At 46.0% G+C, this 119,535-nt stretch overlaps 2 protein-coding genes, 1 long non-coding RNA gene and 1 pseudogene across 5 annotated transcripts; 3 read left to right on the forward strand and 1 right to left on the reverse strand.

Annotated features, from left to right (window-relative positions):
* The first annotated feature begins 7,987 nt into the window (after positions 1-7,987).
* On the forward strand, positions 7,988-24,635 carry LOC115502448 (annotated as a pseudogene).
* Positions 24,636-33,174: 8,539 nt separating this feature from the next.
* Positions 33,175-79,518, forward strand: LOC115502218 (zinc finger protein 470). Of its 3 annotated transcripts, XM_032591512.1 has the most exons (10): positions 33,175-33,251; positions 33,332-33,385; positions 42,580-42,706; positions 42,890-42,985; positions 44,779-44,942; positions 45,555-45,669; positions 46,463-46,558; positions 53,670-55,077; positions 77,627-77,870; positions 78,210-79,518. In XM_032591512.1, exons 3-10 carry the CDS (start codon positions 42,673-42,675, stop codon positions 79,068-79,070), a joined length of 3,018 nt encoding a protein of 1,005 aa, XP_032447403.1. In that variant the 5' UTR covers positions 33,175-33,251; positions 33,332-33,385; positions 42,580-42,672; the 3' UTR covers positions 79,071-79,518. The 3 variants fall into 3 exon arrangements, with proteins under 3 accessions (XP_032447403.1, XP_032447402.1, XP_030153649.1); XM_032591511.1 differs by lacking the exons at positions 33,175-33,251; positions 33,332-33,385; positions 77,627-77,870; positions 78,210-79,518 and adding an exon at positions 34,545-35,052 and having other exon boundaries at positions 53,670-56,101; XM_030297789.2 differs by lacking the exons at positions 33,175-33,251; positions 33,332-33,385; positions 42,580-42,706; ... (3 more) ...; positions 46,463-46,558; positions 53,670-55,077 and adding exons at positions 65,613-66,058; positions 66,819-66,952; positions 67,965-68,058; positions 74,455-74,581; positions 74,759-74,854 and having other exon boundaries at positions 77,197-79,518.
* On the reverse strand, positions 61,819-65,470 carry LOC115502451. The gene is made up of 3 exons (XR_003965095.1): positions 65,425-65,470; positions 64,529-64,608; positions 61,819-62,070 (listed from the first exon to the last, which is right to left on the reverse strand). It is a non-coding gene; the product is annotated as an uncharacterized LOC115502451 (long non-coding RNA).
* Positions 79,519-90,205: 10,687 nt separating the features above from the next.
* On the forward strand, positions 90,206-110,746 carry LOC115502436 (endothelial zinc finger protein induced by tumor necrosis factor alpha). Its single transcript, XM_032591513.1, is given in 8 exon segments — positions 90,206-90,310; positions 94,337-94,403; positions 103,039-103,165; positions 109,222-110,282; positions 110,284-110,334; positions 110,336-110,525; positions 110,528-110,592; positions 110,594-110,746. Coding segments are annotated over 7 exon segments (1,617 nt in total). The 5' UTR covers positions 90,206-90,310; positions 94,337-94,370; the 3' UTR covers positions 110,684-110,746.
* The last annotated feature ends 8,789 nt before the right edge of the window (positions 110,747-119,535 follow it).

The following is a 119,535-nucleotide window of genomic DNA, read 5'->3' on the forward strand; positions in this document are numbered from 1 at the left end:
GAATGGAGTGAAGCCCTTTGGATGCCCTGCATGTGGGAAGGCCTTTAATACTTCTTCATATCTTTGTCAGGCATAAGAGGATTCATACTGGTGAAAAACCCTTTGATTGCCATGAATGTGGGAAGACCTTTAGATGCAAGTCATAGTTTACTCAACATCGGCGGGTTCATGTTGAGGAATATTAACAAAAGCTAATTGGACTTGGAAATGTTAACATTCTAGTTATTTGACAGTCCGTCAAGATCTTGGTAACAAGTGGCATCAATGACACTGATCCTCTTAAGAAGCAGTTTATTCACAGTGTCTCAAGTTCTTGGTTGATGGAGGTAATAGTAATGAACCCCCTTCTGAAAATGGAGAGGAACCAAAGTAAATCTGGTTCAAGAGCAGAAAGTGAAGCCATTACCCCGTGATCTGGGCAGCTCTGGCCTCTTGCTCCCACACAAGGCCTACACTGTGCCATCAGTAATGAGCAATAGTGCTTTACAAGTGAAACTTTACTGGTCCTCGGTCTGTGTCACTTCACGTTAGGTATCTTGAAACCAAGATCACAGTGCTTCTGTCCTAACTGCCAGAGAATAGGCAAGAGATCATCTCTTGGCTTTTGCTTTTGTTTTAACGGGAAGACATTTATCCTACCAAGTTCGGACACAATGGAGAGCTCCCCTCAAATGGGAAAATGTTAAACATTATACAACACAAAAGAACAAGAAGTTACTTCTTGATGGTTCTGCATCCTAAAATGGCGCCCAAACATAGTGCCAGAGAGAGAGGGAGAGAGATGGAGGGAATCCAAAGCAGGCTCTGTACTATCAGCACAGAGCCTGATGCAGGGTTCGAACTCACACACTGTGAGATCATGACCTGAGCCAGGATCAGGAGTCAGATGCTTAATCAGCTGAGACATCCAGGTGTCCCTAAACCAGGTTTTTTAAAAATAATAATAATAATTGATTTTAAAAATAATTTAACATTTGGAAAAATGTGAAAATGTGTATTTCTGCCACCATGGGGCACTTGATGTTCATTGGGTTGACACGGCAGAAGAAAGTGTTTTGGGTGTGTGTGGTGGGGGGGGGGGTTGCTAAACTTTTACAGTGGAAGTAGATGAGGTGATATAGCACCCTTCTGTGGTCTCCTGAGTCACGTTGCTGGATTATTTATTGCTTCTTAAAAGTCCACCCCAAATCATTGGAGCCAGAGCAAGGACCATTTTTTGTTTCTTTTATACATTTCTCCTGATTCTGTGTGTGAAGCATTCATATTGTATCTGGGGGATAGGTGTCTGATCTCCCATCTATGTGATCCCTGCCAGGACCGAACATCCAGGATGGCTTCTTCTTTAACACGTCTGACACAAAGCTGGAGTGGCTGGGACCGTGACTATGGAGCCTCTGTTTCCATTGTCCGCTGCTGCTGCCGCTCTCAGCCATGCAGCCCCAGAACCCCTGCCCCTGACTTCCCCCCCGCCCCTTGTGGTCTGGACAGATAGCTGGACTTCTCACGGGCACATCAGAGCACCCAAGAGTGCAAGACAGAAGTTGCTAGACTTTTCATTCTCTAAATGCTGTTTTGTAGTTTTCAGTTAATAGATCTGGCATTATTCCATACATATATTCCCTACATTATTCCCTACATACTTCCCTACATTATTCCCTACATATTTCATATTTATTATTCTATTTGCCTTAAAATGTCAGCTTCTGACCATTGCTGGTATATAGAAATACAGTGGATGTTTGTGTAGCCATCTGGTATCTTGCAACCATACTAAACTTGGTTGTTCTCGTTGGGTTTGTGTTGTTTTGGTACATTAGCTTGTTCAACCTACGGTGATCTGCTCTTCTTCAAATAAAGGCAATTTTACTCTTTTCTTTCCCATCTGGATGTCTTATTTATTTTTCCTACTGTACTGGATGAAGCCTCTACTACAGTAGTAAGTAGAAGTGAGAGAGGACATCTTTGCTCCTGATTTGGGGGGGAAAGCATCCAGTTTTTTTTATCATTATATATTAAATTAGCTTGTTTTGAAAATTGTTTTTTTTTTTTTAAATCAGGTTGTTTAAGTTCCCTTCTTTCTTAGTTTCCTCACAGTTTTTATTTGGGTTGGATGTTACATTTTGTAAAAAGCTTTTCTGCATCTATTGAAATTATCATCTGGTTTTTAATTTTTTGAGTTGTTTAATGTGAATTATGTTTGCTTGATTTTCAGGTATCCAAACCACTTTGCATTCCTTGGAGACACCCTCACTTGGTTGTGCTGCTTGTGCATGTGCTTAAGCTACTGATGTGCTTGCACACCTAAAAATGGCGAATGTGGTAAATTTCATGTAATTTTACCACAATTAAAAAAAATGGGGCGCCAGGGTTGGCTCAGTCGCTTAAGCATCGATTTTGGCTCAGGTCATGATCTAATGGTTTGTGGGTTCAAGTCCCACATCAGGCTCTGCCCTGACAGTGAGGAGCCTGCTTCGGATTCTCTATCTTCCTCTCTCTGCCCCTCCCCTTCTCGTGTTCTCTCTCTCTCAAAAATAAATATTTTTTAAAACCATTAAAAAAACCTCTTAAGTCCCCCTGCCCCCAAACAAGAGAAGAAAAATCACACCTTCTGCATTTGCCTACCTCAGCAAGCCAAACCTTCCTTGGAAAATCTTCAGATGCAGCTGTGAAGGGGAAAGAGCATGTGTTCCTCTACGTTATGGGAGCCAGGTCACCAATGAGTGGGCACTCTACACCAGGTAGCCTAGTTCTGAACATTCTCCTGGGAACTGTCACCTTTTATTTTCTTGCGTGCAAGTGTTGACCATGAGATTGGTTTTAGATTGTGAACTTGATGGTGTATGGTGGAACTGAATGTAGACAAATCATGCCAGTCTTCCCTGGACACAAAGGGCAGAGGGTGCCAGGAAATGAGCTGGCTGTCTGGCTGACTTACCTGCCTCTTCCCCCAGCTCCATCCTGCCACCAGGACAATGCAGAAGTCATCGGGTCTGTGCCCCATTCAGAAGCCTTTGGTGGCTCCCGTCAACCACAGGAGAGGCTTCAAGTCTCTGACATGGCTGCAAGGGCCTCAATTTGGTATCTGTCCTCCTGTAAATATCTCCACCCCTTTTCTCACTATTTTATTTATTTGTTCATTCATTCATTGATTTGTTCGTTCATTCATTCTTTGAATGTGTATTTTTGAGAGAGAGCATGAGTGGGGAGGTGCAGAGACAGACAGACAGACAGACAAAATCTGGAGCAGGCTCCAGGCTCTGAGCTGTCAGCAAGGAGCCTGGACCTGGGGCTGAACTCATAAACCGCGAGATCATGACCTGAGCCAAAGTCAGCCGCTTAATCGGCTGAGCCACCCAGGCACCCCTCAACTGCTGTGATTTTTAAATTCTGTAAAATTACCAGTAGAACTAGTTGCCCTTCCTTTTATATCCTGCCTGGGTAGTAAGTAGGTCACTGCTCCTCCAGATTCTTAATGTTTTGTGAGGTCTAGTCCTTAGAGTTTTGTCCGAGGCAGGCTGATGGCTTTCCTCCGGGCCTGTTCTATCACCTGACCCTACTGCAGAGGTTTGGGTAGATGCCACCACTGACAGATACCATACACTTTCACCTAGCTGGACCATCAATGAATTGCACCCAGGCACTTCGCGTGGCGGGAGGGCGGGGGGACCTCTGCGATTCAAAACCCCACTGAGCTACTGGATCTTTAGGGAGAAGGATAAAGCTTCCCTGAAAGGGTGTCTGCCACTCCTTCCCGTAAAACTGAGACAACGCTAGGGCCAGGTTGGCTCCACTCCTGAATGGACTATTTTCCTCTGGCCGGCAAAGCCTGTTGCGTCCCTCGCTTGCTAACCATTCAGTCTAAGTGGCCTTGGAATGGGGATAGGGCGTGGGGTGGGGGGGAATCCCCAGGCCGCCTTGCGCGAAAGCTCAGCTCGCAGGAGATGGAGCTGTTGTATTTGGCGCCTTGTCCGGCAGGTGGCGCTGCTGTACTGTGAAACTCACTCAGCACATTCTCTTTTCTAATGCGTCGGTTTTTTTCTTTCATCCAGGGATTTCATTTTGTTTTCTTTAGCTCACCTGGGAGGGGACAGGAGTCATCTCTACATGGGGTGATCTCCGCATCGGACAAGCTCTTTTGGTTCTTTGTGGGCATTTAGAATACACATAGAACACATCAATTTTTATTTTATTATTTTTTAAAGTTTTTATTTAAATTATAGTTAGTGAACATATAGTGTAATACTGGTTTCGGGAGTAGAATTTAGTGATTCATCACTTAAATGTAACACCCAGTGCTCATCTCAAGTAATACCCATTACCTATTTAGCCCATCCCCCACCCACTTCCCCTCTAGCAACCCTGTTTGTTCTCCTATAGTTAAGAATCTGTTTTATGGTTTGACCCTTCTCTCCTTTTATTTTCCCGTGTTTTTGTTTCTTAAATTCCACATATGAGTGAAATCATATGGTATTTGTCTTTCTTTCTTTTTTTTAATGTTTATTCATTTTGAGAGACAGAGACAAAGCATGAGCGGGGAAGGGGCAGAGAGAGAGGGAGACACAGAATCGGAAGCAGGCTCCAGGCTCCGAGCTGTCAGCACAGAGCCCGATGCGGGGCTCGAACTCACGAACTGCAAGATCATGACCTGAGCTGAAGTTGGACCCTCAACCGACTAAGCCACCCAGGCGCCCCTGGTATTTGTCTTTCTATCACTGACTTATTTCGCTTAGCATAATACACTCTAGCTCTTGCAAATGGCAAGATTTCATTCTTTTAGATGGTTGAGTGACAGTCCATTGTATACATACACCACATCTTTTTTATCCCTTCGTGAATCGATGGACATTTGGGCTCTCTCCATAGTTTGGCTATTGTTGATAGTGCTGCTATACATAACAGTGCATGCGTCTCTTCAAATCAGTATTTTGGATCCTTCACTGGGCTGTAGGGTAATTGTATTTTTTACTTTTGAGGAACCTCCATACTGTTTTCCAGAGTGGCTGCACCAGTTTGCATTCCCCCAACAGTGAGTGTTAGAGGGTTCCCTTCTCACATCCTTGCCAACATCTTTTGTTTCCTGTGTTACGTCAGTTTAAAAAATTCATCCTATTTTATTTATTGAGTACCACTTTATGCTAGGAAGTGTTCTAAACAGAAGTAAAACAAACAGAACTATCTTCGTAGAACACACACACTAGGAAGAGAGACAATAAACAGATAAATGAGTAAATATATAAACTAACAAGTACAATAGCAATCACAAAGCATGACGAAAGGACATTAGATGGCTAGATGTTGCTATTTTCTCATTATACGCTAGATCAAGATCACTTTAGCTTTAATCCCCCTTGCAAACATTGCTTACATCCTATCAGTTGAATTTGGGCACTTTATTTTTCCTATGGAAATGCAGAAGCTGCCAGGAGATTAGCTGTTCTTTGATGGGAGCTTGAAGAAGGGCAAAGAGTAAGGGAAGGAGAGGGTAGTCTGGATGGAGGACTCAATGAGGACACTTCCCCCCCCCCCCCCCCATTTTCAGCACCCAGCACTGCCTCCTGCCATGGGGCTACATGCGAGGGCTTCTGAATCCAACTGTAAAAGTTTTGAGTCCCCTCTGCCCAGGATTGCCCAGCACACTCAACTTTTTGAATCTGCTGTTTTATGCTTTCATCAAATTGAGAAAATTGTGGTCATTATGTTTTCAATTGTTGCCTCCTTTGGAAACTCTCTGGTGCTTTCAGGTAACTGTTTTTCCTATCTTGTGCAGAGTTTATTTTTTTTTCTGCAGAATTGGCCCAGATAGTTGGATGCCAGAATCTCTGGAGGGTAGACCAAGATGTGGGTAGTAGAATATATTGTTTTCTCATCCTAATGCTTTCTGTAGTTCCCCAGTAACAAATAACAGTATGCAATTCTCTGTGGTTCATATATCCTCACAAATATGAGCATCTATGACCCCAGAAATGAATGACACTTACTCATCAAGCATCCACGCTACACCGACAGGAGGGTCAGTTGGCCAAGACTTGAGCTAGAAGTATACTAAGAATTTGCTTAGTATTCAAGATTTTGAGCACTTTTCTCATATTATTTGTGGCAATCAATAATTTTAACATTGCAATTATTTTACTTATTTTTTAATGTTTATTTTTGAGAGAGAGAGAGAGAGAGAGAGAGAGAGAGAGAGAGAGAGAGAGTGAATCCAAAGCAGGCTCCAGGCTCTGAGCTGTCAGCACACAGCCTGATCCAGTGTTCGAACCTTCGAACCACACGATCATGACCTGAGCCAAAGTCAGATGCCTAACCGACTGAGCCACCCAGGCACCTCTAACATTGCAATTATTAAAAATTGAACTGGGGCGCCTGGGTGGCGCAGTCGGTTAAGCGTCCGACTTCAGCCAGGTCACGATCTCGCGGTCCGTGAGTTCGAGCCCCGCGTCGGGCTCTGGGCTGATGGCTCGGAGCCTGGAGCCTGTTTCCGATTCTGTGTCTCCCTCTCTCTCTGCCCCTCCCCCGTTCATGCTCTGCCTCTCTCTGTCCCAAAAATAAATAAACGTTGAAAAAAAAAATTAAAAAAAAATTGAACTAAAAAAATGGACTAAAGAAGAATGCTTTGTGATATAGAAAGGTGTTCACCATATAATGGAGAAAAATGTTACCGGAATTATGTACCATTATGGTCCCATTTTTCTAAATTGTTTATTTACGTATAGAGATCTCAACCAGGTTGTGAAAGGAAAATAGTGTTTAAGCTACAAGCTACAAATGTTAATTGTGTTCGCAGTAGTTCTGAGTTGTGAGATTATGGATGATACCTTCCCTCCTTTTTCACTCCTCTTTTTCTCCACAGTAAACAGTCTAATTTCCTACACTCTCTATCCCCCTGCCCTGCTGTTTCTCCATAGCCTTTCCCACCATTCGATATACTATTTATTTTACTAATTCATTTGCATATACCATTTACTTTGCTCATTCACTTAAAAGTCAGATCTTACTTAAGAGGCAGGGAATTTTGCCTGTTTTTTCCCCTGCTGTGGTCCCCCTGCATGACTTCTCCTATAGTTTTTTTAGTCTCCCCCCCACTGCAGGGGCCGCTTCCACTGTCAGGGGCAGTCTGGCTGCAGAGACTGCTTCCGAACAGTAAGAATACTGACTGACACGCCTGGCAGGAGAGACATTTGCTAATTTGTCGTCGTCGTCACACTGGTGATAGGACACAGCCGGAGTTCCCGGACGCTGTTCTTCCCGTGGCAAAACTTAGCACAGGAAGAAAACCACGCCCCCACGAGCCAGGCTCGCGGGCCAAGCCCGGAGCCACCCCGCGCTCACACGGACAAGGCGCCGCATAGCAAAGCTGCCCTGAACGCGCCAGGGAGCCGGCTGCCACGCGGTAAGATAGCACGTGTGACCAGGTAACTAGGGACGCTTCCGGTCTCCAAGCCAGGGGAGGGGGAAACACGCGTGCCACGCGCCTGCGCACTCTCCCGCCCAACTCCGCCGCGGCCCTGACCCCCGGGCCACGCCCTCCGAGCACGGAGGCGCTGGAAGGAGGCGTGTACGCTCGGCGCTCTGCTTCCTCCCCGAGTAGAAGGACAACGCCCCTCCGCCAAGCCCCGCCCCTCCCCCGCTGCTCGGGCTCCGCCCCCCTCGCTCCGCCGCCTCGAGAGTTCAGCCGCCTGCGCGCTCGGAGCCCGGGCGTTTGCCACTGAGGCGCCTCGGCTGAGAGCCGTGGTTTCCGGGCGGAGGACCGGTGGGCTGTTCCGGCGGGTCAGGAGTAGGAGGCCGGGGGCCGGGCAGGTGGGGCGGGCCGCCCTGACCGCGACGGCGGAGCCTGAGTCCGGACGCCGCTGCGGAGCATCCCCTCTGCCGACTACATTTCCAGAGGCCCGCGAGGCGGGTGCGCGGAGGCCGAGGCTGCGGGGCGGGGGCGTGTGCGGGACGCAGAGAGGGCCGGGGGGCGGGGTGTGCGCGCGCGTGGGGGCCGAACGGGCCCCGCCAGGCCGGCGCGACAGGGTATGCTGGCGGGTGTGTGAGAGACAAGTGAGGTGCGAGCGTGTGGAAAGTGAGCTCTCGTGCGAGCCTCGAGGAGAGACTGAGTGGGATGAGTGTGAGCTGCCAGAGACGGTGGGAGGTGTGTGTGTGTGAGTGTGAGCTGCCCGAGATGGTGGAAAGTGTGAGTGTGAGCTGCCCGAGATGGTGGGAGGTGTGTGTGTGAGAGAAAGCGTGAGGTGCCAAGAGCACGTTGGTGTGAGTGTGTGAGACTGGCAGTATGTGTGTTTGGCCTATGAGGTACGAGTGTGTGTGTGTGTGTGAGTGTGAGAGCGGGCATTCCGTATTTAGTGTGTGTGAGATGCGGGGGGAGGGGGCGCGTGACAACTGGAGAGAGCAGGGTGTGTTTGTGTCGTGTTAAAAAGAAAGCCCGGGGCCCAAGTTGGCACCACTTAGGCCGAGTCCCCAGATGGGCAGTTAATACCCAACCTAATTGCAGGTTCAGCCTACCCGAAATGGAGTTTTTACCTGGCCAGTCAAGAATTTTCTGGATGGTACCAATGAGGCAGCCTGTCGCAGGGCCCTCTCCCTCCCACAGAGGAAGAAGAGGTCATCTGTGTGAGACCCCCGGCCATTCCCCCTACGCCTGAAACAGTCCTTTCCCTTTTTTTTCTGATAAAGTCCGCCCCACCTCCTTCCCATTGAAAACACCGGTTTGTACAACTGGTCGGAGCTCCCCTCCACTTGCAGGATGCGATGTAGCCTGTTCTGGAATTGATAAATGGAGCCAATTAGAAATTTACACTTTACCCAGTTGAATTTTGTTCTTGAAACAGTACCTGCCTGTGACAGGAGCCCAGGAGTCTTTGAAGGAGTCCACTGAGAGAGTGTGTGTGTGTGTGTGTGCATGTGCGCACGTGCGCGAGCGAGCCTCGAGTGGGAGAGACCATCATGTTTGTGTGTGAGAGGAAACCTAGTGGTGTGGTTGTGTGTGAGACCAAAGCGAGCAGGGGGGAGACCACGTGAAGCGTCGATTGTCCCCTGAAGGCTTGCAGGGCCTCTCTGGGACCGTGGTGTATGTGACCGCATTTGAGGTGCCTTCCTCGGGATGTGGGTTCTTGGGATTCTGTCCTCTGTGGTCAGGAAGTGGGTGAGATCCCGTGTCCGTGTTGGCGCGTCACCCTGTGTGCTCAGAGCTGGCCCCGAGTGACTGACGTGTAGGGGGACACTACTGGGAAGGTGGATAGCACGACCTTCTTGATGTGTGTTGGGATTTGGTATTGTGTGTTGCTCAGGTGACACTCCTAGACCAGAATTCCCTGCTCCCCGTTCAAGAATTCCAGTAAAAAGCAATAGGTGGGGTGACTGACCGGAGAAGGAGACACCCTCAGTTCTGGGTGCCAAAAAGGGGGGCACACGAAGGGACCGAAGGCGGAGGTGAGAGTGAAGCTGGCAGAATGGGACGCTAAAGGGACCATTGTCCCATGGAGGGAGGCAGGCGAAGCCTGTGGGGGTTTGGGTGGAGGGCCTCCGGTGCATTTAGGAGTCAGATTTTCAGACTGTAGACCATGTCAAAGCATGAAGCAGAGATACAACAAGGGAAAGGTCTGCCTCTACCTGTAAAAATAAGGCCAAAAAGATAGGAAGGGAACTTTTAGGAAACACATTAAATTTAGGGCCTTGAGCATAAGAGAGACATTTGTAAGTTACGGTCCTCTGTGGCCGCAGGGTGCCTGGAATGTCCGGGTTATTTGGGCGGAGGAATCACGGAGAGCAGGAGGAAGAAGAGGAAGACAATTTTCAGGCTTACGATTCTGAGAGTGCAGAGCAGGCCTCACCTTCTCACTCCCCTTTCTGTCCCTCCAGCCCTGTCCTCTGGGACACTGCCGTTCTCCAAGAGAGAAGCCAGGAAGGGAAGGCAGAGATGACTGTTGAACTAGTGAAAGCCATATCCCAGGTTAGTTACTTCCTTTCTCATCCGAGGAAGGCAGTCTTATTCTTTAGGATTTAATAACGCCTCTTTTCTTTAGAAAATTCCCTGATTCACAGCGGCCTTGAAGGGCCTGGTTCCCAGTTTTCCCAGAGGGCACTAACTCAGCGTGCCTCTTCAACTCTTCAATCTCCTGTTAATCCATCTTCGAATCTAAGCTTCCATTATTGCATTTTTAGTTTTAGAATGTCTATTTGATTGTTTAATGTAATTCCCCATTTTCTGCCCAAGTTCAACATCTTTTGTATTAATTCCTTAGAAATATTAATTCTTTTGCCATACTTGTCAGATAATTCTGTCATTTGGATCTCCTGTGAGTTTCTTTCTGTTTTCATATTTTTTTGACGTTTATGTATTTTTGAGACAGAGAGAGACAGAGCATGAACAGGGGAGGGTCAGAGAGAGGGAGACACAGAATCTGAAACAGGCTCCAGGCTCTGAGCTGTCAGCACAGAGCCCGACGCGGGGCTTGAACTCACGGACCGCGAGATCATGACCTGAGCTGAAGTCGGCCGCCTAACTGACTGAGCCACCCAGGCGCCCCCTGTTTTCATATTTTTTTCCTCTTGATTTTGTCTCCTGTGTGTCATTATTTTGGGTTAAGTGCTAGACTTTGTGTATTAAAAAATCTTAGAGATAATTTGAAGCTTTGATATCTTCCTCTTGATAGTTTTCACTTTTTGGAAGTAGATTTTAAAAGTAAACTTTATTTTTATAACAGAAAAAATGCGAAGACAGTACTAGGAGTATCCAAACACCACAGTCAGCTTCCCCTGTTATTAGCGTCTTACATTAGTTAGTATGGTACATTTGTTACAGTTAATGAACCAATATTGGTATGTTGTTATTAACTAAACTTCATGCTTCGTTCAGATTTTCTGTTTTTATTTAATGTATTTTTTTTCTGTTCCAGGATGCTACCCAGGAGACCACATTACATTAGTAGTTCTATCTCCTAAAGCTGTGATAGTTTCTCATACTTTCCTTCTTTTCATTGACCTTGTCAGTTTTGAGGGGTACTCAGGTATTTTGTAGAATGTCTCTCATATCTGCTGTTTTTCGCATGATTAGACTGTAGTAATATTTTTTGAAGGAAGATCACAGAGGTAAAGTTCCATTTTCATCATATAGCAAAGGTTTATGCCATCAATGTGATGAATTACTGTCCCTGATTACTTGGTGGAGGTAGTGTTTGTCAGGTTTCCCCAATGTAAGGTTACTCTTTGTTCCACTTTTTCATACTGTACTCTTCAGAAGGAAGTCACTGTGCGCATCCCACAGCTAAGGAGTGGGAAGTTATGGGGCTCCTGGGAGGCTCAGTCGGTTAAATGTCCAGCTGTTGACTTTGGCTCTTGACTTCGGCTGAGGTCATGATCTTGTGGTCTGTGAGTTTGAGCTCCACATCAGGCTCTGTGCTAACAGCTCAGAGCCTGGAGCCTGCTTCGGATTCTGTGCCTCCCTCTCTCTCTGCCCTACCCCCGCTCATGCTGTGTGTCTCTCTCTCTGTCTCTCTCTCTCTCTCAAAACTAAATAAACTTAAAAAAAAAAAAAAAGAAGCAGGAAGTTGTGTTCTCTCTCGAGAGTGGAGCATCTGAGTAAATGATTTGGAACCCTTCTGTATCGGACATTTGTCTGTTCTCCTCTACTTATTTATGCAGTCGCTTATTTGTATCAGCGTAGATTCATGCATATTTATTTTGTATCATAGGTTGTAATCCAATACTACTTTATTTTGTTGTTCACATCATTCTAGCTTTGGCATTAGGAGCTCTTTTAGCGACTCTTGTGTCCTGGTGACACACCCTGTCGTTGCGGGGTATTTTTTGTGTGCTGAACACTGACTTGGATGCCGCCTATCTAGGTTATCCTGTATCCTTCCACATGAGTCCTACAGTGAGCCACTTCTCCGTGGGGGGATGGTTCACTTTTGCTTCAGGCACACAGCTCTGCTAAGCACAACTCAGTCTAGGCATGAGCTGAAATGCTGAGAGGCAGGGGCTCAGTCCTTCTGAAAGCTGCATTATTTCTGGCTCACCATCCATTCTGGGGTGTAGTCCTTCCTTTGGGCTCTCAACCAAAAGCGTGGGATGTTTACCAGAACCTATGCTTGCAGATTATAGTAACCTGTGAGCAGTCTAGATTAGCATTTATTGTTGTTTCTCCTCACATGTCAGTCTTGAGTCCTTAACTTGTCAGCTGTGAGCATTTTATCAAGCTACTTCTGCTTGGGAAGTCTGAATAAAATCTCACTGGGTATCCTAATATTGGAGATTGTGGAAATAATTTATGGTATAAAGCATGTTTGGGAAATCTTTGCCTTGTCTCTGGGCATTTATGGTATTTTATAATGTGGAAGGGCAAATCCTCTTCCCATTACTCCTCTTCTCCAGAATTCTCTTGACTGTTATTTATTTTTAAGTTTATTCATTTATTTGAGGGTGAGGGAGAGAATCCCAAGAAGGCTCCGTGCTGTCAGCACAGAACCTGACACAGGGCTCAAGCTCACAAACCGTAAGATCATGACCTAAGCTGAAATCAAGAGTCGCACACTTAAATGACTGAGCCACCAGGTGTGCCTCTTGACTGTTCTTAGAAGTTTATTTTTCTAGCAAATATTAGAATCATGCAGTTTTTTTAAAACTGGTTACTTTAGGGGCGCCTGGGTGGCGCAGTTGGTTAAGCGTCCGACTTCAGCCAGGTCACGATCTCGCGGTCCGTGAGTTCGAGCCCCGCGTCGGGCTCTGGGCTGATGGCTCAGAGCCTGGAGCCTGTTTCCGATTCTGTGTCTCCCTCTCTCTCTGCCCCTCGCCCGTTCATGCTCTGTCTCTCTCTGTCCCAAAAATAAATAAACGTTGAAAAAAAAAATTAAAAAAAAATAAAAAAAAATAAAACTGGTTACTTTAGAGTTATTTAGCAAATACTTAAAAAATTTTTTTTTAATGTTTATTCATTTTTGAGAGACGAGAGAGACAGAGCCTGAGTGGGGAAGGGGAAGAGAGAGAGGGAGACGCAGAATCCGAAGCAGGCTCCAGGCTCCGAGCTGCCAGCACAGAGCCCGACGTGGGGCTCGAACCCACGAACTGGGAGATCATCATCTGAGCCGAAGTTGGACGCTCAACTGACTGAGCCACCCAGGCAGCCCCGCAAATACTTTTGACCTTGTCCATGTGAGATAGTCTTTCAGATTCTGGCAGTGCAGCAAGAAAACAAAGACTGGGGGCGCCTGGGTGGCGCAGTCGGTTAAGCGTCCGACTTCAGCCAGGTCACGATCTCGCGGTCCGGGAGTTCGAGCCCCGCGTCGGGCTCTGGGCTGATGGCTCAGAGCCTGGAGCCTGTTTCCGATTCTGTGTCTCCCTCTCTCTCTGCCCCTCCCCCGTTCATGCTCTGTCTCTCTCTGTCCCAAAAAAAATAAATAAATAAACGTTGGAAAACAAAAAAAAAAAAGAAAAGAACAACAAAGACTGTGTCCCTGTGGAACCTCCATTCTAGAAGGGGAAAAAGAATTTGTATACATTAACTAGTGAAACGTGCAGGTCTTTATTTGGACATAGGTTTTCGTTTTTCATGGGCAGATTAATCTGGGAGTACAATTTCTGGGTCATACGGTAAATGCATATTTGAATTCTTAAAACAAATGCTAAACTTTTTCAAAGTGGCCGTGCCACTCTGCAGCCTCAGCAGCAGTGTGTGAGGGCTCCCAGTGTTCTGTGTCCTCTCTAATGTTTGTTACCTGTTTTAGTAGCTTAATTTTATTACCATCTGTTGGTTACTTGTAGATTTTCAAGTAGATAAGGTTTTAAACTCATCTTTTCGTAGTTTTGAAGTGCTCTGAATCCTGACCAGAGAATAGCCTGAAAATTTTGGCGTTTCAAATTTGTGAAGGCTTTTGTTGGCCTAGTATATGGCCAATTTTTCTTTACTGTATATTGGGGTATACCAGAAAGCTAAAAACTGCATTACCCAGGCTTCTTTGCAAATACTGTTCTATATGTGACTTATATATGCCAGGCAGAGGCTTCCAGTGTGATATGGAAGGCAGAAGCCAGCAACAGGAAGCAGTGGTTAAGTTCAGGGAAATAGGATTTTATAGCCAACATGTTGGCACGTATTGGCAGATATGGCCGGTATTGGCAGGGGATTTGGTTGTTCTGGGGCAGCACTGGCTGAAGTTCCTGCTGGTCTAATCCTAGCATGTTATATGCTTAGCTGTGGGTGACACTGGAGAATGGGATTTTGGAAAAATACCATCTTGGTCTAATTGGGCTTTTCTCCTTCTTTGTAGCAGGCAAACCTCATTCTTTAGTCCTTCTGGAAATCCCATATATTATTGGATACCTTGCAATAAATGTGTTTCTTCTTAAAAAAAAATTACAGGCTCTTCAAATGCTGTAAATTAGAATTTCATTGAATATAAGATAATCAGTAAAAAATTAAGTGCTGGACATATGTATATGTAAAGATATCCATATAAACATTGGGAAAATAATTAACCAGGAGTACCAGGATCACAGCAATCCAATTTATTCTTCTGGGGAATAACCAAAATACCCATTTCCTTTCTAGTGACCAAATTGTACCAAATATTGGAAAAAATGTGACCACTTTTTGCTTGCATTGATAAATTCATGTGAGTGAATTTGATTTATAGAAACATGTGAAATGATAGGTATCAGCCAAAATGGTAGCCTCAGCTAGAACTAGAAGGTGCAAACCAGAATTCAGGAAAACCATTAGCTCATGGTGAATCTTAAATTGTTAATACTGGAGCACCTGGCTGGCTCAGTTGGAAGAGCATGTGACTCTTGATCTCTGGGTCATGAATTCGAGTCCCAGATTGGGTATAGAGATTACTTGAAAATAAAATACAACAACAACAACATGTTAATACCTTTATGTGAAAATATATGGAACATTTTCTCAACTGTGTGTGTATCTTCTGAAGTCCCATACATTGAATATCTTTGTATCATACCTTTCTTTAAGTGTTTACTGTGAAAAAGCTAATTAAAATGTTCTGTGCATAGCTCTGTATATAGTCAGTTACCAGTGTCTTTGGTAACTTTGCAAATCAGTCATTGAACATGAAGATTTTTATTTCCTTTCTAAATTTTTTTTTAACGTTTATTCATCTTTGAGAGACAGAGAGAGATAGAGCATGAGCGGGGAAGGGGCAGAGAGAGGGAGACACAGAATCCGAAGCAGGCTCTAGGGTCTGAGCTGTCAAGCACAGAGCCCGATGAGGGGCTTGAACTCATGAACTTAAGATCATGACCTGAGCCAAAGTCGTACACTCAACTGACTGAGCCACCAGGCGCCCCAAAGATTTTTATTTTCAATGGAAATAAAGTTGAAGATGAAAAATGCCCGTAATATTTTTAAAAATTCCTTAGAGCCTGCTGGTGATTGTAACTGGACGTTAATTTTTTCTCAACGCATTTTACTCTTTAAGAAACGAAAAATTATATTTATCTGATTTCGTTTGGATATTGGCTAAGTATACAGGTTTATTGTACTCAGACTCAGTGTACAAATTGGATGTGTTGTAGTCTTATGTTGGGCGATCTCATATTACTACCCAATTTACTCTGGTATGGCATGTCATGCTAGTTCTTAATGACATAGCATGAGAAAATTGCATTCTTGATTATATTCATTATTTTTATTGCATAAGAAAAAATAAAATCAGGCCTTGAATTTCAGTTCAATGCCCCTTCCCTTCTGAAACATTAGGGTCCCATTGAGTACCATTTGTAAAATATCAACTTAGATATTCCTTTTTTGTTGTCTTTAAAGGTTCAACCACAAATGTAGTCATTCCTTGAGGCTCTTATTTAGTGCCCTATGGCCACTTATCCGTATTTCGCCATGCCGAGAAATGGGTTAGCATCCTTTTATACGGTGCAATTTATCACTTCAGTAACTACTATTTTAGGTTGGAGCTTCATGTTATGATGGTTTAATTTTTCTTTCTCCCCCAAGGGCCATTGCTCACATAAAATAGGAACAATTTAAAACTTCAACTTGTATTTATGCATGAAATGAGCATCAGTTAATCAAGAATGTATTTGTATCAGGATGCCTGGGTGGTCCAGTCGCTTAAGCATCTGACTCTTGATTTTGGCTCAGGTCATGATCTCGGGGTGGTGAGATCAAACCCCGCATCAATAGTGCAGAGCCTGCTTGGGGTTCTTTCTCTCTCTGTCTTTGCCCCTCCCCCTCCTTTCAAAATAAATAAACATTAAAAAATTGTATTTGTGTTATTTCAGGACTTGGTGACATTCAAGGATGTAGCAATAGACTTTTCTCAGGAGGAATGGGAATGGCTGAACCCTGCTCAGAGAAGTTTGTACAAGAATATGATGTTGGAGAACTATCGGAACCTGGTATCACTGGGTAAGAGTATTTTTCCTTCTTCATAATTTAGAATTACATTAGGGACTCTTTACATTTGTATTTATTATTAAAAAAATTTTTTAACTGTGTGTAGGTGTATGAAATCTAAGAAACAGAGGACATTCAGGGATTAATGAAAATTTCAGATTAAGTCAGTGGATTTGATATGTATCACATAGTCCATGAGTGTGCCCTTTAGTCATTTGGAAACACAGGGCACGATGTGACTTTTCACTGGTCTCCTGTGCTGCCTTATTTCTTCTCTCCTACTGTACTGTTGTTATTCCCACTTGAGAGTAATGAGGTTCACCAAGAATGTAGCTAATTATTATAAATTTAGAATATGGATTTTTAAAAACTATGTTTTTATAAACTGGCAATAAGTCAAACTGGTGAGACACAAACTATGAAAGTGGCTTCAGATATTCTTAGGGAAACTTACTTGAATCCTTCCCAGCTCTGGGGCCACCTCATTGTCTAGACTAGCTTTCTCTCTCTCTCTCTCTCTCTCTCTCTTTTTTTTTTAATTTAAGTTTTTAATGCTTATTTACTTTTGAGAGAGAGACAGAGACAAAGCACAAGCGAGGGAGGGGCAGAGAGAGAGAGGGAGACACAGAATCCGAAGCAGGCTCCAGGCTCTGAGCTGTCAGCCAGAGCCCGACGCGGGGCTTGAACTCATGGACCATGAGATCATGACCTGAGCCGAAGTCGGAACGCTTAGCCAACTGAGCCACCCAGGCGCCCCTAGACTAGCTTTGTTGTTCTCTAAAAGGCCTCCTTAATCCTGGCTTGTGGTTCATCAAGCTTCTTGAAACCAAATGTATGTCTTTTAGCAAATTTGAGTAATTGTTGACTTGCTTTCTTCTTCAAATAATTTTTTTCTGTTCTCGTCTGGTATTTGAATTACAAATATGTTAGAACCTTTTATATTATGCCCTAGTGACTGAAGATCTGTTCATTATTTGAAGCTTTTCTTGTTTGTATGTCAGATTAGATTAGATAATTTATATTGACTTCAAGTTTATTGACTCTTTGTGTAGCGTCGTCAATGTCTTGTTAAGCCAATGTAATGGATTGGTTAAATTTCAGATAGCTATGTTTCAATTCTCAACTTTCCACTAGGTACTTTTTTTTATAATTTCTATTCTCCTGCTGAGAAATTCTGAGCATATTTTCCTTTACATTTTTGGGTATAGATAAAACAGTGGTTTTTAAATCCTGGTCTGCTAATTTCAACATCTGTGTTATACACTGCTAGGTCTTCATTAATTGCTTATTTTTCTGAGTGTGATTCACTGTGTCCTCTTTCTACTTACGTCTAGTAATTATGGATTTATCTCAAACGCTATAAATAACACATTATAGAGACTGTAGGTTCTGTTATATTCTTCTGAAGAGTTTGTGTTGTTTTTTAAAAGCAGTTAACTTGACTCAGACTCCAAACTCTGTCTCTAGAGGCTCTTTATAGTACATCACTTATTGGGTGTCTGATGATCCTGTGAAAATGCTGGTAGCATTTCTGCCCCCAGCCCCTTAAAATTGTTTAACTTTTATAGAGTTGACCATTGGCAGTCCCACTAGACTATGCCAGAAGCTTTATGTATTCTGTCCTTTAAAATGTGTTTTACTCCTTCATCTAGTCATTTGTGCTGTCTTCTTCCATCAGTATTAAGAAACTGGCTTATAGTTCTGAATACCCAAATCATGGCCAGTTTTCATGTCTTCTTTGTTCTGTATGCAGGACTTTGCCTCTCTAAGCCATATGTGATCTCCTCATTGGAGCAAGGGGGAGAGCCTTGGGAGATAAGAATGAATAGACAGAAAGCCCAGGTGAGTGTGGGAGAACCCGGTAGGGGTATCTTTTCTAGGTAATGGCTCAGCTGTTTTCCAAGGTGGTACTTTTTCTTTCATATGCTTCTTAGAAATTCTTCTCAGCCTTCCAAGCCTGAGGAGAAAACGGAAACTTCACTATGTGGCCTGGGCTCCCCAAACATCTTCTCTTCCACTTGGAGGTATCTCTTCTCTCTAATAAGCTAACTCATTTTTGCAGAAATCTCTCCCCAGCTCTTTCGCATCCCCTCCTTCCTTTTGCCATGTGACTTATACAAGCTTCTCTTTTCTTAAACCTTACTTACCTCCCAAATTAGTCTGCTTAAAAATCAGAACATATGCTACTCCTTTCAATCTTTCTTTGCCTTCTTGTCGCAAATGGGAAAGACTAGCCCCTACCAGCCCTTGTGTAACCAGCTCCATCCTACTTCTCTGACTTATCCTCTAACACTTTTTAGCTTTTTCACTGTACATTAGTGCAAAGCTTCCTAAATGAGGTGAGGTGCCCAGATGTCTTCAAGTGCATTAAAGGTATGCCAGCATACCGAATCTCTAAGCCTTGAGAGACAGGTGAGGCAGAGGACAGTCCTGAGTTCCAAGTTTGCTTGCTTCTGGGTCACAGGCAGTATCATCCTTTGGCCTCTGTGTGTCTTACAAATGTCAATAAGTGCCTGACGGTACAGTTGAGAAGCACTGTTCTTACCCATTAGCACCTTTTCAGAACTTTCCACGCTCTTTACTGATTCAGACTTTGGATTTCCTGTTTTCTCTGCCTAGAATGCTCTGCTCTTGGCTCTCTGTCCATGCTTGACTATCAGACCAGAGCTCAAAAACCATCTCATCAGGGGCCTTCCCTAACCACCTTATATAATGAACATTCCTTATTCCAGCCCAATTACTTTCTACCAAGGTATGTTTGTTTTCTTTGTAACACTCAGGAGAGCCTGTAATTAACCTGTTTATGGTTTACACACCTATTTTCTGCCTCCCCCTCTGAACTGACAGTTCACAACGACAAGGGAATGTTCAGATCATACACGGAAGTTAACACCTTTATGAGATTCTCCCTTCACTTCTTTAACAGTATTTGATCTTCATGTCTTGCGACGATTTGGATCCTAGACTTCCAGGTCCTCCAAATACCCAAATATTGGAAGAGAAATTAGCCCTGCTCAGACACACTTTATACTTTGGTTGTGTGGGAACCTACTATCAGCTTTAAAATAGGGAAATAGAGGAACTTTCTGGATAAGAGGTAATAATTGGCCTTGTGAAGAATAGATGAAGAAGGCGGGGAGGGAGGGGCGGCCTGGGCGCCTGGGTGGCTCAGTAGGTTAAGTGTCCAGCTCTTGATTTTGGCTCAAGTCATGATCTCAGGGTTTATGAGACTGAGCCCTGCACCAGGCTGTGTGCTGACAGTGCAGAGTCTGCTTGGGACTCTGTCTCTCGTGCTGTTCTCTCTCTCTCTCTTTTTTCTCTCAAAATAAATACATATTTTTTTAAAAAAGAAGAAAGAAGGAAGGGGATGAATCCTATAAATTTGGTGGGATTTGAGTCATGGTATAGATTTAAGTATTATTAAGTGAACAAGATACCTCAGCATCTGTGTTGAGAAAGGCCAAAAAGATAAGGGACAGCCATGGCTCCCCATGGGAGGTGGTGTTGAAGACTACCTTCCTGGGAAGAATCAGTGATGTCTCCAGTTTTCTGCTTCTCTGTCCACTGTTGCTCCCCTCATTGTTTATGGAGGAAAAACCATAGATGATTGGTTCATTGAACCTTCAGGTGTCAATTCTAGAATTACCAAAGCCTGAGTATTCCTGATATCAGTAGTGACCTGGGATAGGAAGCTGTTATACCGTAAAGGTCCTTCTTAACTGAGTTAGCAGATTTGATCTCTCCTGTCTCTGAACTCTTATACCAGTTTTGCTTTTTATCACTATGGCTCTGATATTCATATTGATATGTCATATTTTCTTCTCAAGTTACTTTCTTTATTGGTCTTGCCTTTCTTTCTTTTTTTTTTTTTAAGTTTATTTTTTGACAGAGAGAGAGAGAGAGAGAGAGACTGAGTGCAAGGAAGGGCAGAAGAGGGAGACAGAATTCGAAGCAGGCTCCAGGCTCTGAGCTGTCAGCACAGAGCCCAATGCACAGTTCAAACTCAGTCAACCACAAAATCATGACCTGAGCTGAAGTCAGATGCTTAACTGACTGAGCCACCCAGGTGTCCCTGGTCTGGTCTTTCTCATCACTTTCTATACTACTCAAGTATTGTCTTATTATGTTCATGTCCCTAATGCTTGACACATAGAAAATTGCTTCAGGGAGCGTAGGATTAGTCAGTCATTTGCTATGGATAAGTTACAAAAGGAAAGCACTTTCTCTTTTGCCCTTTCCTGAGTATCAACCTTTCCCCTGAAGTTTTCTCTTAGTTATCATCTCTTCAATACAAATTTCTTCTTCGTATATTTATTGAGAACTTCTATATGCCTGAGTTTCTGTGACAGATGTTAAGCGGCTTAGTAGCAGTATTTAAAGCATATGTATTCCTTCCCTGAAGCTTATATTCTAGCTTGCAAAGCAGAAACTTATTTTAAGTGGCAGTAAAAAGAATTAATAATAGTAATACCCATGGGGCGTCTGGGTGGCTGAGTCGGTTAAGCATCTGACTTCAGCCTAAGTCATGATCTCGCGATTGTGGAGTTCAAACCCCACATTGGGCTCTGTCCTGACAGTTCAGAGCCTGGAGGCCTGCTTTGGTTTCGGTGTCTCCCTCTCTCTCTGCCCCTCCCCTGCTCACTCTTTGTCTCTCTCAAAATGAACAGATGTAAGTAATAGCAATACCCACCTACATGTCCATGGTGGGGCACCTGGGTGCCTCAGTTGGTTAAGCATCCACTCCTTATCTCTGCTCCAGTCTTGATCTCAGGGTCGTGAGTTCAAACCTTGCATTGGGCCTCTGCACTGGGCATGAAACCTACTTTAAAAAAAAAAAAAAGACTTAACCCCATTAAGATGTGGCCTGAGAAGTGAGAATGAGTAGATGAATGGAAAAATGCCTTAATATGGAGTCTCAAGTGCAGGCTCTCTGAGAAATGCAGAGTTCACTATTGAACCATGTAGCAATGGTACACACAAACACTATTTTCCGGTTATGAAAGATTAGGAATTTCCTTAAACCCCAAGGGAAGTCATGAAGCATGAGGTATTTGTGGTCAGTCGCTGGGAATCTATAGAGATTTTGATCAGCAGTACTTATGTGATGATACCGGTATTAAACAAAATTAACCTACGTGTATATGCAAGTCAACTAGAAGTGGGGAAGAATACAGGAATGGTATTTAATTTACAGTAGTCATGTTAATGCAGAATAAAATATTGTCATTGTAGCCTACTTCTCCAGGACTCCATTACCTTCATTTAATTTTCTTAATCACCTTTTCTGTGTTTCCCTGAGCTCTTGAGATCTGCTTGCATATTTTTCAGTTGATGTTCCTGTGCATAGCACATTTTGTGGGGTTCACTGTTTTGGAATCACCTTGTCTCATTAAATGTTTCCTTTGTATATCCCATGAATAAGGAAACACTTGCTTATTTGGTATCTTTCAGATTTGGAATCTATGTATGAGACATACGAATTATCTCTGAAGCACTTCGTGTATGATGATGTGCTAATGGAGAGAATTACAGGCAATGGACTGAGCATTCCACTTTCAGCGAAAACTGGAAATGTGAAGATCTTTTTGAGAGGCAGTTGGTAAGTCAAGAGACATTTATCAGGCAAGAAGTAATCACTCATAACAAAATCCTCACTGAGGAAAATAGATCACAAATGTAACAAATCCAACAAATTTGTCCATCTAGACAATGTAGAGGAAAATGTTATAACCATAAATCAGATAAAAAAAAGCTTTTCTCAAAGTTCCATGGTAGTAAAACCCAAGAAGCATATTCAGGAAAAGAAACTTTTAAATGTAATGAATGTGAGAAAACCTTTACCCACAGCTCCTCCCTTACCGTTCATCAGAGAATTCATACTGGTGAAAAACCATATGAATGTAAAGAGTGTGGGAAAGCCTTCAACCAGAGTCAGCACCTTGTTCAACATCATAGGATACATACTGGAGAGAAACTCTTTGAATGTAAAGAGTGTAGGAAAGCCTTCAGCCAAAACGTGCACCTTATTCAGCATCAAAGAATTCACACGGGAGAAAAACCGTATAAATGTACGGAATGTAGAAAAGCCTTCAGCCAACCTGCACACCTTGCTCAACACCAGAGAATTCATACTGGGGAGAAGCCATATGAATGTAAGGAATGTGGGAAAGCCTTCAGTGACGGCTCATCCTTTGCCCGGCATCAGAGATGTCACACCGGCAAAAGACCTTATTGAATGTATTGAATGGTGAGAAGGCCTTCCGGCAGAACACGTCCTTATTCGTCACTGGAGGTACTACCACACTGGGGAGAAGCCTTTTGATTGCATTGATTGTGGGAAGGCTTTCAGTGATCACATAGGCCTTATTCAGCATAGGAGAATTCATACTGGAGAAGCCCTACAAATGTAAGTGTGTGGAAAAACCTTCAGTTATGGCTCATCCCTTACCGTCCATCAGAGAATTCACACAGGAGAGAAACCTTATGAATGTGTCATCTGTGGAAAGCCTTCAGCCATCATGCCTCACTCACACAACACCAAAGAGTGCATTCTGGAGAGAAACCTTATAAATGCAAGGAATGTGGGAAAGCTTTAGACAGAGTATACACCTTGCTAGTCACTTGAGAATTCATACTGGTGAAAAACCTTATGAATGTAAAGAATGTGGAAAAGCTTCAGCATTAGTTCACAGCTGGCTACTCATCTGAGAATTCATACTGGAGAGAAAACCTTATGAATGTAAGGAATGTGGCAAAGCTTTCAACAGAGGGCACACCTTGCCCAACATCATAAAATTCACACAGGAGAGAAACCTTATGAGTGTAAGGAATTGGCAAAGCCTTCAGCCAGACTACCCGCCTTATTCAACATCAGAGAGTTCATACTGGAGAGAAACCCTATATATGTAGTGAATGTGGAAAGGCTTTTAGTGACAGCTCATCCCGTTCTCAGCATCGGAGACTCCATACGGGCCAAAGGCCCTATGAATGTGTTGAATGTGAGAAGGCATTTAGAACAAAATCCTCCCTTATTTGTCATCAAGATGTCATACTGGGGAGAAACCTTATGAATGTAGTGTATGTGGTAAAGCCTTCAGCCATCGCCAATCTCTTACCGTTCATCAGAGAATCCATTCTGGAGAAAAACCGTATGAATGTCAGGAATGTGGGAAAACCTTCAGCCAGATTGGACACCTTAATCTACACAGAAGAATCCATACTGGAGAGAGGTCTTATGAATGTAAGGAATGTGGGAAGGTCTTCAGACAAAGTGCACACCTTACTCATCATCAGAAAGTTCATGCTGCAGAGTCCTCTCAGCCATGCAGCTCTTCCCCACCCCAGATCTCACCAAGCCCTGTGGATATATCTGCTAGATATTTTTGGAATTCATCCACTTTCAGTTCTCATTGCCCTAGTCCAAAACACAGTCATTTCACGTGGACTATTCCGGTGTAAAAACTAGTCTTCCATTCTGTTTATTCCCTTCAAGTTCATCCTTCACAATATTGCCATGGTGGTCTTTTAAAATGTAAGTGTAATTAAACGACCCTCCTCTTAAAACCCTGGTTATGAAAATGTAAACTATTCGATGCGTATAAAGTGCTTAGCATAGTGCCTGACCCAGAGCAAGTAGTACTTGGTAAATGTTAAGGCGGTATCATTAAGAGTCTGCTTAAAATTATTTTTAAACAGTGAACTCTGGAAAGCAGTATATCAGTACTAGGAGATTATGATAATTTTGGAACTGAAACTATATCTTAAGGTGGATAATGAGGATTAGCACGTAGTGTTTTTAAAGTTCGATGTCCTAACAGAATAGCATAGTGGATTTCTTGTGCCTCCGAATCTGTATTCTTTGTTGCTGCAGAAATCAGTGTGACCTGATACATAGAATATGTTTTAGGAAGTGTCTAGAGCTCTGGCTAATACTGAAACAAAAGAATTAGAATTCCCTGGTAAGAAGTATGACTGTGTTTAATCAAGGCAAAAAATAAAAATTCCTTAATACTGAAACTTAAACAATAGAGACCTTGAATAATCTAGCCTATTTTAAGATACCTGGGTTCACAGATTAATTCCAAACTTTCAAGGAATCACTAATTAAACTGTTGTAGAGTATAGAAAAAATATTTAAAATGCAATACTTTGAAGTGTTTGGAATCCTTCTTTCATGAGGCTAGTTCAATTCTGATATCAGCTCCCCCCAAAAATGAAATGATAGATTAATTTACTTATGGTTCTGTATAGAAAAGAAATTATTTTTTTATTTTGTAAAAAAAAATTTTAATGTTTATTTTTGAGAGAGAGAGAGAAAGAGCAGGGGAGGAGCAGAGAGTGAGGGAGACCCAGAACCCGAAGCAGGCTCCAGGCTCTGAGCTGTCAGCACAGAGCCCTATGTGGGGCTTGAACTCACGAGCTGTGAGATCATGACCTGAGCCATGAAGTTGGATGCTTCACTGACTGTGCCACCCAGGCACCCCTAGAAAGGAAATTATTAATTTCAACTGAAGGAGACCGGAGGTGGTGAATAAATGGAGATCCATACATGTTTCTAGATGGAAGTTTCAATATTGTAAAGATGTCTACATTCACTCAATTCCAGTCATGATTACTAGGATATTTTTTACATTGACAGTTTTGTTCCGAAAATCATGCACAGTGGTAAATAGGCTAGCATTACAGGAAACTTTTGGAAAAGATCATATACCCATGAATTCAGTTTGTTGCAAAAGTAGTATTGTTTTAAGTTTCTGTTTATTTTTAAGTGATCTCTACACCCAGTGTGGGGGACCCCGAGATCAAGAGTCACATGCTCCTCCAAAGGAGGCAGCCAGGCGCCCTGCAAAAGCAATATTTTTGATACATCGCTGGGGGAGATGGATTATTATAGATGGTGTTTGGCAGTTAGTTATCCAACTGGAAGTAAAGTCAAATCCACATTTTACTCCTTACAGAGAAGTTCACTGAATATGGATTAAAGATGTAATAGGAAACACAATATTAAGATTTTAGAAGGGACTATAGAATATTCGTAACCCTTTGAGTTCAGGGAGACTTGGTAAGGTGGATACAGAGTCCAGAAGTCATGAAAAGAGGGTGACAGAAAGGAGCACATAAAAGACTTAGAGCTTTTCCATGGTACAAGACACTATGCTAAGTTAAAAGGAACATGACGGGTTGGGAGATCTTTAAACAGATACATATTATGAAGGCCATAGCCCTTCTAAAAAGTGCTGTTGAGAAGCAGCAAGGATAAGAAACAGTCTGACAAAGCACATCAACAAGCGACTCACAGATGGTGAAAATGAAATCGTCAAATAAAATCGTGGAAGTTCCTAACTGCAACAATGATCACATAAATTGAAATTTCAAAAAGCCCTTGACACCAACATAACCAGCCCTGATTTTATGGATAAAATCCAGTACTGTTGCAGATGTGAAGAATATATTTTTATATATTGGGAAATTAATTGATTAAAAGCCATCTTCAGAGCTAATTTGTTACCCGTCAGCATTTTAAATGTTGACTAATCCCTGCTGCATTTCTAAATCTAGGAACTTATTTTCTTGAAAAGCACAAGTGCAGAAATACAGATGCATATGCACATTAATTATAGAATTGCAAGAAATTTGGAGCAGCTTAAATGTCCAGCACTAGTAAACTAGTTACCTAATCAGTTAATTTATAGAAAATTCAGTAGGTTATATAGTTACTGAAAAGAATGGGGTAGATTTTCATACAGAAAGACCTCTTATAATTTACTAATTGAGGGTGTGATTTTCATAACTATAATATAATTGCATGGTTACAAATACCTAAAATTTATAAAGTTAAAATCATGAAAAACATACATATCAGATACTTTTGTCTGCAATACAAATTGAAGCCACACCCACAGAAATACACGTAGATTTTTCCTCTGATGTCATTAAGTGAGGTTTCGTTTGTGTTGCCATTGTACCTAGTTTTTAATCCAATCAGAAACTCGCTTTGGGACCCAGGACACAGTGGAAAATGAGTCATCCTTTGGCCACAACTTGTGTTCCTGCCTCTCTGATGACTAGAGCAGGACGTGCTTCGTGTTCTTTCCACATTGTTTGCCACTAGTAATCTTGCTTTCACTTTAAAATTATATTCAGTTCTTTTGCTGTCAACCAAAGAGACCTAACCAATACAGAAGTTGGTGTCCTTGAGTGGGTTTCAGGCAAAACATCCTCAGCAAATGTGGGTTATTCTGAAAGTTTGGTTATCGGATGAAATGGAGCGAAGGATTAGAAGGCCCCTATTCGTATTTTGTGCTATGCAAGAAGCATGCCTTGACAGCAACAGTGAGACAGCTCGTCAGCTGTGTCTAGATTATTTTTAGACCAATCAAAAGGACAAAGAGTGCCAGTTGAAGGGTTTTGGATGAGGTTCATGCATAATGGAATTGGAGAAGATAAAGCAAAAGAAATAACGACTTAAAATTTTTGCTTTACGGCATGGACTAGAACACCAGCCATTTTGCAATAGACTTGAAAGCCTTCCTTGTAGCACTCTGGCTGTGATTGCTAAATATCAAAGAATGAGCTGTAACGCCAAGTGAATTCACAATTTTGTCAGATTTCCAAAGGAAAATGTTTGGCATTCATGAGGGACAGTTGGTATACTGGTTATTAGAATGATGATTTGTGGGAGAATTTGGGGATTTTAAAACTCTTAAGCCCCTAAGAAACCTTAAGGAACCATACCAACTCATTACCCTTTGCCTGAGATCACTGTGGATGAAGCCTGACCTGTTTCCCTTTTAGCTCACCAACACTGTGGCTTCATTGATTTTAAAAAGAAACAAACAAACAAAAAAATCTGATTTCAAAGTGGCCTAGAGATATACAGAAGAAAAGAGGTTAGAGAAGGGTTGAAAGACTCCTGAAAGGGGCGCCTGGGTGGCGCAGTCGGTTGGGCGTCCGACTTCAGCCAGGTCACGATCTCGCGGTCCGTGAGTTCGAGCCCCGCGTCAGGCTCTGGGCTGACGGCTCGGAGCCTGGAGCCTGTTTCTGATTCTGTGTCTCCCTCTCTCTCTGCCCCTCCCCCCGTTCATGCTCTGTCTCTCTCTGTCTCAAAAATAAATAAACGTTAAAAAAAAAAAATTAAAAAAAAAAAAAAAAAGACTCCTGAAAGTATCAACGTTTATTATCAGAATCTACAAGATGTTTGCAAAAATGGGTTTTCATAGTACTTGACCTCAGACGTTGGAACAAAATTTTGAACTGGTTGTATTTATGGGTAGGTACGTTGGGTATTGCATATTTGATGTCCTAATTTGTGCAGTTTAGTGTTTTTCTCTTAATTTTCTGTGTACATAAATACAAATCTATTAAATCCTGACCAAAACTACATGACATTTAAAGCCAAGAAATGATCTTGCCTGATAGACAGGAAGGAACTGGAAAATTTGGGATGCTGAATTTGCTTTCTCATGTCTGAGTTTCTCACTTACCTTGTCATTGGGCTCCCTGAGACAGGGCCAAAATGCCTTTGCTTGAATCTGTGCCAGGAGGAAAGCATCACTATTTCTTTACTCACTGTCCTTAAGATGTCTGGCATCCTGGGAAGGGGGGATGCTTTTAGAAAGGGATTTCTTTTTTTTTTTTTAATGTTTGTTTATTTTTGAGGGGGGCGGTCAGAGAGAGAGAGGGAGACACAGAATCTGAAGCAAGTTCCAGGCTCTAATTTGTCAGCACAGAGCCTGACATGGGGCTTGAACCCACGAACTGCGAGATCATGACCTGAGCTGAAGTCGGATGCTTAACCGACTGAGCCACCCAGGTGTCCCGAGGGATTTCTCATCTCTAGCAAGTGGAGCAGCCCGGGGGTCCTGAGCCCCGGCAGCAACTCACCAGAGGCAAAGTGGTTGATTCGGTGGTGTGCTTGGACAGGCTCATTCTGGCTTGCAAGAGTTAATTGTTATATGTTTAGACATTTTGTGAACTGGTTGTTAAAAGGTGTATATGTTTGTGTGTTTATATGTGTGGGTGTGTAGAAATATATACACATAAATACACGTTTGTATTAGGTAATATATAACATGTATATATTGTGTATGTATGTTTATGGGTTATAGTATAAATTTATACTATAATGGACAGATTATAATAAAAACGCAATAGTTTGCAAATATTTTTGAGCATTTATTTACATATTTTATTTATGACTCACGTTTGTAGGGGGGACACACCATATAATAGTTGCTGCTGTGCCTCTCTCTCCAACTCTGCATTCAGTGACAACATGCTGGTAACTTTAACTCAAGTATGATGGGAGTACTTAATAGCATACACTATAAATCCATGCTTGTCAACTTTAAAAGGTAATAGAAAATGTTAGTCACTCAGGTTAAACATAAAAATGTTTTGGGGCGCCTCGGTGGCTCGGTTGAGTGTCTGACTCTTGATTTCGGCTCAGGTCATGATGCAAGGGTCACAGGATCAAGCCCTGAGTCTGGCTCTGTGCTGAGCATGGAGTTTGCTTAAGATTCCGTCTCTCTCTCTCTCTCTCTCTCTCTCTCTCTCTCTCTCTCTCTCTCTCTGTCTCTCTCTCTCTGTCTCTCTCTCTCTGTCTCTCTCTCTCTCTGTCTCTCTGTCTCTCTCAGATTTCTGGATTCTAGTGTTAGGGAGGTTTGTTTTAGCACCAAGTAGAGGAATCCTTCTGTTAGGGGAGGTAATAATGGTATCATTAAACGAGAAGCTGAATGCCACCTGGTCACTTAAAGCTTCTGCTGCCATTAGGAGAGACTTAAAAAAAAAAAAAAAAGCAAGCAAGAAAGGAAAAATATAATGGTTTTATAAAGTTAAAAAGGGATGGGGTGCCTGGGTGGCTCCGTCAGTTAAGCATCCGACTCTTGCTTTCAGCTGAGGTCATGATCTCAAGTTTTGTGAGTTTGAGCCCCGCTTAGGGCTCTCTGCTGACAGCATGGAGCCTGCTTGGGATTCTCCCAGTCTCTCTCTCTCCCCCCCCATCTCTTCCCCTCCCCTGCTCTCCCTCTCTCTCTCAGATAAACATTAAAACTTTTTATTAAAAAGGGGGAAGGTTTTACAGTAGTTATTGGAAAGACATTATGGTTAGGGCATTTCCTTGTACTATCTGGCACGTCTGGGTATAATGTCCCATGTTCAGAATTGTTAGTTTCTCAATTCTGACTTATGCTTGTGTAAAGGTTTTAATCCTGGAGGAAGTCTTCCAATCAGGAATAACAATGGGTGCAGTGAAGGTCGAATGCTCTCTGTTCCGTATGTCCCATGCCACTGGAGGGATAAAAAAGCCACAGTAGCTGATCCTGACAGACAAGAATAGAGTTGATGCTGAATAATGGGGCTTGGGAGGGTTATGGACAGTCCACACCCTTGAGTTGTCATGCACAATGGTAAATGGTAAACAGAAACCGAAGACACCTGTAATACCACCCAGGCCATTGATTGTTTGGGTCACACTATCCCCGGACCCAGGCAAAGAACCCTGACTGAGATGTAGGTCAAGCTTAGGAGAAACATGCAGTACATAAAGAAGTCCTAGACACCAATAATTACCCCAAGGCCAGTTCCAGAAAGAAGGACAGGTTATATTCTCTACCCATGGTTTTCTATTTGCTGGTTCATAATTAAGCTCCCTCCCCAGCCAGTGCCATTTTATCAATTCAAAGAAAGTGTTTTAATTAAAGTGGTTTAGGAGCCTGGGTGGCTCAGTTAAGTGCCTGACTTCCGCTCAGGTCATGATCTCTCCGTCTGTGAGTTCAAGCCCCACGTCAGGCTTTGTGCTGACAGCTGGGAGCCTGGAGCCTGCTTCGGATTCTGTGTCTCCTTCTCTCTCTGCTATCCCCCTGCTCATGTTCTCTCTCTGTCTCTCAAAAATAAATAAACGTTAAAAAAAATTAAAGTGGTTTTAAACTCAGTTCCATTATGTCAATGAGGGCTTTACAACTTTATTTTTAATGACGAAACATTTACACACAGATGTTATGTGTAAAATTTCATGAGTCCTTAAAAGCTGGTACAGTAAAACATACTTTAGGCCTAGAATTCTAGTTTTGCCAAATCCATACAATTGTGTAACTGATGTGGTTTGAAGTGTTGGGGTTGGGAGCCGACGGCTCAGAATTCTTGAGGGACGCCTGGGTGGCTTAGTCAGTCAAGTGTCTGACTTTGGCTCAGGTCATGATCTCATAGTTCGTGAGTTTGAGCCCCGCGTTGGGCTCTGTGCTGACAGCTAACAGCCTGGAGCTTGTCTTGGGATTCTGTGTTTCCCTCTCTCTCTGCCCCTACCCTGCTCATGCTTCTCTCTCTCTCTCTCTCAAAAAAAAAAAAAAAAAAGAATTCTCGAGACATCTTTGGTCCAAAAAGGTGCTTTTTATTAAGGTGCAGGGACAGGACCCACGGGAAGAAAGAGCTGCACTGGGGTTGTGACGGATGACTGATTATATACCTTCAGGTTGGGAGAGGGTTAGGGATAGCGTAAGTCTCTAAGGAATTTTGGAAGCAAGGTTTCTAGGATCATGAGGGGGCTAGCTGCTGTTAGGAAAAGGTCATTTACTACTGTTTAGTAAAACCTCAGTCATGAGACTCTTCAGATGTATATCAGGGGGCCATAAGCTTGGAGGATGATTGCCAACATATATCTTGAGGGGGGGAGATAAAGGAAGTTTCAAAAGGAATTTTTATATGTTAAAGTAGACTCACAGGATCCTGGAGGGTCGGGATAACCTTAAGCTAAGATTGCCCTTTGCCCCTAGCAAAGTGTCATCATCAAGGCAGCTGAGCTCTTAGAGGAAGGTCAGTCCACTTGTTTCAAGGACTTGCCAATGGGCTGTAGACGGTAAGGACATTTAATTTTTTCTTTTGCCTTTTGTTTCCCATATCGTAACTACTACCACCAAGATACAGAAGACCCACAAGTTCCCTGTGCCTTTTGTAGTGAGTCTCCTCCTTCTCCTGCCCCCAGCACCCACTGCTCTCTCTTCTGTCTTAAGTGACATCACAAAATGTCACATAAATGTAACCACATGCAGCCTCGATTCTGCGATGGTGGGTGTAGTAACGGCATTATGCCTGCACTGTTGTTAAGTGAGGTTATTCACCAAGCGGAACAAGGCGCTCAGCTCCAGGGATCCAGAAAGCTCCGGACTGGCCCTAAACAGCAAATGAATAAAAACACCAGTTAACTCAGATAATCATGAAGGTCACCAGGTGGGTAGCGTCTGTGACTGCGAGTCTGGGCAGCCCTCTAAGAGAGGGACAGAAGGGAACCAGCCCAGACGAGAGTTTGGGGGAAGACCATTCAGGTGCAGGACCCACCAATGCAGGCACGTAGCACCTGGAGGACGGGGTGGGGGCCGGGCCGACCCGAGTGTCCAGGGACAAGGGGACCCATCTGAGGTCGAAGGTGCGAAGTGAATCGGACGCGAGGGCACGCGGCACTCACACGCCCCCACCAGGATCACACTCTGGACACCGGCAAAGCCCAGCGCTGCCCTTGGCCGCATCTCGTCGGCGGGGACACCGTCGGAACGGCCACCCGCGGACCTCGCCACCTGCCCCGCCCTAGCGTCACCCTGCGGCCCCGCCCCTCGCCTTCAGCCCCGCCCCCGCCCGGGAACTGCGCCTGCGCGCTCCGAACCCGGCGCTATCTCCCAGAAGCCCGTCGGGCGCTGTCAGTCCCCCGGGAGGCCTGCACTTCCGGCCAGGCCCGGGTCGGGCATCCATAACCACCGGGGGGGGGGGGGGGGGGCCGCAATCCGGAAAAGCCGGAAGCGGCCGGCCCGGAGAAGGGATGACGGACGCTGCGTAGGCCCAGGGAGGGCCCGAGCCTTGCAGCCTGCGCTCCGCTCAGTCCCTGCGCTGGCCGGGACTACACTTCCCAGGACGCTTTGCGGTGGCCGCACACGCCCACTTCCGGCAGCGGCCCGCGGCCCGGGTTGGTGCGGCCCGGCGGTGTCGGGGTCTCGGCGGCCGGGGTGGGCGCGGGGCGGGGCGGGGCCGGCTGGACGCCGGGCGTGCCCGGGGCGGGAGGGGGAGCGAGCGCGCGCGCCGCGCAGACATGCAGGGGGAGGCGGGCACGGGTAGGAGCGTGGGGTCCCGCGGGCAGGAGTCCCCGCCGCGGCGAGGCGCCCCCAGCACAAAGCCCGGGGCGGGCCGGGGCCGGACTGCGGGGACCCCGACTGCCTTCGTCCGTCCCGCCCGGGGAAGGCCGCGCGGGAGGAATGGGCTCCCGTCCAAGGGCCAGCGAGGAGCGGTGACGACGGGGCCTGAGAACCGAGGTGAGGGTGACAGGTGGTCGGGCCTGATGGACGGGGACTAGCGGTCCCCCTCAGAGGGCGGGGAGGGCGAGGTCGTGGGGCCAGGGGCTTTTGGGGCCCGAATGCGGGTGAGTGGTTGTCCCTAGGCTCTAGGCTGGTAGGTCGGAGGAACCCACCGGGTTGGAAGTTTACCCTGAGTCCGAGCATCAAGCAGCGGTGCAGGGAAGGACCTTGACTCGCCCCGGGTCAGCCTAGCCGGACACTTCCGCAGTTCATGCTCCCAGAGAGGGGAGCCCCTCTCCGCTCCGTGGCAGCCCCCGGGGAGAGTAGTAGTGGTAGGCAGATCACCCCCTTCCACATTAGTGCTGTCCTGTTCGTGCCCGAGCGTTCGATTCTGCACTTGTTGAAGCCCTTTCCGATTGATTGATGGCTGTGGTTTAAGACTCAGCAGGAAGGGACCGATTCCACGCCGGTGGTCAGGGGCGCGGTGTAGACTCGGCCTCTGGCTACTCCCTTCTGTTCCCGCAGCTCTGCCTTCCAGAGGCCCTGCGCTTCTCCAGGACAGGAGGCAGAAGCAGGAGGCCGCGGGGACAGGACCTGAACTGAAAGCCTTGTCTCGGGTGAGTTGGCATTTCCTCCCTCCTCTCGAAAATGCAGTCCTGCTTTTCAGGACTTAATAACGTTTATTTTCTTTTACAAGTTTTCAGTTTAAGATGCCTGTCCTGGGAGCTGGTTCCCATTTCCTCACATTCTGGTGAGTGGTGGGCTGCAGGGGTGGCCCAGGGCCTCCCTCCCTGCTTTCTCTGCATCCCGTTTAGTGTTCATTCTTCACTGGTCAAGTGACTCAGCCCCTCGCTGGGCCGCTTCTCTCCGAGGGACCCTGATGGAGCCCAGAGGTGCTCCTTGGGGCAAGCACGACAGTAGCTTGTGCCGAACCTGGTTTGTTTGGTATCAGCTCTGTGCCAGTCCCTGGAGAAACAGATGGCTAAGCCCCAGTCCCTGCTCTCCAAGAGCTTACAACCTGTGGAAAGTCCTGGAAGCAAACAAGGTCCTCAAATGCAGGTGAGAGGTGAGAGCCGAGTGCAGGTGAGAGCCGCCTGGAGGAGCTCTTGGCTCCTACCTGCCCAAGGGGAGGGTGGGGGGTCGGGAAAGGAGGTGATTTTTTGAGCCAGAGTTTGAAGGGAGAGGGAAGGGCAGCACGGGTGCAGTATGGAAGGCTGTCTTTTTCTCACTTGATTGTGTGGCTTCTTAAAGTGCTAACAGATAGTTTTGTTTGTGTCTGTCAGCTGTGTCTCACAAATAGGAGAGCCAGCTCATACATACATGCACTGGGTTCCAATTGTCCCGCCCAAGTTGCTTCTAAGCAAGTTACCAGTGATCTCCATATTACCAAATGCAGTGCCCAGTTACCATCTTTTTAAAAAAATTTTTTTAAATGTTTGTTTTTTATTTTTATTTTTTTCAATATATGAAATTTATTGTCAAATTGGTTTCCATACAACACCCAGTGCTCATCCCAAAAGGTGCCCTCCTCAATACCCATCACCCACCCTCCCCTATGTTTGTTTGTTTTTTTTTTTTTAATTTTTTTTTTTAACGTTTATTTATTTTTGAGACAGAGACAGAGCATGAACAGGGGAGGGGCAGAGAGAGAGGGAGACACAGAATCGGAAGCAGGCTCCAGGCTCTGAGCCATCAGCCCAGAGCCCGACGCAGGGCTCGAACTCACGGACCGCGAGATCGTGACCTGAGCCGAAGTCGGACGCTCAACCGACTGAGCCACCCAGGCGCCCCAACCTAATGTTTGTTTTTTAGAGAGAGACAGAGCGTGAGCAGGGGAGGGGCAGAGAGAATGGGAGAGAGAATTCCAAGCAGGCTCTGCACCGTTGCAGGGCTTCATCCCACGAACTGTGAGATCATGACCTGAACCGAAATCAAGAGTCAGACGCTCAACCCACTGACACCCAGGTGCCCCCGTCCTCAGTCTTTTTTGATTATCATTGGCTTTTGAAGTAGCTTAGCAATTGGCAAACTTTCAGTGTAAAAGGCTAGGTAGTAAATATTTTAGGTTTTATGGTACCTGCTGTAGCTGTTCCTCTCTGCCTTCTAGAGCTCCGCTCCTTCTAGAGCTGAGGCAGCCACAGATGAGATACTAATTAATGGGCCGGGTTGCGTTCCAATAAAACTTTATTTACAAAAGCAGTTGGCTGCCAACCCGTGAAATAGCTCATCCCTTGCTCTCTGGTGGGACCCGTTTTTCCCTTGGCTTGTAGGGCACAACGTCTGGCTTTCCTCCCGCCTCCCTGACCGCTCTGTTCTCAATGCCGGTTCCTCCCCATCTCCCTGACCTACACCTGTCGGCATGCCTCGGGACTGTGTTCTTGGCTCTCCTAGTCCACCTGCACACCTTCCACTGAGGAGGTCAGTTCTCATCTGTAAACACCAGCCACGTGCAGGCTTTTCTCCCATATTTGCTTTTCCAGCTCCAGCCTCTCCTCTGAGCTCCAGGCCTGTGTATCCAACCTGACTCCTCCTCTTGAATGTCCAACGGAAAACTCAGACCCAAGACATTCAGACCCGAATTCTGAGATTTCCCCCAACCTGGCTGCTCCCACTGTTGTCTCCGTCTCAGACTAGGGGCAGTTTCATGCTCCCAGTTACTCAGCAGTGATTCTTATCTCCTCTCTTTCTCTGCCTCCCATGTTTGGCTTGTGGCAAACCCTGTCAGTGCAGTTTTCACATTCACATTGTATTCGAACCTGAGGTTTTCACATTGTGTTCAGAATCTGATGATTATCATTATGCCCACTGCCCCCATCGCAGCCTCAGTGGTTATTTTACTGTTGGCCCCTTGACTCCGCTTCTGTGACATCTCCCACGTGTGTTCCTGCAGTCGTATCCCAGTGTAGCAACCAGGGTGTGTGTGTGTGTGTGTGTGTGTGTGTGTGTGTGTGTGTGTGTGTGTCTGTTCCAACTGCTGTGTCACTCCATGCTCAGAACCCTCCGGTGGCTTCCCTGAATGAAGGCCAGATCCTTAATGTACTGACGGGGCCCTGCATGACTTTGCCTCTGGACTTTTGGACCTCTGACTTTTTTTTTGTTTTTTTTTTTTTAAATATTTATTTTTGAGAGAGAGCGGTCAGGGGAGGGGCAGAGAGGGAGACACAGAATCTGAAGCAGGCTCCAGGCTCTGAGCTGTCAGCACAGAGCCCGACGTGGGGCTCGAACTCATGACCTGTGAGATCATGACCTGAGCCGAAGTCAGATGTTTAACTGACTGAGCCACCAGGCACCCCTGGACCTCTGACATTTACTGTCCTTCATCACACTTTGCTTCCTCAAAAATTGCCTTCTCATTTTCCTGATCCCTCTGTCGACAGTTCCAGAGCTTCCCACCCAAATTCCTCACACCTTCTTCGCTTTACTCTTTTTTTTTTAATTTTTTTTTAATGTTTTTATTTATTTTTGAGACAGAGAGAGACAGAGCATGAAGAGGGGAAGGGCAGAGAGAGAGGGAGACACAGAATCCGAAGCAGACTCCAGGCTCTAAGCTGTCAGCACAGAGCCCGACGCGGGGCTCAAACTCACGAACCGTGAGATCATGACCTGAGCCGAAGTCGGACGCTTAACCGACTGAGCCACCCAGGCGCTCCCCCACCCACTGCTTTACTCTTTTTATTTTTTTAATTCTTAGCACATTTGAACGCACTATATATTTACTTAATATATCTGGTTTTCTGCTCTGAGTACACATGACACAGGCAGCCATTGTGGGCAGTTTCACCCCAGTGCTGGATTCAGAAAATATTTGGTGGGGGAGTGTGTGAATAAGTCTTAAATTTCTCTTGTAGCTGATGTTTTGCTGTTTAATGTAGCATGATAATAACTTTTATACCTGAGAATGCCCTTCATCCCTGGGTATTTCCTATGAATACATTCCTAAAACCTTTTCTTACTTTGTGGATTAAAGTTTGTTACACTTACACGAAATTGGAATACTTCAGCAGCTGTATTTGGATGGAACAGCAACAGAGCATAAAAAAGTAGAATTTCTGTTATGGTATGGGGGGGGGGGGGAGTAGACTTCACCACTCCCCCCCAAAACGACCAGTTTTTCATTCATGTACCTTAAAAATTAATTGAATTGTACCAAAAAAAACCCCTCTTTAATGCATTTTTCTTATAGAATATTTATGTTCATTTTTTCTATAGCATATTAATACAAAGTATTTTTGTGTAAGGATAGCATCGCTTTTGTTTTCTGTTTGTTTCTGTCCCGTCTTTATTAAGAGTCAGACCACCGGATGCGATTCTTGTATCAGGTGTGTCTTGGTGTTTTCTCTATGGTGTGGTGTGACATGTCAAAACCCTTTTGGAAGTCTGCACACTAACAACGGGAGTAAGAACATGATCCCCACACTTGAGAGAGTGCTGTGTCCCCTTGAATGAAGTGGGTTGACCCGGACACGAGTTGAAGAAAATTTGTTTTATCTGAGAGCCGTGTTGCCTTGTGGATCCTGTTTCGCTGTCATCAGCGTTATGGCTGGTGTCACCGTGGAACCTTTTACTAGAGGCGTGATAGTGTGGTGTGGACCGTGGAGCCAGGCTGCCTGGGTTCGGAAGCCAGCTCTAACACTGGATCGCTGTGTGACCTTAAGGCACCTTAATCGACCACGTTTTCTTCGTCTGTAAGAAAAGGGAATGATCATGGCGCCAGCCTAGTATGGTTCTTGTAAGGGTTAACTAAGTTAGTATAGACACAGTGCCTGGAACAGAGTAAAGGTGCCTGGCACTTGGCAAGATCTCAGGAAGTGTTAGCTCTCAGCACCCTCGTGTCATGGTGGTTTAGAAACGTACACACCAGAGCCTTAGATGATGTGCGTTAATGTAACCATTGGATGGGAGTTGGCAAACCGGCCTAATCCGGCCCGCCACCTCTTTTTGTATAGCTTGTGAGCTACAAATGGTCTTCCCATTTTGCAGTGATTGAAAAAAAAATGACAAAAAGTATGTCATAACACGTGGAAATTATAGAAGTTTAGTTCTGGTGCCCATCAACGAAACCTCCTTGCAGCATAGCACTGTGGTTTAGGTATCGTCTGTGGCACCTTTCACGCTGCAAGAGCAGAGGTGAGTCGTGGCAGAAGCCGTCTGGCCTAAGACGTTTGCTCTCTGGCCCTTTACAGAAAGCCTTTACTGATCCCTGATGTCGAGGTTAAGGGTGTGCAGACTGCTGGGTTCCAGATCTCGGCTCTGCGGGGTTGACTCCACGATCTTGGGCAAGTTAGAGCTCTCTGTTCCTCATCTGTAAAAGGGGAATGGTGATAGTACCAACCCTCAGGGTTGTGGGGGTTGAGTAAGTGCAGAGTTGTGTCTGGACTATTACAAGTGTTGCTGTTTACAGTAAAAGACCTTTGTTAGCTCTCTTACTCTGGGCTGCGCTCACAGGTCACCACAGAGCGGGCGGCTTCCACACAGCACACATTCATTTCTCACGTTCTGGAGGCTGGGAAGAGCCAAGACGACGCTGTTGGCAGATTGTAGGTGGTGCCTGATGTGGACCCGCTTCCTGTTCTGTTGCTGGCGCCTTCTCTCTGTGTCCTCACACGGGGGGCTCTGGAGCCCTCTAGGGTCTCTTTTATAAGGACACGCAGCCCATTTGAGAGGGTTCACCCTCATGACCAAAGCACCCCCAAAAGGCCCCACCTCCAGATGCCATCACACTGGGTGTTAGGATTCCAGGGTATGGATTCCGGGGGGACACAAACATTCAGACCACAGCACTAACTGAAGCCATTGATTCTGTACATAAAGGGCAGTCTGTATAAACTGAGAAAATGTCTTACTTGGAAGGTTATACTGTTAATGTTAGGTCTCTCTGGAACATAGGAGTAGAGAGGTGGATAAGGGGACATTTCTCAACGTTTATTTATTTTTGGGACAGAGACAGAGCATGAACGGGCGAGGGGCAGAGAGAGAGGGAGACACAGAATCGGAAACAGGCTCCGGGCTCTGAGCCATCAGCCCAGAGCCCGACGCGGGGCTCGAACTCACGGACCGCGAGATCGTGACCTGGCTGAAGTCGGACGCTTAACCGACTGCGCCACCCAGGCACCAAGGGGACATTTCTTACTAAGAAAAATCAAACCCCAAAAAACCCAGTTGGCAAATATGAGAAAATACTAGAACTTACACTCTTCTTTGTAGGAGCTCCCAATTCCGGTTTTATTACCGATGACCAAGTAGTAACAAAGGCTAGAAAAATGGGCACCAATTTCTCTTGTACCAACAGACTTATGAAGTTATTGTAAAGATACTATAGATTTTAAAAAGGTGTTGTAATTTGTGTATGATTCATATACTCTATTCTATGTAATTCGTTTCATTTAATAAAAGATATCTGAAAGATTTTTGAAATATTTGAATGTCCAGAAAATAAAGAAGCGCAAGGAGGGAGCGTGTAGTTAGAACTGTAAGGCTGGAATCCGTGAGAACCCGTCTTCTAGAATCAGGTCAGAAGAAAAGCAGAGCAGTAGCATATGTCCGAGCACCTGTATCTTTGAACACAGTTTAAAATATTTGTATGGAAAGGGTTTTTTGTTTGTGTTTAAGCCACTTTGTTGAGGTATGATTGCCATGTAGGAAGCTGCACATTTTTAATGTGTACAACTTGATGAGTTTGAGGGAAAGTGTGTCCTGGTGAGACCGTGCCCGCCATCAAGGCCATAAGCTTATTCATCACCTTCCAGAGTTTCCTCCTGCCCTCATCATCGTCATCATTATTATTTTTGGTGGCGAGAACACTCAACCTAACATCTGCCCTCTTAGCAAATTTTAAGGATGCAACATAGTATCGTTAGCTATGGGCGTGATGCTATACATTACGTCTCCAAAACGCATTCATCCTGTGTAAGCGAGATTTTGTTCGCCTGACCACCACCTCTGCATTTCCTCCTCTCCTGGCCCCTGGGCACCGTTATTCTACTCTCTGCTTCTGTAAGTTTGACTGTTTTAGCTGCACATATAACTGAGATCGTGCAATGCTTGTTCTTCTGTGTCTGGCTTATTTCGCTCCGCACCTGTCTCGAAATGCTTGAGTTTCAGTATGCTCGAAGATTCCACCGAGCCTTGCACAGTTTTCAGAATTTGAAGGCATTTATATGCTGGCGCACGTGGATATGAACAACCCAGGGAAAGAGAGCTCAGCAAAATTAGCACTCTTTTTTTTTTTTTAAAGCACTTCTGAGAGGCAGCGCTCACGGAAGCTGGGAAGGAGCAGAGAGAGAGGGAGAGAGAGAATCCCAAGCAGGCTCCATGCTGTCAGCACGTTGCCTGACATAGGGCTCCAACTCATGAAACCGTGAGATCATGACCTGAGCTGAAATCAAGACTTGGACGCTTAACTGCTTAACTGACTGAGCCATCCGGGCGCTCCGAATTAGGGCTCTTATTACTTATTCAGCCAGCAAATCAGTTCCTCTGCTTTCAAGTCAGATGCTCCAACTTGCAAAATTATTGTCGCAAAGTTGTTGTTGAGAGCTGGCCAGCATTCGTTTTAGACTAGCGCTCAGGTGGGTGTATGAATGAGCGTGTCGCTCGCTTAGAGCACACCAAGCAGCTCTGGGCTGTTTCCTGCAAGTATTCCCGGGTGTTTTCTGTGATGGGGGCCCTTTCAGCCTCCCACTTAGGAGATTTATGCGTCAAGGTTACTGTCTTCACGCAGGTTACAATACAGAACCCGTTTGACTTGTCTTGACACAGTTCAGTTAAGAATACCTTCAGAAATGGTGCGGGTCAAAGAGGGCACGATAGAAATTATTCAACAGACACCACACCTCCAAGGAACTTTGTTTCCAGTAGAATTACGTGAAGCTGTAAGCGAGAAGGCTCACCCTTCGGTTGGCAGCATCATGGCTAACGTTCACGTACATGTGGCCCTTCCGCGCTGGGCCTGTGCTCCCTTATTTAGTCCGCATCACAGTCTGGGGTTTTGTTGATTTTTCCGTCATACAGTTGGGGAGCTGGGGTGTGCTGCGGTCTGGGTTCAGGCTTTGTGGGTGGTCGGACTTGCCGGACTTGCTCGCTTATTGGCTTGAGTATAGACTTTTTTTTTTTTTTATTTTTTTTGTTTTTTTTCAACATTTATTTATTTTTGGGACAGAGAGAGACAGAGCATGAACGGGGGAGGGGCAGAGAGAGAGAGGGAGACACAGAATCGGAAACAGGCTCCAGGCTCTGAGCCATCAGCCCAGAGCCCAACGCGGGGCTCGAACTCGCGGACCGCGAGATCGTGACCTGGCTGAAGTCGGACGCTTAACTGACTGCGCCACCCAGGCGCCCCTTGAGTATAGACTTTTAAAATGTCAGGGCTCCTGGCCCTCTAAACCTAGAGGACAGCCACTAGTGGGAAGCCAAAGCCACAGATTGCCGGGGTCACAGTTTGAATTAAATTAATGTTTAAAATACCTTGGAATGTGTCCGAATTCTGTGCTGAAATCATAAAAATCTGCTACATAAAAATGCACCATCTCTGGATGAGATGAGCAACAAACGTGTTCCTGTACCTCCTCGGTATGTCCTCGTCCTCGACACTTCCCAGCTTCTCGAAGGTGGCACCTTGATTCTTCTTTTATTTATTTTTAAAAAAATTTTTTTTTTCAACGTTTATTTATTTTTGGGACAGAGAGAGACAGAGCATGAACGGGGGAGGGGCAGAGAGAGAGGGAGACACAGAATCGGAAGCAGGCTCTGAGCCATCAGCCCAGAGCCCGACGCGGGGCTCGAACTCGCGGACCGCGAGATCGTGACCTGGCTGAAGTCGGACGCCCAACCGACTGCGCCACCCAGGCGCCCCCTTTTATTTATTTTGAGAGAGACAGAGATTGAGAGGGAGAGAGAGAATCCCAAGCAGGCTCTGCACTGTCAGTGCAGAGCCCGACGTGGGGCTTGAACCCATGAAACTGTGAGATCATGACTTTAGCCAAAACTAAGAGTTGGGCCCTTAACCGACTGAGCCACCCAGGTGCCGCAGTGACACCTTGATTCTTAAAGGCATTTTGTAGTGCTTGTCATTCTTACTAAACACTCCTCCTTATTTCAGAAAACGGAAAAGAGGATTTTGTTAGTGGATTTATTTACTTTTTGTTTTTACCACCAATGCTCCACATCTAGTGAGCCCTGAAAGTGAAATAGAAATCCTCAGAACCTAGTTTGGGGTTTAGTCCTCTGTGCCTTTTGAGGTTCATCTTCAGATTTATTTCCCCCCATTCTTGTGCTCATCCAGGCCCCTCGCGTGCCCTCGTGTCAAAAAATACTCTGGCACCCGTTGTACATGGGGACCGTTGAGCCTCCATATCCATTGATCTGGGTTGACGTCACATTTTTCTTGTGTGTGCACCTGCACAAAATTGCCTCCATGTTTTTCTCTTTCCTCTGCATGTTTTTCCTTATCTGTCTAGTCTCTTACCCCACATGAGGAGAAGGTAACCCTTAGACCCCTGTCTTAGTCCGTTCAGGCTGCTGTAACAAAATCCTGCAGACCGGAGGCTTGGACAGCAGACGTTTACCTTCCCGGTCAGTTCTGGAGGCCGGAAGTCCCAGGTCACGGTGCCGGGAGGGTTGGTGTTCTCTGAGGCTTCTCCCTGGCTTGCAGCCAGCCGCCCTCTCTGCCGTGTCCCCGTCCAGTCTTCCCTTTGTGCACTTGCCTCCCTCGTGGGGCTTCCTCCTCTTACAAGGACACCTGTCAGAGTGGATTCGGGCCCGACCACATGACTTCAGTTAACTTTTAACAACCCCTTCTCAGGTTCTGTCTCCAAATACCATCACATTCCGAGGTACTGGGGGTTAGACTTCGACGTATGACTTTGGGGGACACAAGTAGCCCATAACAAGCCCAGTCTGTCGGGGCATGAGCACTGATTGAACAAGACTGCGGTTTTGTCCTTTCAGAGCTTGGTGACGTTCGGGGATGTGGCCGTAGATTTCTCCCAGGAGGAGTGGGAGTGGCTGAACTCGGCTCAGAGGAACCTGTACAGGAGTGTGATGTTGGAGAACTACAGGAACCTGGCCTCTCTGGGTAAGGGTGTCCCTCCACCCCTCATTCTGCCACCTCTCCCCCCGGCCGCTGCCCTGACTCAGAGCCCTCTGCTCCTTTAGCACCGGGCCTTGCTCTGTCGCCCTTTCCTCAGGCCCAGGAGCCCGCACCTTGGTTCTGCACTGACGCACAGCATGACCACTCCCTCTGTTCTTTTGTACGTAGGACTCTGCGTTTCCAAGCCCGATATGATCTCCTCGTTGGAACAGAGGAAAGAGCCCTGGATGGTGAAGAGAAGGCTGACAAGAGGCCGGGGCCCAGGTGAGTGTGGGAGACCTCCTGGGGTGAGGCCCCTGCAGCTCACAGCTCAGGCCCTAGGTACAAAGGATGGTCAGCACGCAATTCCTGAGCCTCCGGGAGTGGGGGGAGCATTGAGGCCTCTGGAGCGCGGGCTCCCCTGTCTCCTCTCCGCCTCTGCTCCCCTCCCTGCGAACATGACTTCTTGCTCCGGCCCTGGATCCCGTTTTTTCCTCGCTCCTTCTAAGACCTTTTGTCGTTGAGGCTTACATAATCATGTCCGTTCTTTGGAAAATCCTTGGCTGGTTCTGGTGTCATTTTTACTATCTTATTTCTCTTTGATCAAAAAGCTACTTCTTGTATAGACTTCTCTCATTGACTTTTTTTTGTCAGTTATGAGTGAGGCCATCAGATGCTGCTTGGTGGATGACTGTAACCTCTTAAAGAATTAACCGTGTCGCATGAGAAGTAGGGTGTATATCCATGGCTTACGTGAAGGAGAAAGTGCTGTCCCATGTATGCTAAGTATCAATAGGGATGTAAGAGGAAGAAGGAAAATCACTCCCAGTTTGAAGCCAGGGAAACCAGAATGAGAGTACAGTCTATGGCAGAAACGTTAGAAATACAAGAGAGACCGGCAGGCCAGGGGATGGGTCTGGAAGGCTGTCATCAGACAGGCGCGGACAGCTGGGTGACTGGCTCTCGGGGGACAGGAGCACTGCTTCTGATTCAGGGGATGAGTCTTACAGATACCGTAATGATATTTCTATCACGTGGGGATACAGGTATTTCAACTACTGTGTTACTTCTGGAACAAATTGATCGAGTAAGACAAGAGATCGGAATTCTAGACTGCTCTTGGAGGTCACTACAGCAGGAAATGGCAGTAATCTCCAAAGAGTTGAGACTCTTGTAAGATACCTTTGTTCCAATCATATCTCAAGGGAAGGGTTTGCATCGACAGAACAGGACAGGCTGTGCAGATACAACTTCCGACAACTCTCGTGGGTCGTCCTGTGGCACAGGAGAGCTCGAAGGGTGTTTTTGTGAAACTTTTCCATTTAACATACTAGCTCACGTTCCCTGGATTTTCTAAAACAATGGCTTTTCCCTTCTGTCAATCCTTCATGTCTTGCTGAGATTCTAGTTGGTTATGAAGACTTGAACTTCTAAAGCCGGGATTGGAACTTTTGTTAGTTAGCATTGTAATCAAAGAGGCACTGTTTAAAAAAGAGACAGAAGAAATTTTTGCTGGAAAAATGGAGAAAGAGTCAAAGTGAGTTTTACTTAATACTGCCGAAATAAGGATCATATAGCAGTTTTTTTTCCCTTAGCCTCCTTTCTCTCTTTGTTTATATCAGCCACCTGGTATCTTATATCTAAGTGAGAAAGCTCATATTGTATCCTTTAGGACTAAAGCTACATAAACAAGGGATTGTAAGGTTGGTTAGTCATATAAGAAAGTTTTCAGGGTGCCCAGGTGGCTCAGTGGGTTGAGCGTCCGACTTCAGTTCGGGTCATGATCTCACTGCTCGTGGGTTCGAGCCCCGCGTCGGGCTCTGTGCTGACAGCTCGGAGCCTGGAGCCTGTTTCAGATTCTGTGTCTCCCTCTCTCTCTGCCCCTAGCCCAGTCGCATTCTGTCTCTGTCTCTCTCAAAAGTAAAGAAACGTTAAAAAAAACAAATTAAAAAAAGAAAAAAGAAAGTTTTTAATACATTATGTTATTTTGAGGATCTTAATTCCTCTGATTACATTTTGGAATTTTTCTTTGTTCTACTACATAATGGAGAAAGGTTCGGTTTCTTAATGCCTTTCAGATTTGGAGGCAGGGCCAGAGACCAAGGAGTTACCCGCGAAGAAGGACATCTGTAAAGAAAAGTTGTCCCAGGTGGTGATCATGGAGAGACTCACAAACCACAGTCTGGAATGCTCCATATTAGGGGAAGACTTGGATTATGGTGCTCTGCTTGAGAGGCCGCCGGTAAGTCAGGAGATCAACCACTGAGCTAAGACACAGTGGCCTTCCTAAAGAGACCCTTCTCGAGGGAGAGACCACGAGTCCAGTAAGTTCGGGAGAAGTTTCCATTTGAACAGGGTGCTTCCTGTAGACAGAGGATCTGGCCAGAAGGAAGAGCACGTGGTCTCGATGTGCAGCAGAAGAGGGGGGCGGTTCAGTTGTCATGAGCCACACACCAGCGTGTCTCAATGAGAAACATTCAACATGCCATGACGTGAGAAAACTTGGAGCAGGATCTCCGCCCTCCCTTGTCATCAGAGATTATGTGGGAGAAAAAACCTGCAGGCTTGTCGAGTCGGGCATGTTGAAGGTGGGGAGACCTTCAGTCAGCCTTGGGAAATTCATACTGTGTGTAAGTTCATCCTCCTCTGCAGGATTACAGATCACCCATGGCAGAAACAGACTCTCCTATTTTTGTCTTTTTCCCCCAAATGTGTACAGTATGACCGGGCCCAGTCATTATGTGACCCGGAGCACTCAGGACCTGAGTGAGAATTCTTGGCACGGGCAGCCTCTGTCACACACCTTCCCAGAGCCACTGCCGTTTGATCCGAAAGCGTGTTTGTACCGTTTCAGGGCTTGGTGACCATCACGAACATGGCCGTAGACTTCTCCCAGCAGCTGGACCCAGCTCAGAAGAGTTTCTGTAAGAATGTGATGTGGGAGAATCGTAGTGACCTGGGGTCCGTAGGTAAGGATGTCCCTCTCCTCAATCTGGACCTGTCTTCAGGACCCGCCACTTCCTTTCCTTGGTTTTGAATTGTGGAGGTCAGGGAGGGATCTTCTGAAGTGTTGAGCTAAATTTTTGTCATGATTCTGAAGATGAGAATTTGACATTTGTAGAGTTGGAAGTTGGTATCTTCATTGTGCTTGAAGCATCGTCTTCAGTGAGTCTCACATACTGCTCACTTTCCTTTTTACTTCTTACTATAATTAAACACTTTTCTTTCAAAACCAAGGAACTGGTTCTCGATTTAAGAGTGTCAAGGGGCCCCTAGGTGGCTTAGTCAGTTAAGCATCTGACTCTTGATTTCGGCTCAGGTCATGATCTCGTGGTTCATGGGATTGAGCCCCATGTCAGGCTCTACGCTCGCAGCTTGAAGTCTGCTTGGGATCCTCTCTCCTCTCTGCCCCTCTCCTTCTTGTGTGTGCTCTCTCACTTCCCTCTCAAAATAAATAAACTTCAAAAAATATATATAAAAGGGGCACCTGGGTGGCTCAGTCGGTTAAGCGTCTGACTTCGGCTCAGGTCATGATCTCATGGTTCATGGGTTCAAGCCCTGCATTGGTCTCTGTGCTGAGAGTTCAGAGCCTGGAGCCTGAGATTCAGATTCTGTGTCTCCCTCTCTCTCTCTCTGCCCCTTCCCCACTCGCACTCTGTCTCTCTCTCTTTAAAAAATAAATAAACATTAAAAAACAATTTTTTTTTAATAGAAAAGAAGAATGTCATGTGTGTGACAGAACCTATGTCTTTCCATGTGCAGGGCCCTGTGTGTCTAAGGCCGACTTGGTCTCTCTGCTGCAGCAAGAGAAGGAGCCCTGGATGGTGGACAGAGAGCTGCCGAAGGGCCTGGGGTCAGGTGAGTGCGGCAGGCCTGGGCCGAATCGCTACTGCGGGTGGGGCCGGGTCCTCACCGAGGTTCGGGAGACCCACAGGACTTTACCGAGTTCTCCAGGTCTGGACAGGAAATGGAGGTCTGGGCTTCAAAAGTACTCTCTTTCCCTCTTTGCTGCTGTCTCTCGGGTGATAGTTCATTCCTCGTATGTTCTTCTTCTGCTTGGCCACTCAGAGGTGCTCAGTCCCTTACACGTCCCTGTCCTGACCCCAGCGTACTTCTGAGCTATCTTCTGTGATCACATGGCCCACTCATTTCATTGAGCATCCACTCCTGTAAGACCCACGAATTGAGAGTTATTTGAGGGTGCCATCCTGCTTGGCGTTGGAAGGTAGTTGGAGAGGGAGGGAAGTTACGCATACGTTCAAGTTGCAGATGGTCCCTCCAATGGAAGGGATGAGACATGTTTATGGGTGAGTGAACGAAGTAGAATTTGCAGAATTTCTGGTAGGGCATTGCAGAGGCAGAGATGATTGATTCCTAGGAGCTTCCTTGTTTCAGTCGGGGGGTGGGGGGGGGGGGCAGAAATTGGATTGCAAGAATATATGTGGAGGGCCTCTTCCTCTTTTTTAAAAAAATTTTTTTAAGTTTATTTATTTTGAGAGAAAGAGAGATCAAGTAGGGTAGGGCCAGAGAGTGGAAGAGAAAGAATCTCAAGCAGGCTCCGCACCTTTAGCGCAAAGCCCAATGCGGCACTCGAACTCATGAACCATGAGATCGTGACCGGAGCTGAAGAGTCAGATGCTTAACCAACTAAGCCGTTCAGGTGCCCCTCTCTTCCTCTTTTGATATAGAAGGGAGAGAAAAGAAATTTCTTCAGAAAATAATGATTTGTGGGGTGCCTGGGTGGCTCAGTCAGTTAAGTGTCCAACTTTGGCTCAGGTCGTGATCTCATGGCTCATGAGTTCGAGCCCTACGTCGGGCTCTGTGCTGACAGTGTGGAGCCTGCTTTGATTCTGTGTCTCCCTCTCTCTCTGCCCCTCCCCCGCTTGTTCTCCCTCTCTCTCTCTCTCTCTCTCTCTCTCTCTCTCTCTCTGTTTCAAAAATAAATAAATCAACATTAAAAAAAAAAAGAATCATTTGTAGGTAGGGGTGCCTGGCTGACTCATTTCGGTGGAGTGTGCCACTCTTGATCTTGGGGTTGTGGGTTTGAGCCCCACATTGGGTGTAGAAATCACTTCAAAATAAAATCTTTGGGGTGCCTGGGTGGCTTGGTTAAGCATATGACTTCGGCTCAGGTTATTATCTCAAGGTTTGTTCATTCAAGCCCCACATTGGGCTCTGTGCTGACAGCAACGAGCCCACTTCCAATCCTCTGTCCCCCTTTCTCTCTGCCCCTCCCCTGCTTGTATGCATGTGTGTTCTCTCTCTCTCTCTCTCTCTCTCTCTCTCTCTCACACACACACACACACACACACACACACACACACACACACACAAATGAATAAACATTAAGGGGCATCCGGGTGACTCAGTTGGTTAAGTGTCTGATTCTTGATCTCAGTTCAGATCATGATCTCACTGTCTGTGAGTTTGAGCCCTGCATTGGGCTCTGTGCTGATGGCTCAGATGCTTGGGATTCTGTCTCCTCTCTTTGCCTCTCCCTTGTTCACTCGAATGCACACTCTCCCTCTTTCTCTCTCAAAATAAACTTTAAAAAAATGAATAAACACTAAAAAATAGATTATAAAAATAAAATCTTAAAAAAACAAGAGGAACGCCTGGGTGGCTTAGTTGGTTAGCAACCAGTCCCAGGTCATGGGATCGAGCCCCGTATTGGGCTCCCCACTGAGCCTGTTTAAGATTCTTTCTCTCTCCCTCTGCCTCTCCCCACTGCTTGCACATGCATGAGCGCTTGCTCTCTCTAAAATAAAAAAATAAATAAAATAATATTTAATAGGTAAATAAATAAAACTTGAAAAAAGAAAATGATTTGTAGAAAATGTAATCCCATCACCTGTTTGGAAACAATATTAAACCATGACCTGTAATCACAATATGTTAACAAAGCAACTGTAGACTTCTTCAAGTCATGATAACACGTATCGTTCGTGTAGTCAGAATTACAGTATGTACATTCAGCCACGCATAGAGATGTTTTTCACATGCATTCCATGTCATTTTTCCCATCTCTCAATTAGGTCACTTCACATTTCTAGTATCAAAAATATACTTGCGGGGTGCCTGGGTGGCTCAGGCAGTTGAGCATTTAACTCTTGATTTCAGCTCAGGTCATGATCTCATCGTTCATGGGTTCAAGCCCCATGTTGGGCTCTGTGCTAACAGCGCTGAGCCTGCTTGGGATTCTGTCTCTCTCCCTCACTGGCTCTCTGCCCCTCCACTGCTGTCTCTCTCTCTGTCTCTTTCTTTCTCAAATAAAAACATTTAAAATATATGTATGTATACACACACACACACACACACACACACACACACACACACACATACTTGCAACAGTATCTTTATGTAAGTGGAAGCTATACCTTTCTGAGATTGCTGCATCTCTGGCTATGAACGTCTGTTAGGCTCTGAAGGTTTCGGTGGCTTTCAGCAACTCTAAACAGTGACTGGATTACTTGATGTTTGGGTGTAATTGCTTTTTCATAGCACTGGCTATGCTGGTGGGATTGCCTGCTTAGTATCTGGTGAAAGACTATTCCTGAAAGTTATTTGTTTTATTGTGAAAGAGATTGAATACTTTTTATACATTTGTTTCTTTTCTTTACCCTTCTGTAAAATGTTCCTCATTTATATTCATTTCTCTATTCTTGTCTTAACAGTTCCAGAACTTATCTTAACAGAACTTATCTTCTTAACAGTTCCAGTGATTTTTTTTTATGTCAGCATACTAATTCTTTGATGTATTGTTTCAAACTTTTTCATATACAGTAATGAGTTTTTGTTTAATTAGACCTTTTTGTAATTTTGTAAAAATTTAAACATTCTTATGTAGTCTAATATATTATTTCTTTTATAAATTGTCCTTCCATTTTTGTCTTCGGAAACTTGATGTGTGTAGTTCTACGTCATTGTTTGTTTTTGTTTTTGTTTAATTTTTTTAAATTTTTAAACTTTTAAATTTTTAATTTTTTTTTAAATGTGAAATTTATTGTGAAATTGGTTTCCATACAACACCCAGTGCTCATCCCAGCAGGTGCCCTCCTCAATACCCATCACCCACCCTCCCCTCCCTCCCACCCCCCATCAACCCTCAGTTTGTTCTCAGTCTTTAAGAGTCTCTTATGTTTTGGGGGCGCCTGGGTGGCGCAGTCGGTTAAGCGTCCGACTTCAGCCAGGTCACGATCTCGGGGTCCGTGGGTTCGAGCCCCGCATCAGGCTCTGGGCTGATGGCTCGGAGCCTGGAGCCTGTTTCCGATTCTGTGTCTCCCTCTCTCTCTGCCCCTCCCCCGTTCATGCTCTGTCTCTCTCTGTCCCAAAAATAAATAAACGTTGAAAAAAAAATTAAAAAAAAAAAAAAAAAGAGTCTCTTATGTTTTGGCTCCCTCCCTCTCTAACCTTTTTTTTTTTCCTTCCCCTCCCCCATGGGTTTCTGTTAAGTTTCTCAGGATCCACATAAGAGTGAAACCATATGGTATCTGTCTTTCTCTGTATGGCTTATTTCACTTAGCATCACACTCTCCAGTTCCATCCACGTTGCTACAAAGGGCCATATTTCATTCTTTCTCGTTGCCACGTAGTACTCCATTGTGTATATAAGCCACAATTTCTTTATCTATTCATCAGTTGATGGACATTTAGGCTGTTTCCATAATTTGGCTGTTGTTGAGAGTGCTGCTATAAACATTGGGGTACAAGTGCCCCTATGCATCAGCACTCCTGTATCCCTTGGGTAAATTCCTAGCAGTGCTACTGCTGGGTCATAGGGTAGGTGTATTTTTAATTTTTTGAGGAACCTCCACACTGTTTTCCAGAGCGGCTGCACCAGTTTGCATTCCCACCAACAGTGCAAGAGGGTTCCCGTTTCTCCACATCCTCTCCAGCATCTATAGTCTTCTGACTTGTTCATTTTAGCCATTCTGACCAGCGTGAGGTGGTGTCTCAGTGTGGTTTTGATTTGTATTTCCCTGATGAGGAGCGACATTGAGCATCTTTTCATGTGCCTGTTGGCCATCTGGATGTCTTCAGAGAAGTGTCTATTCATGTTTTCTGCCCATTTCTTCACTGGATTATTTGTTTTTCGGGTGTGGAGTTTGGTGAGCTCTTTATAGATTTTGGATACTAGCCCTTTGTCTGATATGTTATTTGCAAATATCTTTTCCCATTCCGTTGGTTGCCTTTTAGTTTCGTTGATTGTTTCCTTTGCAATGCAGAAGCTTTTTATCTTCATGAGGTCCTAGTTGTTCATTTTTGCTTTTAATTCCCTTGCCTTTGGGGATGTGTCAAGTAAGGAATTGCTGCAGTTGAGGTCAGAGAGGTTTTTTCCCTGCTTTCTCTAGAGTTTTGATGGTTTCCTGTCTCACATTCAGGTCCTTTATCCATTTTGAGTTTATTTTTGTGTTTATTCTTATTTTTATTTTTTAAGTTTATTTATTTTTGAGAGAGAGACAGACAGAGTGTGAGCGGGGGAGGGGCAGAGAGAGAGGGAGGCACAGAATCCAAAGCAGGCTCCAGGCTCTGAGCTGTCAGCACAGAGGCTGATGCGGGGCTCGAACTCACGAACTGTGAGATCATGACCTGAGCTGAAGTTGGCACTTAACCGACTGAGCCACCCAGGTGCCCCTACATCATTGTTTTGATGGATGCCTAGTATAACAATAAATAGATATACCATGATTTACTTAACTGGTTTACTGTTAAGGATATTTGAACATTTAGGTCTTTTCCTGTTTTTACCTATAATAAGCTGTGGTCCAGTTTGTACATGATCAAAGTATACATTTTCTTTAAAAAAAAGTTTCATGGATATAATGCTATACCATTGGAACAGTATATAAGAATACCTGTTTCTAGGCATCTTCACCAGTCGCGAGTACTTTGTATTTTTTTACTTTTTGCGAAACTCTTGGGTGAAAATGGAGGTTTTGTTTAATTTGCATTTCCCCAAGTACTTGTAATGGTGAGAAATAGGCAGTTTAAATCCATTTAGAGTTCAGGGGTGCCTGGGTGGCTCAGTTGGTGAAGCGACCGACTTTGGCTCAGGTCATGATAACACGGTTCATGAGTTCGAGCCCTGTGTCGGGCTCTGTGCTGACAGCTCGGAGCCAGAGCCTGCTTCGGAGTCTTTGTCTCCTCCTCTCTCTCTGCCCTTCCCCTGCTTGTGCTCTGTCTCTCTCTGTCTTTCAATAATTAATAAACGTTAAAAAAAAATTTAAGTCCATTTGGAGTTCATATTCTGTTAATGGTGTCTTTATACCCATCTCCTACATTTCTGTTGGGTCAAATTTTCTTGCCTTTATATAGTATGAATATAAACCCTGTCTCAAAAACGTGATACATTTTGTTCCCACTTTTGTGTAGCGTGTTAGTTCGCACATGCTGTTTCTTCTCACTATGCAGTAGTTTAAGTTGGGTGGTATCTTTATTCACAGAAGCTTTCATAGAAGTCTTTATTTATGTTGACCTTTTGTTTTCCTGATAGTTTTTTCTTTTTATTAATATGTGTATCATCCATTTGTACCACATCACAAATTTGGTCTTCTTTGAGTTACTTCTTTCTTTCTTGCTCTTCCTATCCATGAACACAGGATGTCTTCCCATTTATGTCCTCTTGATTTCATTCAGCAATGTTTTATAGTTGCCAGCATACAGTTTTGTACCTCCTTGGGTAAATTTATTCCAAAAGAATTCATTCTTTTAAGCTATCTTTCATGGAATCGCTTTCATAATTTCCTTTTCAGATTGTTCATTTCTAGTGTATAGAAGTACAATTGGTTTTTCTGTGTTGATCTTGTATCTTATAATTTTGATGAATTGATTTATTAGCTCTAATACTTTTCTCATGGATTCTTTAGGGTTTTGTATATATGGGATCACACCATTTACACATACAGTTTTACTTCTTCCTTTCTAGCTAGGATGCCTTTTCTATTTCTAATTGCTCTGGCTAGAACTTCCAGTACCGTGTTGAGTAGAAGTTGGAAAAGCAGGCATCCTTGTCTTGTTACCAATCTAAGAAGGAAAACTTTTAGTGTTTAGATGTCATTTAAAAAGAGTTTATTTTCCCTTTTTTAAGATCATTTTTTTCCCAGACATTTGACTCTCTGCATCATCTTTCGTCTACATGTATTTATTAAGATATAACTATACGTGCACAAATTTTGGGTGCATGCTAAGTGATTTTAGCAAAAGGACTTCAGGCATATACACTCCTCCACGTAAGCGTTAGAGTCCGAGGTAAGACATACGATTGTTCAGTTGTGTATGTGGTGTGATGAAATATAATGGTAGCGCTCATTGTTTTTGTAAAAACAGTTGCTTCAAACTGAGAACTTAAATTGCAAGGTCCTGTGCATTGATATATGGCCAGAGAAGTGTCAGGCCTGTGAAAGCATGCAGGTAGGTGTAAAAATGGTATTCTATGTCCACCGAGCTTCTGCTGTCAGTTGGTAATGTAGGTTTTGTTAAAATTAATCAAAGAAGATGCAGTTAGCAGAAACACCATTTTCTGGTTGTAGGGGAATAACCCTTCAGATAATCGTGGTAAATGTTGAAGAATAAGTTCTCCTCTTTGTGCTTCTTGGAATAGCTTTTGTGATGTGATGACTGCTCTGACATTGAAGTAGGATGGACAGGGCAGGAGAGAGAGTAAAGGCAATGAATGCCAGAGAATTTTTAGGTGGTGTGATTGCAGAACGTTTTCCTAGTTCCTTTCCCCTAATATGTAACTGATTCCACAAACACTTAATTCTTTTCTACTCGCCCCTCCTAGGCTCCTGGGGCTTAGTTACATACTTTGTAGACCCCCTGTTTACATGTTAGAGGCACCTAGTTTATGTGGTTTAATTAGGGTTTAATTCACCAACCACTGAATTCATTCACAATTCCCTTTTAACAAATTCCTTTTTTTTTTTCTAGCACACAATAAAGGAGATATTTATTTCTTGATATCTTTCAGGTCAACAATCTATACATGAGACCCAGGAATTATTTCTAAAGCAGGATTCATTTGCTGAAGTAACAGACAGAACTTCAAACACTAATTTGGAGTGTTCCAGTTTCAGAGAAAATTGGGATTCTGAGGGTGTGTTTGAAAGGAAGCTGGTAGGTCAGGAGACACAATTCAGGCAAGAGACAATCACTCATAACAAGATGCTCTCGAAGGAAAGGGAACATACTTTTAACAAATCTGGAAGATGGTTTCATTTGGACATTTCAGAAGAGAGAGTTCATAATCATGATTCAGTTAACAAAAATTTTCCCAAAAATTCAGTGGTAATAAGACATACAGGAATTTATGCAGGAAAAAAACTTTTCAAATGTAATGAATGTAAGAAAACTTTTACCCAGAGCTCATCCCTTACTGTTCATCAGAGAATTCATACTGGAGAGAAACCCTATAAATGTAACGAATGTGGAAAGGCCTTCAGTGACGGCTCATCCTTTGCTAGACATCAGAGATGTCACACTGGCAAGAAGCCTTATGAATGTATTGAATGTGGGAAAGCCTTCATACAGAACACATCCCTTATACGTCATTGGAGATATTACCACACTGGGGAGAAACCCTTTGATTGCATCGATTGTGGGAAAGCCTTCAGTGATCACATAGGACTTAATCAACATAGGAGAATTCATACTGGAGAGAAACCCTACAAATGTGATGTATGTGACAAATCCTTTAGGTATGGCTCATCCCTTACTGTGCATCAAAGGATTCATACTGGAGAAAAACCATATGAATGTGATGTTTGCAGAAAAGCCTTCAGCCATCATGCATCACTCACTCAACATCAAAGAGTGCATTCTGGAGAAAAGCCTTTCAAATGTAAAGAGTGTGGGAAAGCTTTTAGGCAGAATATACACCTTGCTAGTCATTTGCGGATCCATACTGGGGAGAAGCCCTTCGAATGTGGGGAATGTGGTAAATCCTTCAGCATCAGTTCACAGCTGGCTACTCACCAGAGAATTCATACTGGAGAGAAGCCCTATGAGTGTAAGGTTTGTAGTAAAGCATTCACCCAGAAGGCTCACCTTGCACAGCATCAGAAAACTCATACGGGAGAGAAACCATATGAATGTAAGGAATGTGGTAAAGCCTTCAGCCAAACCACACACCTCATTCAACACCAGAGAGTTCATACTGGAGAGAAACCCTACAAATGTGTCGAATGTGGGAAGGCCTTTGGTGATAACTCATCCTGTACTCAACATCAGAGGCTTCACACTGGCCAAAGACCTTATGAATGTATTGAATGTGGGAAGGCATTCAAGACAAAGTCATCCCTTATTTGTCATCGCAGAAGTCATACAGGAGAAAAACCTTACGAATGTAGTGCATGTGGCAAAGCCTTTAGCCATCGCCAGTCCCTTAGTGTACATCAGAGAATTCACTCTGGAAAGAAACCATATGAATGCAAAGAATGTAGGAAAACCTTCATCCAAATCGGACACCTTAATCAACATAAAAGAGTCCACACTGGAGAGAGATCCTACAACTACAAGAAAAGCAGGAAAGTCTTCAGGCAGAGCGCACACCTTGCTCACCCAAGAACTCATAATGGAGAGGCAACAGCACGCCCGTCTTTCCCTTCCACATCGAGTCCTGTGGATCTTCTCCCCAGGTTCCTCTGGGGTCCACCGTCACTGTCGTCCCCCTAGTCTCAGTGTTATTTCAGCTGGACTGTTCCAGTAGTTCAAACACATGCCCCTCTGTCTGTTCAGTGTGGTTTTGTTGTTTCCTTTTTGAGTTTGTTCTCCACATTGCAGTCAGCCTGATTTTTTTTTAAATTGTAAATACAGGTCACTCCTCATATAAAAACTTGCGTTGGGATCCTTTAAACTGGTTAATCCGTAAGATGTGCTTAGCACGGTGCCTGGTTCATCCCAGGTGTTGAAAAAACATTGTTTGGGAACATTGAAGAGTCATCAGGGTCAGCTCTGAATAAAACAGTGCATAGAAGGAGGCCAGGAGACACCCATCGAGGTAGCTTACAGGTAGTCAGTGAGGTTTGGCCAGCAGTGGTTTAAAACTCGGTTCCATAATGTTGAGTTAGAACTGTGGCTTTCCAGCTCATCTGCATAAATGTGAGGTGATGCGACTTTATTGGTGAGGAAATTCAGCTTTACTATCCATCTGAGAACAGTCTTAGTGTAGAGAACATGGATGAGTGGTCCGCTTGGAACAAAAGAGCTGAAACAATTAAAAAAAATGCAAGATTTATACGCACAAAGTTAAAACTGTTGACATGGTACTCAAGACTTAGAAAATTTGGAAAGATCTGATCTATTTAAGATCACCTGAGCTCACAAATGAACTCAAACTTTTTTTTTTAATGTTTACTTATTCTTGAGAGAGAGACACACAATATGAGTGGGGGAGGGGGAGAGAGAGAGAGGGAGACACAGAATCCGAATCAGGCTCCAGGCTCTGAGCTTTCAGCACAGAGACAGACGCGGGGCTCGAATCCACGAACCGCGAGATCATGACCTGAGCCGAAGTCGGACACTTCACCGACTAAGCTCCCAGGCGCCCCTATGAACTCATTAAACTTTTAAGGAACTGTCAACTGATAAGCTAAACTGATCCAAAGCAGGTCTCAGCAAACTGTGACTCACGGTCAAAGTCTCACTGACTGGTTTTGTATGGCCCATGGTCTAAAATTTTAAATGGTTGAACAAGTGAATAGAAGATTTTGTGACAACGTGAAAATTTACATTAAATTTAAATGTCAGTGTCTGTAAATAAAGTTTTATTGCTGTACATTCACACTCACTTGTTCACGTATTTCCTGTGGCTGCTTTCACTCCACAGTGGCAGAGTTGAGTCAGTATTGAGGCAAAGCTCAAATATTTACTCTCTTTCCTTTTACAGAAAAAGTCTGCCAAACCCCGCTGTCGCACGGAGAATATACAAAAAGTTCTAATCATTTCTACGAGCATAATGCAACTCTCACTTCAAAAACCAGACAAACTACAAGGCAACTTATGAATAGACGTGAAAAGGAATTATTGAAATATGAGAATATGTCGGTAGAGGAGAAATCTGTTTTTCTAGATGAAATACTCAGTACTGTTAAAGTGTTTGTAAATTGTCATTCACAACAGAGTCCCCGTAGGATATGTTTACTTTGACAGTTCTAGTTGAAACAGCACAAGGAAAGCTAATGTGGCAAGCATAAGCAGGACATTTTAAAAATAGGTTTCTTAGCATTTCAGATTTTGGTATAAACTAAGACTGGTTTTTCATTATGGGGGAAATTATGTTTTGACAATTGGTTATCCATTCTGTCAAAAAAAAAACACACACACACACACACACTTAAATTGTTGTTAACATTTCTAATTAGGAAGTGATATGCAAGAAACAACCTAAAAAAGAGGAAATCTTTCCTAACTCGGGTCCTAGAAGACATGGGCAAGAGAGTAAGTTGGCTTATACAAAGATCTAAAACCAGAATGGTGAAAGGCCCCCAAAAGATGTGAAAGACAATTGACAGATTAATACAAGTTATGTGACAAGTCATTTAGGAACAAAGAGCTATTACACATACAAAGCAGTGGGAAAAAATAGTGCATTCCCAACAGGCATGTCAGTTGCAGAGTTCAAATGAGTAAAGACAATCTGTAAAGTTCTTAGTCTCACTCATCAGAAAATTACAAGTTAAAACAAAATTTCTTGGCTTTCCAATGGATTTCAGTCTAACATTTGGATAATATCCACTATTGGCATCAGTGTGGCAAACAGATACTTGATCATCAGCAGTGTAAATCGGTCTCCTGTCTTTCAGGATGGCAATATAGTATGACCTACCAACATTATAAATGTGCATTCCTTTTGCAACAGTAACTCTAGATCTAGGAGTTTTGTCCCGTTGGAATAAATAGATGTAAATAATGTTTATTGCAGAATTGTTGTAATTATGATAAATTGGATTTCAGCATCCTGCCAAGCAAGTTCATTAAATTGTGATTATCCAATACTGTATTGTCTGGTTAGAAGAAAGAGATTAAATTCTATGTATGCCTCTATGGAGAGTTGTCCGTCCACAATATATTAAAAGAAACATGTGACTTGCAAAACCTAATATGTAAACTCATCTTGTAGCCATAGAGTCAAAATTAATATTGGATATATATATGTTTGCGTGTATATGTGTGTGTGTGTGTGTGTGTGTATATACATGTTTTTTCAGTATAAATGTTGAAACCTTTTTTGTCTTTTTTTGTATTATAAAGTATTTTTTTAATGTGTATTCATTTTTGAGAGAGAGAGAGAGACAGCATGAGCAGGGGAGGGGCGGAGAGAGAGGAAGACACAGAATCCGAAGCAGGCTCCAGGCTCTGAGCTGTCAGCACAGAGTCCAATGTGGGGTTTGAACGCATGAACCATGAAATCATAACCTGAGCCAAAGTCAAAGGCTTAACCAACTGAGCCACCCAGGTGCCCAAAATCTGTTTTTTGTCTTTCGCACACCCACTTCTAGCTCTTTGTTGGCAGGTTCCCTTTCTTCATTCTGTGGTGCTCTGGTGAACTGCCAGTCACACGTGGCTGCAATTAAGCCAATCAGATTTCTCATTTGTGGTTTGGAGACACGGGGACAAGAGCAGGGCCAATGTTCAGCCTTGCATAGTCAGTGTCCATTGTGATGGGCTGGGGCCCTTGTACCAGCGGAAGGAAGTACCATCGTTGGAAGTGAGCCATTCTTTGACAGCAGCCTGAAGATTTCTGCACCCCTACATGGCAGTCTGATCCACTAAAACCATTCCTGTCCAGGTTTTTAAATCTGTGAAGTACTTGCTATTCCAATATTTAACTTCTGGGGCGCCTGGGGTGGCTCAGTGGGTTGGGCGTCTGACTCTTGATCTCAGCTCAGGTCTTGATCTGAGGGTCGTGAGTTTGGGCCTTGTGTTGGCCTATACACTGGGCACGAAGCCTACTTAAAAAAATATATTCTAATTTTAAGTTAAAGTCTGCTTTTTTTGTTCCCAAAGCTAGCCCATGTGGCAACTGATACTGGAAAATGATTATCAGGGGTGCCTGGGTGGCTCAGTCAGTTAAGTGTCTTTGGCTTAGCTCATGATCTTACAGTTTGTGAGTTTGAGCCCCTCATCAGGCTCTCTGTTGTCAGCATGGAGCCTGTTTTGGATCCTCGGTCTCCTTTTCTCTCTGCCCCTCCCTTATGTGCTCACTCTCAAAAATAAATGAACTTAAAAAAAAAAAGAAAAAAGAAAATGATTATCAAACAATAGGGAAGCAGAATATTAAGGATTGCTGAGATAGATCAAAAGATGAGAAACTTTTGTTTTGTATTAGGAATGGCTATTCTTTTTTCAATTTTATTTTAACTCCAGTGTAGATAATATACAGTGTTATAGTAGTTGCAGATGTACAATATAGGTACTCAACAGTTCTATCCATTGCTCAGTTCTCATCAAGAGAACCGTGCTCTTAATCCCTTTTATCTATTTCACCCATCCTGCCAGCCACCTCCTTGGTGGTAACCATTGGTTTAAGAGTATTTCTTGGTTTGTCTTTTTTCCTTTTGCTCATTTGTTTTGTTTCTTAAATTCCTCATATGAGTGAAATTGTGGCATTTGTCTTTCTCTGACTTATTTCACTTAGCATAAACTGTCTAGTTCCATCCGTGTCATTGCACATGGCAAGATTCCATTCCTTTTGATGGCTAAGTAATATTCCATTGTGTGTGTGTGTGTGTGTGTGTGTGTGTGTGTGTGTGTACATGTTCTTTACCCATTCATCTATCAGTGGACACAGGCTGCTTCCATAATTTGACTACAGTAAATAATGCTGCTATAAATACAGTGATGCATTCAACCCTAGGAAAGGCTGTTATTAATTTTTTTAATGATTATTTTTGAGAGAGAGCAGGCGAGGGGCAGAGAGAAGGGAGAGCAAGAGAATCCCAAGCAGGCTCCCTTCTGTCAGGGCAGAGCCAGACACAGGGCTTGATCCCACGAACAGCAAGATCATGGCCTGAGTGGAAATCAGGACTCAGACACTTAACCGACTGAGCCACCCAGGCACCTCAGAAAGGCTCTCTTTGATAGGGGAGGATTATAAGCCCATGGCACATTAATGACTAGGTAGCTCTTAGCAACAACGAAAGGCGATGAGGAATCCTAGTCCAAAAAGCATGTGTGATGCTTGTTTATAATGAAATTAGATCATTAAAAGGCCACTTGAAATTGTGGCCTTAAGCAAAGAGTTAAAATCAAGGCCTTTTTGTGATTATGTTGGGAATCATCTTACTCTCTAACCATGAAAGCCACAGTGGGTCCAGTTAGTTGTTGAGCTATGATTTTTTACTGAATCCCAACTTGTCACGTCTCTTAAATGAAACTGAGGTCTTAAGAAAGATCTGAATCTATGTTGTTAAAATGGAGCCATCATGAAGGATTCAAGCATCTTAGAAAACTTTGAATTCTCTCAAGCCTTAAGAAACCTCCCTACTCATCCTTGCCATATCTCCTTTGTGACAGAAGACAAAAGAATTCAGGGGTTTAAAATGCTGGCTTGGGTTATTTACGTCTAAGCCTCTGGCTCACCTTTTGCAAGGTCCCCTGTCAGGGGCCGGTAGCCTTTCCATGTTCTTTTGACATGAAGCACTAACATCTTAAAATTTTCCTCAAGCCTCCTCCTTTATGTATTGGGACTTCTCATGACAGATTGCATTTGAAAGGGGAGTACTGAACTATGTCATGTGTTGTAGCTGAATTACAGGGTAACTGTTAGCCACAGGAAGAAAATGAAATCGTTGTAATAAACCGCAGAACTCCAAGGATGTTCTGATACTTGATCTTTCCACCATATTTAATCATTGATCCAGGGTTGAAACCACATTAGGGTTTTGTTTTAGTTAAAAACACTTCATGGCATGGCTGTCAAGTCCCACACAGACTTGTGTCAATAGAAAAAGGACTGAGTAGGGGCGCCGGGGTGGCTCAGTCGGTTGAGCGGCCGACTTCAGCTCAGGTCATGATCTCACAGCTCGCGAGTTCGAGCCCTATGTCAGGCTCTGTGCTGGCAGCTCGGAGCCTGGAGCCTGCTTCGGATTCTGTGCCTCCCTCTCTGCCCCAACCCACTCGCATTCTACCTCTTTCTAAAAAATAAACATAAAAAAAAAGAAAGAAAGAAAAAGGACTGAGTACTCTTGAATGAGTGTAACAAAAATCACTATGAACATTTCCACTGGAATTCCTAAAAGACTTGCATTTATACATGTAGTTTATAGCAGGTCCGGTCACCAAAAACCTGTAATGATTATTTTCCAAGGTCCTGGGTATCTGTTAATGCTACCTGTGTTATGACTAGATGACCACCCCTTTTTCTATTGTCTGGAATTGATTCTGGGATGTGAATATCCAGGTATGTTCTATATTACCCAGCCACTCTTGCTTCTAGTTATGGCTATTAGACTAATCTTCAGTGTGGTTTGGATAGGAGTATGTCAATTGGGGCTTTGTTACGATGCGGCTGTATGGTCCAGCTGGAAGAAGAATCTTGATAGCATGGAATGGCGAAACTGCAATATGGAAGAACTCCAGGCCCCTAAACTACTATTTGGATGAAAGCCATCAGTCACTGAAGAACACCAGCAATGGATTATTATGTGAGTGAAAAATTAACTCATACGGGTTAAGTTAATGACATGGTGTTTTTTTGTTGTATTTTTATTTTTTTAATTTACACCCAAGTTAGTTAGCATACGGTGCAACAATGATTTCAGGAGTAGATTCCTTAATGCCCCTTCCCTATTTAGCCCGTCCCCCCTCCCACAACCCCTGCAGCAACCCTCTGTTTGTTCTCTATATTTAAGACTCTTTTATGTTTTGTCCCCCTCCCTGTTTTTATATTATTTTTGCTTCCCTTCCCTTATGTTCATCTGTTCTGTGTCTTAAAGTCCTCATATGAATGAAGAATGACATGGGTTTTAATAACAGTACTTACTGTCATTCTAATCCCTGTGATATCCATGACTACTAAGAGAATCCCTATTTTAACTTACTGTATCATAGAGTTTAAGAGGTACAGTGGCAAATTAGTTAGCTATTGTGTATCAAATTACACTAAAGCATAGTGGCTTAAAACAAACATGTTTATTATCTCACTCTTTGGGTAAGGAGTCCAGGTGTGGCTTAGCTGGGTTCCTCAATTCCCACAAGGCTGCAGGCAGGTTGTTAGCCAGTGCGACATTCACCTGAAGGCTTCATGGGAGGATAATCATCTTGCAGACGCACTCATTTAAACTGTTGGCTGGGTTGGGGTCCTTGCTGGCTTTTGTCTGGACACATCAATTCTTTCCACATGGACAGCTCACAACATGGCAGCTGGCTTCCTTGAAAGTGAGCAGGCCAACATCAATCATCAAGTACAAATCAAAACCACAATGAGATCCCACCTCACACCTGTCAGAATGGCTAACATTAACAACTCAGGAAACAAGAGATGTTGGCGAGGATGTGGAGAAAGGGAAATTCTTTTGCACTGCTGGTGGGAATACAAACTGGTGTTGCCACTAGGGAAAACAGTATGGAGGTTCCTCAAAACGTTAAAAATAGAACTACCCTACAACCCATCAATTGCACTACTAGGTATTTACCCAAAGAATACAAAAATGCTGATTCGAAGGGACATACACACCCCAATGTTTATAGCAGTACTGTTAACAATAGCCAAAGTATGGAATGAGCCCAAATGTCCACTGGCTGATGAATGGATAAAGAAGATGTGGTATATATATATATATATATTTATATACCCCCCCCACACACAATGGAATATCCCTCTGCGAAGGAAAAGAATGAAATCTTGCCATTTGCAACTACACAGATGGAACTAGAGGGTACTATGCTAAGGAAATAAGCCAGTCAGAGAAAGACAGATACCATATGATTTTACTCATATGTGAAATTTAAGAAACAAAACATGGACATAGGAGAAGGGAAGGAAAAATAAGATAAAAACAGAGAAGGAGGCAAACCATAAGAGACTCATAACTATAGAGAAAAACTGAGGGTTGCTGGGGGTGCCTGGATAGCTCAGATGGTTAAGTGACTGACTCTTGATTTCAGCTCACATCATGATCTCACAGTTCATGGGTTTGAGTGTGGAGCCTGCTTCAGATTCTCTGTCTCCCTCTCTTTCTGCCCCTCCCCCACTCACATTCTGTCTCTCTCTCAAAAATAAATAAACATAGGGGCGCCTGGGTGGCGCAGTCCGTTAAGCGTCCGACTTCAGCCAGGTCATGATCTCGTGGTCCGTGAGTTCAAGCCCCGCGTCGGGCTCTGGGCTGATGGCTCAGAGCCTGGAGCCTGTTTCCGATTCTGTGTCTCCCTCTCTCTCTGCCCCTACCCCGTTCATGCTCTGTCTCTCTCTCTCTGTCCCCCAAAAAATAAAATAAAAACGTTGAAAAAAAAACTTAAAAAAAAAAACATAAAAAAATAGTAAGTACAACTGTACTTAATGCTTTCACTTTGACACTAAAAATAAGACAAGTACATCCAGTATTGCTCCTACCAAATAGCATGGTACTGGAGGTCCAGCCATCCCGTAAGGAAAGAAAGAACTAAGAGACGCAGTGATAGGGAGAGAGTAGATATAACTGTTATTATTGGTAGATATGAAGATTTACCTATAAAAACCAATTAGAACCTGTAAGGGCATTAGCAAGAGTGCTAGATTGACAGTCACCTTACATAATCAATATTTTGTTTCCCCTTTTCTTTATGTCATCTTTGGTTTTAATTGAGACTTTTATATTATTATTTTCTCCCTTAGGTGTCTTTTCCCCTCCGGCAATCCTCCAAGATTTTATCTTTGATTTTTCTGCATCCTGAGTATGATATGCCTAGGTGTTTATATTTTTTGTACATATTTGTCCTGCCATGGTATTGTCTATGCTTCCTGAATCTGTGGCTTGGTGTCTGTCATTTTAACTTTAGAAACCTCTCAGCCGTTATTACTTCAAATATTTCTTTTCCTTCCTTCTATTGGTATTACAATTATGCATATGTTATACCTTCTGTAATTGTCCCATGGTTCCTGGATATTCTGATGGTTGTTATTTTGGTGCTCTTTTTTAAAAGTTTTATTTATTTTGAGAATTGGGGTGGGGGGGGGTGGAGAATCCCAAGCAGGCTCTGAACAGTGAGATCATGACTTGAGCCTAAATCAAGAATCCAATGCTCAACTGACTGAGCCACCCCAGGCACCCCCTGAGTGTTTTTCATTCTTTTTTTCTCTTTGTATCTCAGTTGTTAGAGTTTCTATTGGCATGTCCTCAAACTCACTCACTCTTTCCTTAGCTGTATGCAGTCTATTAAGGGGAAGGGGAACTATTGTATAATCTTATGATTAAATCTCAGCTTTTCAGTGAGCTTGAGCACTTGGACTCTGACCTTCAGAAGTGCTTCTTAGCCTTTACTGAGGCAGAAAGACTAGAGAGGCTGGACCTGCCCAAATGCCTTCCCTCAAGTCCAAAAAGGCTCTGGTATGTAGTTTTCCTAAGTGCAGGGTTTTGTTATGGAAAATGCTCTGAGTGTACTACAAAATGTTTACTTTTCCCCTCCCCTTGCCCAAAACTCAAGAAGATTCCCCCACCCTGACCTTTAGCGTTAAAACTTGGTGGAGTTCCTGGAGGTAAAATCCATGAAAGTAGGAGAGCCCATCTAGGGCTCCAGGAGTTTTAAACTCACAGTGTAGTCCACACTAAACCTCCAGTTCACCAAAATTACCAGTGAAGAGTGTGTAACAGTTTATGATTCCAGCAGCTTCTGCTTCAGGTAAGCTCATACCTGCCATGATTTTCAGTATTTGCCGGTCTTTCCAAATTTTGGGGTGTGGTTTCTTTTGTGACTTCTATTTTCTGACGGGTCTTAAAAAAAAAAAGTTGTTGATTTTCAGTTTGTTGAATGTTTTTCTTGTGAAGATGTCAGTAAAGGTTTCCAAACTCTTTATACATTACTTCTAAAATGGAGAATATCAGGGGTGCCTGGGTGGCTCAGTCGGTTAAGCAGCCAACCTCGGCTCAGGTCATGATCTCATCGTTGGTGAGTTCGAGCCCTGCATCGGGCTCTGTGCTGACAGCTCAGAGCCTGGAGCCTGCTTTGGATTCTGTGTGTGTGTATCACTCTCTCTCTGCCCCTCCCCCACTCATGCTCTGTCTCTCAAAAAAATGAATAAATGTTAAAAAGTTAAAATAAAATGGAAGCTTTCAGTATCGTCTTTATCTGATTCTAACCACAAATTATTACAAACACTAAGCTTCCATTTACAGTTACTTAAAGATGGCGTCGTCGCAGCTACAATTCACTTCATGGCGGGGTCCACAAAGTCAGAGAGATTGGATCCTGGAAAACCAGCGCCTCGATGGGGCTGTATTGCTTTGAGTGACGGGATGTGTCTGAGAGTGGCTTAAGTTGGGAGTGTTAGGTAGTGGACCAGCCTCTGCACACTTGGGAATTTTATTTCTTTACACACACACATACACAGTCACAAATCACAAGGACACAAAACAGTCAAAACTCAGACACACACAGTCACAAATCACAAGGACACAAAACAGTCAAAACTCAGACACACACACACACACACACACACACACACACACACACACACACACACACACACACACACACACAGTCACAAATCACAAGGGCACAAAACAGTCAAAACTCAGATCTCTACTCACCTATCAATAAGGATCCGCTTCTGGCCCCGCCTGCCCTAAGCCACGCCCACTTTCCGAACGCCTGCGCGCCGCACGCCTCCAGCGATACTATAGGCGCAGGCGCGGGGACGCAGTACCCAGGCCTCCGCGCTGTGCGCCTCACGGCGGCGCCTGCGCACTCTGAGCCTGGCGGGGGTTCCCAGAATCCTCGGGACTCGGCTCGCTTCAGGGAGGCGGCCTGTAGTTTGGGCGCCTGGAGTCGGGACTGAGAGGCTTCTGGGCGGTTCTGTTCCCCGTCTGGGGGCCTCAGCAGGGGGCTGAGTGTAGCGGCCCCGAGGCCGGGTAGGGGAACCAAGCCCAGCAGTCGCGCCGCCGGGTCTGGACTACCCTCCCCAAGGGCCGTTGCGGCGGGACGACACGCCCACTTCCGGCGGGGGTCTAAGAGAAAGGCGGACCCGGCGGGGCGGCCGCGCGCGTTCTGGCGGCGCGTGAACGGCTGGCGTGAGAGAACGAATGACGGCTAGAACCCGGGCTCCGGACAGCCTCCCCGGGGAGGCCAGCCCCGTGCACTCCAGCTGCCGCCGCCGCCGCGAGGCCGGCGCGGGCCCGGTTGGGGCGGTGAGGCTGGAGGGGTGGACCGGAGCGGATGTCGGAGGTAAGGGAGACAGGTGGCTGGGGCGCGGCCGCGACAGTGTTGGCAGAGGGCGGCCCCGGCCGCGGGGGCTGGCGGTCCCAGAGTCCAGAGTTGAGGATGGGGTCCCTCGGGCCGGGGTGTGAGACAGGGGTCCCCTGACCCACAGGCTCCTTCCCGGGCTGGTGGACCCAGGAGTCCAGAGTCAGGGGTAGTGTCCCTAGAGCCTGGGTATAAGACGGGGGTCCCCTGACCTGACACGCTCCTTCCTGGGCTGGCAGTCCCAGGAGTCCGGAGTCTGGGGTGGGGTCCCTCAGGCCGGGGTGTGAGATGGGTCCCCTGATCCGACAGGCTCCTTCCCGGACTGGCGGACCCAGGAGGCCAGCGAGTCGGGGGCCGGGAGTGTGAGGCTGACCTGCCCAGAGTCACCTGACCTGGTCCAAGGTCCTGCCCCGCAGGTCACTGTGGGATGGGGTTCGCAGGGGTGGGCTCCTCTGGAAGTGGAGAGGGACCCCGCCTTTCCAGGGTGTGGTCACAGAACCCATCCCATTCCTGCTTCACTCTTCTCTGTCGCGTCCTCTCCCCGCCACCAGAGAAAGGAGGCGGGGGAGGGTGGGGGAGGGGGAGGAGGGGGAGGAAGCACAGCTCACAGCCAGACTGTTCTTTCCTGTTTTGCTGCAGCAATAATTATAGCCACTGTTTTCTGGGTTCTGGGACTTTTTGGGGACAGTCACACCAAATGTCACTTCAGCAAGCGGAAACTCTGATCCCTCCTTTTTCACAGATGAGGACACTGAAGCAGACGGAGGCCGGGTAATCGCTAGTGTGTGGAAGAGCCGGGATTCGGTTCCAGGACTGGAGGGCTCCGGAGTCCCTCCGGTACTGACTCTCGTGTAATCCTCTCTACAACGGCTTGAGGTCAGTATCCTTAACTACTTGGGACGGGTGAAGAAGTGACTCTCAGACGGTTAAATAATCTCAAGGGTTGAGATCCCCCTAACCCCCACTGAGCAAGTTTTTGTTTCTCAAACTTTTGACCCAGTTTCTCCTACGGGGCATGGAGAGGAGAGTGTGTACCTCATAGGACTGTTATCAGGGTTCACTGAGCTCATGCCTGTAAAACACTTATCCTGCCACATAGTAAGTGGTCAATAAGTGTTCATTCTTATTGTCATTTTTGAAAAAATGTTTATTTTTTGAGAGAGAGAGAGCCGTGGAGGGGCAGAGAGAGAGGCGAGAGAAATCCCAAGAAGGCTCTGCACGTTCAGCACAGAGCCCAAAGCTGAGGCTCGTGAGAACTCACGAACCACGAGATCGTGACCTGAGCCAAGACCGAGTTGAAACCAAGAGTCAATGCTTAACCGACTGAGCCACCCAGGCGCCCCCTGTCGTCATTTTCATAAAGGCTCGAGGAAACCAGAGTTTTGAGGAAAGAAACCAGAATTAAGTCAGGGACTTTATCCTCTTTCTGATTGAAGAAACTTGGCTCACAAGAGACATGGTTTGTCACAGAGCAAAATGGGTCTCTTGATGGGTTTATTTGGTCCAGTTATCTGGAAGCCATGTGGACCCTTTGTTGTAACAGACGTGATAGTTCTCTCTGGGGAAGATGACTGTTTCTAGATCCCGTGGAATCTGGACCGACCCTGGCTAGTCAGTTGCACAGTTGTCTGCTTGAGCAAATAGTCTGTGAGGGTTCACTCGGGCAGCACCCCTGGTATGTCTCTGTTGTTAATGATGGGTGGCTTTGAGACGGAAGGAGGTTGCACTCAGCCTGAACACCCAGAGCAAAGTAGGTCTCCCACTAAGCTCCTGGTGGCGAGGGGTTGTGGGGTGGCGGTGGGGGAACAGAGGGAGCTGAAGGGAGGAGAGAGTTCTGGGCTGTGATTATTACAGCCACTCAGCCTCTCACTGCTCCTTTCTCTGCCAGCTCTGCCCTCTCAGGGTAAAGTAAAGCACTTCTCACGAGGAGCCAGGAAGAGGAAGAGGTGATGGGAGTTGAACTTCTTAAAGCCATGCCCCTGGTGAGTTAGTCTTCCCTCTTTCCTTTTTTTTTTTTTTTTTTTTTTAAATTTTTTTTTTTTTTTTTTTCAACGTTTATTTATTTTTGGGACAGAGAGAGACAGAGCATGAACGGGGGAGGGGCAGAGAGAGAGGGAGACACAGAATCGGAAACAGGCTCCAGGCTCTGAGCCATCAGCCCAGAGCCTGACGCGGGGCTCGAACTCACGGACCGCGAGATCGTGACCTGGCTGAAGTCGGACGCTTAACCGACTGCGCCACCCAGGCGCCCCAACCTTTTTTTTTTTTTTTTTTTTTTTTCAACGTTTATTTATTTTTGGGACAGAGAGAGACAGAGCATGAACGGGGGAGGGGCAGAGAGAGAGGGAGACACAGAATCGGAAACAGGCTCCAGGCTCCGAGCCATCAGCCCAGAGCCCGACGCGGGGCTCGAACTCACGGACCGCGAGATCGTGACCTGGCTGAAGTCGGACGCTTAGCCGACTGCGCCACCCAGGCGCCCCCCCTCTTTCCTTCTTAAAATACTGTCTTGCTTTCTAGGACTTGAGAGTGTTTGTCTCCTTCTGAAAATTGTCTGCCTCAGAGTTGCACCCTGAGGCCTGGCTCCCATTTCTTCCCTCTCTGATGAGTGATGGGGCCACAGAGATAGACTCAGCCCAGCGCCCTGGCCCAGCTTCCTCTTCTTCCTACAGCTGTTTAGTCTTCATTCAAGAAATGACCACTCTGAGCCCTTCCTTCCCTGTGCTCAGTTTTCCCGTATGCATCTGACAACACAGAAATACAGTCCTTAGAGGCAATTTGAGAGCCACGATCTGCCTAGTCCCTAAGTACCCGTCCTGGCTTATAATCTGTTGGAGAAATGAAAAGGCAGCCAACATTTATTTGTGCAGTGTGGTCAGTGCTGTAGGTGTGGAGTGGACTTGCTGTGGAGAAGTGGGCAAGTCCACATGAATACCTTTGGGTGAATTAGAAAAAGGTGTCCTTTCCTCTGGCCCGGTGAAGCTCTGGGACAGGCCACAGTCTAGCAGGACGAAATCTACTTTAGTTTTAGCTCCTTTTTGCCTCCCCGGTGACAGATCCGGGTACGGAATAAAGTCTACACAGTCGTACTCCCTGTTGGAGCGAGGAGGCAAGAGAGGTGTGACTCCTGAGGTGCATCTTGAAGGAAGGGGAGATATGCAGGCACACGTGATTTGGGTCAGAGGGTGTGGAGTTGTCCCCTCCCCACGTGACTTGGAGCCATGAACATCTTAAAATGCCGGGGAATGTTCTACATCCTTTTTTCTTTCTGAGATGAACATCCTCATCTGTTTAATCAGCCCCTTGTTCCATAGCTGAGTTGTTGCCATGTTTTACTATTTAATAGAGATTATCGATCAGATTATTGATCATAGTTTGCCCTCATCACTGATTATTTTCTTGGACTAAATTCCAAATTTTTCATTTCTTATGGATTAGAGTTTCTCAAACTTCAGAATATTTTTAATTTTAATATTTTTATGATCAATAATAGAATTAACTATAATTTATATTCTGATTAAAGTGGACTGCTAAATGAGGATGATGAACAAATTATTGTAAGAAATTATAAAATTTGATTAGTGAATTTTATTATTTTTTTTTAATGTTTATTTATTTTTGAGAGAGAAAGAGACAAGAGTGTGAACAGGGGAGGGACAAAGAGAGGAGACACAGAATCTGAAGCAGGCTCCAGCCTCTGAGCTGTCCGCACAGAGCCTGACGCAGGGTTCAAACTTGGGAATGGCAAGACCATGATCTAGGAACCCCAAAATTTGATTAATAAACCTTAAAATGGCTTTTTAAAAAAAATTATTATTTAGGGGCGCCTGGGTGGCTCAGTTGTCTGAGTGTCCCACTTCGGCTGAGGTCCTGATCTCATAGTTCATGAGTTATTTTTGAGAGCGAGCGAGAGTGTGCAAAGTCTGGGGAGGGGCAGAGAGAGGAGACAGAGAAAGCCAAGCAGGCTCCATGCTGTCAGCACAGAGCCCAACTCAGGGCTCAAACTCACAGACCTGACCTGAACTGAAATCAAGAGTCAGACACTTAACCAACTCAGCCACCCAGGGACCCTGATTAATAAACTTTAAAAACTAATCAAATAAAAAATAACAGCATAGTAAAATTGTCTTTATTTTATATCAGTGAGCAGCTTATAGCAAAGCAAAACACCTTTTCTAATCAGATTCAACACTACAAAACATGTACTACCAATGGAACTCGTTTGTTACGCAGTTAAGCATTTTATATATTTTTTTAATGTTTATTTACTTATTTTGAGAGCGAGAGCGTGCAGGGAACAGAGAGAGAATCCCAACCAGTCTCCATGCTGTCAGTGCAGAGCCCAACGTGGGGCTCGATCCCACCAACCGTGAGATCATGACCTGAGCCGAGATCAAGAGTCTGATGCTTAACTGACTGAGCCACCCAGGTGCCCCAGCACTTAAACATTTTAGATGAAATCAGTATTGTTACTTGTCAGAGGAAAATATTTTGAGAGTGGCAGAGTATGGCAAAAAGATTAGTAATGTGACTGTGGGACCAGACTGCCTGGCTACAAATTGTAGCTCCACTGTGTACTAGATAGAGCACCTCAATTTCGGTTTCCTCGACCACAAAATGGGAATAATACTAGTACCTAATTTATAGTCCTGCTGTAAGTGTTAGTGAGTTAATATACTTTAAGTGTTTAGGAAAGTAAGTGGCACATAATAAGCACTGTATAAGCATCAGCTTTATATGCCGCTATTTGCCTGGACAGCTGCTGTCTGCCCGTATGTCCGTGTAATTCTTCATATGATGTATAGTGTGCGTGCGCGTGTGTATACACTCTCAGACCTGGGAAAAACCTACAACATGGCATTTGATGGACAAGAAGCGCTGAACATCAGGAGGTTTTTATTTCCAACGGAATATTGATTTTAAAACTAACAGTAATTTACGCTGAAATTGGGAGAGCCCTTGTTCCGGGAAAGATGGACTGAGCACATGTCACCCTGTCTTTCCGCTGGAAGCTGCTGTAGGACCGGGACAGCAGGCATGGAGCAGCCATCTGAGGTCTGTAAGCGGTAAAGAACAGCAGGCTGATGGGGAAAGAAACCCAGGATGCAATGTGTTTACCTTTTTTCTTTTTTTTTTTTTTACCTCCCAATATCTCCTAGCATGGATTCAACAAGCACAAAACCCACAAGGGGTTTTGGCATGGATAAAAAGAACTGCAGGAGACACCTAGTTCAGGCTCAAGAAGTAGGAAGGGGATCTAATACTCAGAAAGGGTGGATGGGACTCTACCTTAAAAAAAAAAAAAAAATTATGTTTTCTCGTGTCCTGAGACAGTAGCAGTGGGGTCTAAAGGCATCTAAAACTTTGAAGGAGGAGAAATGTCTGTGATTGAGAAGCTGTGTCCCCCAGAGGGTGGAGTAAACTCTTACTGCTTTGTTTTCTTGCTTCTGTTCTCTCCCTGCTTGGTTCCAGGGGTGGGTACAGTCGGGGCAGGGGCACAGTCAAGTGGAATAAATAAGCCCCAGCCATCTGGCCAGAGGACTGCAAAGGGGAACCCCTAGGAGGTAGGAACTACTGGAGAAATCACAGAGAAGAGGAGCTTTGGGAATCAACTGTATAAAGCTGTTTCTGAACTCCCAGGCTCACCCTAGCCTGCTCATGCGTGTATCTGGCCCCAGTCAACGAGAAGTGAACTGAGGGATAGACTGCTGGTCACCAAGCAGGACACGTGTACGACAGAGGCGACTGTCACTTCATAGGCTCTGCAAATGGAGCCGGAACAAAATATCAACATTCTCCATATAATTTAAACAAGACGTAAAGTCTCGTAACATTCAGAAGGTCCAGGATACTATCTAAAATTACTCAAATGATGAAAAACTAGGAAAATTTCAGTTCACGGGAAAAGCTAATCACCAGACGCTGGCATTGATGTGACCTGGATGTTGGGACTATCTGATAAAGGTTTTAAAGCAGCTATTATAATAATGCTCCAACAAGTGAACTCTCTTGAAGCAGACAGCCTCAGCAAAGAAATAGAAGATAGCAGCAAGAAATGAAAAATATAATTACCAAAATAAACCCACTGGATGGGCTTAGCGGCACAGTGAGAAAGGCAGTAGGAAGAGTTGGCGACCTTGAAGGTACAGAGAAATTGTCTTATCTGAACAATTGATACAAGATTGAACAGAGCCTCAGGGCCCTGTGGGACAATACCAGAATGTTAAACATTTGTATCATTGAAGCCCCAGAAAAGAGAAAGTGTAGAAAAAATATTTGAAGAAATAATGGCTGAAAAATTCCTAACTTTAGTGAAAGACATAAAGCTGTGGATCCATGAAGCTCAGCAAACTCCAGCGTGATAAACTCAAAGACATCCTGCCTGGCGGCTCTGTCATCAGACTGTTAAAAACCACAGACAAGGGAAACAGCCCGGGAAGAATGATGCTTAACATATAGGGTAGCAGCAACTTCAATTCTGGGTTTTCCATCAGAAATCATGCAAATCAGAAGGAAGTAGAGCAACTTTTAAAAAGTACTCAAAGGAAAGAACTGTCAACCCAGCATTATGTGTCCAGCAAAAAAATACCCTTCAAAATTGAATGTGAAATAGTGTCTCATATGGAGGAAAACTAAGGAAATTCATTGGCGGATTTCTCAAAGAATTGCAAAAGGAAGTTCTGATAGAAATTATACCAGAAGGGAACTGAAACATCAGGAATGAAGAAAGTGCAACAGAAATGATAAATATGTATGTGTAAATACAGTAGGCTATTCTTCTGAGTTATTTAAAAGATCTTCAAAGGTTGAAAACAAAACTAATATCTTCGGTTTAATGAACAGAACAGGATTTGAACATAGGTGGTCTGGCTTCAGAGACCATGTTCTTAACTACTATAACATGTTGCAATTAGATAAAACAAAAGTAAAACTTTTATTGATGTATTAAATGAAATGTTTTCATCTGTTGTTGGCTGCCCCTTCCTTCTCTTCCTTCTTTTCTATCCCTCCTTCATCATTATCATAGGTAACAATTCTTGAGCACTTAGCCAGGTACTGTGACTGTTACTTCATTTAATTCTCACAGTGCAGCTGTTAGATAGTACTAAAATTGTTCCTGTTTCTCAGGTGGAGAAACTGAGGCATGTGTAGTTAATTAACTTGGCCAAGATCACCTAGTTAAGTCAGTGCCAGAGTCTGAATTCTTTGGAATAGTCTGACCTTTTTCTCTGATTTTATTCACAACTGGTGGGTTTTTCAGAACTCATTTGTAGATGTTGATAACAAGTGAAATCACAGAGTAAGAAATGGAAAATCTGCCAGCAACCACAGAATGGATGGCTGGCATCTCTTGCTGGTTGGTTAAGAAATTCAGCCCACGTAACAAAACAGGTTGTGCTCACTTCATATGATCTCTCTCGGTACTTCTCAGCAAATTATCAAAAACCAGCTTTCCAAATGTGTTCTCTTAATGCAAAACATATTTTTATGACAAAAGGAAAAAATCTTGTTAGGGGTTTTTTTCTTTTGTTTTTTTTAGACATACCTGTTAACGTCTCAGAGCACTAGGATTTCTTAGAATATATTGTGGAAGTTGAAAACTTGCTCATCAGTTCAGCATCCTTTCCTTGAAATTCCCTCACAGTCTCAGAACTCTTTAATTTCTTCACGTAGAAAAACGATCTAGCTCCTAACATGATAAAATACAGTTGACCTTTGAACAACATGGGAGTTGAGGGCTCTGATTCCTGCACAGTTGAAAATCCGCATATAATTTTTTACTCCCCCCAAACTAACTACTAATAGTCTACTGTTAACTGGAAGCCTTACTGATAATATAAACAGTTGATTAACACATATATTGTATATGTATTATATATTTTTATATTCTTAGAGTAAAGCGAGTTAGAGAAAAGAAATTGTTAAAAGACATATGGAAGAGAAAACATACTTACAATACTGTACTTGTTTATTGGAAAAAGTCACACGTAAGTTCACATGTAACTAGACTTGTGAAGGTCAAACCTGTGTTTTTCAAGGGTCAGCTGCAGTTTAGTACTTGACGTTCTATCTTACATGCAATCAGTACATTTTCATATGAGAATGTCTTCTCACCACCGTAAAATTGTACATGCTCGAAGAGGAGAGAATGTCTCATATTTTTTCACTTTCCTAATATGTACAATATAACTAGGCAGAAAAGTTGTCCAGTAACTAACCATACAACCTGGATGATTTAGACTCCAGTATAATTACTTATGCCCAGTGCAGGGTTTTTTTTTTTTTCCCTCATAGTGTGAACAGCATAAGTCTTTACCCCTAGAGCCGGTTAAGTAATGGCACGAACACTGAGTAAGGTGAGATTTGTGTCATTTCAGGATTCAGTGACTTTCACGGATGTGGCCATAGATTTCTCTCAAGAGGAATGGGAATGGCTGAATCTTGCTCAAAGGACTTTATATAAGAAAGTGATGTTGGAGAACTACAGGAACCTGGTGTCATTGGGTAAGAGTATCTTCTTCCTTCCACCCCCCCCATTGGAGTCTTTCCACCTCAGTAGTCTTTCATGCCTTTATCAGCATTTTCCTACAATGTCCCTTTTCTCTCAGTACCTCTTAGAATGTGTCATAGCTCTGCAATATCCACAAAATAGCTAATTTTCCTGTCTTTTCTTATACGCAGGTCTTTGCATTTCTAAACCAGATGTGATCTCCTTATTGGAGCAAGGTGAAGACCCCTGGATGATGAAGGGAGAGAGGACAGGAGGCCTCTGCCCAGGTAAGTGCAGATAACGAGAGTGGGGAAACTATTCTCAAGATCTTTCTTCTCTGATAATTATTGGAAAACACCCCTCAAAATCCCTCTCAAAGTAAAACTTTTTGTCCTGACACCATATTTTAAATGGATCTTCTCTTCTCCACTACACTTTTATCTGTACTGATTTCCTGCAAATAAAGTACAGTCTGTTTGTGAACTTCGTTATACTCCATGATGTTTACCTAGTTCTCAAGTACCATAGTGTTACAATCATCCCTGAAGCTCAACATTCCTGAATTCTTTAGACAAATTTGTTTTTAGTTTGAAGTGGCTTAAAAATTTCCTTTCTTTAAAATATGAGTTTATCAGGTTAACAATTATTATTAGCTATGTTCTTCCCTCCACTTTTAATTATTTTTGTCTCTGGGGTTTTCTGTTCTGTTATGTATTTTTCCTTTGTTGTTTGTGTATGTTCCCCCCCCCCCCCCACACACACACACAATACCACCCCACCCCTTGAATTAGAAAGGTTTTTAGTCTTACAAGTTGTTACTTTCATGTCTTTATATTTTTTAAATCTGTATTTTAACGTTTATTTTTTGAAAGAGAGAGAGCGTGCATGCACATGAATGGGGAGGAGCAGAGAGAGAAAGGGAGAGAGAATTCCAAGCAGGCTCCATGCTGTCAGTGCAGAGCCCGACATGGGGCTCAATCCTACGAACTGTGAGATCATGACCTGAGCCAAAATCAAGAGTTGGACACTTAACTGACTGAGCCACCCAGGTGCCCCTTATATCTGTATTTTAAAATTCATCCACTTGAGATTCAAAACCTCATCTTTTAATACTCCTACAAAAGATGAATAAATGAGCTAACTACTATTACCTCCTTTCTCTTTGTCCATCACCTCTCCACTTCTCTTGTACTCAATGGGATTTTGGCCCAGTTTATATTTTATTTTTCGCTGCCTTGCTTGAAAGCTATTGTTCTGTCATGAAAGGTAGATAAGAGTTTATAGATTATATATTACAGTGGAATCAGCCTCGAGTGAGATGGTTACATTTCATTCTGTAGCTTGTAGTATAGCCTCTTCCTGCTTTCAGTTTTCATAGTTTCAAGAAGAGGATTGTTGATAGGTCACTTATACTCCTAATGATATACGTTAATAAATAAGAAATAAAGTATCCAATTCAAGATAGTAGAAAAAGAACAAAGTAAGTCTAAGGAGAACTAAAATAAGTTAGGTATAGTGACTTATACTGCTAGAGATAAAAGTAGGAATAAATGAACTAGAAAATAGTAGATTTAATGAAAATAAATCAAATAGGTGCTTCTTTAGAAAACCAATAAAATAGGGACACCTGGGTGGCTCAGTCAGTTAAACATCCAACATCAAGACTCTGCTTGAGTCTTGATCTCAAGGTTATGGGTTCAAGCCCCACATTGGGCTCTGCACTGGGCGTGGAGCTTACTTTAAAAAAAAAAACAAAAAAAAAAAACCTAGTAAAATGTATAAACTGTCAAATATAAACAAATGAGGGAAGGCAAAAAAAGAAATGATAGTAAGTAACCACTGATGCCTAAGTACTTAAAAGAATCATATGAATCTGTTTCCCTCAACTGTCTTTAAATAATTTGAAAACCTGGATGAAATGGGTAATATTTTAGAGGATATAAATTATTGAAACTGGGGCACTGGGTGACTTGGTTGAACGTCTCTTGATTTCAGCTCAGCGCATGATCCCAGGGTAATGGGATCAAGCCCTGCATCGGGTTCTGTGCTGAGTGTGGAGCCTGCTTAGGATTCTCTCTCTTTCCCTCTCCCCTCTCCCCCTCATTCTCGCTCTCAAATTAAATAAATAGTAAGTAATTAAATAAGCAACTGACACCAGAAGAGATAGAAATTTTAAATAGACTGTTTACCGTTGAAGAAATGTAGAAAGTTAGCTAAGAACTGCCTCCTCCAAGAATTCACAAATTCTGTAAAACTTGTAAGAAAAAAATACCAACATTGTTTAAAATGTACCATGACAGAGAATAAAAAGAAGAACTTTAAAAAGTTTTGTTTATGAAGACAGCATAACATTTGATGCCCAAATCTTACCAAAATGGCATCAAAAAATGAAAATACAAATCTCAGTTATGAATACTGGTGCAGAATCTGTCATACTGATACAATACACCAGAGCCAAGGAGGGTGTATTCCAGAAATGCAAGGATGGCTGCACTGCCTGACTTTATATAAGATTCTCAGAGACCTCTGTGGTCTTCAGTAACCGTTTGATTCACATGGTTTCACTTTTGAAGTTTCCATTCTTCTAACATTAAGTAAAGGAGACATTTGCTTTCTCAATATCTTTCAGACTTGGAGTCTGTTTGGATGACCAAGGAATTATCTCCAAACCGGGACATTTATGAAGGAAAGTTATCCCAGGCAGTGATACTGGAAGGACTTCCAAGCTGTGACCTTACCTGTTCCACATTAGGGGAAAACTTGAAATGTGAAAACCTGTTTAAGAAGGAGCTGGTAAGTCAGAAGACACCTTTTAGTCAAGAGACAGTCACGCATATTGGTACCCTTATCGAGAAAAGAGACCACTTTAACAAATCGGGGACACTTTTACATCTGAATAGATTATCTTATCTAGAGCAGGTATTTTCCATAGAAGAGAGAATATGTAATTTTGACACAGATAAGAAAAGTTTAAAAACACATTCATTTGTCAAAAAACATAAGCAAGTCTTGGGAGAAAAGAAACTTCTGAAATGTAACGACTGTGAGAAAACTTTCAGCAAAATCTCAACCCTTACCCTTCATCAGAGAATTCATACTGGAGAGAAACCCTATGAATGTGTTGAATGTGGGAAAGCCTTCAGCCAGAGTGCCCACCTTGCTCAACACCAGAGAGTTCACACAGGAGAAAAACCCTTTGAATGTACTGAATGTGGGAAAGCCTTCAGTCAGAATGCTCATCTTATTCAGCACCAGAGAGTTCATACTGGAGAAAAGCCTTATCAATGTAAGCAATGTAACAAAGCCTTCAGCCAGCTTGCACATCTCGCTCAACATCAGAGAGTTCATACTGGAGAGAGACCCTATGAATGTATTGAATGTGGGAAGGCTTTTAGTGATTGTTCATCCCTAGCTCATCATCGAAGGATTCACACTGGAAAAAGACCATATGAATGTATCGACTGTGGGAAAGCTTTCAGGCAGAATGCTTCTCTGATACGTCATCGGAGATATTATCATACTGGAGAGAAACCATTTGATTGTATTGATTGTGGGAAGGCTTTCACTGATCACATAGGACTTATTCAGCATAAGAGAATTCATACTGGAGAGAGACCTTACAGATGTAATGTGTGTGGGAAGGCTTTTAGCCATGGCTCATCCCTGACTGTACATCAGAGAATTCATACAGGAGAGAAACCTTACGAGTGTAACATCTGTGAGAAAGCCTTTAGCCATCGTGGCTCACTTACTCTTCATCAAAGAGTTCATACTGGAGAAAAACCCTACGAGTGTAAGGAATGTGGGAAAGCTTTTCGGCAGAGCACACATCTTGCTCATCATCAGAGAATTCATACTGGAGAGAAACCCTATGAATGTAAGGAATGCAGCAAAACTTTCAGCCAGAATGCACACCTTGCACAACATCAGAAAATACACACTGGAGAGAAACCGTATGAATGTAAGGACTGTGGTAAGGCCTTCAGTCAAATTGCGCACCTTGTTCAACACCAGAGAGTTCATACTGGCGAGAAGCCTTACGAATGTACTGAGTGTGGGAAGGCCTTTAGTGATGGCTCCTATCTTGTTCAACATCAGAGACTCCACACTGGCAAGAGACCATATGAATGTCTTGAATGTGGAAAGGCCTTCAGACAGAGGGCATCCCTGATTTGTCACCAGAGGTGTCATACAGGCGAGAAACCTTATGAATGTAATGTTTGTGGGAAAGCCTTTAGCCATCGTAAATCCCTTACACTACATCAAAGAATTCATACAGGAGAGAAACCTTACGAGTGTAAGGACTGTAGCAAAGCCTTCAGCCAGATTGCCCATCTTACATTGCATAAGAGAATTCATACTGGAGAAAGGCCCTATGAATGTAAAGAATGTGGGAAAGCCTTCAGGCAGAGTGTACATCTCACTCATCATCAACGAATTCATACTGGAGAGTCATCCTCGATTATTCCCTCCTCCTCACTCCCATACCACCAAGTCCTCTAGATTCAATCTTCTGAAGGCCTCTAGAGTCCATCCACTTTTTCCCAGTCTATGTCCCATTATCATAGTCTAAGTGGTAACCATCTCATTTTTATGTTTACAACAGTGTTACAAACATTTTCCCTCTAGCTCCCCTCAAGTGCATTTTTAACACTGTAGCCAGCATAATCTTTTAAAAATAGGAGTCAGTATTCATGTTATTTTCCCATTTAGAACGTTTGTCTTTAAGAATATGTTAGATACCATTTAAGGGCTTAGCACACGATCCTTGACATATAATTAGTGCCATTAAGGTAAGGGTTTCCTTGCTGTTACCTTCAGCCGCAAATAAAATCCAGTAGGTCAAGACTAAGAAATCTAAGGATTTTAGAGCAGAAGACTCTTCACTCTCCCAGAAGGTAGGGAAATGAACACATTCAGAATTAAAAGATTCTGTGATGGGGGCGCCTGGGTGGCGCAGTCGGTTAAGCGTCCGACTTCAGCCAGGTCACGATCTCACGGTCCGTGAGTTCGAGCCCCGCGTCGGGCTCTGGGCTGATGGCTCAGAGCCTGGAGCCTGTTTCCGATTCTGTGTCTCCCTCTCTCTCTGCCCCTCCCCCGTTCATGCTCTGTCTCTCTCTGTCCCAAAAATAAATAATAAATAAATAAACGTGGGAAAAAAAAAGATTCTGTGATGGACAAGGTAACATGGTGGCTTACCACTCTCTCTGTGTGAATAAATACAAAGACTTGTGGGATTGCTGATGAGGAACTCTCCGCTTCACCTGGCATGCAGAAGTGAGAATAGGCCAGTCAGAACAAAGGCATTTGGTAGCATGTAGGACTAGGCAGGTATTGAAAACAAAGTAAGCAAGCTAGAAGACTTGATTAGAGTAACAACCATGAAATAAACTGAAAAAGGTAGTTTAACACTTTTTTTTTAATTAAAAAAAAATTTTTTTTAACGTTTATTTATTTTTGAGACAGAGAGAGACAGAGCATGAATGGAGGAGGGTCAGAGAGAGGGAGACACAGAATCTGAAACAGGCTCCAGGCTCTGAGCTGTCAGCACAGAGCCCAACGCGGGGCTTGAACTCATGGACCGCAAAATCATGACCTGAGCCGAAGTCGGCCGCTTAACCGACTGAGCCACCCAGGCGCCCCTAACACTTTTTTTTTATTAAAAAAATTGTTTTAATGTTTATTTATTTTTGAGAGAGACAGAGCCCAAGCAGCGGAGAGGCAGAGAGAGAAGGAGACACAGAATCTGAAACAGGCTCCAGGCTCTGAGCTGTCAGCACAGAGCCTGACGTGGGGCTTGAACCCACAAACCTTGAGATCATGACCTGAGCTGAAGTTGGACACTTAACTGACTGAGCCACCAGGTGCCCTGGTAGTATAACCCTTTTACCTGTAGAAAGTACCACAGACAATTCCTGTGATGTTTAAATTGTTCTAAAGCATAAAACAAATATGGTAAAACTGCCCATCTTATTCTGAGACTAAGACTGACATCAAAACAAAAACATATGCTACAATAAGCTTATGAATGTAGATACTAAAATGTAAACTTACTTTAAAAATTTTAAAAGGTAGAGTAAGTGGAAAGCTAGACATGTCTTTGTATAGAAAGTCTGGCAAGGATATTTCTCTCCACATTAAATATGTAAATTAATTGATATTCCAGTAAAAATCCCAATATATTTTGAAGTTGACAAGCTGATTCTGACCATCTATAGAGTTGTGGTATTATAGTAAGGAATGTACTCCTCATTCAGTTAACATTAAATGAGCATTTGCCAATGTGCCAAGCCCTGTTTTAGGTGCTGGGGACACAGCCGAGTGCCAAATACACAAAAGTTTTTGCCCTTCCAGATCTCGTGGGAGAAAACAAAAGAAGTTGAAATACAGTAAAATCTTGGGTTGCGAGTAACTTGTTCTGTGAGGGTTCCCGTAAGATGAACAAACATTTCTAATAAGTTTTAACTTGATAAATGAACAATGTCTTGCAATACACGTAGTATGTGATGCCAAATATCACATGATCACAACTGAGCCAGTGGTTCTTCTCTCTCTCTCTCTCTCTCTCTCTGTCTCTGTCTCTCTCTCTCTCTCTTTCTGTGGGATTGTGGGTGATCATCTCCCATGCTTGGATGCTCACTCTCAGGCTGTAGTGTTTGGCAGAAATCAGTGATTTTTCAGAACATTGGAAGGTGCCCGCCACTGGCACTAGTGTATTTTTTGTCTCTTCAAAGCACCTATGAACAATCCTTTACTTTTCCATACAAGAGTGAGCTTAGGAAGGCTTTGCTTCATTGTAGATCAGGCTGCCTGCAGATATAGACCCTTTCCTCTGCTGCCTTATTGCCAGTTCCATTAAATACAGTATATGACAAGAGTTTATTAATGCTGTAGTGCAGTCAACATCTGTTAGTGATAGTGAAAGTCATCCTACACAATAACCCTCCTCTCTTGTCTCCCTCACTCCAGCCACAAAGGTTTTCAAAAGTAACTGCAGGTTAATTTGCTTATTTTTTTTTATATTTTGTATTTTATTATTTTGTATTATATTACAAAATATTATATTCATTCTTACATGAATATTTTTGGGTTGTAGAACGAATCATCTGTGTTTTATTTCTCATGGGGAAATCGCTTTGATATACAAGTGCTTTGGATTACAAGCGTGTTTCTGGAATGAATTATGCTCGCAAACCAAGGTTTTACTGTATATACTATAAGTGTGTAATATGTACCACGAAGAGAAATCATCGAAAGAGGGAGCTGAGGAGTGATGGGAAGGAATGCCTTACTACTCCCAGAACATATGGGCATTAGAAGCAGGGGACAAGGGAGATAAGGTCAGACACAATGGACATAATGAGAATAGTCTTGTTCCAAGGTAGATAATTACACTTTCAGTGTTGCAAGAAGAGAGAATTGGTGGTTTAACAAGGATCATGAGAGTTCTATTTACTCTTTATCAATGGTGATTTCGAGTCTGGTGGAGGTTTTGTTTTGTTTGTAACAGCCTTATTGAGATGTAGTTTGCATAACATAGAATCCACCCATTTAAAGTATACAGTTCAGTGACTTCGTATGTCCAGTGTTGTGCAAACATTACCACATTTCTTTACCTAAAAACAGGATACCCTCACTCCCGGAGGAGTACTCTTACTTGAAGTACCTAGTGCTTGTGGATTCCCTCTGGACTGCTGCCTGTGGCAGCATAGAAAGCTATTTGAGGGGAGCTCTTGTCTGGAGGACATGAGTGCTAGAAAATGGAGCTTTGGGGCTCCCTTTACTTTGGGATAGAGAGGAGGGGGTAAGTGGTCTTATTAGACTCCCCTTATGTATGATAAAAGGGATTTTTCACTGCACTGGGGGCAAGATAGATTGATCAAATGGTGTTGGGACACGTAGCTCCCTGGGAAGACAAAGATCTATACCCTGTACACTAACAAAGCTCTGAAAGAGCAAAGATATAAATGTACAGTATTAAAGTACAAGAAAAATGGTATTTCTGTAAGTCTGAGGCAGACCTATTTAGGTATTATGCATAACCCGGGAGCTGACATTAAAGTAACATGTATGTGTGGAAAAGATCAGAGTCACAGTTAATAGACAAATTTAAGATTGAAAGAAAATGTTTGCAAACAGATATAACAAAGGATAATCCTGATATTCAAAGCATTCTTACAAATCAATAATAGTAACATCTGCAATTTGGTAGAAAAATGGACAAAACCAATGGCCAGTTCAAAGAAGATGAGAAAACAGGTAATGGAAATGACCCAGTATCACTACTAATAAGGAAATGCAAAATATAGTGATGTTGTATATACTTCTTTCCCCAGTAGGTTGATGTTAAATCCTAGAGGAGTGATTATGTCTAGTGGTGAATGTGTCAAAACCAAGACAATTCTGTTGTCAGGTGTATAAATTTATGTGTGTATATACCATTTGAACCATTATTTCCCAGAAACCAAAGTGTACAAAGGTAGGTGACTGTATAATGGCAAAAATAACTTTTAATGGTGAACTCTGTTAGAAACTACTAGGGTCCTGGGTAAATGAGTAAGTTAATTATGGTGCATTCATTCAATAGAACTTTATGCACCTGTTGAAAAAAAGAAATATAAATGTGTATATGGCCATAGGTAGTTGTATTATACCTAATGAAAAAAAATTTTCAGACTGTATTCTAGTATAAACTCATAATTGTAATATCAAAAATAAAACGTAAAAATACGTATTTTTCTGTTTTACTCTGCCCAGTTTTCCTTGCCTCCTTCTTTGGACTACACCGTCTCTTCCTTTCCTTTGAGCAGCTGCCCTTACCATACCATACCGGACCATAACGGCTTTGATGGTCTTGACTAATCAGGTTCTGTCTGGAGTTTGAAAGGCAGTTGGGTCTGTGTCATCCAGTGGCAGCTCCCTCTAGGGATGACGCTGGTGTTGTCCTGGCTGGGATCTTTGTGCTTCCCAGGGCTGTAACTCCCCGCACTACCCGCTGTGCTCCCAGTACTTCATTTTTTACGTGTATTGCTTGCTTGCTTGCAGTTAAGGAAACAGCCAGTACAGAGTTTGGTATGAAGACTGGGTGACAGGCTGTGGAATCTTTGGAAAATGTGAGGTGTTAGGGATTGGTTTTGGGTGAGAGGGGCAAGTAAGACTCCTATTTCTTTTCTAGCCTAAGAGAGCACGAGCTCTTGGTGTGCACTGAGTAAACATCCAAGTGAATTAGTATTTGTAGTCACCTGAGATGAATAGGGGTTGGGGTCCTGGATAATGGCATTTTAGAGAAGAGGAATGCCGAGTCCAAAGAGTGTATAGGATGCTGTTATCTAATTGCTTTGGATAATTTAAAACTCAGATCTTGAACTTCTAGCATCAAGGCAAACAATTTCAACTAAAGGTCTTTTGGATATTGTGGAAAGAGGTCTTACATTATTTGAAGTCATAGGGTTAAGACTGCTCAACCAAATTGAGAGACTCCTTTTATGGTTTGCTAAAGTGGGATGCTGGTTAAATTCCATATTTTGTCATAGAGTATTGGAATTTTAAATTTTAGTGTTTTCAGAGGAAATAATAGACTTTAACCAAATTCCAAATAATTTTAAAGGAAAAATTATCAAAAGAGAAAATGTGCTTCAGCAAATTAAGAAGACCTAAGTGGCTGAAAATTAATGTTAATGTTGAAAAATCAAAGTAATTTAGAAAATACACATTGTTTTGAAAACATGTGAAACAGGCTTTTCTTGGGGTCCATAAAGTCAATCAATTATGTAAATTTATCAGTTGAAACTTTTTTTTTTTTTAATCTGCTTCAGTATTTTCTTCTTTGAGAAACAAAATTTTAGATACCCTGAAAATGTCATAGGACAGGAACAGGGTCTTGAGAACAAGTCTCAAGATGAAGTGACCTTTTAGAGTAGATGAAGTGGGGCACCTGGGTGGCTCAGTCTGTTAAGCGTTGGACTTCGGCTCAGGTCATGATCTCACGGTTTGTGGGTTTGATACCCATGTTGGGCTCTGTGCTGACAGCTCAGATCCTGGAGCCTGCTTCGGATTCTGTGTCTTCCTCTCTCTCTGCCCCTCTCCCGCTTGCACTATTTCTCCCTCCCTCTCTCAAAAATGAACATTAAAAAAAATTTTTAAACAAAAAATAAAGTAGATGAAGTAATCTTTTAAAATGCATGAATATAAAAAAAAAAAAAATTTAAAAGGGGCGCCTGGGTGGCGCAGTCGGTTAAGCGTCCGACTTCAGCCAGGTCACGATCTCGCGGTCCGTGAGTTCGAGCCCCGCGTCAGGCTCTGGGCTGATGGCTCGGAGCCTGGAGCCTGTTTCCGATTCTGTGTCTCCCTCTCTCTCTGCCCCTCCCCCGTTCATGCTCTGTCTCTCTCTGTCCCAAAAATAAATAAACGTTGAAAAAAAAAATGCATGAATATCGGGGCGCCTGGGTGGCACAGTCGGTTAAGCGTCCGACTTCAGCCAGGTCACGATCTCGCGGTCCGTGAGTTCGAGCCCCGCGTCGGGCTCTGGGCTGATGGCTCAGAGCCTGGAGCCTGTTTCCGATTCTGTGTCTCCCTCTCTCTCTGCCCCTCCCCCGTTCATGCTCTGTCTCTCTCTATCCCAAAAATAAATTAAAAAAAAAAAACAAAAAAAAAACGGTAAAATGCATGAATATTTTGTAAATGTCTACATACACAAAACGTTGCCAGTCGTTCTAGACTTCCAGAAAATGACAAAGTAAAAAAAAAACAAAAACCCACATCAAAACCTGATTTTTTAGGTGAAGAGAGAAAAAAGAACTGCATGCAAAAATTAGGTGCCTGCTAGACTCTTCATCCCGTGTTCCTGGTTCTGAGGGCCACTCAGCCCGGCCACCAGATCTCCCCAGACGACCTCTGCCTCTCAGAAGTCACACAATTCTTAAATGAGAAGGGACAGTTGGTTGCTGGATTTGGGAACACAGGCCCCAAAGAACACAGGCCCTCTAGGATTGTGGAGGTTCTGGAAAGAGTCCTGGGGACAAGGTTCTGCTCTGCTGGTGTAGAGGATCCAGTTGGGGCAGTAGGTGATGAGGAAGCCAGTCTGCTAAGCAGGGCGAGGACCTGGGGTGAGAGCTTTCCCTGTTCCAGGGACAGTGCTATAGACTGTGTCCTTTCCAAATTCTTATGTTAAAACCTGGTCCCTAAGGTGATGGTATCAGGAGGTGGGGTCTTTGAAAGGTGACTAGGTGGTGAGGGCGGAGTCCTCGTGAATGGGACACCAGCCAGCCCAGCTCAGGGAGTGTGTGTGTGTGGGGGGGGCACACTCCATCCCTTGTGTCCATCTCCCCAAAACCAACTGCATATCTGGCATGTGCACAGAGAGCCTGTATTATTGGTAATGCTGTCTGACAGTGGGTCCTCTCTCCCTCCCTCCCTCTCTCTGTCTCTCTCTCTCTCCCTGAAAGTAGGATGGGGCCCCCATTTGGGCATCTCTGATGCTCAGGGCCATCCCTGAGCAGGCACATTGGCTCTGGATCTCCTCCTGCGCTTTTTGGTCTGGGTCATTTGTGGATCATTCAAACAAAAATGAGCCCCATCATGGAACCAGTAGTCGTGAGCTAGGAATGCATGAGAGAAGACATTCTGAGGGATAGGCAGAGGTGCAGGACACCTGGACACACAGGCCCATCTGCAGCCCCCACTGGTTCCCCTGTCTGCCCTCCCTTGGGCCCATTCGCCCTTCACACACACAGAAAAGCAGCAGCATCAAGGTGGGGGCAGGATTGGTTTCTCCTGGGGCCTCTGTCCTTGGATGGTAGGTGGCCACATCCTCACTGTGTCTTCGTGTGGTCATTCCTCTGTGCTGTGTCCTAACCTCTTATAAGGACAGCAGTCAGATTGGATTAGGACCCGCCTAAAGCCTCATTTTAACTCGTCACCTCTCTAAAGATCTTATCTCCAGACATGGCTGCCTTCCGAGGTCCTGGGAGTTAAGGCTTCAGCATATAAATTTTGGAAGGATGCAAACCAGCCCTTCACATCAGAATTCAAGTTCTCTGAAATGTCTCTGATGTGAGTTCAGAAACTAGTTTCTTGTCCCAGTAAAAGTTAGTTTCTCACCGGCAGTGAGGGTTGGGGACTCTGCTCTACTCAGTCTTGCAGGGACACAGACCTCACCGTGTGGCTCCTTCATGCCCCAGGGACTCAGAGTTCTCATTCAAAGCCTCTACATTTTGTAAGCAAATGAGGGACGTAACACCTGTCTGATGAAGGACTTTTATCCAAAATCTGCAGTGAATTCTTAAGACCCAACAATAAGGGGCCCCTGGGTGGCATAGTCGTTTAAGCATCTGACTTCAGCTCAGGTCACGATCTGTCGATTCGTGAGTTTGAGCCCCACATCAGGCTCTCTGCTGTCAGCACAGAACCTGCTTTGGATCCTCTGTCCCCCCCCACCCCCACCCCTCCCTTGCTTGTGCGCGCTCTCTCTCTCTCAAAAATAAACATTAAAAAAAAATAAGTCAAGTGAAAAATGGGCAAAGAATGTGAAGAGACAGCTTACAAAAGATCTACAGATGACAAATAAGGATAGGAAAAGATGGTCATCACCATCGTGTCATTAGGAAACCACAGGTTAATGAGATACCACTGCACACCTATTAAAATGGCAAAAATCCAGAAGCAACTCAATACTAAATGCTGGCAAGGATGTGGAGTGACAGAGCTCTCCTTCCTTGCTGGTGGGAATGCACTTTGGAAGAGAGTTTGGCAGGGTCTTGAAGGCTAAACCTAGTCTTACACCATCCAGCAATCATGCTCCTAGGTATTGACCGAAGTGAGTTGAGAACTTGTGTCCACACAGAAAGCTGCATGTGGGTGTATACAGCAGGTTTATGGACGCAAATAAGATGTCCTTTAAGAAGGTGAATGGTGGGGCGCCTGGGTGGCGCAGTCGGTTGGGCGTCCGACTTCAGCCAGGTCACAATCTCGCGGTCCGTGAGTTCGAGCCCCGCGTCGGGCTCTGGGCTGATGGCTCAGAGCCTGGAGCCTGTTTCTGATTCTGTGTCTCCCTCTCTCTCTGCCCCTCCCCCGTTCATGCTCTGTCTCTCTCTGTCCCAAAAATAAATAAATGTTGAAAAAAAAATTAAAAAAAATAAATAAATAAAAAAAAATAAAAAAAAAAGAAGGTGAATGGATGCATAGACTGTGGTATATACAGTATATTATTGTTCAGCGATAAACACTAATGAGCTGTCGAGCCAAAAACAAAAAACAAAAAAACGGGGGGGGGGGGCACTTAAATGCGTATGGAATGCTCAGTGAAGGAAGCCAGTCTGAAAATGCTGTGTATTGTCTGATTCTCACTATATGACATTCTGGAAAGGGCAAAACTATGGAGACAGAACAAGTATCAGTGGTTGCCAGGGGCTCATTGAAGATGGAGGAGGATGAACAGGAGGAGCATTTTTAGGGCAGTGAAACTATCCTGTATGTGACTGTCATGGTGACTATGCATCATGCATTGGCCCAAACCACCAAGTGTACCACACGGAGAGTAACCTAAATGTAATGATGGCATTTTATTAGTAAAGTATCAGTATAGGTTTATTAATTGTAACACATAGGCCACACCAACGCAAGTGTTTAATAGTTGGGGAAATTATGGGTAGGTAGGTGGGTATATGAGAACTGTCTGTACTACCTGCTCAATTTTTCCGTAAACCTAAAACTGTTCTAAAAACTAATGTCTGTTAGTAAAAACAAGAACAAAAAAACTCCCACAAGATGCAATATCCATACACACCAAAATGGCTGAAATTTTAAAAATCTGGCCACATTAAATATTGGCAAGGATTTGGAGAAACTGGGTATCTCATAAATTGTTGGAAGGGATGTAAAATGGTATGGCTACCCTGGGAAACAGTGTAGCGGTTTGTTTAAACAAGAAAAAACTTAAAGTGCAAACACCATACTACCTAGAAATTGGACTCCTGGGTATTTATTGACGAGAAGCGAAGATTTATGTTCACACAAAAAAATTGTCATAAGGAAACAACAGTGAAAGGGCAACGTATGCAACAGGATAATATTTGCAAACTAAATATCTGATAAAGGGTTAATGTCCAAAACATATGTGTTTTTGCCACAATGAAAAGAAAAGAAAAAAAAAAAAAACCCAACCTGGAATAGTTCCAAACTGGAAACATCCCAGATGTGATACCCAAATTACAGTATGTCAATGCTGTGGAATAGAATTTGGCAAAAAAGTAATGAACTATTGATATTATGCTGACAAAAAAAAAAAGGCCTATTATATAACTTTTGAAAAGAGAAAATTATGGTTATGGAGAACAAATTAGTGATGGGGTTAAGGAAGGATGGGGTCTGGAGGAAAACGGAGGCGGTTATGGAAGAGCAACTTGAAGGAATCTAGTGGTGATGTGAATATTCTGTATCTTGACAACATCCACATCAATATCCTAGTTCTGATGTTGCAAAATGTCATCCTTGGGGGGAACAAATAAAGGGTGCTTGGGATCTCTCTACGGTTTCTGTTTTTATTTATTTTTAAATATTTATTCATTTTTGAGAGGAAGAGAGAGACAGTGCAAGTGGAGGAGGGGCAGAGAGAGAGGGAGACACAGAATCTGATGCAGGCTCCAGTCAGCACAGAGCCCCACGAGGGGCTCGAACTCACAAACCATGAGATCATGACCTGAGCCGCAGTCAGACCCTTACCCCACTGAGCCACCCAGACACCCCATTCCCACTTTCCTCTTATGTGGCCTCTCTTGTCTGCACCACTTTCCTTATGTGGAAAGTAGCTTGGTTGCGATGATTAAGTGAGTTCATAAATCCTAAAATGCAAGAACAGAAGCAGGCACATAGGAAACATCATAAGAAGGGTCAATACTTTATTTTAAAATTATGATCATTTGCTTCTTTGCATCCCTGCATGCTTTACAAATTTTCCTACAAATCAGCGTGATCCTGAGGTTCAAGAAAGCTGTCCAGTGTTGTCCCCTAGTGTGGTCCACTGGCCGGGCTGCAGGATGTCTCCAGATGTGCTGGGGCCCCTTCTCTCTGCCTCCATCCACGACCCCTCCTTTTCTGGAATTTTCCCTCCCCCTTCTTTCTTGTCTGCTCCCCATTCTCCTCCCCTCCTGCTCTCCCTCCTCAGCCCTACTTTCTTTTCTCCCCCTGCCCTGTTCCTCCTTATAGATCTTCCTCTCATCTCCTCCCACTCTTTCTTCTTCCTTCTCTCCTCCCTTTCCCAGATCTTCCTCCTCCGGGTCCCTCCTCCTCCCATCTCTTCACTTCTCCTCCCTCTCCTCGTCCCCCTCCCTCCTCCTTCTAACTAGGCCTCCCCTTTCTTTTCCCTTCTCCTCCCTGACTCCCCCTCCCATCTTCCCTTTTCACCCTCCTCCCCTCCTTCTTTGCCCTCCTCCCCATACCCTCCCTCCCCTCCTCTCTCTCCCTCCTCCCTTTCCCCCCTCGCTCCCGCCCCGCCCTCTTCCTCGTTTCTCCCACCCGCACCCGCACCCGCACCGCACCCTTTTGGCGCGTTGCTGCTGGGACCTCCGGGAGGTGGAGGGGCGCTATGGGGTCTCGGATGGGCTCGGCTCCGCTCGGCTCCAGCGCAAGGCCTGACGGAGGCGGTGGTGCGCGGGCCTCTGGGTAGTGTAGTCCGCCCTTCCGCGCAGGCTCAGTGCGGCCGGGCGGGCCCCGCGGGCGCGGGTCATTGTCCTGGCGGAGCTGCGCGGGTGAGTCCCGCTGCGGGCGGGGCGGGGAGGGGAGGGGCGAGGCGGGAGGAGAGGGGGCGGGGCCCCTGCGCGCTCCCCAGACCGGGACCGACCCTCGCCCGGGGAGGGCACCTGTGGGCCGAGGTGAGGGGCGAGGGCAGGGGGCATGCGGACTCAGGAGGGTGTGCTGGCACCGGGACGGTATTTGAGGGCTGTGGTGGGAGTGGGGAGGTCTGGCCGGAAAGGGGACGCGTCTGTGTGGCTGTAGCGCGTGTGCAAGTCAGTGTGAGTCTGGGCGGCCTCCTGTGGCCTCGCCTCTCGGTGCGTGTGCATGTGTGCGCGCACGGTGTGCATGTGTGTGTAGTCGTGTGTGCATTTGCACGTCTGTGCGTGCGGTGTGCGTGTACTTTGTGCCTACGTGTGTGCATGTGTGTGCACCGTGTGCGTAGTGTGCCTGCGTGTGAGCGCAGTGTGCATGTGTGTGCACCGTGTGCGTGATGTGTGCGTGTATACGTGCCTGCGTGTGCGTGTGTGTATGTGCTCGCGTGCACCTCCCTGCGGTGGCCTCTCAGGGTACCCACCAGTGTTGAGTCCTGGCCTGCCTCTAATGGGGGGGGAGGGGGTCACTGTCCTGTCCACCTGTACCTGTCTGCCTTTATCAGTATGGCCAGAGTGTCTCTGTGAAGGTGCCATCGGTTGCCCACCTGTGTCTAGGCTTTGCCTCTGGACCTGTCTCCATGCGTCTCTCTGAGGCCCCCCTCCGTCACTGCCTTTACCTGTGTGTGTGTGCGTGTGTGTCCACCTGTGTCTAGGCTTTGACCGTTCCTAGGTGTGTGTGTGTGGGTATGTCCGGGTGTGCTCCTCCCAAAAGCTTGTCTGAGAGACCGTGTGTGGCTGGACACGGGGACCTAGCCCGGGGCCACCAGATTTCCCAGCTCCTTGCCCTCACTGCCTTGTCTGGCCCATAGAAGGCTCTGGAGGGGCTGGGAGCCTGTGGACCAGCAAAGTGTGTGGGTGACAGCATGTGGGGGGCTAAGGAGGGTTGTTCTTTCTTCTCCTCCCTCCTCCGCAGGCCCATCTTAAAGGGGAGTCCGAAACCCCTGCCCCATCCTGACCAGGGGTTCATTTGTTCAGGGAACGTGTTCTGGGCACTTTGCAGGGACTACCTCCTTTATAGGCCTTCCAGAACTCTGAGGTGGGAGGCGTCATCATCATCATTTTACAGATGGGGAAACTGAGCTCAGACTAAGTCAGTCATCCAGCTCTACACCCGGTCATCCGGGTCTCAGAGCCTCCATGCTCAATCAACAGACAAATGGGAAATTCTTTTTTCTTTTGGATTCATCTGAGACAAAGTTCCATGATTTTTCCCCCATGGGATTGCCCCCTAGGAACAATGGAAGGAAGGAAATGCCAGAAAGCTGAGAGGAAGAGGAGGAAAGAGGGAGCCACCGGCTTTGCAGAAGCACAGACCCTGGGCCGCACTGGGTTCAGCCGTCACCAGCCCCCCTGGACAAGTCACCTTACGGGGCCACTGTGACTTTGTGGGCTCCTTTAAAATTTTTCTTGAAAAATTACAGTTTGTGATTCCACTGCCGTAAGGACAAATATAATCTGGGTTGGATTAGATTCACCTTTTGTGATATCAGGGCCCCTGGGCTTGCTGTGCCTCTTGGGTGAATTGGGTCTGGTTACGTCCCTGTCCAGCCAGACGAGCCAGTGTGGTTGACCTCTCAGTATGGGGATGGGAGCCAGAGACTGCCAGCACAGAAAGAATACCTTTTTAAAAATTAAATTGTGTTTCAAAAACGATGACCTTGATACTGCATCCAGGGAAACAAAAGAATACAAAGGAAAAAATGCACAACTCCTTCTCATGCCCACTTGGTCCCCTCAAGGCGCCACCTGGTGTCTTTTTCTTTCACTCCCTGGTCTTGCCCCAGGGCTCAGAAATGACACACGGGAGCACACCCACCCACATGTGCTGCCTTTTTTTTTTTTTTTTAATGTTTATTTTTGAGAGAGAGAGACAGAGCATGAGCAGAGGAGGGGCAGAGAGAGAGGGAGACACAGAATCCAAAGCAGGCTCCAGGCTCCGAACTGTCAGCACAGAGCCTGACTTGGGGCTCGAACTCATGGACCGCAAGATCATGACGTGAGCCAAAGTCAGACGTTTAACGGACTGAGCCACCCAGGCACCCCGAGAACAACTTTTTGAAAAGACAGTTGTCAATAATGATGTCTGCTGTAAGAAGACGGTAGAAGGGCGGGGAGAGTGTTGCCACCTGAGCTCGGGGGTCTGGGGGTGGGGGACTTCTCCAAGCAGGTGACCGTGGGAAGGAGCTAGCCACGGGATGAGCATTTCTGAAGAGGGAGGCAGATGGGAAGGCCGACGTGCCTGGGGCCAAGTGTTCGAGGTCTGGGCTGCGTGGGAAGACTGTGGATGATCTCTGATGCTGTGGGAAACCATTTGAAAGTTTTAAGCTGGAGGACGTTTTTCTTGAGGGCTTGCTGTAGGCCAGACTCCGTGCTGTGGAGTTTGCGGACGTGGGTCGTGGGTCGTAAGAGACCTGTGCCCACGCCTTTGTGATCAGCGGTGGGGATTCTGAGCCTCCACACCGTTGACATTCGTCTCGTGCAGTGATTGAACAGCATCCTTGGTCTCCACCCACCAAATGCTCATGGCGTCACGTGCCCCCAAATTGTGGCACCTACAAATGTCTCCAGGTGTTGCCCAATGTCTCCTGGGGGCCAAAATCACCCCCGGGGGAGAACTGGTATTCTAAAGGTTTCTGCCAGCCTGTCCTTAAGGTACGTGTCCTTCTGACCTGCATAGGTAAAATCACAAATTTTTGCTTGTGAAAGTGGGGGGCCATCTGGCCTCAAAAAGACCCTTCTTTGTGGTTCTTACACCTTAAGAATTTCGTTTGGAAATTACACACTTTAGTAATTCCGTTTGGAAATTATGGTTCTGGAGCCCCATCCCACGTGGTTTGATGCAGAGTGTCTGGACAGGGGCCTAGGGATGTGTGTTCTGAATAATAATAAACATCCCTAGTGATTTCTGGCACTTGGAGAAATGGCACGGTAGCTAACCATCTGTGCCTCTTTCAGGTGATCCTGAGGGAGGTCTAGGGAGGCATATTTTTGGCTTCTAGCAGAAGGAAAACATGTTTCTATTCAGAGGTATTGGCAACATAGGTAGTGAGCTCCCTATCACGGGAGGCATGCAAGTCCTGGCAGGTCACCATGGAACCAAGAGTGAACCAACATACCCTAAACTCCCAGGAATTTGCCCTAACCTGTGCCACCTGTCCAAAGTAAAACTTTGTCTTTTATTTAAATTGGCTCACTGGTTTTTAAATTTTATTTATTTATTTTACTTAAATCAGCTGCGTTTCAAAGGGCATCCTGTGTGACTGCCGTAAACGGAAGCGGGGCATTGCTGTAAAAAAGGAGACCCATTGAAACAAAGCTGACGGCTTCCCACTGGACCCACAACAGTAATAACCGCTGATATGTCTGGAGCTCTTACCGGTTCCTTCTGTGTGTGTGTCAGTTGAACCTCACAGTTACTCCACGAAATGTGGGGAAGCTCCCCCAGGGGTGGGGAGTGGGGCCCCAGACCAGCACTCGGACACTCGCACACTCACGCTGGGTGAGTGGCTGTGGGTGGGTGTCCGGGTGTGCCTTTGAGAGGCAGCGAGCACGTGGGTGGACCTGGACGTTCCCTGCCCAGCTCCATTCCTTGTGGAATCTTGGGCACATGGCTTAGCTCTCGGGCCTCAGTTTTCTCATCTGTGAAATGGGGTGGAAATAGGACTCACCTTGAGGAGCGTTAGGATTGAAGGAGAGACGTGTGTCTGGGCCCTTGCATGCAGTAAGTGTGGTTAGCATTTGTTACTGGTGCGTGTGTGTGTGTGTGTGTGTGTGTGTCCCTCCTTGTCTGCTTCCTGCTGGGTACGTGTCCTGTCTGCACTGTGAAGCAGGCCCAGGCCTGGTCTCTGGTCTCTCACTGTACCCTCACTCTCTCTCTCCCAACCACAGTCGGCCCGTTCCTGTCACCCTGGGCACTGGAGGGATGGCCACCCAGCTGCTGACTGACGAGGCCCTGGTGAGTCATGTGGCCCTCTCGCACTGCATTCCAGAGGCTAAGGCCAGAGGGCAGGGCCCCTGCAGGGCTCACATACTCGGCCCTGTCTCCTGAGGGCTGTGTCTGCCCCGAGGATGGGGTGGCCTGCATAGGTGATGCTCCTCTCTGCTCAGCCCTTTCTGGGCCCAGCAGCCTCTTGCCTGCCCTGCGACACTGGCTTTGGTCGGCCGAGGGGGACGGGCCAGCTTGGGGGTGACCAGCTCTGTCCTCAGGGCTTTCTGGAGACACTGATGGGCGCCTGGGGAGTGGTGGTTTAAACACATCACATCCAGTGTGACAGAGGCCCCTGGGCAGCACCGTCCCACACGTGTGAATGTCCCTTATGAGCATCCACACGCGTGGTGAAGGACACGGGCTGGAACAAGGCTGCACATCGAAGACAGCAGTCACCTTCGGGGAGAGCAGGGATGACACTGGAGGGGTAGGGGTACCTGGGCGTCTGTGGCTCCCGCTAACTGTGCTTTATGCTTTAGAGGGGGGTATGTGTGTGGCTGTTGTATTTTTCTCCAAACTTCTTTTATGCCAGAGATATTTCATAATTAAACAAATAACATATAAATAAATGCTCCTTCTATAAAACAGGAAGAACCTGTAAACTATAGGTAAGACAGTATAATTCACCCATACATAGTCCCTCTACCCACAGATAACCATATGGATATTTGTGTATTCATTTATTCTGATTACTCTTCTTTTTAATGTTTATTTATTTATTTGTGAGAGAGAGCACAAGCAGAGGAGGGACAGAGAGAGAGGTAGAGTGAGAATCCCAAGCAGGCTCCGTGCTGTCAGCAGAGAGCCTGACGCAGGGCTCGAACCCACGAACCGTGAGATCATGACCTGAGCTGAAGTTGGACGCTTAACCGACAGCCACCCAGGAGCCCCTCTGATGATTCTTTTTAAAAACTGACAGAAGTATTGGCTTTGCGGTTTTAATATTGGTATTTTCCCCCCATCCAACTTTAATCAATAAGGATTTCCCAGGGCGCCTGTGTGGCTCAGTGGGTTAAGCGTCTGACTCTTGGTTTCCGCTCGGGTCAGGATCTCACGGTTTTGGGAGTTTGAGCCCCAAGCAACCTGTGCACCAAGGGTGTGGAGCCTGCTTGGGATTCTCTCTTTCTCCCTCTCTCTCTGCCCCTTCTCTGCGCATGCTCTCTCTCTCTCTCTCAAAAAATAAAATAAACTTTAAAAAAAAAGGATTTCCCTTATTTTGAAACTTCATAAACTTTACACACATCACTTGTTTGCTTGCATTATCGTTGTACCTAAATGTTCATCCAGTGACTTTGATTTCTTTTTTTTAGTAATTTTTTGATGCTGTAAATAGTCTATGATAAAAATCAAAGAAAATTTCTGGTAGGTAATGACATTCGTGATCATTATAAAAGGCTTAGAAAGATCCAGAAGGACACAGCTAAGACAGTCTGCATGACCTGTGATCTTACCCCAGGAGAGAACCTCTTTGGAATGTTTGTGAGCCTTTCTCTCCCTGCACACGTGGTGTTTTGCAAAAATAAGAACCACCCTGGCTAAGCAGTTTTTATATCCTGTTTTTTTTTTTTTGTCAAAGATTTCATCCTAAGCATTTCTCTGTGTGGTTCAGAACAGCCTGTAACATCAACTTCAACGTCTATGTGAGGATTTTCTCTAAGGGCTGTAGCTGGCTTCCTCAGTGGTTGCCCTGTTGTAGGACGTGTATCTGTCTCCAGTTACTCATGGTTACAGATAATGTCAGGAGGGACATGGGTGGAAGTCTTGCCCTGCATCTCGTGCGATTTCTCAGGAGCGATTTTTGGAGAGGAATCCGGGGAATCCGTGGTTGGATACTTCTGAGGCCTTCCATGAGTCCCCAACCCGTGTTGGCAGACTGTGTTCCCCACAGGACGGAGGAGAGGCCTCCCCTGGGCAGGCTGGCCGTCGTCAGAAGTTAACGTTCTGCATTTTAGGTATAAGTGACAAGTGGTACAAACCTTGAGCGTGACAGGTGGTGGCAGAAGGTGTCCCACGGGCTCTTTCTGAGTAGCATTGTTTGTGTTATTACTGAGGCTTTATTTCCAGAAAATGTTATTAGCTATTTCTGCAGGCGGGGGAATTATCTGTCTTGTGCTATAGTCAGCCTACAGGACTTGCTGTATTCTTGCAATTTTAAACAGGTATGTGTATGTGTGTGTGTGGGGGGGGGGTATTCTTCCCAGGCTTGCTTTTTTGTTTTTTGTTTCTTTTAATATTCACTTATTTTTGAGACAGAGACAGAGACAGAGTGGGACTGGGGAATGGGCAAAGAGAGAGGGAGACACAGAATCTGAAGCAGGCTCCAGGCTCTGAGCGGTCAGCACCAAACCTGACGTTGGGCTCGAACCCACGAATGGCGAGATCATGACTTGAGCCGCAGTTGGATGCTTAACCGACTGAGCCACCCAGGCACCCCATGTTTCTTAATTTATTCTATAATTTTAAAATACAAAAGAGCTTCAAATGTTTAAAACCACATCTGTCTCGGGGCACCTGGGTGGTTCAGTCAATTAAGCATCTGATTCTTGATTTTGGTTCAGGTCATGATCTCATGGTTCATGGGTTCAAGCCCTGCATCGGGCTTCACGCTGACAGCTCAGACCCAGCTTGGGATTCTCTTTCACCCTCCCTTTCTCTCTGCCCCTCCCTCACTCTTACACATGCGTGCACACACTCTCTCTGCCTTTTAAAATAAATAAACTTAAAAAAAATCTGTCACGTTTTTGTTAAAACTGGATTAAAAACAAAAAACGGGGGCGCCTGGGTGGCTCAGTTAAGCGTCCGACTTCGGCTCAGGTCATGATCTCACAGTTCGTGGGTTTGAGCCCCGCGTCGGGCTCTGTGCTGACAGCTCGGAGCCTGGAGCCTGCTTCGGATTCTGTGTCTCCCTCTCTCCCTGTCCCTCCCCTGCTCCTTTTCTCTCTCTCTTTCTCAAAAATAAATAAATGTGAAAAAAAACCTCTGTCCATAATGCAAACAGGAAGTGTGTGCCCCATTACCAGTTATTCCCACTTTCCTCCACCGGCCCCCTGCCCCTGGCAGCCGCGAATCTGCTTTCTGTCTCCATGAATTTTCATATCCGACACATTCCATGTAAATGAAATCACACGTTGTATGGTCCTCTGTATCTGCCTTTCAGCATCATGATTGTTTTTTAATGTTTATTTACTTGAGAGAGCACCAGCAGGGGAGGAGCAGAGAGAGAATCCCAGGCAGGCTCCACACTGACAGCACGGAGCCCAGATGCAGGGCCTGAACTCATGAACTGTGAGATCATGACCTGAGCCCAAGTCAAGAGTCACACAGTCAACTGACTGAGCCCCCCAGGCGCCCCTCAGCATCCTGATTTTGAGGTTCCTTCATGTAGCACAGGCTAGTGCTTCCTTCCTTTTCATGGGCGAGTAATACTCCACTGTGTGGCTAGAAAAAACACATTTTGTTTCCCCATTCTGCGGGTGATGGACATTTGGGTTGTTTCCGCTGTCTGGTCATTCTCAGTCATGCTGCAGTGAACATTCCAAGTCTTTGGTTTGCACCCGAGTCCGCATTTCTCCAGCGTATATACCCAGGAGTAGGATTGCGGCCTCATGTGATGATTCTGTTTAACCATCTAGGGAACTGTCGGACTGTTTCCCAAAGCAGCCGCACGTGATGTCTTCATTTATAACTGGTCCGGGGTGGTTGTCTTGATTTCTTTTACCTGCGTTACCTAGGAGGACTGCAACAGCTTGTGCGTGTTGGGGGGTTAAGCCTCAGTTCTAGGGGAAGCCTCCTCGATCCCCTGCTGTCTGCTCTCCCAGCATCCTTTGCTGTAAGGTGTAGGGTCCAGAACTTCAAGACTGTCCATTTTGGCTTCAAGCATTTTTGTGCACCCCCAGCCCAGGCTGGGTGTGTGGGACCTGCTTGAAAAAGAGTTTACCTAGTGAGTGAGTTGAGATGGAACATGTTAAGGGAAGACTTTCTGAAGGGATTATTATATTAAAAAATAAAACACGTTTTTTTTTTTTTTATTTTTTTTTAACGTTTATTTATTTTTGAGACAGAGAGAGACAGAGCATGAACGGGGGAGGGTCAGAGAGAGGGAGACACAGAATCTGAAACAGGCTCCAGGCTCTGAGCTGTCAGCACAGAGCCCGACGTGGGGCTCCAACTCACGGACCGTGAGATCATGACCTGAGCCGAAGTCGGCCGCCCAACCGACTGAGCCACCCAGGCGCCCCTAAAACACGTTTTAAAGGGGAAGGAGGAAACTTTTAGAAGTGATGGATAAGTTTATGGCCTTGATTGCGGTGGTGATTACATGGGTGTGTACTTTCCAAACTTAATTAATATCCACAGCTTTTTGTATGTCAACCGTACCTCAATAAAGCAGGGGTTTTTAAAGAAGGAATTATTGGGGCACCTGGGTGGCTCAGATTGTTAAGCGTCCGACTCTTGATTTCAGCTCAGGTCATGATCTCACGGTTCATGGGATCGAGAACCGCATCAGGCTCTGCACGCACAGTGCAGAGCCTGCTTGAGATTCTCTTTCTCTCTCTGCACCTTACCCCCCCATGCATGCTCTGTCCCTCTCAAAAATAAATAAATAAATAAATAAAATAAATGAATAAACACTTAAAAATAAATAAAAAAAATAAAGAAGGAATTATTATTAAGACTGGCCAAAGGTCCTATTAGTTCAAAGAATCAAATAATAGTATTACAATGATAATAATCACTATTAATACTAAATATATAGAGAATATATATATGAAATGCCAAAATTAATCAGATGATGATAGCAAAAGTTGACATGAACCAGGCACATACTTAGCTGTACCAGACTGTGCCGGAAGCATACGTACATTACTTCGCTTAATGCCCATGACCAGTACGGAGGGGGGGACATTGTTGGTCTGAAGTTCATGACCACTAAGGAGGGGGGACGTTGTTGTTCTGAAGTTCGTGACCACTACGGGGGGGGGGGACATTGTTGTTCTGAAGTCCGTGACCACTAAGGAGGGGGGACATTGTTGTTCTGAAGTTCGTGACCACTACGGGGCGGGGGGGGCATTGTTGTTCTGAAGTTTGTGACCACTAAGGAGGGGGGACATTGTTGTTCTGAAGTTTGTGACCAGTACGGGGAGGGGACATTATTGTTCTGAAGTTTGTGACCACTAAGGAGGCGGGATATTGTTGTTCTGAAGTCCGTGACCACTAAGGAGGGGGGACATTGTTGTTCTGAAGTTCGTGACCAGTATGGGGGGGGACATTGTTGTTCGGAAGTTTGTGACCACTATGGGGGGGGACATTGTTGGTCTGAAGTTCGTGACCACTACTGGGGGGGTATTGTTGTTCTGAAGTCCATGATCGCTATGGGGGGGGGACATTGTTGTTCTGAAGTTTGTGACCACTAAGGAGGGGGGACATTGTTGTTCTGAAGTTCGTGACCACTACGGGGGGGGTATTGTTGTTTTGAAGTCCATGATCACTATGGGGGGGGGACATTGTTGTTCTGAAGTTTGTGACCACTACGGGGGGTGGACATTGTTGTTCTGAAGTTCGTGACCAGTATTGGGGGGGGGACATTGTTGTTCGGAAGTTTGTGACCACTATGGGGGGGGACATTGTTGGTCTGAAGTTCGTGACCACTACTGGGGGGGGATTGTTGTTCTGAAGTCCATGATCGCTATGGGGGGGGGGACATTGTTGTTCTGAAGTTTGTGACCACTAAGGAGGGGGGACATTGTTGTTCTGAAGTTCGTGACCACTACGGGGGGGGTATTGTTGTTTTGAAGTCCATGATCACTATGGGGGGGGGACATTGTTGTTCTGAAGTTTGTGACCACTAAGGAGGGGGGACATTGTTGTTCTGAAGTTCGTGACCACTACGGGGGGGTATTGTTGTTTTGAAGTCCATGATCACTATGGGGGGGGGACATTGTTGTTCTGAAGTTTGTGACCACTACGGGGGGTGGACATTGTTGTTCTGAAGTTCGTGACCAGTATTGGGGGGGGGGACATTGTTGTTCGGAAGTTTGTGACCACTATGGGGGGGGACATTGTTGGTCTGAAGTTCGTGACCACTACTGGGGGGGTATTGTTGTTCTGAAGTCCATGATCGCTATGGGGGGGGACATTGTTGTTCTGAAGTTTGTGACCACTAAGGAGGGGGGACATTGTTGTTCTGAAGTTCGTGACCACTACGGGGGGGGTATTGTTGTTTTGAAGTCCATGATCACTATGGGGGGGGGACATTGTTGTTCTGAAGTTTGTGACCACTACGGGGGGTGGACATTGTTGTTCTGAAGTTCGTGACCACTACGGGGGGTGGGGGGGACATTGTTGTTCTGAAGTCCATGATCACTATGGGGGGGGGACATTGTTGTTCTGAAGTTTGTGAGCACTACGGGGGGGGACATTGTTGTTCTGAAGTTCGTGACCACTACGGTGGGGGGACATTGTTGTTCTGAAGTTCGTGACCACTACGGTGGGGGGACATTGTTGTTCTGAAGTCCATGATCACTATGGGGGGGGGACGTTGTTGTTCTGAAGTTTGTGAGCACTACGGGGGGGGGACATTGTTGTTCTGAAGTCCATGATCACTATGGGGGGGGACATTGTTGTTCTGAAGTTTGTGAGCACTACGGGGGGGGGACATTGTTGTTGTGAAGTCCATGATCACTATGGGGGGGGACATTGTTGTTCTGAAGTTCGTGACCAGTACGGGGGGGGGGACATTGTTGTTCTGAAGTTCGTGACCAGTACGGGGGGGGGGGACATTGTTGTTCTGAAGCCTGCTGAACAAACAAGACACGGAAGGGTTAAGACAGTAGCCCAAGGACACACAGCCCAAGGACACACAGGAAGGGGCAGAGCCAGGATTTCACTGCAGGCCACCCAGCTCCCAAGTCCAAAGCCATAACCACCGGGTTATGCTGCTTCCACGTCAAGTGGTGGGGGCCGCTGAGACTGAGATGGGGGGCACAGCGTGAGCCCTGGCACCGGGCAGGCACTCGGGACAATGAAGGGAGTGGCCCGCGGAGAGGGTCTCTCACTGTCCAGCCGGCAGAGGTGCTCAGAGGACCGAGGAGAGAGTCGAGGACGAGTGGGCGGCAGTAACGGTGGCTGACGGTGTTTGAGCACTTACCGTATACGTGCAATGTTCTGAGCCTCAGACGTGGATTAACTTCCTCAGTCCTCATGCCCTCCTTACTCACTGATCCACGGATTCATTCAGGAGCTACTTAGTGCGTGCCTACTGTATGCCAGGCATGGTACAAAGCACTGGGGATCACAGAGAGCAAGACGGATGTGTTGGTTTGCTAAGGCTGCCGTAAGAAAAGTGACCCCAGACCGGGGGGCTTAAACAACGTAACTGTGTGTCCTCACAGTCCTGGAGGACGGAGGCCACAAGGTCATGGTGTCGGCAGGGCCATGCTTCCTCTGAAGGTGTTAGGGAAGGATGCGTTCCGGGCCTCCCTTCTGGCCGCTGGTAGGTCTTGGCTTGTGGCGGCATAAGGTCACTTGACAGGGTGTTCTCCCTGTGTGCCCGTGCGGGTCTGAATTTCCCTTTTTTATAAGGATGCCAGTCCTGAAGGTTTAAGGGCCCCCCTCCTCCTCCAGTATGATTTCCTCCTAACTAATTACAACTGCACTGTCCCTAGTTCCAGATGACGTCCCATTCGGGGATGCTGGGGGTTAGGACTTGGGGGTGGGCAGAACTCGACCTATAACAAGCACTTTGAATGGGACCTGGCCCATAGCGTCTGCATAACAAGTGATAGGTCTTGTCACCGTTGTGATGGCCGCCATCGCCCCCGTCGTTACCTCCCGTGCTATGGGATATTCGTTATATCCACGGGGCTCACGGCATCAGCTGGGAAGGCACTGAGGCTTCCACCCCGTGAACTTCCCACCGTCCCCCGCCCTGGGCCCATCTGCCTTTTAGCCTCAGGTCTTCATCCCAGCCCCTCCCCACTCCAGAATCTCATCCCACGGACCCAACCACTAACTGTCCCCTCAGACCACATTTGGTGTCAACTTTCCGAAATCTCCCTGGACACCCCCTCAGGCTGCCTTTGCTCAGGTGCCTGGAGGATCTCGTTCATACCTTCACAGTGGTATTGAGCAGATGGCCGGTCCGTCCCCTGTGTGTTCCTGCCTCGTCCACGAGGACCTGGTTCTTGAACTTTCCATGGCTCCTGCCCAGCACCCAGCTCAGTGCCTGCAGCTCCGTAGGGGCTCAGGACAGTTTGTTGAACTACTGGATCCCATCTAGGATTCCGCCTTTGACGGGCAGCTCATGCACAGGGCGATTCACAGGGTTACGGTCATTATACCTTTGGTTCCTTCTCTGCTTCTCAAGTGTGCCACTTTCTGCTCTAAACAATCTTAGGTTTGTTTTGTTTCTCTGTCCGAGGACCATCCCAATAGAAGTAGGCACCAAGGACACTGAGCAGTTGGTCCCTTCAGAACTCCGAACCTTGTTGAAATCACTCCAGATTTGTCTGCCTTCCCTAAATCCTCTTGGCTTTTCCGGCCATTTCTCCAGGCCTCTGTGAGCAGGGCCCTGCGGTGAGCGGTTGTGGGTTTCCTCTTACAGGAATCAGTGACATTCAGGGACGTGGCCGTGGACTTCACGCAGGAGGAGTGGCAGCAGCTGGAGCCTGCCCAGAAGGACCTGTACAGAGATGTGATGCTGGAGAACTACAGGAACCTGGTTTCTCTGGGTAAGGGGGCAGCTTTGCTGAATTTCTCACCGCCGGCCTGCAAAGAAATAAGAAAAAAGATGGACAGATTTGACTATGTAGGAAGTTTAAATGACTCAAAGATAAAAATAAAGTTGACAGGTAATGGGGGAATAATATTTACCACCTGTATAATGGTCAAAGGATTATAATTGTATAAGGAGCTCCTAGGAGTAAACAAGAATAAAACAAGAAAAAGGATGATAGGAAGGTAGACCAAACCTATGAGATGGCAGCTCATGAATGTAGAAATATACAAAATTACACTTCATAAAAAAATTTTAAAGCTTACCAATAGAGAAATAAATACAAATCAAGTCAAAGAAATCTAGTTTTTGCCCATGAGGTACACAGAGATGAAAAAGAATGAAGATAGCCTGTATTATGAGAGTGTAGGGAAAAGGACTTTCTCGTTTTAGGAGCATAAAGTTGGGACAGCTCATTTGGAGGACAGTTTGGCGTTATCAACCACATTTTTAACGGTTCTGTCTTTAGCGATCTCCCTGTAAGATATCTCCGTGTAAGTGTGCAAAGTTTTACATAGGAGGAAAAGGATAAAAGGCCTAAAATGCCTACCTACACAAGACTGGCTAAACATATCCCATTATACCAGTGAGATGGAGACCACACAGCTCTTCAAAGATGAGGGCTGTCTGTAGACGCTGACGTGGAAAGATGTCCCTTGATAATAGTGTTAGGTTAAAAAAAACCACTAATTTTCAGAACTAGAATATGTTCTCACTTCTTTTATGGCTTTTGTGAAGTATAATTGACCTACAGTTAACTGCACTTTTTTAAAGCGAACAATTGGATGCATCCTGACACCCGTCTACACCCGGGGGGAAGCCATGACCACGGTCCAGATGACGAACATATCCATTACCCATTTCCAGCACCTGCCAGTACTTCGTGCACACACCTCCGTTCCTTGGGCAGCCTTACGGCATTTTGGTTTAATCTGCGCATTCTGCAACTTTATATAGATGCACTGATACAGCCAGTAGTCTTTTTGGTCTGATTCCTTGCACTCGGCAGAAGTATTTTGAGGTTCGCCATGTTGCGTGTACAAATAGTTCACTCCTCTTAATTGCCGAGTAACGGTCTACTTCCTGGATAGAACACAGTCTGCGTGTCCCTTCGCTTGTTGGCGAACATCTGCGCTGTCTCCGATTCTGGGCTGATAGAAATAGAGCTGCTGTGAACCCGTGCGGACAGCTTTCACCGAGGACCTGTGTTTTCCTTTCTCTTGAGCGAACACCAGGAGAACAGTTGAACCACGCAATGATGTGTCCCGACCTTTCAGGAAACTGCCAGACGTTTTTTGCAAAGCGGTTGGTGCCATTTCACATTTCCGTGCTTAGGAGTTCCGGCTACTCTGTGATCTGTCAAAATTTTGGATGTGCAATCTTTGTTATTTTAGCCTTTCTTGGGGATCTTCCATGCTTTTGGTGTCCTAAGAGACCATTGCCCAACCCAAGCCGCTAAGATTCCTTCCTGTGTTTTCTTCTAAGACTTTTATAGTTTTGGCTCTTTGTTTAGGTTGTTGGTCCATTTTGAGTGAGTTTTTGTGAACCGTGTAGAAAAGGGGCCTGACGTCACTGCTGAATGCAGGTGTCCAAGTGCCCCACAGTCAACTAATTGTTGAAGAGCAGAAGTTTTTAACTTGACGAAGTCCACTTTATCAATCATTTTCTCGAGGATCATGCTTTTGGGACCATATCTACAAAATCTTTGCCTGTCACAGGCCACAAAGGTTCTCTTCCATAAACCGTAGGGTTTTTAGGTGTTTTGTGTTTTCTTCTGGGATCCCTAGAGAGTTAATTTTTGTAATGATGCAAAGTGTTCATTGAAGCTCGGTTTGGTCGTTCCACGGGCTTTGTTAAAAAGGCCGAACTGTTCCACTGGAAACATTTCCACTGAATTTTCTCCACTGAATTGCCTTTGCACGTTTGTCAAAAATCAGCTGTCCGTGTGCGCGTGTGTGGGTCGAACTCCCGGCTCTGTTCTGTGTCCTTCATCTGTATCTGTTTTGACACCAACCCCGTGTCATTTGACCTGCTCTCACTTTCTGCCGTTATGACCTGTGCTCAGTCTAGATGGCTTGCTGTCCCCACAACCCCCTGAGTGCCCTGCCCGCTGCCCGTGAATTCGATGGTGTGGGTTACCTGGCTGGCTGGTGTGAGAAGGCTCTGTGCCCAGCCCGACGGGCTCTGGGTACTGCTTTCAAATCCTTTTGGGTTCTTCTGCGAGCGTGGGTAGTTTCCATGTATGCATGTTGTGATCTGTAATCTGACGCTGCAGGGAGGACCTTGCACATCTCCAAAGCACTCTCTCTGCTCAGGGGCTCTGCTGGGCTCTGCCTCAGTTTACTCCTCGGTGCTGCAGCCTGCAGCCTTTCCCGTGAGTAAACTGGGTGATCGTAGGACCACCTGGGTGGCTCAGTCAGCTGAGCATCCGACTCTTGATTTCAGGTCAGGCCATGATCTCATGGTTCGTGAGTTCTCCGCCGATCGTGCGGAGCCTGCTTGGGATTCTCTCCATCTCAACCTCTGCCCCTCCCCTGCTTGTGCTTTCCCTCTCTCAAAATAAATACATAAACATTAAAAAATAAACTATAATAAAAAGGTAGGCACTGGGGAAAAAGTTCTTTCAAAGTACACACCAAACAGTTAACGCAGACAGAGGAGATCGCAGGAGGTTTCCGTTTTATGTTATTTTTTGATGTTTGGTGTTTTACTGACAAGTGTGGATTACTTTGTGATCAGAAACAATCGTAGAAATCCGGAATACAGGAAAACAAACTGAAGGACAAGAAATCGAGTACCACATGAGAAAAAAAAAACCAAACAGTACATCCATATTTAGACCAAAAGGAACAAATAGCATTTTGCACATTAGCGGCTGTTTGCCAGAGTGACCTCAGCAGACGTTGTTAGCATTTCCTCGACGGTAGGCAAGAATGCCTGTGTCCACCAGCCACGCATCATCAGCACTTTGCTCCCTGCCAGTCTCTTTGGTGAAATGCCCGGTGGCGGGTTGGGTTCATCTGGTTGCCGTCGAGCTGTGTATTCACAGCTTGTCATGGCTCAGAGCAGAGTATTGGCTGCAGAAGACTTTCAACTATTCTCACAGCTGACCCTCTGCCCGCTGTGAGCTTGTAGCCACAGCCAGCTTCTGTCCCAGCATGTCTCAGCCCCCATCGCCCCCCCCCCCCGCCCCCGAAATCCACCATTACCCTCTCCCCGCCCCCACCACGGTCGTCACGTCCCGTGCCACACCCTGCCCAAACATCTCAGCATCACGCCACACCCCAAGGTGACTAAACCACAATCATTCCTCTACCTTAAGTATTTCTCAAATCTTTCCCGCTGGGAGAGGAAGACAACTCACAGCAAAACAGTGACTCATTGGGGGCCACCGCTCTGGGAGCAGACCACTTGGATCCCAGCTCTGCCTCTAGTGCTCTGTGGCCTTGAGTATGTGACTTCCTTCTCAGAGCCTCCGTGTCCTCTTCTGTAAAATGGGCACAATCTTAAGAGTACCTAAGTCGCATGTGGTGGTCAGGGTCACATGGAACGATACAAGCCGATTGCTTAGCACTGCAGGTGCCCAGTGAATGTGCATCTGATACCTCCTGTGTGCCAGGCACTGCCGCAGGAGCTGGGCCAGACAAGCTCACTTTCCACAGTGGGGTTGGGGGGGGGGGGGGCGCTGGCAATCAGCAGGTCCAGGGACAGACAAAAGTTGCCATAGACCATGATGAGTGCCCACAACGAAACCGGCAAGAGACTAACAGGAGGAGTCTTCCTTTCCACCGCAGGATGGACAGGAAAGACCTCCCTGTGGAGAAGTGTTCGCTGAGGGCTGAAGGATGAGCACCAGTGGGAAGGGTGGGGCAGCGGCACATGTAAAGGCCCTGAGGCAGGAAGAACTTGGCAGGGAGTAAAACGGGAACGAGAGGGCAAGTGTGGCTGCCAGCAAGTGAGCAGGGGATGGAGAGTGGGGGACGGCTCAGGAGAGGGGGCCCTGGCTCCGTCCCAAGGACCCTGTAGGCCGGGGAAGGCATTGGCTTCACGTGTCAGCATACCAGGAAGGCGCTGGACGGTGTGGTCTGACTGCTAAGAATATCCTCTTGCTGCTGAGCGGAGAATCCATGGCGGAGGGCTGAGGGTGGCGGGTCTTGCCGCATTTCAGGCAAGAAATCCAGGGTGCCTAACTGGATCTCGGGCAGGGGCGACGCGAGATTGGATCCGGTCCAGTCTGTTGTGCACGTCCAGTGGCTCTCGTTAACAGTCTGGAGGGTGGGAGGGAAGGAGCGAATCAAGGATGACTGCCACATCTGTTTTATGATCTTATTTTATTTTATTTTATTTTATTTTAATTTAATTTTATTTTTTATTAAATTTCATTTCATTATTTTATTTTATTTTTATTTTATTTTAGTTATTTTATTATTCATTATTTTATTTCATTTCATGTTATTTTATTTTTTATTTCGTTTTATTTCATTCCATTCCATTTTATTTTATTTTATTTCATTTTATTTCATTTCATGTTATTTCATTTCACGTTATTTTATTTCATGTTTTTTTATTTTTTAATTTCATTTCATTTTTTGTTTCATTCCATTCCATTTTATTTTATTTTCTGTTGTGGTAAGACATACATAAAATTTACCGTTTTAACAGTTTTTAGGCGTACAGTTTGGTGGTATTAGGTACATTCACACTGATGTGCTGCCGCCATCATCCATCCATAGAACTCTTTTCTCCGGGCAGAACTGGAACTCTGTGCCCTTTAAGCGCCAACTCCCTCTCCCCCTCCCCCTCCCCCAGCCCCTGGCGCCGTCTGCTTTCTGTCTCTGTGGACGTGATGCCCCCCGGGAACCTCACGTCACTGGATTCCTACAGTACTGGTTCTTCTGTGTCTCACTTACTTGCTAAGTCTCTTTGATGAGCCTTTCTTTTTATCATTGTGCTTGGAGGGGCAGGGGCCCCAATCAGATGCACTAGGTTTGCAGTAACCGGGGGGGGGGGGGGGGGGGGGGGGGACACCAGGTAGGCTTTCGAATATTCCAGCAGAGCTCAGAGTGTGGGCTGGACGGGTAAATGGGGGAGGCATCAGCATATAGAAGACCCTGAATTCCAGACTGCCGTGGCACAGCCGCAGGGTTTAGGGGAGGGGTCTCAGACTCCAGGGGTTGCAAGCTAGGTGGGGGTTCAAGTGGGAGAGCGAGATCAGCTGCTCCTCCCCTGCTGGGTCTTGCCGCCTCCTGGCAAGGAGGGCTCCACGTGGAGATTGTTGTGTGAAGAAGATCTCACAGCTTCTGCGTGTTGGGAATGAAGCCGTTGGATCCGTGATACAGAGTCTGGAACTCAGGAGAGTCCCCTGGACTGGAAATAGAGATTTAGAAACCAACAGGGTACACGTAGGCGGGCACTCGAGCCGCAGCGGGGCTGTGATTCCGGCGGGGGGGGGGGGGGGGCGGGGAGGATGTGCAGAGGCCGAGGGTCTGGGCAGCGGAGGAGGGGGGAGGGGCAGGGGAGGGCGGAGCTTGGCTGGCAGGTGGGGGGATAGAGGACAGGCAGCGCACCCCCATAAATGTCAGCTGTCACCTTAGCGTTTCTAACAACCCCTGATGCTTTGAGAAGCCTCCGCGGTTGGGGGTGTTCGGGGTGGTCCCTGGAAGCCAGGAGCCCATTGCAGAACTCCTTGCTCGGGTTTCCTCGAGCTGATCCGCTCGGTCCAAGCCCGGTACCTCCTGTTGTTTCTGTACAGGCGGCTCTCCTCCGAGCTCCTGTGTGCGGGCTGGGCTGCCCTTGTCTCCGCTGCCCCGAAGGGACAGGTCCTGTCCCCTCCACCCCCCTCCGCCTCATGTGGGCTCTGCTTCTTCAGACCACCTTTGCGGCCCGCTCATCGCTGCCCTTGCGCTCGGCAGGGCGGTCTCCGATGTCACCTGCCCATCCCGCGCTCTGGAAGGTCCTTGCTCCCAGCCTTGTTAACTCCATGTGTCTCGTCTTCTCTCTCCCCTCCCCCAGACTTGGAGTCTAGACCTGAAATGAAGGAATCGGGTCCAAAGGAGGACTTTGCGGAACACAGGCCATCCGTCGGGGCGGTGGCCGAGGGACCCACGAGAAATGGTGCCTGCGGCCCGGCCTTTGAAGGCGCGTGGACCCTGGGTGACTGGGTGGAGAGGAGGCAGCAGGGGGGCGCCAGGACCTGCCTGGGGCGGTCGGAGGTTTCTCAGGAGCTCGCCCCCGAGTGTCGTCGGGAACCTCAGGTCCTCACCCCCCAAAGCTCCAGCCTGCGCCCGCCACCATCGGCGGGTCCGGGGGAAGCAGGGTCCCAGCCGCGTGTGGTGCTCGGCGCAGACCTCAGCCAGCCCTCCAGACTGGACGCAGAGGAGAAGCCTTACGCGTGCGCCACGTGCGGCAAGGCCTTCAGCCGCAGCTCGTCCCTCGTGAAGCATCAGAGGACCCACACCGGGGAGAGGCCCTTCGAGTGTGACGAGTGCGGGAAGCACTTCATCGAGCGCTCGTCCCTCACCATCCACCGCAGGGTCCACACCGGGGAGAAGCCGTACCGGTGCGGGGACTGCGGCAAGGCTTTCAGCCAGCGCATGAACCTGACCGTGCACCAGCGCACGCACACGGGCGAGAAGCCGTACGCGTGCGCCGCGTGCGGGAAGGCCTTCCGCAAAGACCTCGTCCCTGGCGCAGCTACCGAGCGCGTGCACACGGGCGAGCGGCCGTACGCGTGCGGGGACTGCGGCAAGGCCTTCAGCCAGAACATGCACCTGACCGTGCATCGGCGCACGCACACGGGCGAGAAGCCGTACGCGTGCGCCGAGTGCGGGCGCGCCTTCAGCCAAAACATGCACCTGACCGAGCACCGGCGCACGCACACGGGCGAGAAGCCGTTCCGCTGCGGGGACTGCGGCAAGGCCTTCAACAAGAGCTCGTCGCTGACGCTGCACCGGCGGAACCACACGGGCGAGAAGCCGTACGCGTGCGGCGAGTGCGGCAAGGCCTTCAGCCAGAGCTCCTACCTGATCCAGCACCAGCGCTTCCACATCGGGGTCAAGCCCTTCGAGTGCAACGCGTTGTGGCAAGGCCTTCAGCAAGAACTCGTCGCTCACGCAGCACCGGCGGTGTGCACACGGGCGAGAAGCCGTACGAGTGCTCCGTGTGCAGGAAGCACTTCACGGGCCGCTCGTCCCTGCTCGTGCACCAGACGGGCCACACCGGCGAGAAGCCGTACGCGTGCGGCGAGTGCGGCAAGGCCTTCAGCCAGAGCGCGTACCTCATCGAGCACCAGCGCATCCACACCGGCGAGTACCCCTACACTGCGCCCAGTGCGGCAAGGGCTTCATCAAGAACTCCTCGCTCACCGTCCACCAGCGCATCCACCACCGGCGGAGAAGCCTACAGGTGCGGCGAGTGCGGGAAAACCTTCAGCCGGAACACCAACCTCACGCGCCACCTGAGGATCCACACCTAGGGGGAGGCGTGGGGGGCGCCTGGTCCCGGGACCTGCCTTGGGGGGGGGCCTGAGCCCCCAGCACGGGCGGTGCAGACGCGGGAGCCCCCGGGTAGCGCGCCCCAGGCGGGCCTTACGAATGGGGACTTGTGCACAGGTCCTCTTGCTACGGGGCACCCGCAGGGCCTAAGGAGGAAGCCAGTCCCTCCGTGTCTAATGTGCTTAGGAACATGGTCAGGGTCTCTGTGGCTGGACACTCACGGGAGCCCCAGGAACCGGGGCATCAGGGTTCTAGGCCGTGGGAGTGGACTGTAAGGGCTGGGACAGAGCACTTAGTGTCCCGGGGGGGACACTCCGGAGGAGGGGGCTGAGAGGGGGAGGTGGACTCCATAAGTGAATGTGGACATTTTGGGACCCTAGATCTAGTGCAGATGCCAGGTGGGCACCCTCCTGAGTTTCCTCCTGGGGTGGAAGCCAGAGCCCCGCTCCCCTCCATCCCTCTGTCTGTCCCTAAGCCACTAACGCGGCAGAAGCTGACAAGCTGTGTGACAGGGAGGAGGTGGTTTTCACAGTCAGGAAATAATAGTAAGCACTTGGGATGCCGAAGTTTCTCATAGTGGTCATTTAGGGTTTTTTACAATAAAACTTTTAAAAGTGTAATTTTTAAAAAATGTTTATTTATTGAGAGAGAGAGGGAGAGAGTGGGGGAGGGGCACAGAGAGCATCCCAAGCAGGCTCCTGGCTGTCAACAAAGAGCCGAACACAGGCCTGGATCTCGTCAACGGTGAGATCATGACCTGAGCCCAAATTAAGTCGGATGCTCAACTGGCTGAGCCACCCAGGCGCCCTGAGAGACCAGTGTCATTTTAAACAGCCGTCGGGTTCAGAAGAGACAGGAACCAGTTCCGCCATCAAAATCAGTCTCCTGCTTGTGGGGAGAGGGGGAGGGCAGGTGATTCAGGTTTAAATACTTAACTGGGTTTAGTCAGTACGCATTTCTGAACACAGACTGCCTGTTTTTATAGCTGTTTTTTTTGCAGTCGAATTTGAAGGTAGCTCCAAGTGAGTCTCCTAAGGCTGACCTGAAGCTTTGTTTACGTGAAGAGCTCCCCCAGGGTCTCCTTTCTCGGGGGACTTTGATGCTGCCCTTTTTCCTTTTAACATTCGATGCCACTTGCCCCAAATGTCCTGGTGTTTCCGACGTCCTATTGCTTCTTGACAATGCCCACAAAGAATAAACAACTCACTTTGAGAGATCAGTTTCTATCAGTACGCACTTTGTGTTGAGAGTAGGAAACGCATCTGCTCGGGAGCACGTAATCAAGGCGGACAGGTTTTCGGGTGTCTGGCAGCCGGGTGGGCATCAGGGTGGGTTTGTTCCAGGTTCGGCATTGGAACCGCAGCTCTGGTTGTCTGGCTCGCCCTTCCTGTGCCGGCCGTCTGGGTGGAGACAGGGCTCTGGCAATCAGTGACACACACCCTGAGCTCCGTTCTGTCAGACTCCCCCACAAACTGACTCCCATGACCAGAGAAATGGCACATGCTGCTTGGCCTGGGTCTGGGTCTTGCCCTCGTCCTAGTGGCAGCAAGGAGCCCAGATGGGCCTGAGCGCTGTGTGTCTTTGATGTGGACATGGCGTCCTCCCGTCCAGACCTCACTCCAGGGGAAGTGGGGAGCAAGCAGAGAAGGCGGCCCCATGTCGTTAGCCCTGGGGGGTCACGGGGCTTACCAATCTCATGGCCTCCCTGGCACTCATCCTTAGAGTGAGGCCGCTGCAGCAGGGGACGTTTCCTTCAGGAAGTGCTGTCCCTGCCGTGGTCACCAGGAGGGCCCTCAGTCGCCTCCGTCTTCCATCCTCCCATTAACCCTGACGCAGGGCAGCATGGGGCCTGTCGGAGGGGCCCCCCCTCCCCCCATAGCTGAGACAGCCTCACGTCTGCTTGTTCCTATCCCCACACTTCATGCCTGGCATCTGCACGGCGGTGGCTGGGAGGCGTGGGGCACAGCTTTCCCTGGTGACTGAAAATCCACAGCAGCGCGTGCAGAGGCCCTGTGGCGAGCGATGAAAGCTCGTGAACGGTGGCTGGATGGGGACCGAGCCCTGACTGCAGCTGCCGCAGCCTGAAACGGGGCAGTGAGGGCCTCTGGGGCTGCCGTTCAGGCATCGCGAGTGGACCTGACAACACAGGGCCTCCGAGAACAAAGCCCCCCTCTATCTCTGTCTCTCTCTCCTACAAAGAAAATGAACCGGGTCCCACCCCAAGTGGTCAGCTAGGTCCGTCTGGGACACGTGTTCCAGCCAGCAGCCCGGGAGACGCCGCTCTGAGGCAGGTCTGCCCTTCGGAGCGGGACCAGACATGGCCACGTGGCTCCCGCTGGGATTCTGCTGGTGGCTGGCTCCCCTCCCATCTGCATGCCGGCTGGGCGGTGGCCTCTCAGTGTGTCAGGGAGGGGCACACGGAAGCCTGTCCTGCTGGGTGCGGAGGGGCTGGGTGTCTGGAGGCCGGAGCCAGCAGCGGTCGTCCCCATGCCCCTGTGCTTCCTTCCCTTCCGCCGCCGGCACCGTCCCGGGTCCACACTCCGTTGGCACCTTCACTGTACTGCTGAGATGAGGCCATCCATGTCTCCCTGCTCCATGCTCCCAGTTCTCCCGGAACATCAGGGAGTGGAGGGGTGAGGCGAGAAGGGGCGGTGGCTCCCCTTTCACTCACTGCCACCTTGTCCGTGAAACTGGGACGGGATGGGGGACACTGAGGCCGGGGACAGAGACAGGCCCCATGGGGGCTGTCCGGCCCCGGTGGGCACTCATTCTACGTCCCCTGGGCGTGGGACGGGGGCCACCCTGAGCCCGGATAAGGCTCGTGCGTGGTGGAGCTTACATTCAAGAGCCACGGGGCAGCAGGGGTGAGGTAGAGGAGCAGAGGAGTGCAGAGCAGGAGAGCCAGCCGGGGCTGAGGCCGGCCCAGACCGGGTGGCCAGCCAGGCTGCTCAGGAGAGGTTTAAGCAGACAGGTGAAGACTCCCCGCGAAGGGCCAGAAGACGGATGGGAAGTTCAACACCGTTTTTGCGTGAGGGGCGAGGGGACACGATATGACGGCTAGTGGTTATGGAGCGCTTAGCACGCACCCCCGGGCCCGACACCACGCTGGTGTCCTCCCCACGCTGTCCAGAGTGGCAGATGGGGCGCCGAGGCTCAGAGGACGCTCAGAGGCTGCAGTGAGATCACACCGCCTGGGCGTGAGGGGCTGGGCGTGGGGCTGTCTCAGGCAGGACCCCCATTCCTGCGGCCTTCACCGACCCCCAACAGGAAGACAAGTAGTAGTTTTTGTATCATTTTACAACAAATTTCCTGAGTCAGTGAAAATGAGTTAATACCTGTAAAAATTTTAGAACGGCACCTGGCAGGTAGGACTCCATAATGTAGCAAGTACCTGCTGTCACTGCCACCCCTGCAGCGAGACACGAGGCCCTCACTCCACGAATGAAGGAAGGGGGCAGAAGACTGGAGCCAACAGGGACAGAGGCTCCGAAGCCAGACTGCCTGCCTGGGTTCAGATCCAGACTCTGACCTTGCTGTGTGACTTTGGGCAAGTTTCATAACCTCTCTGCGCCTCATTTTCCTCATTCGTAAAATACATGACGGAAAACAGTGCTGTAGACTGAATGGTTTGTGCCCCCTGGAGAGATAGTAGAAACATTTTGTATATATTTGTCTCTGCCCGTGGTTCCTGGCACAGAGCCCCTAAATCGATTCGAATCTCCTGGGTGATAGCAGTGTCTCCTGTTCTAATGCGGTGACTCTGGGTGGGCCCCTGGAGGGCTGGTCACGGAAAGACCAGGCCATGATTAGAAGGTTGGGATTTTCAGGGGCGTCTGGGTGGCTCAGTCAGTTGAGCGACCGACTTCGGCTCGGGTCATGATCTCATGGTTTGTGAGTTCGAGCCCCGCGTCGGGCTCTGTGCTGACAGCCCGAGCCTGGAGTCTGCCTTGGATTCTGTGTCTCCCTCTCTCTCTGCCCCTCCCCTACTCATGCTCTATCTCTCTGTCTCAGAAATAAACATTAAAAAAATTTTTTTTAAAGAAGGTTGGGATTTCAGCACCACCCCTCCCCAACCCATTCTCTAGCGAGGGGAGAGGGCTGGAAATGAAGTTAATGATTGACCATGCCTACGTGAGGAAGCCTTCCATAAAATCCCAAAACACAGCATTCACAGAGCTGCCAGGTCGGTGGCCACATCCACATACCAGGAGGTGACACCCAACTCACAGGACCCTCCCAGACCCCGCCCTGTGTACGTCTTCATGTGGCTTTTCATCTGCGTCCTGTATCACATCCTTTTAGAATAAACCCGTAACCTAGTGAGTGAAATGCTCCTGAGTTCCGTGAGCCCCTCTAACACATTAACCAAACCCAAGGATAGGGATGTGGAACTTTTTTTTTTAAGTTATTTATTATTTTGAGAGAGAGAGAGAGAGAGAGATGAGAGAGAGAGAGAGAGAGAGCGCATGCAGGGGAGGGGCAGAGAGAATCCCAAACAGGCTCTGTGCTGATGGATCTCGAACCCATCCACCATGAGATCGTGACCCGAGTGGAAATCAAGAGTCAGACGCTGAACTGACTGAGTCACCCAGTCAGAAGGGCAGGTGACAGTCTGGACTTGTGAATGGCATCTGAAACCGTGGGGCGGGGGGGCTGTCTTGTGGGCCGAGCCCTTAACCTGTGGGATCTGATGTTGCCTCGGGTAGACAGTTGAGTCAAATTGTAGGACACATTGTTTTGGTGTTAGGCAAATTCCCCACTCATCTGGTACCCAGGAGAAGTGGATGTTTTTATACTCATATTAATATATAAATTTATACTTAATATTACACACATGTAATATACATATAATATATAATTATATAATTATACTATAATTACTATAACTATATACTATATAATGTACATTATATATTTTTTGTAATATATGTATAATAGTTATAAAATAAGATTATTTTTACATTTTTTTTAATTTTGAGAGAGAGAGAGTGGAGGAGGGCAGAGAGAGAGGGAGACAGAATCTGAAGCAGGCTCCAGGCTCTGAGTTTTCAGCACAGAGCCCAATGTGGGGCTTGAACTGATGAACTGTGAGATCATGACCTGAGCCGAAGCATAAGCTTAACTGACTGAGCCACCCAGGCTCCCCTAAAATAAGATACTTTTTAGAAGTATATATAGATTACATATACAATGAGATAGATAGGATATATATGATATGTAATAAACTACATGATATATAAAGATATGTATCATACGATTATACTGTATAGATAATATGTTAAACGTTGTATATATATAATATGATATACATGTATATTATATACTATGAATACATGTTAATATATGATATACGTGTATATATATTGATCTACGTGTGTATATATAATATGATATACGTGTGTATATATAATATGATATACGTGTGTATATATAATATGATATACATGTGTATATATATGATATGCGTTTATATATATAATGATATACATGTGTATATATATGATATACGTGTATATATATAATATGATATACATGTGTATATATTAATATGATATACGTGTATATAATATGATATACATGTGTATATATGATATACGTGTGTATATATGATATGCGTTTATATATAATATGATATACATGTGTATATATATGATATACGTGTATATATATAAATATGATATACATGTGTATATATTAATATGATATACGTGTATATATAATATGATATACATGTGTATATATGATATACATGTGTATATATGATATGCGTTTATATATATAATATGATATACATGTGTAATAAGATAGGGCTTGTTTTTCTGGAGGAGCCTGATGACACGAGATCCCTGCTGAACATCACCTTACTGACTTCCCTCTTTGAAATCGTAGCTCCGTCCGTGGCCTCGTTCTCCTCCATTGCACAGAACCACAGTCTGTCTGAGTACTGATTTTTATTGGTCATCCGTCTTCACAGGAATGAGGGCAGAAGCTTTGACTTTGTCTGTTTTGCTCACTGGGTGTTTCCCCAGGACTTATAACAGTGCCTGGTACACAGTGGGCACTCCATACATGTTTGCTGTATGAATGAGTCAGGGATGGCACGGCCAATAAACGCTAGCCAGCTGGACTGTGGATAAGCGAGTTAGTCTTCTCAGGCCCCAGCCCATTCCATTCCAGACCTGACGTGGCTCCTGGAGGACCTGGATGTGGCTTGTGTCCCTTAGTCCCACAGGAAGGAACGGGGGAGGGCAGGGGTGAGCAGGTTTAGGATCTCCTGGTTTGGATCATGTCATGACTGTGGGGCACGTGGGTGCTGCAGAACTGTCCGGTACCTGCCCTGGGGAAGGAGGGCAGGCCGATGGCGGCTGGAGCGTGAGAGCCTGATGGAGAAGCTTCCTGGGGTGGGGGCTCTGGATGGGTTGATTGGTGTTTGGAAAGCATATTTACGGATGAGTCGTTTCCTGTCTCTAGGAATTAGCTAGGTCTGCGAGGGGGCAGTCTCTCCAGCGTCATCAAGGCCCCAAGATGTCAAAGCGTCAGGAAATAAAAGCCACGGTCACTCAGCCTCACCATGGTGACTGGACAGGGCTCCCTGCTGGCCTCTGGCCAAGCTGCAGCCCCAGGACAGTCAGGCCAGAGTGGGGGTGGCCCCTCTGCCCTCACGTGCCTAGACACTGCCCTGCTGTTGGGAACCCCGTCAGAACCTCAGGAAACCAGCACACGTGCCACAGAATCTGAGGAAGGGGTCTGCTGGATGAGCCGACTGCCCCTCACCGCCCCGGATTCCTGGCCTGGGAATGGTCAGACCAGGAGGACTGGGCCCCAAGCCACCAACCTCAGAGATGGGGTAGAACGGAGGCTCATTCTGCAGAAACCCAGTGGGGGGGCGGGGTGGCGGCGAGCCTTCCCAGGCAAAGACGGGAATCTCTTGGATTTTTGGAAGTACGGAGAAGAACAATCTCTCTCAAATCGCAGACTAACCACTACTCTCTCCGCCAACCTACCACGCTGGATGGAATTCTTGTGACCATGAAGCCTTTTGAGGTTAAGCACATGGTTATCCAATTCCTACATCATCCCACAACCTTAATAAAATTCTATTATTTATTAATGAGATTGTGCTCTATTATTGTCAACAATAAATAGTAAATAAACATAATAGTGCTCTATTATCAATAATAAAATATTTATTAATAGATAAATATTCCTATCTAGAGTACTATTCTTACCCCCAGTTTTCCAGGGGAGGAAACTGAGGCTCAAAGCACTAATACTTTGGGACTATTGGACCTGGGAGCCGAAAAGACAGACTTTTTATTTGCAATGTTTGTTTTCTAAATGGCACCCAGTTTCCATACTTAAGAAATGCTATTTGGACCAGAACGGGACAGACCACACAAGCTACATCTGGGGGTGGGGAAGAAGCAGACCGGACCCCTGGCCTGTGGCCTGTGTGGTGTTGCAGGGTGATCGAGTCAGCTCTGGGGTCAGCGGATCCTGGGTTAAGTTGCTGGTCCCGACACTTACTAGGTGGTGATCAGTGAGCTTCCTTGGGGCCTCCTTGTCCGTAAGCAGGAATGGTGCCTGACCGCCACCGGAGGGTGGAGGCAATGGGTGGGGTCACAGACCCGGGTCAGCGTGGGACTAAATGCAGGCCAGAAGCCCCCAAAGGCCTGGGACGTTATTCCCTCACAGCCAATTACAAGGAGGTTCTGCTCTTGGTGGCTCCCTCCGCTATCTTGCACCGCCATGCCTGGAGACACGTTGGGTACAGCACCCAGGGATGGACGGGGAAGGGGAAGTGGCATGTGTGAACACATCCCTCTCCTCGCTATCCACGGTGAGGGGTGGTCCCTGTCCCCTCCTGGATGCAAGTGGGAAAGGTGGTCTCCGACAGGATTGCTGCGTCCCCAGACCAACTGCACACCACGAAGGAAGGAAGGAAGAAAGGAGAGTGAGCCCAAGGTGAGTGCCAGCTTGCCAATACCAACCTAGACATAAGCCACAGTTATCAGAGGTCAAATTCTACCCTTTGGGGATGTCACAGATGCACGGGTTCCCCCAAATTTCTATGTTGGAATACAATGCCTGGTAATTTTCAAAACTGTGACTGTGTTGGAGATAGGGGACTTAGCGGGATCATTATCCTAATCCAATGGCTGGTGTCCTTATAAGGAGACAGAGACAGCAGGGGCTCACACAGGCACAGAGGAGTAACGTGAAGAAGCAGCGAGGGGTCTGCCGTCTGCAAGCCAAGGAGAGGAGCTAGGAGGAACCAAACCTGCGGACACCTCCGATCTCAGATTCCAGCTTCTGGAAACCGGGGGGGAAAATAGATTTCCATTGCTGCCAGTGTAAACTAATACAGTGAAACAGAGGGAGCCACACAAAGCTCCCATCCAGCAAACTTTCTTGCAGGAGAGTCCCCAGCTCCTGTTGCAAATGAGCAGCCACTGAACAGAGAATCACATTCATTCCCTTCTTGAAGTGCCGGGTACACAGATAGCTGGCGGGGTTCAGCACCAAGGACAGTGGCCGGTCTGGCCCACAGGGAGGCCTAGAGCTGAAAGAATGGAGCCATCCCATCTCAGCATCCCGCCACTGATGTGGAGGAGCCCACCCAGAGAGAGCCACCAAAGACCATGAGACCAAGTGGAGACCTCGGCACATCGTGGTGAAAAAGAGGTCTGTAATTCTCGCAGATTACAGTTTGGCTGATGGCCAAGCGTTGGCAAACTTTCTGTGAAGGCCTAGATGGTTAAAATTTTTTTAAATTTTTTTTAGTGTTTATTGTTGAGAGAGAGTGCGTGCCAGGGAGGGGCAGAGAGAGGGA

This window comes from Lynx canadensis, chromosome E2 (genome assembly GCF_007474595.2).
Source record: "Lynx canadensis isolate LIC74 chromosome E2, mLynCan4.pri.v2, whole genome shotgun sequence".
NCBI lineage: Eukaryota > Metazoa > Chordata > Mammalia > Carnivora > Felidae > Lynx > Lynx canadensis.

Excerpts from the sequence above, each read along its gene's own strand:
- LOC115502218 (XM_032591512.1), top strand. The coding sequence starts at position 42,673 with ATGTTGGAGAACTACAGGAACCTGGCCTCTCTGG. Across the intron at positions 44,943-45,554 it reads CTCTGCTTGAGAGGCCGCCG|GGCTTGGTGACCATCACGAA; the intron begins GTAAGTCAGGAG and ends GTACCGTTTCAG. Across the intron at positions 55,078-77,626 it reads AAAGCCTTTAGCCATCGCCA|CAAAATCTCAACCCTTACCC; the intron begins GTCCCTTAGTGT and ends GAAAACTTTCAG.